At 43.0% G+C, this 109,763-nt stretch overlaps 2 protein-coding genes and 1 long non-coding RNA gene across 7 annotated transcripts; 1 reads left to right on the forward strand and 2 right to left on the reverse strand.

Moving 5' to 3' along the window:
- Positions 1–3,674: 3,674 nt before the first annotated feature.
- LOC139562254 (uncharacterized) lies at positions 3,675–13,167 on the reverse strand. Its single transcript, XR_011672333.1, has 3 exons — positions 9,831–13,167; positions 9,360–9,623; positions 3,675–5,511 (listed from the first exon to the last, which is right to left on the reverse strand). It is a non-coding gene; the product is annotated as an uncharacterized lncRNA (long non-coding RNA).
- A 711-nt stretch (positions 13,168–13,878) lies between these two features.
- LOC139562253 (protein O-GlcNAcase-like) lies at positions 13,879–45,126 on the forward strand. 3 transcript variants are annotated; one of them, XM_071379771.1, is made up of 18 exons: positions 13,879–14,564; positions 15,638–15,689; positions 15,889–15,986; positions 18,194–18,324; positions 20,638–20,809; positions 21,308–21,406; positions 21,541–21,825; positions 22,568–22,726; positions 22,962–23,140; positions 23,414–23,668; positions 25,790–25,993; positions 30,772–30,946; positions 36,581–36,666; positions 40,917–41,021; positions 41,394–41,485; positions 41,702–41,894; positions 42,229–42,388; positions 42,766–45,126. In XM_071379771.1, exons 1-18 carry the CDS (start codon positions 14,393–14,395, stop codon positions 42,900–42,902), a joined length of 2,754 nt encoding a protein of 917 aa, XP_071235872.1. In that variant the 5' UTR covers positions 13,879–14,392; the 3' UTR covers positions 42,903–45,126. The 3 variants fall into 3 exon arrangements, with proteins under 3 accessions (XP_071235872.1, XP_071235873.1, XP_071235874.1); XM_071379772.1 differs by having other exon boundaries at positions 13,880–14,564; positions 22,962–23,131; XM_071379773.1 differs by lacking the exon at positions 13,879–14,564 and having other exon boundaries at positions 15,660–15,689; positions 18,199–18,324.
- A 17,836-nt stretch (positions 45,127–62,962) lies between these two features.
- On the reverse strand, positions 62,963–88,193 carry LOC139562255 (suppressor of fused homolog). 3 transcript variants are annotated; one of them, XM_071379776.1, is made up of 13 exons: positions 88,065–88,193; positions 86,731–86,910; positions 86,163–86,297; positions 78,559–78,695; positions 76,022–76,164; positions 75,802–75,887; positions 75,616–75,688; positions 75,302–75,458; positions 72,760–72,862; positions 72,097–72,231; positions 71,691–71,829; positions 71,525–71,593; positions 62,963–64,856 (listed from the first exon to the last, which is right to left on the reverse strand). In XM_071379776.1, exons 1-13 carry the CDS (start codon positions 88,148–88,150, stop codon positions 64,767–64,769), a joined length of 1,533 nt encoding a protein of 510 aa, XP_071235877.1. In that variant the 5' UTR covers positions 88,151–88,193; the 3' UTR covers positions 62,963–64,766. The 3 variants fall into 3 exon arrangements, with proteins under 3 accessions (XP_071235877.1, XP_071235876.1, XP_071235875.1); XM_071379775.1 differs by lacking the exon at positions 88,065–88,193 and having other exon boundaries at positions 75,302–75,455; positions 86,731–87,277; XM_071379774.1 differs by lacking the exon at positions 88,065–88,193 and having other exon boundaries at positions 86,731–87,242.
- Between the last annotated feature and the right edge of the window lie 21,570 nt (positions 88,194–109,763).

Consider the following 109,763-nt stretch of genomic DNA (forward strand, 5'->3'; position numbering starts at 1 on the left):
GGAGTACATGTCCTGGTAATCCGTCTGGCCCTGCGGCCTTGTGAATGTTGACCTGTTTAATAAAGGTCTTACTCACATCGGCTACGGAGAGCATGATCACACAGTTGTCCGGAACAGCTGATGCTCTCATGCATGCTTCGGTGTTGCTTGCCTCGAAGCGAGCATAGAAGTAATTTAGCTCGTTTGGTAGGCTCGTGTCACTGGGCAGCTTGCGGCTTTGCTTCCCTTTGTAGTCTGTAATAGTTTGCATGCCCTCCACATCCGACGAGCATCAGAGCTGGTGTAGTACGATTCAATCTAAGTCCTGTATAGACTCTTTGCCAGTTTGATGGTTTGTCGGAAGGCATAGCGGGATTTCTTATAAGCTTCCGGGTTTGTGTCCCGCTCCTTGAAAGCAGCAGCTCTACCCTTTAGCTTAGTGCGGATGTTGCCTGTAATCCATGGCTTCTGGTTGGGGTATGTACGTACAGTCACTGTGGGGACGACGTCATCAATGCACTTATTGATGAAGCCAGTGACTGATGTGGGATACTCCTCAATGCCATTGGAAGAATCCCGGAACATATTCCTGTCTTTGATAGCAAAACAGTCCTGTAGCTTTGCATCTGCATCATCTGACCACTTCTTTATTGACCAAGTCACTTGTGCTTCCTGCTTTAGTTTAGTTAGGAATAATGAGGATAGAATTATGGTCAGATTTGCCAAATGGAGGGCGAGGGAGAGCTTTGTACGCGTCTCTGTGTGTGGAGTTAAGGTGGTCTTGAGTTTTTTTCCTCTGGTTGCACATTTAACATGCTGGTAGAAATTAGGTAAAGCTTATTGAAGTTTCCCTGCATTAAAGCCCCTGGCCACTCGGAGCGCCACCTCTGAATGAGCGTTTTCCTGTTTGCTTATGGCCGTATTCAGTTCATTGAGTGTGGTCTTAGTGCCAGCATCGGTTTCTGGTGGTAATTAGACAGCTACGAAGAATATAGATGAAAACTCTTGGTAAATAGTGTAGCCTACAGCTTATCATGAGATACTCTACCTCAGGTGAGCAAAACCTCGAGACTTCCTGACTATTAGATTTCGTACACCAGCGGTTATTTACAAATATACACAAATCTCTGGAGCAGTGCAAACACGCTCTCTGGTGTAAGGAATTACACTTTACCATGATGATGAGGAAGGAAAGGCTTTCTTGGTGCATGTGTCCCACGGTGAGGGTGAGTGGTGCTGTGTTGTACGTGATTGTGCCTGATCCCAATGGTCAGTTATCCAGGGTTTGGACTGGGAAAGGAGAGCGGGTACTAGGTGATGTTCAGGGAGGAGGCAAGGGCCAGCCAGTGAAATAAAAACCAGGAAGGGTTTGGCGGAAAACCATGATGATGGAATACTCACTGGGCCGCCCCTCTGCCCCAGTGGACCCCGGGTTGTGACGCACCGGGCACCGCTGAAGCTGGTACCCCTCCTGGCCGCAATAGGAACAGAGCCCCAGCTGTCTCCCGCTCTGCTGAGGAGTGGTGTGTGGTCCCTACCTCTATGGTTTCAGGCTCTGCCCAGGACGGGCGAAGGAGGTGCCGGCACTCCAGAAGAAGGTTATCCAGACGGATAGCCATCGTGATGAGTGCGTCCAAGGAAAGGTGGTCATCCCGCACGCCAACACTGTCTGTACCTACTCGCGCAGTCCTCTACGGAATAAGGTGCAGAGCGCCGGTTCATTCCATCCGCTGGTGGCTGCCATGGTTCGGAAGGTGAGGGCGCACTCAGCAACGGTCTGGGCACCCTGCCGGAGTTGGAATAGTCGCTCACCTCCCTCTATGCTCTCCGGTGGATGGTCGAAGACCACCTTGAACAGAGCCATGAACCTCTCGTAGGAACCCAGCTCTTCCTCTCCTCTTTCCCAGATGGCTGTAGCCCACTCCAACGCCCGCCTGGTCAGCAGGGAAATGACCGTGGCAACCTTGGACCTCTCAGTGGTGGGGGCTGTTGTCTGATGGGTGAAATAAAGGGAGCACTGGAGTAGGAAGCCACGGCATTTGGATGGTGTCCCGGGAGGGACTGTCAGTCATCGCCTCCCTGGCCGGCTGCTCGGTGGGCTGGGGATCTGGCTCGCTAGGACGACTCGGGTGCTGAACGAGACAAAACCAGTCCTGCCTGATGACTGAGGCTACTGAGGGCTAAATAAAGGGAAAGTAATCAAGATGATGATGAGGTCCAAGTGTGTGTAATGATGGGGATCAGGTGTGCGTAATGATGGTTCCAGGACCAGCGTTAGTAGACCGGCGACGTCGAGCACTGGCGAGGGGGAGCGGGAGTAGGCATGACAGTCAGACTCTTTAACCTCTCTGGGGTAGCCAGGGAAAATACAGAGCGCCATATTCAAATAAAATGATATAAAAATCAAACTTTCATTAAATCACACATGTAAGATACCAAATTAAAGCTACACTCGTTGTGAATCCAGCCAACATGTCAGATTTCAAAAGGCTTTTCAGCGAAAGCATAAGATGCTATTATCTGATGATAGCACAACAGTAAACAAAGAGAGTAGCATATTTCGACACTGCAGGCATGACACAAAACACAGAAATAAAAATATAATTCATGCCTTACCTTTGACGAAATTCTTTTGTTGGCACTCCAATATGTCCCATAAACATAACAAATGGTCCTTTTGTTCGATTAATTCCGTCGATATATATCCAAAATGTCAATTTATTTGGCGCGTTTCATCCAGAAAAACACAGCTTCCAACTTGCGCAACGTCACTACAAAATATATAAAAAGTTACATGTAAACTTTACCAAAACATTTCAAACTACTTTTGTAATACAACGTTAGGTATTTTTAAACGTTAATAATCGATCAATTTGAAGACGGGATGATCTGTGTTCAATACAAAAAGAAAACAAACTGACGCAACTTTTTTGGTAATGTGCCTCTCTCAAACTATTTACTTCAAGTGACCCTCCTTTACGATGGCCGTACTTCTTCATTACACAAAGGAATAACCTCAACCAATTTCTAAAGACTGGTGACATCCAGTGGAAGCGGTAGGAACTGCAAACAAGTCCCTTTAGAAATCTGGTGTCCCAATGAAAACTCATTAAAAAGACAGTGACCTCCAAAAAATATAAATTCTGAATGGTTTGTCCTCGGGGTTTTGCCTGCTACATAAGTTCTGTTATGCTCACAGACATGATTCAAACCGTTTTAGAAACTTCAGAGTGTTTTCTATCCAAATCTACCTACTAATAATATGCATATCTTATATTCTGGGGATGAGTAGAAGGAAGTTGAAATTGGGCACGCTATTTATCCAAAAGTGAAAATGCTGCCCCCTACCCCGAAGAAGTTAATGCCAATTACCTCAACATCTTAGGTTGTTAATCAACACTTTTTAAGCTCATATGACTTGTAGTATTTTCCTAGGGTGCTGAAAGCCATTGGCGAATGTATTGTAACTGACCAATTTGCACTGGAAATCGCCTGTCCCACTGATCAAAGGTCAACCTATATGAATTACAGCACTTTTATAAATATGATACAATTCTTTATAAACGGCTGGATACTGGCAAAAGATACTCAATGCTTTTTAATAAATTAAAACAATACATCCACTATTATAGCATTATAGCACATCGACCATTGTATAATTAGGTTCAGATAATGAATGGAATTCAGACAGGTTCGGTGATCATTCATGTATTCAATTTAATATCAAATATATATTTGTATTTTTCTTAGAAACGACTCAAACAAAAGCTACTTCAAAAAGGAAAATACATCAACAGCAAAACTACAGGATACCCTCAAAATAAATATATCAATGAAAATAAACAAGACTGCCTGCAAAAGAGATGAACGCCACCATACAATTGTATTGAACCTTTATTTAAACAAGGAGTCACCTCAATAACGACATGAACTGCCCTAGAGACACCAGAGCATCAAGGTGCAGAGAGCTCTGAGATCATTCCATACACGGTGCAAAAAAAACTGAATGCAGATTTACCTATTTCTGTACTGATCAACCGGAAACTATAAAATGAACCATTCCTTTGAGCGACATACAGGTCTGGTGACTTGTATGTCTGTGGTATGGCGAAAGTTGGCACAACAGGGTTTTATAAACCATTGATCTACGAGATTTAAGAGAGGGCCGGCCTACTTTTGTGTACTTAACCTTATCGTCTGCATCTAATGAGTTTCATACTATGGCAGCTGCATACACATAGACCAGGGGTTCTCGACTCATACCCTGCTTTTCTGTTCTACCTGATAATTAATTGCACACACCTGGTATCCCAGGTCTAAATCATTGGAACTGGCTTTGAGGTCCAGGTTTGAGTTTGAGGGATATAGATGATATTGTCATAGTTTAATGCCGGGATGAATGTCGACTGAGTTATTTGTTTTCTGCTATTTAACGAGCGGCATGACTTATTCCTATAAAAGAAGCCCATTTTAATTATTCATTTCTTAATGAACTCCTCAACATGCTTCCAATGTACATATGCATAAATCATCAGATACATTTTTGTACTTGGTTTAACCTGCATTAAGTACCAATTTCAGTTCAACAAAGGCTTTTTGCAAGGCAATAAAGGCCGATTGAAACTCCGAAAGAGCCTTGTCAACCGTGGGAGCAATAGCATACACAACAGTGTCACCTGCATGTTACAGTTTTTTGCAATGACAATAATATTGTTTATATATACAGTAAAAAGTACAGGACCTAAAATCAACCCATTAGACACCGTTCATAATACAGTATTGTATTATGAACATATTGTTTTATTAATACAATAATATTGGCACCCTTGATGCATGTGGATCAAGTCCCCACGCACAGTGAGGAAGATGGTTCTGGAGGCAAGAAAAAGTCCAAGGACAATTACAGAACTTGGTCGCATCTTGGGGACACCAAGTCTCTTAATCTACAATTAGACGCCACCCCCATGGCAATGCCAGGTTTTTTGGAAGGGTTGTCAGAAAAAAGCTTTTATTGCAAGTAACCAATAAATGTACACGCCTGGAGCTTGCTAAATGGCATTGGCACTTGGATTGTAACCAGGTGCTACGGTCACGAGACAAAATAGACGTCTTTGGCCACGCACACCAGCAGTGGGTTAGGCATTGAAAGAAAGATGGAAACTTGGTCAAAAGTGGATCTTCCAGCAAGACAATGCCCCCAAGCACACAAGAAATAAAAATGTATTAATTAAAAAACAAAAAAAATTAAAAAAGGAAAGTAAGTAGATCGTGTGCAGGGAAATCCTGACGTGGGTAGGGCATTCACATTGCTACAATCAAATGTAGCTACACTTACTGAGTACGTTTTATTTATTTTTTATTTTATAATTTCGCAGGATTTATGCCACAGGAACAGTTGATGATGTGTCATGGAGTTCTCCCTGTTCATATATGACAGCTGGCCTTTCGTTCTTTTTAACAGAGAATTGTTTTGTTCTGCCACCTGGGAAGTTATCCTCTGAAATTGAGGGTAGCAGTCCATCTTGTTGCATCCTGAAAAGAATGTAAAAAGAATGTTTTTCAATTGGATACAACTTTAAGCACACAACTAATAATATCCAGATGAGAAAATTGCAGCAACAGGCACATGATCATCACATTAAATCCACCCCATACAATTGATTATGTAATGTACAGTGTCTATTTGGTATGCAGCAGTACATAATGTGTGTCTAAGACAATTTCCCCCTTGAAGTTCATCCTATCCTATTCTATCATTACATCAACGCATATATCATATTTCAAATCCGGCCTCTGGCTGGGCCACTCAAGGACATTCAGAAACCTGTCCCGAAGCCACTCCTGTGTTGTCTTAGCTGTGTGTTTCGGGTTGTTGTCCTGTTGAAAGTTGAACCTTCACCCCAGTCTGAGGTCCTGAGTGCTTTGGAGCAGGTTTTCTTCAAGGATCTCTGTACTTTGCTCCATTCTTCTTTCTCTCGATCCTGCCTAGTCTCCCAGTCCCTGCCGCTGAAAAACATCCCCACAGCATGACGCCGTCACCACCATGCTTCACCGTAGGGATGGTGCCAGGTTTCCTCCAGACGTGAAGCTTGGCATGCAGGCCAAAGAGTTCAATCTTGGTTTCGTCAGAGAATTTTGTTTCTCATGGTCTGAGAGTCCTTTACGTGCATTTTGGCAAACTCAAAGCGGGCTTTCATGCCTTTTACTGAGGAGTGGCTTCCGTCTGGTCACTCTACCATGAGTGCTGCAGAGATGGTTGTCCTTCTGGAATGTTCTCCCATCGCCACAGAGGAAGAAGGACCAAGGCCCTTCTCCCTCGATTGCACAGTCTGGCTGGGCGGCCAGCTCTAGGAAGTGTCTTGGTGGTTCTAAACTTCTTCCATTTAAGAACGATGGAGGCCACTGTGTTCTTGGGGACCTTCAATGCTGCAGAAATGCTTTCGTACCCTTCCACAGTCCTGTGTCGGAGATCTACGGACAATTCCTTCTACCTCATGGCTTGGTTTTTGCTCTGACACAATCTGTCAATCAGATTGACACAATCTGTCAATCATGTATTTTTTTGTGTTATTAGTGTCTTTAGTGTTATTGTTTTTCTGGGTGAAATAAGGTTTGTAAAATATCCTTGCGGTTGGGGGGTAATGCCTAAAGTATGGTAAGTATAAGTGGTCTCATCTCATTGGGAACAATAGCAAGGTAAGTTTATGATGAAACTTGCATGTGTTTTGATTAAGTTGATCACATAGTCCTCAGTCACACAATTGTTAATAATGAGATTTTCTCTGAATGTCTTTTTTTGTAACAAACATTCTATCACATGTGCAGAATGCCGTGTCCAGTGGGCTAACTGGCATAGCCTGCACAGATGAGCAGCGACAATGGAATTCAGGGACACGGAGGAACCATGAGCCAAACCGGTTAAACAGCATTGACTTCACACACCATAAGGCCAGTGACCAAAATGCAGAAAAGCATCCAGAATGTCCACCCCTGCCTCCCACTCACAGGAATAATTGAATAGGAGCCTGAGACACCTGAATCTGACTTTGGGGTGTCTGCTCTATAAGTGTGTTAATGCTGAACCAGCAATAAAATCACAGCCAATAGCTTCCTAGGTAAAATTAGACTGAAAGGAATATTTATTTGTGACTGAACCATTTTAATGTATTTGAAGATAATGAGCTGTTGGCCTCCCAGTGGCTGGAAGACTGTGGATACTCTGTGGACCACAGAGGCACTGTTGTCAGTGTTGGAGAGCCACGGCTATCAGCAAACCCTGATGGAGTGCTGAACTCCAAGGAGCTGTTGGAGATCAAGTGTCCTGTCATGGGGAAGGGCTGTGATTCTCTGGATGATGTCTTCAATGGGAAAGCCTGTGATGTGAAGGTGGTGGAGGGCACACCCCAACTGCAACCACATGGGCCACGTGGCTACTACATGCAGGTGAAAATTGGTATGTTTTGCACAGGACTGAGAGAAAGTAAGATGCTCATCTGGACTCCATCCCAGCAAGTTGTCATCCCTGTTCCCTATGATGCACAGTTCTGTGCAGAGGCTGTCCTGAGGTTGAAGGCATTCTACTCAACACACATGCTGACATTTATTGTTGAGGAGCATCAGGCAGGCAGATTGTCACTAAGTGACAAATATATGCAGCTCTGTAGAAGTATGTAGTCAGATGTCTTTCCTGTTTGCAGTTACTATTGACAAATTGTTTTTCAATTAAAAAGCTTTGACTTACATTTACATTTAAGTCATTTAGCAGACGCTCTTATCCAGAGCGACTTACAAATTGGTGCATTCACCTTATGATATCCAGTGGAACAACCACTTTACAATAGTGCATCTAACTCTTTTAAGGGGGGGGGTTAGAAGGATTACTTTATCCTATCCTAGGTATTCCTTAAAGAGGTGGGGTTTCAGGTGTCTCCGGAAGGTGGTGATTGACTCCGCTGACCTGGCGTCGTGAGGGAGTTTGTTCCACCATTGGGGTGCCAGAGCAGCGAACAGTTTTGACTGGGCTGAGCGGGAACTGTACTTCCTCAGAGGTAGGGAGGCGAGCAGGCCAGAGGTGGATGAACGCAGTGCCCTTGTTTGGGTGTAGGGCCTGATCAGAGCCTGAAGGTACGGAGGTGCCGTTCCCCTCACAGCTCCGTAGGCAAGCACCATGGTCTTGTAGCGGATGCGAGCTTCAACTGGAAGCCAGTGGAGAGAGCGGAGGAGCGGGGTGACGTGAGAGAACTTGGGAAAGTTGAACACCAGACGGGCTGCGGCGTTCTGGATGAGTTGTAGGGGTTTAATGGCACAGGCAGGGAGCCCAGCCAACAGTGAGTTGCAGTAATCCAGACGGGAGATGACAAGTGCCTGGATTAGGACCTGCGCCGCTTCCTGCGTGAGGCAGGGTCATACTCTGCGAATGTTGTAGAGCATGAACCTACAGGAACGGGTCACCGCCTTGATGTTAGTTGAGAACGACAGGGTGTTGTCCAGGATCACGCCAAGGTTCTTAGCACTCTGGGAGGAGGACACAATGGAGTTGTCAACCGTGATGGCGAGATCATGGAACGGGCAGTCCTTCCCCGGGAGGAAGAGCAGCTCCGTCTTGCCGAGGTTCAGCTTGAGGTGGTGATCCGTCATCCACACTGATGGACACTGATGGTTTTGTTTTTTATTAATATTAATGAGTATGTAAAACAAATTAAGTTAAGTTGTTATAGAATTAATTTAAATGTATTTTACGTAACTTTTGACACAACTTTAATTCATATTGGGAAATCGACCCTGTGAATGGCATTTGACTGCTCAGTTCATTCAGCATCTTCATGAATGATATCACCACACAGGTTACACAGGGCAGCACAGATTCAAAGTATTTTGTCCATTTTAGATGAGAGGTTGATTGGCACTGTCTGTGAGATGATTCTAAACCGTTTGAGCCTTTGAATTAAGCGTTTCACATGAACCCTCACGTTAGCTATCCGTCTTGTACATGTGGTGTCCTCCTCTGACAGGTGTGCGCCTCTTTTTGTGAAGGCTGGAATTGTCAACAGAGTGCTTCTGTCATGCCCTGACCATAGAGAGCCATTGTTTCTCTATGGTATAGTAGGTCAGGGTGTGAATAGAGGGTGATCTAGTATTTCTATGTCTATGTTGTGTTCTAGTTTCTTTTTCTATGTTGGTGTTTTGTATGATTCCCAATTAGAGGCAGCTGGTAATCGTATCTAATTGGGGATCATATTTAAGTCGTTATTTTTCCCACCTGTGTTTGTGGGATATTGTTTATGTGTAGTTGCATGTTAGCACTCCATTGTCATTTCGTTTAGACTTTATTGTTTTGCTTTGCTTAAGTTTCACTTAGAAATAAAGATGTGGAACTTAACCTCTGCTGCGCCTCGGTCCGTCTCTACACATGGGCGTGACAGCCTTGTTCCTCAGCAGGGTTTTGTAGAGAGGTGCTGCTGGGCACTGTCTCTGCCTCACAGGTAGTGGGCTTTACATGATCACCTGAGCTGTAGTTGTGATCACTTAGAGATGGGTCTTCCCATTGGGTTTGGGCATCCTTCTCTGAAGGCATATCCATTCCTTCTTTCTATAAAGGCCAATCCCCATTTCAATTTGGTGTACACTTGAGCCTGTTGTGTCATCTGTTAAGAAATCAATGGACAATTAATAATAAAAAACGTACAATAAAACACCATACTGTATGAACGCTCCTAATAATATTTAATAATCACATGAATTAAGTATATTGAGTTGTAGAGGAAATAAATTGTGCTATTATGAGAGTGTGCTTAGATAGAAGAGGGAGACACAAAATGAGAGCAGGAAAACCGCTAAAGTGTGTGGCATACCTGTCACTGATGATGACTGCCTGACCAACGCTTCTTCACGAGTGGAGCATCGTAGCCAGCCATTTTTCTGGGTAAGGATGCTCCACTGTAGGCTTTTTGTCAAAAAAGCGGTAGGAGCACACAAAGGGACGTTTTGATGGTTTCTTTAGGTTCAGCGCTTTGAGCCAGAGCCGCAAAGACTGTCTCTTTAGGAGGTGGATACAAGTCCAGCGTGGGCTGGACAACAGAACGAGTCAACATTCACCCAAGGCTGAAAATCGCAAAAGAACGTTGGCTAAGATACGTTTTGACTAGAGTGACGCTTTGAATTCAATTTCGCCTAAATGACACCAAAAAATGGATCCCTTTTTATTTTACCACTACAATATGTTCTTATGACGGAACTGAAAAATAACAACTTGTGTAGAAAGTAGACATCCGCAGCTCGATGGTGCCAAGTGTGCTTTTGTCTGCATAACGAGGAAGTAGGGGAAAAAATGGCAACTTCTGACTATTTATGGTCTACAGTGCCCAGCCTTACATAATTAGAAAGAGGAGATTCTCATGATTAAAATGGTGCCCGACTTGAAAAAATCGAAATATACAAATTGCGAGATATTTGTCGAAATAGACAGACATACCAATATTTCCCTATAGTAAACAATGGGACGACCTCAGAGTTCCATGAGTAATTTTTTGTTTGCACGGCAACTCGCCCATGCCTCCCCCATTTCTCCTTCACCCAAATCCAGATAGCTGATGTTCTGAAAGAGCTGCAAAATCTGGACCCCTACAAATCAGCTGGGCTAGACAATCTGGACCCTCTCTTTCTAAAATTATCTGCCGAAATTGTAACAACCCCTATTACTAGCCTGTTCAACCTCTCGTATCGTCTGAGATCCCCAAAGATTGGAAAGCTGCCACGGTCATCCCCCTCTTCAAAGGGGGAGACACTCTAGACCCAGACTACTACAGACCTATATCTATCCTACCCTGCCTTTCTAAGGTCTTCGAAAGCCAAGTTAACAAACAGATCACGACCATTTCGAATCCCACCGTACCTTCTCCGCTATGCAATCTGGCTTCCGAGCTGGTCATGGGTGCGCCTCAGTCACGCTCAAGGTCCTAAACGATATCATAACCGCCATCGATAAGAGACAATACTGTGCAGCCGTATTCATTGACTTGGCCAAGGCTTTCGACTCTGTCAATCATCACATTTTCATCGGCAGACTCGATAGCCTTGGTTTCTCAAATGATTGCCTCGCCTGGTTCACCAACTACTTCTCTGATAGAGTTCAGTGTGTCAAATCGGAGGGCCTGTTGTCCGGGCCTCTGGCAGTCTCTATGGGGGTGCCACAGGGTTCAATTCTTGGACCGACTCTCTTCTCTGTATACATCAATGATCTTGCTGCTGGTGAGTCTCTGATCCACCTCTATGCAGATGACACCATTCTGTATACTTCTGGCCCTTCTTTGGACACTGTGCTAACTAACCTCCAGACAAGCTTCAATGCCATACAACTATCCTTCCTTGGCCTCCAACTGCTCTTAAATGCAAATAAAACTAAATGCATGCTCTTCAACCGATCGCTGCCCGCACCTGCCCGCCGGTCCAACATCACTACTCTGGACGGTTCTGACCTAGAATATTTGGACAACTACAAATACCTAGGTGTCTGGTTAGACTGTAAACTCTCCTTCCAGACCCACATTAAGCATCTCCAATCCAAAATTAAATCTAGAATCGGCTTCCTATTTCGCAACAAAGCATCCTTCACTCATGCTGTCAAACATACCCTCGTAAAACTGACTATCCTACCCATCCTCGACTTCGGCGATGTAATTTACAAAATAGCCTCCAACACTCTACTCAACAAATTGGATGCAGTCTATCACAGTGCCATCCATTTTGTCACCAAAGCCCCACATACTACCCACCAATGCGACCTGTACGCTCTCGTTTGCTGGCCCTCGCTTCATACTCGTCGCCAAACCCACTGGCTCCAGGTCATCTACAAGTCTCTGCTAGGTAAAGCCCTGCCTTATCTCAGTTCACTGGTCACCATAGCAGCACGCACCCGCAGCACGCACTCCAGCAGGTATATTTCACTGCCAATTCCTCCTTTGGCCGCCTTTCCTTCCAGCTCTCTGCTGCCAATGACTGGAATGAACTGCAAAAATCGCTGAAGCTGGAGACTCTTATCTCCCTCACTAACTTCAAGCACCAGCTGTCAGAGCAGCTCACAGATCATTGCACCTGTACATAGCCCATCTGTACATAGCCCATCCAGCCTCATCCCCATACTGTATTTATTTATTTAGCTCCTTTGCACCCCAGTATCTCTACTTGCACATTCATCTTCTGCACATCTATAACTCCAGTGTTTAATTGCTATATCGTAATTACCTTGCCACTATGGCCTATTTTATTGCCTTACCTCCCTTATCTTACCTCATTTGCACACACTGTATATATACCTTTTTCTACTGTATTATTGACTGCATGTTTGTTTATTCCATGTGTAACTCTGTGTTGTTGTATGTGTCGAACTGCTTCGCTTTATCTTGGCCAGGTCGCAGCTGTAAATGAGAACTGGTTCTCAACTAGCCTACCTGGTTAAATAAAGGTTACATTTAAATAAAAAAAAAGAAGAAGAATATAAACAACGCGGGCAGGTCTTCATTGCCAACAATAACAAAGCAGGCATTGTGACGTGGAACAGTAAACTGGGAATAGAACGTTCGGAAAGGCGAGTTGGTGCCACGGTGCTCAATATAACTAATAGGAGCTGGCAGGGTGAAAAATGCCTTCAAGACTATGGCAGGCAGCTGGGACATATGGTAATATTATGAAACTGGGCTCCACGGCGGATGCAATTAACTATTTTTTATCAGAACAAAAACATTGTTAAAAATGTAATGTGTCCAGCCTACCACAGGTACATTCAGATCGACGTCGTAGAGGTTGGTGTTCAAAACATTGTTTGTTGTGAAAACTGCCTCCAATTATTGTGACAGCCTCGTACTGAACATATGCATTATGTTGATCGATTTTAGTATTTCGTGCCGTTCTGTCAGTCAAATTATCAAGCTCTCAACTAAAAGTACCACAATTCGCCTCCCGCCACTAGCATGAGCTAGCGTCGCGCGAATGTTGCCGGAAATAGAAACACAAATTGCATGTAACTCGCGGCGATCACTGACGTTCCAAGGCGAATAGTTTATTTTTATTATTTTTTAAATAATAATAATACAAAAATCAACTTACATTGCTACATCAAACATGTCTAGCAAACCAAACACAGGTATTAACAATACTCAAACATACAAAAAATATCAAAAAAAAAAAAAAAAAAAAGAAACAATTTAAGTGCAATTATATTCACTCTGAAAATATCTTATTATAATGATTCATGAAGATGTTATTGTTGTTGTTATTCACTAGGGTTAATGTTTTAATAAGATAATTAAATTCAATCAGAAAAATTTGTAATTTTGGTATAGAATTTTGGAATCTTTGTTTGTGTATAAAGTATTTGGCAACAAGAATAAAAAAATGAACAATCATTTCAGTGGTTTTGTTATCATTGCAATAGTAACATATATATTTTATGTAAAAAATATAGGCAGTGTTCACAATGGTAAATAAGTACTTTGCAAGGTTTTCCCAAAATTCTGACACAAATTTACATTCAAAGAACAAGTGAGACAGATTCTCACCTTTTTCACAGAAAACGCAGATATCATCAATAGCCACAATTTTTGGAAATCATAGAATTACATGGATATATTTTATGTTACATTTTGAAGTGCACTTCCTTAACTTTGTTTGGTATACAGTATTTGTAAGGCCTTAACCATGCATTTTTCCAGACAATGTCAGGAATAAGCATGTTCCAGAAAAACTTTCCTCTCGGTGTAAGTTAGTTTTGTGAATGAAGAATTTGTCTTATATATTTATTACAACAATATCTCTCAAGTAAGCCCACGCCTTCCAATCTGAGTTCTGGATAAACGTTGTGATCAAGGCGAATAGTGTTTTGCCACTAATGTCTGGTGGCGACTAGTTTGATCCAGTCTCCTGAACATGCGCAGTCGGTGTAAACAGGAAGAATCTGCGGAAACTAGTGCTAATCTAAAATACTAGTAGAGATATTCACAGGAACAAATATATACTTTATTAATCGTAAATGTATTTTTTTTGTTGCGCACAAGTATGTCAACAAATATGCAATATGACATAATATTATTCTAAATTAAGTATTTTTGCACAGCGGAAGGCAGCATTGCTAGCAACGTTAGCCAACGGGCAAGCTAACGTTACCTATTCATATTTTGACAGATTGGTAACTGAAGCTAGCTAACATCTAGCTGTCGTTTCGTTTTACTAGAAACTTGTTTGCGTGAATCTAATTTGGACGGACAAGTCGAACAATATTTGTTGTGTTCTGCGGCCTGTGAGCATATCCTCCAATTCCTCGCTATCACCGGAGTTTCAGATCAGATTCCCCTCTTGTTCATTTTTTTTCTTCCTCTCAACCCTGTCTGGTGCTAGCTACGAGAACAGACCGTCTGTAGAAATGGTTCAGAAAGACACACCGGTGGTGGATACGTCTCAAGCGGAGACTGAAGCGAGCCCATGTTCGGGGCCATCAAAGGCTGGTTCCGAAGCATCTGGCCTCGTGGAAGAACCGATAAACATAGAGGTGGAGCTGTCGGGCCGCAGGAAATTCATCAGTGGAGTCGTGGAGGGTGAGCAGAACATATAACGTTATTGATAAATTACGTTGTTTTGTTATAGTTACTGTCTTTGTTTTTGATGCATACAGGATTTGCAGACTAGTCAAATGAGTGGCATACTCATTTGCTAGCCAGCTAACCATTACTTTTACAGCTGAGCTTGATACGTTTTAGAGAATAATTGTGATTATTCAGGACGTGTCATTAACTCTGTATTGTACTATTAACAATTGTTCAAGTTCGATGACCCGTCTGTAGGAATTATGGATGTCGTTATGTTTAATCCGATCAGCATAGTTAAATGGATTCTGAAAAAGCTTGATGTAACGTTAGCACCCTTGCCTGGTAACCCTCATTGAATTCTATGTGGGGCAGAAATGAGCGTTTGAATCAGGAAAGTCTCCTCTCACAAGCATGTCAATGGCACACTCCCATAAAACTTGAGACGTCTGTGGCATTGTGTTGTGACAAAACAGCACACTTTAGAGTGGCCTTTTGTTGTCCCCACCTGTGTAGTAATCATGTTGTTTAATCAGCTTCTTCATACGCCACACCTGTCTGGTTGATGGATTATCTTGGCAAAGGATAAATGCTCACTTACAGGGATGTAAACAAATTTGATCATGTAATTTGAGACACCTTTTTTGTGCATATAGAACATTTCTGGGATTTTTTTTTTCAGCACATAAAACATGGGACCAACACTTTACATGTTGCATTTATATATTTGTTGAGTATATAATTGTAAACTTTTCAAAGCGCCAGTAGTTAGTTCAGATTTCTATCACCTGAATCATGTGCACTAGATACAAATACTTGCTGAGCTCGTGCACGTGTTTACATGGTTCTGCGCATGCTTCAGGTGAACGCATTACCAGCGCTTTGAAAAGATGATGTTATAATACTTTCCTGTGGATATATTGTCTCACATTCCTACCGCCAAAAGGACCAACGGCACTGTCTTCATGGCAAACGCGTGGCAGCTGAACCTACAAAGCCAGGGTAATAGATGGGGGTGGATGTCTGCAGACCTGAAATGTTTGCTATGTGTGTTAAAACTGACTGTTTGACTTTTTTTTCAACAGGCTTCTACGGCCGGCCATGGACAATGGAACAAAGGAAAGAGCTGTTCAGGAGGTAATATAATGGTTGTGTACAGCAGGCTGGCATATGGTGTTGACTAGTGCTCTATCATAATGGAATCAGTGAATGTACAGTAATTTTCAATGTCATTGGAAATGTTTTCAATGAACGTTGTCAATATGTTCTGTGATAAACAAAGCAAACCGTGTCACACAAAGCCTGTGTTAATCACAATATGTGTTGGGTTCCCCAGACAGCAGAAATGGGGCTTGAACACATACCTCTACGCTCCTAAAGATGACTACAAGCACAGGATGTTCTGGAGAGAGATGTACTCAGTAGAAGAAGCAGGTGAGCTTGTCTCATCATGGCCATGGGTTGAAATGATTCCTGTCACATATACCTACATAAAAAAGTGCACAGGTGTTGCTGTTTGTGCTTGTTGCGATAGATTTATTTTCTGATGAATGAGCTTACTCTGAAATGCATCAGCATTAAAGGGATCTTGCGTGGGGTTTTGGGATGGAATAAGCTAGCTACAACAACAATTCCAACAGAATACTACACGTTTTGTAGAGATTAATGGTCAAATACCAATCGAATTAATCTCATTGTTTATTTCAAGTACATCTTTATTTTTTCTGAACTGCCTGATCTTCATTGGCCTATATACAGTATACAAAAGTATGTGGATTCGGCTATTTAAGCCACACCTGTACAAAATCGAGTGCACGGCCATGCAATCTCCATTGACAAACATTAGCAGTAGAATGGCCTTACTGAAGAGCTCAGTGACTTTCAATGTGGCACCGTCATAGGATGCCACCTTTCTAACAAGTCAGTTTGTCAAATTTCTGCCCTGCTAAAGCTGCCCCGGTCAACTGTAAGTGCTGTTATTCTGAAGTGGAAACGTCTAAGGCTCGGCCGCAAAATGGTAGGCCACACAAGAAAGGGACCGCCAAGTGCAAAAGTGCTTAGGATGTAAAAATTGTCTGTCCTTGGTTGCAACACACACTACCGCGTTCCAAGCTGCCTCTGGAAGCAACATCAGCACAAGAACTGTTCGGGAGCTTCATGAAATGGGTTTTCATGGCCGAGCAGCCGCACACAAGCCTAAGATCACCAAGCGCAATGCTAAGCGTAGGCTGGAGGGGTGTAAAGCTCGCCGCCATTGGACTCTGGAGCAGTGGAAACATGTTCTCTGGATTGATGAATCACGCTTCACCATTTGGCAGTCCGATGGGCTAATCTGGGTTTGGCGGATGCCAAGAGAGGGCCGCCCACCAAAACTCACTGACCAGGCAAGGAGGGCATTAATCAGACCGGCAACAAAGAGACCAAAGAAAACCCTGAAGGAGCTGCAAAGCTCCACAGTGGAGATTGCAGTATCTGTCCATAGGACCACTTTAAGCCGTACACTCCACTGAAATGGGCTTCACGGAAGAGTGGCCAGAAAAAAACATTGCTTAAAGACGAATAAGCGAACATGTTTGGTGTTCGCCAAAAGGCATGTGGGAGACTCCCCAAACATATGGAAGAAGGTACTCTGGTCAGATGAGACTAAAATGTAGCTTTTTGGCCATCAAGGAAACGCTATGTCTGGCGCAAACCCAACACCTCTCATCACCCCGAGAATACCACCCCCACAGGGAAGCATGGTGGTAGCAGCATCATGCTGTGCGGATGTTTTTCATCGGCAGGGACTGGGAAACTGGTCAGAATTGAAGGAATGATGGATGGAGCTAAATACAGGGAAATTCTTGAGGGAAACCTGTTTGTCTTCCAGAGATTTGAGACTGGGATGGAGGTTCACCTTCCAGCAGGACAATGACCCTAAGTATTGTTTAACACTTTTGGTTACTACAGGATGTGTATGTGTTATTTCATAGTACAATGTAGAACATAGTAAAATAATATTTTTTTTACAACTTGTGTGTGTGTATATTTATCATTATATATATATATATATTATTTTTTTGCTGATACAGAATTAAGAAAAACACAGGATATGATAAGTTGGTTTTATTCATAGTGGCAAAATATATTTTTCTAAAACAACTGGAGGACTAGGTATGATGTTGGTCTTCACTGTCTTATGTGGACAATGGCTTCACCCCTGCTGATATTCACTCGTTTGTTCTTCTCTAGACGTCACTTTTCCGAACGCTTTCCATCACGACTTCGGTCAAATTCAGATTCAAATATTTCTCCCAAAATACAAATGTAATGTTATGTCATTTTGGGACTTTTAGTTGGATGAAACAAATCAGAATGTTTTTAACAGTAACCTAATTCTGCAGTCTTCCCTTTAATTTTTTTCAAAGGGAATTAAGTTGCCTCCTTGAACGTTCTCAGAGCATTTCAGTTTTACATTTATAGGTCTGAGCATCCCTTTAGCAATTCATAACATATTTTAAATATATATATAAACAAACTGTCTCACATATTTCACATCAATACAAAGTGTGTGCGAGTGAGTGGCACATTGAATAGTAAAATAAAAAAATACATTGTTGTGAAATAGTATCTATAACAACTAATGCATCTCTCTCTCATAGAACAGCTGATTACCCTGATCAGTGCTGCAAAGGAGTATGGGATTGAGTTCATCTATGCCATCTCCCCGGGCCTCGACATCACCTTCTCCAACCAGAAAGAAGTGTCCACACTCAAAAGGAAACTCGACCAGGTAACACAAACCTGTTTTTAAAAATGCATCCCTCCTTCCCTTTCAGACAATGCACTAAAACCACTGCTAATGTGCTGATTGAGATGTTAGGATTGGGTTGGAGGAGAACTGTCTTGCTAATGACGATCATCTTTCATCACGGTCAAGCACATAGGCCTATAGTCTTACATCCTTGACTGAGCACGTAGCCCCTCTAGTAATTGAATATGGTAGACTATGTTATAAACCTTCCAAGTTCCAGAAAGGGATGACAATTCCAGCCATATTGGTCAGGGAGAAATTCTAACCAGTTTAAATTGGAATGAAGGGTTGTAGAGCCACGGAGTTGTGGGTGAGCAGGGAGTGCAGGAGGGGACTAAGCGTGGCAGATGTGTTGTTGCCTACCCTTACCACCTGGGGGCGGCCCGTCAGGAAGTCCAGGATCCAGTTGCAGAGGGAGGTGTTTAGTCCCAGGGTCCTTAGCTTAGTGATGAGCTTTGTGGGTGCTATGGTGTTGAATGCTGAGCTGTGGTCAATGAACAGCATTCTCACATAGGTGTTTTTTTTGTGTGGAGTGTGATTGAGAGTGGAGTGTGATTGAGATTGCATCATCTGTGGATCTGTTGGGGCGGTATGCGAATTGGAGTGGGTCTAGGGTTTCTGGGATGATGGTATTGATGTGAGCCATGACCAGCCCAAGCATTTCATGGCTACCGACGTGAGTGCTGCTGGGCGGTAATCATTCTGGCAGGTTACCTTCGCATTCTTGGGCACAGGGACTATGGTGGTCTGCTTGAAACATCTAGGTTTACAGACTCGGTCAGGGAGCAGTTGAAAATATCAGTGAAGACACTTGCCAGTTGGTCTGCGCATGTTCTGAGTACACTCCCTGGTAATCCGTCTGGTCCGCGGCCTTGTGAAACCTAGCCAGTTCTATAATATCTGTGTGGTCGTTCAGCCATGACTCGGTGAAACATAAGATCTTACAGTTTTTAATTTTTAATGTCCCGTTTGTTGGATAGTCACGACTATAGATCATTGAGGTTGTTTTCCAGTGATTGCACGTTGGCCAATAGAACCGAAGGTAATGGCGATTTACTCACTCGCCTACGAATCCTAACAAGGCACCCCGACCTTCTCCCTCTGTATCTCCGCATTTTCTTCCCGCTAATGATTGGGTTTTGGGCCTGGTCTCCGGAAAGCAGTATATCCTTCGCGTAGGACTCAGCAACTTTATGTACAAAATAAGTTACAAACAATGTGGGAAAAACTAACAAAATAGAAAAGTTGGTTAGGAGCCTGTATGCACATTTGTGGCCTGCTGGAGGTCATTTTGCAGGGCTCTGGCAGTGCACCTCCTTGCACAAAGGCGGAGGTAGCGGTCCTGCTGCTGGGTTGTTGCCCTCCTACGGCCTCCTCCACGTCTCCTGATGTACTGGCCTGTCTCCTGGTAGCGCCTCCATGCTCTGGACACTACGCTGACAGACACAGCAAACCTTTTTGCCACAGCTCGCATTGATGTGCCATCCTGGATGAACTGCACTACCTGAGCCACTTGTGTGGGTTGTAGACTCCGTCTCATGCTACCACTAGAGTGAGAGCACCGCCAGCATTCAAAAGTGACCAAAACATCAGCCAGGAAGCATAGGAATTGAGAAGTGGTCTGTGGTCACCACCTGCAGAATCACTCCTTTTTTGGGGGTGTCTTGCTAATTGCCTATAATTTCCACCTTTTGTCTATTCCATTTGCACAACAGCATGTGAAATTTATTGTCAATCAGTGTTGCTTCCTAAGTGGACAGTTTGATTTCACAGAAGTGTGATTGACTTGGAGTTACATTGTGTTGTTTAAGTGTTCCCTTTATTTTTTTGAGCAGTGTATGTAAACCGATCATAAATGTCTACATTTGTGTTTTCTTGGAAAGCGTGTGAGTGCTTTTTATATGATACAATGTCAGTACTTGTTGCAAATTTACAACTTGTAAAAGTCCTATCATCAACTGATTTCGTCCAGTTTTTGATTTGTTTGAGTGGAATGTTAGCATATTGGCAGTTAATTTGAATTTTTGGGGGATTTTTTTTCTCTAGAACTGACTGGCTAGCTAGCTAACAAACATACAGTGCAAATACATTCATTATTTTACACTATCTTATCACAGCACTGGCAAACCATGATTGACCCACTCCTTAACCAAAATGGCTGACCTTTATATCATCATACGGTTCATGTCCATTCTAATTCCTAATTCTATGACCCCTACATCCTTGACTGTCTGCACTTACTCATTTACCGGAGTCTTAACACATCGTCTCATAATTAATACTCTCGCTCAGGTGACTCACTTTGGCTGCAAGTCATTTGCCTTACTGTTTGACGACATTGACCACAACATGTGCCCCGCCGACAAGGAAGTGTTCAGCTCCTTCGCCCATGCCCAGGTGTCCATCACCAACGAGATCTTTCAGTACCTGGGAGAGCCTGAGACCTTTCTCTTCTGCCCCACAGGTAACATACATACATACATACATACATACATACATACATACATACATACATACATACATACATACATACATACATACACACATACACACATACACACACACATACACACATACACACATACATACACACATACACACATACATACACACATACATACACACATACATACATACACACATACACACATACATACATACACACATACATACATACACACATACATACATACATACATACATACATACATACATACATACACATGTTTTGCAATCGAAAACAAAAACAAGCATTTCTTAGTTTATATAGTATCTCCCGGTTTCCCTCCTTTTCGGGATGGCTTCTTCGGTTTCGTGCCGACTGAACACGACCCTGGATAACCTGTATCTGTGTATCGACTTGCCCTGTATTTATGTATGTAACTGAAATTTGGTCCGGATTCATAGTTGACGGAAGATATAGATTCTATGTATGTTTTTCTTTGTGTTTTTACGAAACCAGAGTACTGTGGAACATTCTGCTACCCCAATGTTGCCCAGTCGCCCTACCTGCACACAGTAGGAGAGAAGCTGCTGCCTGGTATTGAAGTGCTGTGGACAGGTACAGTAGATCGGAAACAAATTCAAATTACACATGTTTTGGCACTCATTAGATTAACCTTAAACACTAACAGACCTTGTAACATACTTAATCACTTTTATGACTCCTAGATATATCTGAAATTATGTTTCCAGGTCCTAAGGTGGTATCGAAAGACATCACAGTGGAATCAATAGAGGAGGTCTCTAAGATCCTGAAGAGAGCTCCGGTAATCTGGGACAACATCCATGCCAACGACTACGACCAGAAGCGTCTGTTCCTGGGGCCGTACAAGGGGCGCTCCACGGAGCTCATCCCCCGCCTAAAGGGGGTTCTCACCAACCCCAACTGTGAGTTCGAGTCCAACTTCGTAGCCATCCACACCCTGGCCACCTGGTACAAGTCCAACATGAACGGAGTGCGCAAGGATGTCGCCATGAGTAAGTCTGATTTTAGACTTTCGTTTTAATCCCACAATTAACTTAATTTGTCAGCTCTGGCACTTTCGTGTACAGTGAAATTAGTCTGACTGGGATGGACTTTATTTATTCACTTTATTAGGTGTATTTTTTCAGCGACATTATGTTCTGCAATTTGCCAGATTTAACCTAAAAGGCAAATGTCTTAAAGCAGGGTTGTACAGCTTTGGTCCTCAAGGACTGCTGTGTGTGTTGGTATTTATTGTTGTCCTGAACTGGTGTGTTATTGCCAATTTAATGACAATAATTGATCAATGAAGCTCCACAGAGAAACCAAGAGTAGTAGGCCAGCAGTAACCCTTGTAGTCACCCCTCTGTCTTAAAGGTGTATGGTCTTTAGCACTGTTATGCATTGTCTATTTGGAGGCCAAGTGAATGTTTGTTTTGGTGTTTATAGAGTAGAGTAGGGTCACTGACAGTGTCACGTGAGGTACACACAATGGCTGCCCCCCAAAGTCTCATGTCTGTAGGTGTTTTAGAGTGACACAAAAATATATGTTCTCGAAAGAGCACAGCATTCTGTCCATTCAGATTACATGACTTTCAGTTCCATCCAGTCACATGAGTGATTTCTCCAATAGAGGAAGGGAAGGAGGCACTTTCGCAGTATTCAAACAGACCTGTACATTACACCTTGTTATGGTATCTGTATTTATCCCCGTCCTTCCTTCCCCTTCTCTCCCTTCCTTCCTCCCTCTCTCAGCGGATGGAGAAGACAGCACTGTGTCTATCCAGATCAAGCTGGAAAATGAGGGCAGTGATGAGGAGTTGGAGACAGACATGTTGTACAGCCCTCAGCTGGCCCTGAAACTGGCCCTCACAGAGTGGCTGGTGGAGTTTTTAGTGCCTCACCAGTACAACAGTAAGCACCGTGACCTACCTATCATCTCGCATATAACACCTGTGTATGTATTTCTGTTGCCTTACTTCATACTGTATCATTTGGAGCAATGGTAAATGTCTCTCAAATCCACCACTGGTGGACACTCGTCAATCATCCATTAAAGCTAGACATATATTTTTCTAGTATGTTTATATTTGTTATTAAAGTCGTGTATAGCATGTTGACATTGTCTCCGTTCTTGTTTCCTCTCCAGGTCGCCAGGTACCCCATATCGGGGCTAAGAGTTCAGCAATTAACGTGTCATCACTAGGCGCCTCCTCCCTCTGCGCTGGTACTACAGTGTTCCAGCAGCCCATCATGGCCCCCACAGGTGCCCCCGACCCCAACAACCACCCCATGGCCAAGAGTCTGCAACAACAAGAGGTGGGGGAGGTAGTTACTGATTTAACTTAGATCATTTTAATATTAGATAGATATTAGATAGATAGAACATGAATTATGCAATGCACATCCAATGGCTTTGAGTTCATTTCCCTTGTTTGTCTGTGTTGTCACTGAAGTCTCACATTAGTCTACATGTGACCAAAAACAAAACGGATTTTCATTACAACTGATCGACAACAAACACGCAATAGAATGAAAAGACCCTCACGGGATCACGAAGATGGTGAGGCGATAACTTGTTTCCTGAACGTTTCTGTTCAGGTGGATGTTGAGAAGAAGGAGTCTGATGAAGAGCCCATGGAGATGGTTGTGGAGAAACCGTATGAGACGGACCCGGAGCCAGACCCTGTAGCCGAGGCTGAAACTGAGACCAAGAACAGCCTGGTCCTTTTAGACAAGATGGTGGAGGAGCTGAAGCCCATGGACACAGACAGGGAGGTCCTCGTTCCCGAGTCCAAGTCTCCAGAGGAGGACATTGACATGGCCCCCATGCAGACAGACGAACAGCTCAAACAGGTAAGACGTTTGTGTGTGTGTCAGACCTGGGTTCGTATACATGTGTATTTAATTGATTATTTGTTATTTAAATTCTTATGTTCTGTGTATTTGAGTATTTTCAATTAATTATTTTCAAATAATGTGGCCCTAATCAACTACTTCTATTGGAATTTGAAAAGTATTTAAGTGTTTTCAAAACAATTCCTATAAATAGTCTATTTATTTCCAAATACATTATGGGAGTAGTGTTGTCACGACACCAACATTTTACTATTGATACCACGGAGGGGGGGGGGGGAACGTTTTCTAAACGTTCTGTGCATGTGCTATGCAAAAACCTGTCACTGAAATTCACACTTCTACTCAATTCAACACATTTTAATTCAACTTCACATTGTATATAGTATAATGCTGCGTATAATGGCGTATTTTCTCATATTTGCAAAGGACTACCTGTGATTTGGCTGGAGGAATGGGAGGAAGGGATATACAGTGCCTTCGGAAAGTATTCAGACCTTGACTTTTTCCACATTTTATTAGGTTACATACAGCCTTACTCTAAAATTGATTACATCGTTTTTTCCCCCTCATCAATCTACACACAATATACATGTTTGCTCATTTAAAAAAATATATCACATTTACATAAGTATTCAGACCCTTTACTCAGTATTTTGTTGAAGCACCTTTAGCAGCGATTACAGCCTCGAGTCTTCTTGGTTATGACACTACAAGCTTGGCACACCTGTATTTGGGGAGTTTCTCCCATTCTTTTCTGCAGATCCTCTCAAGCTCTGTCAGGTTGGATGAGGACTGTCGCTGCACAGCTATTTTCAGGTGTCCAGAGATGTTTGATCGGGTTCAAGTCTGGGCTCTGGCTGGGCCACTCAAGGACATTGAGACTTATCCCGAAACCACTCCTACATTGTCTTGGTTGTGTGCTTAGGGTTGTTGTCCTGTTAGAAGGTGAACCTTCACCCCCAGTCTGAGATCATGAGTGCTCTGTAGCAGGTTTTCATTAAGGATCTCTCTGTACTTTGCTCCGTTCCTCTTTGCCTCGATCCTGACTAGTATCCCAGTTCCTGCTGCTGGAAAACATCCCCACATGATACTGCCACCACCATGGTGCCAGGTTTCCTCCAGACGTGACACTTGGCATTCAGGCCAAAGAGTTGAATCTTTGTTTCATCAGACCAGAGAATCTTGTTTCTCATTGTCTGAGAGTCCAAGCAGGCTGTCATGTGCCTTTGTACTGAGGAGTTGCTTCTGCATGGCCACTACCATAAAGGCCTGATTGGTGGAGTGCTGCAGATATTGCTTCTGGATGGTTCTCCAATCTATACAGAGGAACTCTAGAGCTCTGTCAGTTCTTGGTCACCTCCCTGACCAAGACCCTTATCCCCCGATTGTTCAGTTTGGCCGGGCGGCCAGCTCTAGGAAGAGTCTTGGTGGTTCCAAACTTCTTCCATTTAAGAATGATGGAGGCCACTGTGTTCTTGGGGACCTTCAATGCTGCAGAAATGTTTTGGTAACCTTCCCCAGATCTGTGGCTCAACACAATCATGTCTCGGAGCTCTACGGACAATTCCTTCGACCTCATGGCTTGGTTTTTGGTCTGACATGCACTGTCAACTGTAGGATCTTATATAGACAGGTGTGTGCCTTTCCAAATCATGTCCAATCAATTGAATTTACCACAGGTGGACTCCAATCAAGTTGTAGAAACATCTCAATAATGATCAATTGAAACAGGATGCACCTGTCTTCAATTTCATGTCTCATTGCAAAGTGTCTGAATACTTATGCAAATAAGGTATTTCTGTATGTTTTTAAATAATTAGCAAACATTTCTAAAAACCTGTTTTCATTTTGTGTGTAGATTGCTGAGGATTTTTATTTAATACATTTTTTAAATAAGGCTGTAAACGAACAAAATGTGGAAATAGTCAATCAGTCTAAATACTTTCCGAGGGCACTGTACATACAAATGTCTTTGAAAGTAATTGAAATACCCCAAATTGTATTTGAACCCAGGTCTTGTGTGTGTCCGTCAATTACATACAAAGCTACTCGGATTATCCAAAGTGGCTTACAATTAAATTATGTATGTTTAAACAATTACATTTGTTTGTCTTTCAGGATGTTTTTGTGCTTGGTCCCAATGAGAAGGTATTGTACACTGCAGAGTCTCTTTCTTTGGAGGACCTGACCCTGCTGGCTGAGCTCTTCTACCTGCCCTATGAGTACGGACCCAAGGCCCTGCACATGCTCAAGGAGTTCAATTGGCTACGGGCTAACTGCAGCACCGTCGGTGTCGACTGCAAGGACAAGGAGCCAGAGAAGGTAGGTGGGGGGGGGGTACCTAGTCAGTTCCACAACTGAATCCATTCAACCCGAAATGTGTCTTCCGCATTTAACTCATAAAAGTCTTAAGCCGGGTCTAAGCCGGGGTAGGGAGGGGTTCTATCTACTAAGCTATATGGAATTGTTTTTAAGAGTGTCATACCAAGGATCGTTTTGCTGTTTGATTTTGAATTTTAAGACCCCTTGAAGTATCAAAATATATATTTTTAATAATGTAAATTCTTTTTGGCCTTCTATTAGCCAGTACAAACGCATTGAATAACAGATTTGCTACATGGAAAAACAATTAGTAGGAAGTTTGAACTGTCTGTTCTATATCTGAGAGATATAAGAAAGATCAGGAAACATTTGTTATTTATTCAATGTTTTGGGCACTAAACAGTATCTTATTTATTTATCTATATATTTTTGGGGGGCGATGGTTCCCTCTGCGCGGTAGTCCCGGGGGAGCAGCGCAGAAGTAATGTCAGCCTGCGCAGGGAAGCACGAGGTTGAACTTCAATCAACTTTCTAGAGTTTTCCCTGTTATTTAACTCTATCAATGTTTCCCTTTACTGTTGAAATTGTGATCGAATCAATGCAATATTAGCCACTTTCAATGCAACGTACCTAAACGAGGTTTTGATGTAGGCAGAATGCATAGGAGTATGATTATTTTTGCATTGACAGGCATGAGTAAGACCTTTAAACAGGTCAACATTCACAAGGCCGCAGAGCCAGACTGATTACCAGGACATGTACTGCGAGCATGCGCAGACCAACTGGCAAGTGTCTTCACTGATATTTTCAGGCTCTCCCTGTCCGAGTCTGTAATACCAACATGTTTTAAGCAGACCACCATAGTCCCTGTGCCCAAGAACACTAAGGTAACTAGAGAATCTTGTTTCTAATGGTCTGAAAGTCTTTAGGTGTCTTTTGGCAAACTCCAAGCAGGCTGTCGTGCCTTTTACTGAGGAGTGGCTTCCGTCTGGCCACTCTACCATATAGGCCTGATTTGGTGGAGTGCTGCATAGATTGTTGTTGTCCTTCTGGAAGGTTCTCCCATCTCCACAGAGAAACTTTGGAGTTCTGTCAGTGACCATCGGGTTCTTTGTCAGTTCCCTGACCAAGATCCTTATTGATGAGTTTGGCCGGGTGGCTCTAGGAATAGTCTTGGTGGTTCCAAACTTCTTCCATTTAAGAATGATGGCGGCCACTGTTCTTGTGGACCTTCGATGTTTTGGTACCTTGCCCCAGATCTGTGCCTCGACACAATCCTGTCTCGGTGCTCTACGGACAATTCCTTCGACCTCATGGCTTGGTTTTTGCTCTGACATGTACTGTCATCTTTGGGACCTTGTATAGACAGGTGTGTGCCTTTCCAAATCACGTCCAATCAATTGAATTTACCACAGGATGGTCAATGGAAACAGGATGCACCAGAGCTCAATGTCGAGTCTCCTAGCAAAGGATCTGAATACTTCTATAAATAAGGTATTTCTGTTTGAAACCCCTGTTTTCACGTTGACATAAAAAAAAAAATTTTTTTTAAATGTACTTTTATTTAACTAGGCAAGTCAGTTAAGAACAAATTCTTATTTACAATGACTGCCTACCACAGCCAAACCTGGACGACGCTGTGCCAATTGTTCGCCGCCCTATGGGACTCCCAATCACGGCCGGATGTGATGCAGCCTGGCCATTACGGGGTATTGTGTGTAGATTGAGGAACATTTTTATTTAATACATTTCAGAATAAGGCTGTAACGTAACAAACTGTGGAAAAAGTCAAGGTGTCTGAATGCTTTCCGAATGCACTGTATGGCTAAGTGCTATTCACATTAAATTGGAATGTTTTTACAGCCTGAGCAGTCGTGAGTATGCGCTTGTTTTGATAACATAGCGAGAGCTACATGTAGCGACTTGTGCAAAGTGTTCATATTCTATGCTAGTTAGCGAGTTATTATCCTAGTTATAGTTAATTTGTAGTCCGCAATGGGGGAGTGATTGCTTCCTACAAGAGCACAGAACGTTAGCATTTCTAAACATCTTTGAAAAGCGAGTCAGGTCAAGCTTTTCTTTTGTCTTAAAGGGGCAGTGTTGTATGTTGAGACGGGCTTGAATAAGCTAAGTAGCCAATAGGCAGAGGGTAGCATAATTTGTCGGATTCTCTGTAATAATGGTATAGGAATAATGAAGCCTTAAAAAAAAATTAAAGTCATTTATTGCATTGAACAACAACATTTTCAGTCTCCTCCTTATCTGAAGGACGAGTGGATAAACCGGTTAATGTCAAGCCCTGCATGTTTTTTTCAAAATGATCATGGAATGTAGGCCCACACTGAACACCACACATCGGCAGCTACTGTCATCTTTTCTATCGTTCAGCTGTTTCCACGTTAAAATGTTATGGGATGCATTTTCTCCATTGGTAGTCCCCTCCTGGTAGGCCTATTATGAACAAATAGCTACAGTAGCCTACTTGACCACTGTTAGTTTTAACTTAAAGCGAGTACAGCCTCAGTGTTCAGGGTAAACTCACACCGGAAGTTGCACAGATTTTTGTGCTCAGCAGACCTGAAATTTGCTCTGTGCCGTAAAAAAGGAGGCAACATTGACCGAACCAGATGGTCAGAACCAACATGTTCGGTTCTGGCTCAGAATATGTGGACAACTACAAATACCTAGGTGTCTGGTTAGACTGTAAACTCTCCTTCCACTCACATTTAAGCATCTCCAATCCTAAATTAAATCTAGAATCGGCTTCCTATTTTGCAACAAAGCATCCGCCACTCATGCTGCCAAAAATACCCTTGTAAAACTGACCATCCTACCGATCCTCGACTTCGGCGATGTCATTTACAAAATAGCCTCCAATACCCTACTCAATAAATTGGATGCAGTCTATCACAGTGCCATCCGTTTTGTCACCAAAGCACCATATACTACCCACCACTGTGACCTGTACGCTCTTGTTGGCTGGCCCTCGCTTCATACTTGTCGCCAAACCCACTGGCTCCAGGTCATCTACAAGTCTCTGCTAGGTAAAGCCCCGCTTTATCTCAGCTCACTGGTCACCATAGCAGCACCCACCTGTAGCACGCGCTTCAGCAGGTATATCTCACTGGTCACCCCCCAAAGCCAATTCTTCCTTTGGCTGCCTTTCCTTCCAGTTCTCTGCTGCCAATGACTGGAACAAACTGCAAATATCACTGAAGCTGGAGACTCATATCGCCCTCACTAGCTATAAGCACCAGCTGTCAGAGCAGCTCACAGATCACTGCACCTGTACATAGCCCATCTGTAAATAGCCCACCCAACTACCTCATCCCCATACTGTATTCATTTATTTATCTTGCTCCTTTGCACCCCAGTATCTCTACTTGCACATTCATCTTCTGCACATCTAACATTCCAGTGTTTAATTGCTAAATTGTAATTACTTCACCACCATGGCCTATTTTATTGCCTTACCTCCCTTATCTCATTTCATTTGCACATACTGTATATAGACTTTTTCTACTGTATTATTGACTATGTTTGTTTGTTCCATGTGTAACTCTGTTGTTGAATGTGTCAAACTGCTTTGCTTTATCTTGGCCAGGTCGCAGTTGCAAATGAGAACTTGTTCTCAACTAGCCTACCTGGTTAAATAAAGGTGAAATATATATATTTTTAAATGTTTGTGAGAGGTGTCACCTTTCTATAGAGGTGTCAATAGTTTGTAGGCCAAACCGTTCGGACGCTACAGGCGATTTTGTGAGAATACCGATTTTCAGGATGTCTCATGGTCTGACAAACATGGCTCTCTAGCTCTGTCACCTTTTTCCCGCAGTAATAGAAGGGATGTACGTGCTGCAATGTTGGCTCCCTCTGCTGGGAGTACACGAGCCGGGCAACCCGGCTCCGAGTGGATGTAATTAGGGGAAAGTGCCAACCAGCTGTGGAGGCCACATAAAAGGAGCACTGTGGCACACCGCGGGAAAGACCGACACAGAACCAAAGCTGAGAAGAAGGACTGAGCCAAACCTACATGATTTTCTTTGTTATGTTGATTTTATGGCCTGGTAAAGTTGTGTTTGCTGACTGAAACCTCCCGGTCTCTGTGTTAATCTCTGCACGCTCAACCCAACACCCCACGATGTACCACAGGTGGTTGTGTAGTATCTCTAAGCAGCCATTGAGATGTTTGTCTAAAACACCGAAACTTGATCCGTGCAGTGGCACACACGCTGGAAAGTCACCTCACAGAGATGACAGTTTTGTCATGTCGATACATTTAGTTCTGTCCAAGGCTGTGGATGGGTTCTGTCAGTGACCATGTGACCATTGGATATGTCTTTGAAAAGAGTCTCAGCTGGCCCATGTTCATTAGTAGGACTAATGACAGTCATGTGACCAAGGTCACAGTTATAATTTTTCAAAACTTTATTTATTTTTTTACATTTTTTATCTCCACTCTGGACTGGAGACAACTGCATGTGTCATCTTTTTTAAAGCCCGGCGGTCCCGTCGTCAGTCAACTGTTCGTTCCACATCACAAAATTCTAAAACTTCCTAGTTTTTCCTCCTCGTGTCTATATCGGCTGTTATACCTAAACCAGGCTTACTTTGCTGCTTTTGGGTAAAGTTTATCGACTTTGAAATGAAATTTGAAGGTTCTTTTATTTTCATGACGGTCTTCATCCATAATCGTCGATTACACAGTTAAACAGAAATCATCATAGCCCCTTCTGTTATGTGCCCTGATGAACACCACCCTGTTTCGTGTCCCCCAGGTAGTGGAGTGGCAGTCCCGGGCGGAGAGGTTTGAGGAGATGTGTTGCTCGGTCATCCAGATGTTCACCAGGCTGTCGAACTCAGCCAACCGCACCATCCTCTACGACCTCTACCCCTACATCTGGGACATCAAGAGCATCATGTCCATGGTCAAGTCCTTTGTCCAGTGGCTAGGTACGCATGGACACACACACTCTCTCTCACACACACACACTGAATAGGTACGTACGGTATGGACACCTGGAACGGTACAGCTTCACTCCAACTTCTCAGAGCAGCAGAACAGTAAGTGTAGGACATGAAACACATACAGTGGGGAGAACAAGTATTTGATACACTGCCGATTTTGCAGGTTTTCCTACTTACAAAGCATGTAGAGGTCTGTAATTTTTATCATAGGTACACTTCAACTGTGAGAGACGGAATCTAAAACAAAAATCCAGAAAATCACATTGTATGATTTTTAAGTAATTCATTTGCATTTTATTGCATGACATAAGTATTTGATCACCTACTAACCAGTAAGAATTCCGGCTCTCACAGACCTGTTAGTTTTTCTTTAAGAAGCCCTCCTGTTCTCCACTCATTACCTGTATTAACTGCACCTGTTTGAACTCGTTACCTGTATAAAAGACACCTGTCCACACACTCAATCAAACAGACTCCAACCTCTCCACAATGGCCAAGACCAGAGAGCTGTGTAAGGACATCAGGGATAAAATTGTAGACCTGCACAAGGCTGGGATGGGCTACAGGACAATAGGCAAGCAGCTTGGTGAGAAGGCAACAACTGTTGGCGCAATTATTAGAAAATAGAAGAAAATAGAAGAAGTTCAAGATGATGGTCAATCACCCTCGGTCTGGGGCTCCATGCAAGATCTCACCTCGTGGGGCATCAATGATCATGAGGAAGGTGAGGGATCAGCCCAGAACTACACGGCAGGACCTGGTCAATGACCTGAAGAGAGCTGGGACCACAGTCTCAAAGAAAACCATTAGTAACACACTACGCCGTCATGGATTAAAATCCTGCAGCGCACACAAGGTCCCCCTGCTCAAGCAGGCGCATGTCCAGGCCCGTCTGAAGTTTGCCAATGACCATCTGGATGATCCAGAGGAGGAATGGGAGAAGGTCATGTGGTCTGATGATTCAAAAATAGAGCTTTTTGGTCTAAACTCCACTCGCCGTGTTTGGAGGAAGAAGAAGGATGAGTACAACCCCAAGAACACCATCCCAACCGTGAAGCATGGAGGTGGAAACATAATTCTTTGGGGATGCTTTTCTGCAAAGGGGACAGGACGACTGCACCGTATTGAGGGGAGGATGGATGGGGCCATGTATTGTGAGATCTTAGCCAACAACCTCCTTCCCTCAGTAAGAGCATTGATGATGGGTCGTGGCTGGGTCTTCCAGCATGACAACGACCCGAAACACACAGCCAGGGCAACTAAGGAGTGGCTCCGTAAGAAGTATCTCAAGGTCCTGGAGTGGCCTAGCCAGTCTCCAGACCTGAACCCAATAGAAAATCTTTGGAGGGAGCTGAAAGTCCGTATTGCCCAGCGACAGCCCCGAAACCTGAAGGATCTGGAGAAGGTCTGTATGGAGGAGTGGGCCAAAATCCCTGCTGCAGTGTGTGCAAACCTGGTCAAGAACTACAGGAAACGTATGATCTCTGTAATTGCAAACAAAGGATTCTGTACCAAATATTAAGTTCTGCTTTTCTGATGTATCAAATACTTATGTCATGCAATAAAATGCTAATTAATTACTTAAAAATCATACAATGTGATTTTCTGGATTTTTGTTTTAGATTCCGTCTCTCACAGTTGAAGTGTACCTATGATAAAAATTACAGACCTCTACATGCTTTGTAAGTAGGAAAATATGCAAAATCAGCAGTGTATCAAATACTTGTTCTCCCCACTGTATACAGTACCAGTCAAAAGTTTGGACACACCTACTCATTCCAGGGGTTTTCTTTAAAATATATATATATATATATATTTTTTTTTTTTCTACATTGTATCATAATAGGGGAGACATCAAAACTATATAATAACACATGGAATCATGTAGTAACCAAAAAAGTGTTAAACAAATCAAAATATATTTTATTTGAGATTATTCTAAGTAGCCACCCTTTACCTTGATGACAGCTTTGCACACTCTTTGCATTCTGTCAACCAGCTTCACCTGGAATGCTTTAACAACAGTCTTGAAGGAGTTCCCACATATGCTGAGCTCCCACATATGTTGAGCACTTGTTGGCTGCTTTTCCTTCACTCTGCGGTCCAACTCATCCCAAACCATCTCAATTGGGTTGAGGATGGGTGAGTTGTGGAGGCCAGGTCATCTGATGCAGCACTCTCCTTCTTGGTCAAATAGCCCTTACACAGCCGGGAGGTGTGTTGGGTCATTGTCCAGTTGCGATACGCCATCCCATCTAGTTTGCGCTTAGTCGGTCTATCATTTGTATTTCAACAGGCCATTGACAATGGTCCAACACACCTCCAGGCTGTGTAAGGACTATTTTACCAGTAAGGAGAGTGATGGAGTGCTGCATCAGATGACCTGGCCTCCACAATCACCCGACCTCAACCCAATTGAGATGGTTTGGGATGAGTTAGAAGGAAAAGCAGCCAACTACATTGAAGAATCTAAAATACACTTTTTTGGTTACTACATGATTCCATGTGTGTTATTTCATCGTTTTGATGTCTTCATTATTATTCTACAATGTAGAAACTAGTAAAAATAAAGAAAAATCCATGAATGAGTAGGTGTGTCCAGACTTCTGACTAGTACTGTAGGTATGGGGAAAATATGTCAAGTCTTTAAGCTTCATGGTGAAGTCTCATGGTTAGTTTAGATAAGCTCAATACATACACAAAGGTGAATATCATTTTGGTAAGCTTCTGTACGAGCATTAAAGATGTGTGTTTGGCCATATTGCAGTTTCTCCACGATACGATTGATAGTGCAACAGTATGGATGGCAGATGAAAGATCAGTCTTTGGTAGTTTAGTCATGCACATAATAATGAAACATCTGAACATGCACTGTATCTATAGTGCCCACTCCCCAGTCTGCTTAACAGATGATTAAGCAAATTTGTGGACTTGGCAATGCAACATTTCACCTCTGTCGCCTTTCACCTGTGTTCAAGGTGAGTCTAGAGCTTATTGTCAGCTCTCCCAGCTAGTTTTAGGATAACTTTGACTTCGAAGTATCCATCAGCGACAGATATCGACATCTGCTACATTGCTTTTCAATTGTTGTTTTTATTCTGTTTTATTGCACTTTTTGATTTGTCGATTTTTACTTTGACTAACTGAATGCCGCTTGCACTGCTCGTCCCCCGTACAGTAAACCGAAATGAATTGGTCCACCACAACTAAGTGAATTGTCAGTATCAGTAGTGACAGGTCCAGAGATGGGTTACTGCTGCTTGCTGTGTGTGGTGGCTGCTGCGTTCACACACACACACATGCGCACACACACAGACCTGCTGCCAGCCTGTGTCTGGGGGGTGGAACGCAAGGGTAACTCCCCCACTTCCACCCCGTAGCATGCCTGTGAGCTTGGAGAGCGAGGTGACTGACAGTGAAAGGCCATTCTGGTGCATGAAACAAAGATAGTGATCGAATATCTGAGCAGACGGGGATCCTGAATGCACCCTGATACGGTTAGAACAACATTTCTGCGAGTGGTCTTCTGCAGCCATTGGAAGCTCTTTTGATCAACCCCGAAGCACCAGCATGGCCTGTATGTCACACAATAACCATGTTTCATTCACAGGTTTCTGTCCAGAGCTGAGACCTCTAACCTATACAGTACACAGCAGGCAGCAAACCCACACTGGCAGAACTACGGCTCAATCGAAGCTATAACGGCGTTATGAAGCCTTAAACCAGTATAACAATTTAGACGCTAGAGAATCTTTCAGTGAATTTAGTAGGAAGTCTGTCTTTCTAAAGCGTGACCAGCTGTGGGCTAGCTAGACCAGAACATAAAGCAATCTAAAGGCTTTCCCACATCCGGTGAACCAGTTTGGTCTGTAGAAAACTTGTCTACAGCTTCTCTTTTTATAGCTAAACCGGCACTCGAGGCCCGATCAAAAAGCTATGTTCTAAGTATCCGTCCCCTGATTGGTCTGTAGCTGTGCAGCCGGCAGTCAGTCTTACCTCCTCCCCCCTGGTGTTGTTACTGAGACACATTTACTAACGGCTATCTTCTACTGTTCTCTCCCTTCACCGTTTGCAGATGGACAAATCCTCAGTAGCAGTTTCTACTGCTAGTGGATCACCACTGGCCAATGTCTGCGCAGGCCACCTTTCTGATTTGGTTATTGTTTTTCATTGTTTTTGATTTTCACATCAGATCAGGATGTTTGATATGGGTGATGGAACACAGTCCCATTTTGCGCAGCGAACTTTAGGAGCGAGAGACCAACGTTAATGTTTTAGATGCTATTTTCTTTGACAGCGTTCATTTCTCTCTAACATGTTTGTTTTTTTACAAGTAGGCCTTTTCATGGAAGAGGCTTAAACCAGCACTGGATGCACCTACACACTGGAGTTCACATCTGGCTTTCAGAGTGTTAGTTTCTCTACTGTCCCTCGTAGTCTGGGGGTACTAACTATAGTACGCACCATATTTTGAAAATGTTGCTTTGAAAGTGACTAGGCGTTTGTTCACGAAAGCGGCTAGCAACTCACATTGCAATGTGAAACACTGAGACAAACAGAACTGTGAAATAACTGTTTTATTTACATAGATATGTGCCTCCAATAATTATTCGATAGCAACACTTGGCATGTGGTGGTGCTTTACTCCCAAGCACCTGAAAGCTAGCTGTGAGTTCCTCCCTGTGGATGCATCTGTATGCTGAGTGGAGCCAGCCTCATCAGAGGAATTGTTCTAGGTGTCAGGGTGAGGTTGTTACTGGATGCTATAGCAGGAGCGTTGACTCTCCTGTCCTCTTCTCGCGCTGTGTCTGTCTCATCACAATGCAGGAGACCTCATCACCAGGTTTGGAATCATCTATCAATCTGATCTTACTCTATAGCACTTTTTTTGTCACAAGGTGCTTCACAGGCACAGCAACCAATGATGGCAATGGCAATCATTCATATGTTTGAAAGGTGTGATTGACAATAGTAGGTTCAAGGATGCTCTCGTAAGAACGGAGCGACGTGCCAACACCAAAAGTAGGTACTCTCCAATCAAGAGAGCGCTTGAGGTGCACTGAACTTTGCATCCCTTTTAGTTTTGTGTCTTTGCACAGAGCTGTCCTCTCCCAGTTGTCCTCTCTTTCTTGCTGTTTTGAGTCCTGCTCCCTGGTCATGTGATGAGGCAGGTTAGATGAGAATGTGACTTCAGATGAGGTGCTGGGGGCAACGGCAGCTGAAGCTTACACGGTAGGACGAGTTCCCCCCTAGATACTGATCCAAGGTCAGATTAGGCTAGTTAGAGCATGAATGACTTGGAAGTTCTCACTGCAAGTGAACCAGAATCCGACACTCGAATTGATTCAGGCTTTATAACCTCAATGACTCCTCCCAGTTGAGAAACACCAAAGTAAGCTTTAGTTGCTCGAGCCCAAAGTCCAACCAAACCATTTTCATACGAATTTAATATACTTTTTTTAAAATATAATTTAAAAGCATTTTCTTTTCTTTGGAGTGAGAGGTTATCATTTTCCAAAGCCCCCCCCCCCCCCCACCTGCGACCTGTCAGCGAGTCCCATTTTATCTCTGGTCCCCATGGTAATGCTGTGTCCCTCCGCCACTGTGTGCTCCTAACAGGGTGCCGTAGTCAGGCCACTGCACAGTTCCTTAGTGGAGACCAAGAGCCTTGGGCCTTTAGGGGCGGTCTAGCAGGAGAGTTCCAGGTATATGCTTACGCACTGACTTCACAGATTATAAAACTGTTTGTAATGCTAGTAAAGAAAATGAATTACGGGTTTTGTGTTGAAGAGAAAGTGGTTTGTTGCGCAACAGCAGATGTGAAAAGGTTTGGTCTGTATAAGGTGGGCTGATCATGACTAGGAAGGGGTATACCTCTGAATCATGAGAATTTTTATAAAAAGTCCATGTCTTCGACAGTGTGCCTGTGAGTTTCTGAAGGCATTGGCCCAACCAGCATCTGGTATGGTCTGATCAGTCTGAAAAGGAAAAGGGCGAACTGACACCATAAAAATCTGAAGGAGTCCCTCCAAGGCAGTGTTTTTCTAATCCTAAAGTTCCTGAAAATTTGAATTTCTCTCAGCCGACTGCCCAAAGGAGATGCTGCTTTTCCGTGGGGCACACATTCTGCCTATTCTCCACGTGATTTCCATGACATCTCATTTATTTGCCGGAAAAGCTTCGTGCAAAATTCTACCCTTTGCACACGCAAGGGTATGCATCGCAGCCCCAGCAAGAACGCAAGTGACACCGCCCGCTCCAAAAAAAACTCCATGAGCAAACACGATACTCCTAGACTAAGATCAGATATCCCATGTTGGAAAAAAAAAATTTACTTGTAGTAATTGATCTTTAAAAGACTCGGTGGTTGGTCTTCAAATAAAAATCTAATCAAATGTTATTTGTTACATCCTTCGTAAACAGCAGTTGTGGACTAACAGTGAAATGCTTACTTAAGGGCCCATCCCAACCATGCAGAGAGAAAGAAAATAGAGCGAGAATAGAAAAGTTAAACATGTAATAATACAATTAATAATAGATAAGAATGACTAAAGATAACTTAGCTATGTACAATGGGTACCAGTATCGATCAATGTGCAGGGGTCTGAGGTAATGTAGGGAGATACAGTGCATTCGGAAAGTATTCAGACCCCTTCCCTTTTTCCACATTTTGTTATGTTACAGCCTTATTCTAAAATTGATTACATAATTGTTTTCCTCAATCTACACACAATACCCCATAATGACAAAGCAAAACTCTTTTTTAGGAATGTTTGCAAAGGTATTAAAAACAGAAACCTTATTCACATAAGTATTCAGACCCTTTGAGACTCAATTGAGCTCTGGTGCATCCTGTTTCCATTGATCATCCTTGAGTTTCTACAACTTGAGTGGAGTCCACCTGTGGTAAATTCAATTGATTAGACATGATTTGGAAAGGCACACACCTGTCTATATAAGGTCCCACAGTTGACAGTGCACGTCAGAGCAAAAACCAATCCATGAGTTTGAAGGAATTGTCCGTAGAGCTCCGAGACAGGATTGTGTCGAGGCACAGATCTGGGGCAGGGTACCAAAACATTGAAGAACACATTGGCCTCCATCATTCTTAAATGGAAGACGTTTGGAACCACTAAGACTCTTCCTAGAGCTGGCTGCCCGGCCAAACGGAACAATCGGGGGTCACTCTGACAGAGCTCCAGAGTTCCTCTGTGGAGATGGTTGTCCTTCTGGAATGTTCTTCCATCTCCACAGCACTCCACTAATCAGGCCTTTAGGGTAGAGTGGCCAGATGGAAGCCACTCCTCAGTAAAAGGCACATGACAGCCCGCTTGGAGTTTGCCAAAAGACACCTAAAGAACTCTCAGACCATGAGAAACAAGATTCTCTGGTCTGATGAAACCAAGATTGAACTCTTTGGCCTGAATACCAAGCGTCACGTCTGGAGGAAACCTGGCGCCATCACTACGGTGAAGCATTGTGGTGGCAGCATCATGCTGTGGGGATGTTTTTCAGCAGCAGTAACTGGGAGACTAGTAAGGATTGAGGCATAGATGAACGGCGCAAAGTACGGAGATCTTTGATTTAAAACCTGCTCGAGGGGCTCAGGACCTCGGACTGGAGTGAAGGTTCACCTTCCAACAGGACAACGTCCCTAAGCACACAGCCAAGACAACGCAGGACTGGCTTCGGGACAACTCTCAATGTCCTTGACTGGCCCGGACTTGAACCCGATCGAAAATAGCTGTGCAGCATCGCTCCCCATCTAACCTGACAGAGCTTGAGAGGATCTGCAGAGAAGAATGGGAGAAACCTCCCAAATACCGGTGTGCCAAGCTTATAGCGTCATACCCATGAAGACTCAAGGCTGTAATCGTTGCCGAAGGTGCTTCAACAAAGTACTGAGTAAAGGGTCTGAATACTTATGTAAATGTGATACTTCAGTTTTTGTATTTTTATAAATGTGCAAAAAATTCTAAACCTGTTTTTCCTTTGTCATTATGGGGTATTGTGTGTAGATTGTTGAGGGGGGAAAACAATTTAAACCATTAGAATAAGGCTTTAATGAAAAAAATGTGGGGAAAGGTTACTTTATGAATGCACTGTGTGTACATATAGCTATGAATAAAGTGACAGATAGTAAACAATAGCAGCAGGATATGTGATGAGTCAAAGTTTGTGCAAGAAAGGTCCATGCAGAAAGTCCAGGTAGCTATTTGGTTAACTATTTAGCAGTCTTATGGCTTGGGTGTAGAAGCTGTTCAGGGTTCTGTTGGTTCCAGACTTGGTCTTTAGCTGTATCTATTGTTTAATATTCTGTCACTAATGAAAATCGGCACCCCTTACAGTTTTCACATTTTGCTGCCTTAAAATTAAATCGAAAAAGGGATTACATTTTTATTTTTTTATTTTTTTAATCTACACAATCTACTACACATTTTCAAAGTGAAAGAAAAATTATAGAAAATGGACAGCAATATTCAAACCTTGTCTATGATTTTCAAGCAAATGCAAGTCATGACTGAGACTGGACCACTCAGGAACACTCAACACTTCTTGGAAAGGCATTCTGGTGTGTCATTGAAAAAGATCTATCGCAGGGCTAGCTTTTCAGAAGACCAAGGTGGGTGTTCCTCCAACTTTTTACCTGGGCTTTGGTCCGCTTCATATTTTTTGGGATCCTGACAAACTCCCCAAGTCCCTGACGATGACGGGCATACCCATAACTTAATGCTGCCACCAAATATAGGGTTTCACTCTGTTGTATTGCATTTGACCCAAACCTGTTTTTCTTTAAATTTAGGACCAGAAGTTATTGTCTTTGTTGTGGTGTCTTGCAGTATTAATTAACTGCCTTGATGCAAACAGAATGGATGATTTGGAGTGGATTTTCTTATTAACACAGGATTCCTCCTTTTCACTTTGTCATACAGGCCTGTAATGTGGAGTGAATGCAATGCTGTTTATCGTCTGTGTTTCCTAAGTATTGTGGTGGTGGCATCATATTATGGGTGTGGTTGTCACCGTCAGGGACTGGGGAGTTTGTCACAATCTAAAAAAATATATATAAAAGGAGAAGGGCTCAGATAAAACGGTAGAGGAACGTTAGTCTTAAGGTTTGACTATTGCTGTCCATCCATGATCCCCAACCAAGTTTACTGACCTGGAGCAATTTTGACAAAAACAATGGACTTGTCCAAAGCTGGTAGAATCTTATTCAAAATGATTCACAGCTGTAATGGTTTCCTAAGGTGCTTCCACCAAGTATTAACTCTGGGGGGTGAAAACATACGCAATCAAGACATCTACGTTTTTTTATTATTAATTTGGAACTGATGTACACAACCTACTCCACCTTTTCAGTCTAATTTGAATATGTTAAAAAAAAAAAAAAAATTATAAGGCTGCAAAATGTGAACATTGTGCAAGGGGTGTGTAGACTTTCACTAGGCATTGTATGTTAGAACAGTGTTTTGCTCCTGGAGTTTTGTCTCATTGTCAGCGCCAGCATCATGACTTCTCTCTACAGGAGTGCCATGGGCCCGGCCCTGCGCAGCGCAACAGCTCTAAGCGATGCCTTAGACCAGACACGGGGAATGGAGCAGCAACATCTCCTTTAGCCAGCAACACCTTTTCTGAGACCAAGCCTTTGCTCTTCCAATATACACCTATAAGTCATATTCCTGTCTTTTTAAAAAGATAACATGCTCTATGTGCTATGCTCTCATGAGAACAGATGTGATGATTTGCTGCTGCTGTTCACTGTTGAGCCAAAAGTGCCACAGAAGCCAGCAGTAAGTCTTGGACCATTGGCTGGTTTAGCCTTCCTTTGACATGCAGCTGTTGTTGGTGCCACAGTGTCCCAGCAGTAGCAAAGGAGTCTGAAACGGTGAATGCAAGAGAGCCGGTGCCTGGTGTCAGTTTGACTGAACCTGTTTCTTTTGATCCCCGACAGAGATTTTTGCCGATCGACGGGGCAAACGATCTTTTCTTCCAGCCTCCCCCCGCACTGCCAACATCCAAAATCTATTCCATCAGGCCCTGCTATCCTAAAGATGAGGTGAGGAGAGTTTTTTTTTTTTTTACAGCAGTTTTCCTCTACATCAGTGGGTATGGGTGAGTGTAATTTCCCCTCTGGATCACTGATTCCTGTATTCACTCAGTGATTAGTTGAACATACTGGGTGTAACGGCACGCTGTTGGTATTCCCATCTGAGCTATCCTCGTTTTTAAATACTGCCTCTAGGCTCATCTGCAGGCCAGCTCATCCATCCTGGACTGTCAGCAGTCTCCTCTATTCCTGTGAGTGCCACGTGCTTAGTCCTCTCTAACTGCGCGTGTGTGTGTGTGTGTGTGTGTGTGTGTGTGTGTGTGTGTGTGTGTGTGTGTGTGTGTGTGTGTGTGTGTGTGTGTGTGTGTGTGTGTGTTCCAGCATGCGGTGTATAAGATCTGCAGAGAGATGTACTCTGAAGGAGTGGAGGAACTGCCCTTCGGTGGAGAGGAGCCAGACCTCATAGGAGACAGGTAAGGACTTTCTTTTTCAATTTTAGTTGTCGCCCAACATTATTTTGAAAAAATGGAAGCGGAGATAATTCACCCGAATGAAGGTTCTATTGAGATTGAAGTGATGGTTAAAAAAAGAAATATTCATTAAATCTGTGCAGCAAAATGATTGGTGTGCTGGAGTGTCTTTTCACTGTAGTATACCTAACTAACAGTATGTTTCTCGGTTTTTTCCAGGTTAGTAGGAGGGTTCCTGAACCTGAGTCCAGACTATGGGTTTGTCCTGGAGGATGAGGAGGGGATCTGTGGTTACGCGCTGGGCACCGTGGACGTCAAGCCCTTCGTCAAGAAGTGTAAGATGAGCTGGATCCCCTCCATGCAGGAGAAATACAACAAGCCTGACTGCCAGAAGGACCTCTCTGATGCTGAGGTAGGAGACTGGGTTCACTCGGTTTCTTTCACTTTTTAAAATTCTAGCACTGACACTTATTCTTTTTTTTCTTTTTTATAAGCTGTGCAATGAACGTGATATCTGTTGCCTCCTTTGGTCAAATGCACACATATCCCTTTCACACTACTGAACTGAGCCGAACTGAGCCAATCAGAGCTGTACTGGACTCTCCTGTGAAAGGAAAATAGGCAAGCCAGCGCAGTACGGTTCAGCTGGGCATTGTTCCCCTAGAAAGGGTATTGTACGTTGCCCTGGATGAGAGCGTCTGCTCAATGACTAAAAATGTCAAACAATTTCTCCTTCCTTCCTGTAGAAGATGATGTTGAGTTTCCACGAGGAGGAGGAGGGCCTCCCAGAGTCGTTCCTCTCCAACTTCCCATCCCTCATTAAGATGGACATCCATGCCAAGGTCATCGATCCCAGCGTGGCCAAGAGCATGATGGGATGCCTGCTTTCCTGCCTCAAGGCCAATGGTAGGTGGTGTCTACAGAACCTGTCTCGATCAATCAAGCATATTTGCTCATCTATGAATGGTCCCTCGCAACCATCTATGAATCTACTATCGGAGACTTCAGTTGTCCGCATCCCAATTATAATGCGTAAGGATGGTTGTCATGAGCATGTAGGACCCACTTATTGTAATGTTGTATTATCATCTCGTAATGGTCCTAACTATAAGTGCCAGCCATTTTGAGTCATACATAGAGAGACGTGACATTATTAGCCTTATAATAGTACATTAAGGCTCACACATGCTTATAACAAATGACATAAAGCATATCAGCAGGTTTTTAAGTAGTGTAAACCGTAACTGTTACTTATGTTGTTAATCTGTTTACTCTCCCCCCAGGTTCCATCGGTGCGTTCTGTGAGGTGCGTCAGGCGGACAAGAGGATGATAGACTTCTACAGTAAGCTGGGCTGCTTCGAGGTCGCCAAGATGGAGGGCTTCCCCAAAAACATCATCATCATGGGCCGCAGCCTCTGAGGACGACGGCATCACGGGACGCCGCTTCTGAGACAGCCTGGCTAGCCAAGCAACCACGGAGCTGTGTAGAGAGCTCCAGTCATCTGGGCCTAAGGATAACTGTCTGTTACTTTTACATACCTACCGATACTTGACGATTTTATACTTCAACCACCTGGACTAGACGAGGCTAGAGGCATCCCTGTTTTTAGATAGTGATCAGAAACAAAAGCAGCCTGTACAGATTCACTGTGTTGCCACTAGAGGCCCAGAGCTCTGCCGGGAATGAAACCGAATCCAAAACTGTAAAGAGCCAAAGTAGTCGTCTGCACCCCTGTAAAGCCGTGTGTGTTTATGGTGGACGGTGTCCCCTCTTGTCATTGGTCTCCACCAATGGAGTGGCAGTGACTGATCCCCATGCGACTCCATGAAGCAGGAGCTGGTCAGGTGCCATCTACTCCCGTTAGCCGTTCAGACCATGTGACCTGACTGTCAGCGGCCGAATGGGGGTCTGTGTCTGTCTCTCACAGACAGTCAGCGGGTGTATTTAGATACTACTGCATCTCAAGCTGCGCTCTCTTCTCAATGTAAAACATAATTTTTGTCTGGTTGAAGGTAGTGCAGTGTATAGAGAATAGGGAGTGGTTTGAGACTTGGCCGTATATCCTGACACTGCACTTTGGTATAGGCCTAGCTGACGGGGGGGGGGGGTTAGGGAAAAGGGGCCTTTGAACAGGTGGTCCCTGTAGCTTACAGAGTAAAGAGCGGTTTATGCTTCCACCTATACTGTAGTTTAACTCCCGAGTGGAAAAAACATTTCTCTTTGTGGTGCGTTACAGGTTCCTCAATAGTTTACGTAAGTGGCATACATGCAGAGGAAAGCATACGTTTGAGTGTTCGAGGAAACTTACGGAGACTTTAGTAACGAGAGTGTTATTTTCTGGAAAACCCACCTGAGTAGAAATGAATAACCTTGAAGAGAGGAAGATGTGGAATTGGTCACGTATGTTTCCACTCACTAAAAACATGGTTCTCAGTCTATTCCCTTAACTCTTTGCTTTTGGCCATGCTTTTTTACAGTGCTTTTTTTCTGTTTTATGTATTGCCTTTCAATAGGATTTCTGTACCTGTGGAGATCTCCAAGAGGCCTATTGCACTGTACTGTAGATCACCGATGGTTATCATGCACACTTATCTACTGTCAATCCACCTGACAAATACATAAGGGGACATGAGAATGGGTGTGTTCATTTTAGCTTGCCCGGTGCCCTGGATGGTCTAAAATGGGCAAACTCCACCCTCCGGCTGCAAGCTAAAACGAACGCACCTTACCTCAAAGGTGGGCCATCCGCTCGAAAACGTCTCTCGATTTTTGTCACTAATCCAGTGCTCTGGCTCTTAAACCAAGAGAGATGAGCCTAATCTCAATCGTTTTCTAATTGTGAAAATAGGACGAGACAAGTTTAGACGCTTCAGCACTCCCTCTATAATACAGCGGCTCTATTTCTCAACTTCCACGAGATGTGGTGAGGAACATTTACCACTAACCAGCTTCTTATCCAGGAGGACAGAACGTTCAGTTAGAAAGATACTATGTAGAACAGGTGTGATCCCAATGCCAAGCAGAATGAGGAACCACGTTGGCTGTGTACGCCACATGTCCATCTGCAACGTCATACAACATCGCCGGCACTTGAATGTCAAGCTGCTGAGGCGCTGCTCTTCTCCTGGTTAGGACACCACCTACATAGACACGTCAATTCAAACATGCTTTTTAAAGGAATACCTTGTTACCTGATTTTTGTCTTCTGCCAGCCTGAATGTTTATGATGAGTCTAAACATCGAGCTAGTTAGATTGCAGTCCTTTTAGTCTATTCATCCAACTCATCACCCTCTGGACTAGTATTCTGTGGTGGACAAGTAAGTACGTTTCCCAGAGAGAATAGCAACATGTATCCTAGTTCTCCACTGGTATTAAATGATTTACTTTTCCTTAAGTGTGTGTGTTATATAACAGACATTTTGTCATTGCTTGTGCTATTGTGAACTTTAGCTTTTTTATTTCTGCATCTGCTGATTTTATGTTTAGCTGCAATTTGAAAGGGCATCAATTATAGGCCTACATTGATGATACATACATTGTTAGTTTTTTTTTTGGTGGGGAGGAGTTTATTGATAGAAATTGTACACTTTGTATGTGAAAGGAAAATTGTTGTTAATAAACATTAACTCATGAAAAGGTGATATGACTGGGTGTCGAGTTAAGTAATCATATCAGGAAACAGCTGCAACAATGTAACAGGTATTACCGTGCATTAGCAAATTATTGGTTTGGGATCGTCTATCAATCTGATCTTACTCTATAGCACTTTTTTGTCACAAGGTGCTTCACAGGCACAGCAACCAATGATGGCAATGGCAATCATTCATATGTTTGAAAGGTGTTATTGACAATAGTAGGTTCAAGGATGCTCTCGTAAGAACGGAGCGGCGTGCCAACACCAAAGTAGGTACTCTCCAATCAAGAGAGCGCTTGAGGTGCACTGAAACAGCTGCAATAATGTAACGGTTATTACCGTGCATTAGCAAATTATTCAGACCCCTTGACTTTTTCCACATTTTGTTACGTTAGCCTTATTCTAAAATCCACACAATATCCCATAATGACAAAGCGAAATCTGTTTTTTAGAAATGTTTGCAAAAATAATAATTAACTTAAATCACATTTTACTTAAGTATTCACACCCTTTTCTCAGTACTTTGTTGAAACGCCTTTGGCAGCGATTACAGCCTCGAGTCTTCTTGGATATGATGCTACAAGCTTGGCGCACCTGTATTTGGGGGGGTTTCTCCCATTCTTCTCTGTAGATCCTCAAGCTCTGTCAGGTTGGATTCGGAGTGTTGCTGCACAGCTATTTTCAGGTCTGTCCGGAGATGTTCGATCGGGTTCAAGTCTGAGTTCTGGCTGGGCCACTCAAGGACATTTAGAGACTTGTCCCGAAGCCACCCCTGCGTTGTCTTGGCTGTGTGCTTAGGGTCGTTGTCCTGTTGGAAAGTGAACATTCGCCCCAGTCTGAGATCCTGAGTGCTCTGCCTGAGTGCTCTGTAGAAGGTTTTCATCAGGGATTTCTCTGTACTTTGCTCCGTTCATCTTACCCTCGATCCTGACTAGTCTCCCAATCCCTGCCGCTGAAAAACATCCCCACAGCATAATTCTGCCACCATGCTTCACCGTAGGGATGGTGCCAGGTTTCCTCCAGACGTGGCGCTTGGTGTTCAGGCCAGAGTTCAATCTTGATTTCATCAGACCAGAGAAACTTGTTTCTCATTGTCAGAGTCCTTTAGGTGTCTTTTGGCAAACTCTAAGTGGGCTGTCATGAACCTTTTACTGAGCAGTTGCTTCCATCTGGCCACTCTACTATGAAGGCCTGATTGGTGGAGTGCTGCAGAGATGGTTGTCCTTCTGGAAGATTCTCCCTTCTCCTCTTCTCTGTCAGAGTGACCTTCGGGTTCTTGGTCACCTCCCTGACCAAGGCCCTTCTCTGATTGTTCAGTTTGGCCGGGCAGCTACCTCTAGGAAGTGTCTTGGTGGTTCCAAACTTCTTCCATTTAAGAATGATGGAGGCCACTGTGTTCTTGGGGACCTTCAATGCTGCAGAAATGTTTTGGTACCCTTCCCCAGATCTGTGCCTCGACACAAATCCTGTCCCGGAGCTCTACGGACAATTCCTTTAACCTCATGGATTGGTTTTTGCTCTGACGTGCACTGTCAACTGTGGGACCTTATATAGACAGGTGTGTGCTTTTCCAAATCATGTCAAATCAATTGAATGTACCACAGGTGGACTCCAATCAAATTGTAGAAACATCTCAAGGATGATCAATGGAAACAGGATGCACCTAAACTCAATTTAGCATCTCATAACAAAGGGTCTGAATACTTATGTAGATAAGGTATTTGTTTTTTTATTTGTAATAAATTAGCAAACGTATCTAAACCTGTTCACTTTGTCATTATGGAGTATTGTGTGTAGATTTATTTTTATTTTTAATCCATACTTTCTGACTGCATTGTAGATGCAACTTTGCTGGTTGCATCCCGTTTCCCAGATCATTAATAAAATGGAGAACAACACAGGAGCTAAAATGGAGCCCTGGGGCACACCTCTTTTAATCTCAATAAAGCTAGACTTGTGATTCTCAGCATACTGTATACAAATTGTGTTCTGTCAAAGATGGTTCCTAAACAAATGTATCGCCCATTCACTTAGACCAATGTTACTGAGTCTAGCTAGCAACAATTCATGGTCAAATGAATCAAATGCATTTGATAAATCAACAAACAGAGCAGCACAATGTTGCTTTTTATCAAGTGTAGTTGCCATTTGACACGGGCACAGCACCACAACTGTAGCTATGGTGATCTAAAGCCAGACTAAACCCCACTCAGTGTGTTCTTTTCAATGAAGACGTTTAACTGAGTTCACTAGGGATTCATAGACTTTGGCCAGGATAGGGAGTTTGGAGATGGGATGATAGTTATTAGCGTCTGAGGGATCTCCACCCCTTTTAGTAGTGGGAGGATATAAGCCTATTTCCAAATGCTGGGTATGGAATTGGTCAAGAGACTCAAGTCAAATGTGAGCCACAGGTTCAGTAATAATACCAGTTGCTATATTTAATGCAGACACGGGGAAGAAACTGAGGAAGTGACAGATATAGGGGAGGCAATCAATAAAGTAATGGAGTCCAGGTGAGTCCCTTGAAGCGCTGATGAGCATAACGATGCTGACAGGTGTGCGTAATGATGGGCCGCCTGGCTTCCCTCGAGGACCGGAGAGGGGGAGCGGGCGCAGGCGTGACACTTGGTGGTTCCAAATTTCCTCCATTTAAGAATGATGGAGGCCAATGTGTTCTTGGGGACCTTCAATTCTGCAGAAATTTGTTGGTACCCTTCCCCAGATCTGTGCTTCGTCACAATCCTGTCTCGGAGCTCTACGGACAGTTCTTTTGACCACATATGCTGAGCACTTGTTGGCTGCTTTTCCTTCACTCTGCGGTCCAACTCATCCCTAACCATCTGAATTGGGTTGAGGTCAGGTGATTTTGGAGGCCAGGTCATCTGATGCTGCAATCCATCACTCTCCTTGGTCAAATAGCCCTTACACAGCCTGGAGGTGTGTTGGATCATTGTCCTGTTGAAAAACAAATGATAGTCCCACTAAGCGCAAACCAGATGGGATTGTGTATCGCTGCAGAATGCTGTGGTAGCCATGCTGGTTAAGTGTGCCTTGAATTCTAAATATATCACAGACAGTGTCACCAGCAAAGCATCCCCACACCATAACACCTCCTCCTCCATGCTTCACAGTGGGAACCACACATGCAGAGATCATCCGTTCACCTACTCTGCATCTCACAAAGACATGACGATAGGAACCAAAAATCTCAAATTTGATCTCGTCAGACCAAAGGACAGATTTCCACCGGTCTAATGTCCATTGCTCGTGTTTGTTGGCCGAAGCAAGTCTCTTCTTCTTATTGGTGTCCTTTCATAGTGGTTTCTTTGCAGCATTTTGACCATAAAGGCCTGATTCCCGCAGTCCCTTCTGAACAGTTGATGTTGAGATGTGTCTGTTACTTGAACTCTGTAAAGCAATGGACATTAGACCGGTGGAAATCTGTCAGATCTGTCAGATGACCAACACAATCACCCGACCTCAACCCAATTGAGATGGTTTGGGATGAGTTGGACCGCAGAGTGAAGGAAAAGTAGACAAGTGCTCAGCATATTTGGGAACTCCTTCAAGACTGTTGGAAAAGCATTCCAGGTAAAGCTGATTGAGAGAATGCCAAGAGTGTGCAAAGCTGTCATCAAGGCAAAGGGTGACTACTTTGAGGAATATATTTTGATTTGTTTAACACTTTCTTTGGTTACTAAATTATTCCATATGTGTTTTTTCATAGTTTTGATGTCTTCACTATTATTCTACAATGTAGAAAAATGTCAAAATAAAGAAGGTCCCTTAAATGAGTAGGTGTGTCCAAACTTTTGACTGGTACTGTGTGTATATCATTCCAATTTGGAATTCAAACCCCTCTACCTAGCCCACATCATCACGGTTTCAATGTACATTTACAAATGGGACCATATGCTACTGGTAATAACTCTTCTCATTTACAGCCCCCATTTGTCCATGTTTTCCTGTTGCGAGTGGCATGGTAATGAAAGATCGGTATCTCAATGCATTCTTAGTATAAATGACTATGAATTTCTCCGTGTGCATTCCCGGGCACGGTTGACCACCCCCCTCTTCTCCCGGAACTTATCCTTCTAGCGTGTCTTCATTGGTTCTTCTTCAGATAGCGTTACAGTTGATCTTCCCAACGACACACATGTAACTTTTGCCTGTCACATTTGATATCCAAATACATGAATCTGTTTTTTCCAAATACACGAGTCTCTCACCTGAGCCACCACCATCATTCTGTCTGGTCTATTTTATTTTTTATTTTTTAATAAATTTTACCCCCTTTTCTCCCTAATTTTCGTGGTATCCAATCGCTAGTAATTACTATCTTGTCTCATCGCTACAACTCCCGTACGGGCTCGGGAGAGACGAAGGTCGAAAGTCATGCGTCCTCCGAAGCACAACCCAACCAAGCCGCACTGCTTCTTAACACAGCGCGCCTCCAACCCGGAAGCCAGCCGCACCAATGTGTCGGAGGAAACACCGTGCACCCACCCCCCTTGGTTAGCGCGCACTGCGCCCGGCCCGCCACAGGAGTCGCTGGAGCGCGATGAGACAAGGATATCCCTACCGGCCAAACCCTCCCTAACCCGGACGACGCTAGGCCAATTGTGCGTCGCCCCACGGACCCCCGGTCGCGGCCGGCTGCGACAGAGCCTGGGCGCGAACCCAGAGACTCTGGTGGCACAGCTAGCGCTGCGATGCAGTGCCCTAGACCACTGCGCCACCCGGGAGGCCTGTCTGGTCTATTTTTACACCAGTACGCCAGCAGTATTATACAAGCTTGAATGTGATCTCTCTCTCTATGCTCACTCCACATTCACGGTCTCAGGATTCATGGCGCACTCCTGCCGCACGTTACCAATTGACATGTCAAAGAAAATAACAACATACTGTTGAAACCATTTTCAAAATTAGTTCATACGCCCTTATTTTACTGGCGACGTCTCTGAAGAGTTACCAGATCAGGGAGTTAAAACTCCAACCCATCGGGGAAATCCCAACAATCCAGCAGAACCAATCTAGTGAAATTTGTATCGAAACAAAAATGAAATCAGCAATACACATATCACAATCCATTTGGAGTAACTGTCAACCCTTATTAACATATCTTTTTCCTTCTATATGCAGACTGAACAAAATACATTTGTGTTTTTACCAAAGGGCCAGGGCTCCAGGGAACTGGTAATTTCCCCTTTGAACACATGATTCACATCGTGATTCAAAAACAAACGACACTGTTAATAACTAAAAAAATAAACAAATTAGAATAACCAATCAACTTAGAATTACAACTCTTGATAACTCCATAAGGAAATAATGCTATCCCGTAAGGTAATGGTGAAATAGACTAGATGTCACTCCTTCATATTATAATTAAATCCCACTTGACTCCATCATTTCTAGCGAGGTTGATCAGGCATCACCAGAAATTCAGGACACAAGTCATTCAACACCATTAGGTATTTTCTTTCACTGTTCTTCAGAAACCATTTACAAACATTTCCATCATTCTACGTACACAGTTTAAAACCAAATTGAAAAGACCCCACACAATAAATCCCACAGTATTAACGCCAATAACAAATATTCATAACTGGTGAGTGGTGTGTGCATGCTGGTGTGTGTGTGTGTGTGTGGTAAACCATAGGTCAAAAACATACACACGAACAGGCCTTACTTATCTGGGAGCCCCTTCTACGGACTAATCCGGGGACTTTTCTACTTATAAAACGGCCTAATATCACTAACTGCTCTCCCCAAGACCATAGTCTCAGGAAACATTCCAAAGAGAGATAATGAATCCCCCTCTTCTTCTGGAAAAGAAAGTGTACATTTCGTTAGCATTCACTATGCTACATCTTAATCAGCAATCCAAAAGTATTAATTATAAACCAAACATGATAATGGTAAATCCACTGTCCTCACTCCAGTCATTAAGCGTTTGTTTTAATCCACCCCATTGTTTACGTATCTCTTATTTGGCATGTACCACCCTTTAGACTCGGTGGCGAGATAATGACGCCATGTCTAACGATTCACTGGTCTCTTTTCCCCAAGATTCTCCATATCCACTGCACCACATTGCTCTTCATGTTCATGAACTAAAAAAATATAAAGTTCATTTTAGGTTTGGTAACCCCAATGCTAATTTCATTCCATAAATCTATTTCAGAATAAGACATAAAACGTAAATCTATTTCATAATAAAACAACATAACATGACTCACGAGATTAAAAACCCCCCAAGGTTTTCTGAGTTTGCAAGGAATGTTTGGCCAGATATAAAATAAAATGACATCTTTAGAATCCATTTACCTGGCATTATGCATAGATTCTTCAAGACAAAATACTTTTCCCTGAGGCAATTTTAGCTAATTTCTCATCATAAGGAATCCGTGAAATTTGATCCCTGGCATCTATTAAAAAGTTGTAAGACGTGAGTTCCTACGTCTCCCCTCACATAAAAACTGTAATCTCTATGAACCGCTAACGATCGAACCGAGGCCATACACTGCTATGTAACATTTTCCTGTCCCGCTGCTTTCAAGATTTGTTGCGGCTCTTTTGAAAAATATCCAAATGCTTGCAAGGCGGCATTTCCTCCGAATCCAGAAGGCTCCATTTCCACCTTATACTCCCTTTTCCAATGACCAACAGCCCCACACCTTAAACAGGACTCATAGAAGCGTCTCTTTCAGCGCTTCTATGGCTTTAAGCTTCTCTTCCCCTAGCCCCACTTTACAGGGAAAATCAGGGCCGCCGGTCACCATTTCAATAGTTAATATTCCAAAACCTCTACCGACGGTGTCCAGGTTGTTAAGGTCTTCACTCCGGGCTATAATACACGCCTTTCATTAACTGTTTTCCAAGGTAGTGATATCCACGTCCCGGAAAGTAGTCACGGTATCGGTACCTATTAATTGGTCACGGCATTTCATACTTTGTATTAGAACCAATATTATAGCATGAACAAACTGGAAAATACGGATGACCTAATGTCTTATTCCAGTGTTGCGCCTCAAATATCACTGTTAACACACAGTACCAAAATTATTCAGTTGTCTTCCTAAAACTTTTTATGCAACATGCAACCATTTCAAAAGATTTACAGTCCATATAAAGTCAATTAATTAATTAGGCCCTAATCTATCGATTTCAGATGACTGGGAATACAGATATGAACCTGTTAGTCCCAGATACCTTTAAAAAAAAGTCGGGGCGTGGATCAGAAAACCAGTCAGTATCTGGTGAGACCACCATTTGCCTCATGCAGCATGACACATCTCCTTCACATAGAGTTGATTGTGTCCTGTGGAATGTTGTCCCACTCCTATTCAATGGCTGTGCGAAGTTGCTGGATATTGGTGGGAACTGGAACACACTTTCGTATACATCGATCCAGAGCATCCCAAACATGCTCAATATGTTACATGTCTGGTGAGAATGCAGGTCATGGAAGAACTGGGACATGTTCAGCTTCCAGGAGTTGTGTACAGATCCATGCGACATGGGGCCGTGCATTATCATGCTGAAACATGAGGGGATGGAGGCGGATTAATGGCATGACAATGGGCCTCAGGATCTTGTCACGGTATCTCTATGCATTCAAATTTCAATTGATAAAAGGCAATTGTGTTCATTGTCCATAGCTTATGCCTGCCCATTCCATAACCCCACCGCCACCATGGGGCACTCTGTTCACAACATTGACATCAGTAAACCGTTCGCCCACACAACGCCATACACGCTGTCTGCCATCTGTCCGGTACATTTGAAACTGGGATTAATCTATGAAGAGCACACTTCTCCAGCTTGCCAGTGGCCCATTGAAGTTAAGCATTTACACGCTGAACTTGGTTACGACACCGAACTGCAGTCAGGTCAAGACTCTGGTGAGAACGACGACCAAGCAGATGAGCGTCCCAGAAAAGGTTTCTGACAGTTTGTGCAGAAATTATTCAGCACACCCACAGTTTCATCAGGGTGGCTGGTCTAAAACGATCCTGGAGGTGAAGAAAACGAATGTGGAGGTCCTGGGCTGGCGTTTACACACGGCGTGATTACACGTGGTCTGTGGTTGCAAGGCCGGTTGGACGTACTGCCAGATTCTCTAAAACAATGTTGGAGGTGGTTTATGGTAGAGAAATGAACATACAATTCTCTGGCAACAGCTCTGGTGGACATTCTTGCAGTCAGCATGCTAATTGTATGCTCTGTAAAAACTTGATACATCTGTGGCATTGTGTTGTGTGACAATTAGCCCAAACAGATATATTTGACTAAAACATAATAATTTCAAACCATGCCTACATTTGTATACAATCACATAGAGATCTCTATGTGTGGGAATACTTTGGAACAGATTTGCTGGTGTTTTTACAGTCTTTTATGTCCAACAAGTCCAGCACCCAGTGACACAGGAAAGCCAAGACAATCATCAAAGACCTCAGCCACCAGAGCCACAGCCTATTCACCCCACTAACATCTAAAAGGCAGAGACAGTACAGGTGCATCAAAGCTGGGACCGAGAGACTGATAAACAGCTTCTATATCCAGGCCATCAGGCTGTTAAACAGTCATCACCAGCCGGCCTCCACCCAGTACCCTGCCCTGAACCTTAGTCACGGTTACCTGCCGGCTCCCACCCGATAATCTACCCTGCGCCTTAGAGACTGTTGCCCTATGTACATTGTCATTGAACACTGGTCACTTTAATAATGTTTACATACTGTTTTACCCACTTTATATGTATAGTATATACTGTATTCTAGTCATGGCTCATCCTATATAACTACTTTTGTACACACATTTCCTGTTCATATACTGTCTATACACAAATTCCTAATATTGAGTTGCACCCCCACACCTTTTGCCCTCAGAATAGCCTCAATACGTCGGGGCATGGACTCTATGGTGTCGAAAGCGTTCCACAGGTATGCGAGCCCATGTTGATCCTAATACTTCCCACAGTTGTGTCAAGTTAGCTGGATGTCCTGTGGGTGGTGGACCATTCTTTATACACATGGGAAACTGCTGAGTGTGAAAAACCCAGCAGCGTTGCAGTTCTTGACACAAACCAGTGCGCCTGGTACCATACCCCGTTCAAAGGCACTTAAATCTTTTGTCTTGTCTTCTGAATGCCACAAAACGCAGAGCGCTGTCTACTTATCAGAAAGTTGTACACAAGCAACTTCATCCGGATCGGTCTACACATTTTAAAGTTTGAATGGGGTTTCTAGTGTGTGTGTGTGTGTGTGTGTGTGTGTATGTGTGGAGTAGACTCCTCTCAGAGATACTGCTGGCCCCTGTTCTACACAGCTGGCCAGAGAGAGAATGTGAAAAGGAGAAAGGAATGGGCAAAGGATGTAGGGCAAGGTTCAGGGCCAACATTCCTATGACTTGAACCAGGAGGAGAGGGATGTAGAGATGGATATAGGGGTGGGGGATGTAGGGGTGACGACTGACACTCCCTTCCGTAGAAATCCAAGAAAAGAAAGAGAGAGGAGGGAGGAGTGTCGCTATGCAGTCTTGACGTGTCACCTTCTTAAAAATGTGTGTCTGTATGTGTGGGAGTGCAACCTTTTGTCCCCCATTTCCTAATTCATAAAGTCTGAGTAGTCCCGAGGGGTCAGGGGCAGACATGAATGAACCAGATAACATCCTGTTGCTACATAGGCCTACACCCACACATAGTCACCACTTCCTGTTTGACTGATGACATCACCAACCCTAACTCATGGCACTGGGGTGATGGGGCAATGCTCAGAAGAAAGTGAAGTTTTCACAAATTTCCATAGACTCTAATCTAAGGTCAGTATTGCATTTCCCCCTCTGATGGTTAAGGTTAGTATCGGGGAAGGTAAAGCTGAACCTGGATGTTGGGTTAAATTAACTTCTACCAGGACTATGGTCAGAAGAATGGAGGGTGGTACGGTTTAGAAGAGGAAAGACAGAGGAATAAATTACATGAGGTAGTCCAGCTGTATCCTCTGACTGTCTCAACCCCCTCCCCCTAACCAGAGATAATGCCACATAGATATGAGCAAGAACTGTCTTGTTAAGTGATTGAGAGAAAATGCCTGTTTGTCAAATGAGCAGACAGCAGTCACCTGTTTCTGAATTGATGACGATAAACATTATCAGGATGAGGACAAGGATGTGCATTTGATCAAACATGCAGACATGCTTGATCAGACACATGTGATCGACCGGTATTGAACTTGTTTCTCTAGACCTTGTTAGCCCACTGAGCTTGAGAACCAACATGAGTCTTTAGATATCAGATTACTAATTTCACGAACCACCGCTACTATAATGACACACTCAGTATGCTTTATTTCTCGATGCATCGGTGTAGATCTGACATTTACATAAAAAAATATGCAAACTCCAAGAGCATTCTGTCGGGCCGTATCGCCGCCTGGTAAGGCAACTGCATCGACCACAACCACAGGGCTCTCCAGAGGGTGGCGCGTTCAGCCCAACGCATCACCGGGGGCACAATGCCTGCCTTCTAGGACATCTACAGCACCCGGTGTCACAGGAAGGCCAAGAAGATCATCAAAGACCTCAGCCACTCGAGCCACGGCCTGTTCACCCCGCTAACACCTAGAAGGCGGAGACAGTACAGGTGAATCAAAGCCGCGACCAGGAGACTGATAGAAGCTATTTATCTCCAGGCCATCAGGCCATCAGGCTGCTTAACAGTCATACCCTGCCCTGAACCTTTGACTAAATTACTAGCCGGCTACTACCCGGTACTCTACCTTGCACCTTAGAGACTGCTGCCCCCTTGTACATAGTCATTGAACACTGGAAACTGTTGAGCATGAAAAACTCAGCAGCGTTGCAGTTCTTTACACAAACCAGTGCGCCTGGCACCTACCCCGTTCAAAGGCACCTAAATCTTTTGTCTTGCCCATTCACCTTCTGAATGGCACACATACACAATCCATGTCTCAATTGTCTCAAGGCTTAAAAATCATTTTTCAACCTGTCTCCTCCCCTTCATCTACATTGATTGAAGTGGATTTAATGTGTGACATCAATCAGGGATCATAGCTTTCACCTGGATTCACCTGGTCAGTCTATATCACGGAAAGAGATGGTGCCCTCAATGTTTAGTATACTCAGTGTATACACTAGGTGGCCAGTTTATAAAGTACACCACCATGTTCATGAAAACGGTTCGCTCCTACAGATAGTGAGTCACGTGGCTGTAGTGTGCTATATAAAGAAGGCAGTTAGGCATCAAGTTACTCTTGGAATGAACGTTAGAATGAGGCAAAACGAGTGACCTAAGAGACTTTGAGTGTGTTGTATGATCCTCGGTGCCAGGCGCGCCGGTTCCAGTATCTAAAAAATGGCAGGCTCCTGGGCTTGTCGTGCACAAGTGTCTCGGGTTTACCAAGAATTACGTGACAAACAAAAAACATCCAGTCAGCGGCAGGCCTGTGGGCAGAAAAAGCTAATTGATGAGAGGTCGAAGGAGAATGGCGAGAATCGCGGAAGCTAACAGGCAGGCCACAAACAGGCAAATAATGGCACAGTACAATAGTGGTGTGCAGAACAGCTTCTCGGGAAAGCACAACTCGTTGGTCACCGGTTTCCACTGCTGTCAGCTAAAAACAAGAAGAAGCGGCTCCAGTGGGCATGCGATCACCAACGCTGGACGATTAAGGAGTGGAAGAGCGTCCCCTGGTTCAATGAATCCCGGTTCCTGTTGTGTCATGCTGATGGCAGAGTCAGGATTTGACATAAGCAGCATGAGTCTATGCCAACATCCTGCCTGGTGTAAATGTTGATGGTGTGTGTAATGTTGGTTGATCCTGCCTGGCGATGGTGTAATGGTGTGTGTAATGTTTTCCTGGCACACGTTAGGTCCCTTGATACTAATTGAACAATGTTTCCATGCCCCAAAGAATTCAGAACGTTCTGGAGGCAAAGGGGGTCCAACTAGATGGGTGTACCTAATAAACGGGCCACTGAATGGATTCAGAAAGTATTCACACCCCTTGACTATTTCCAAATGCTGTTGTGTTATAAAGTGGGATTAAAATGGATGTAATTGTCATTTTTTGTCAACGATCTACACAAAATACTCTGATGTCAAAGTGGAGGAAATTTTTTCAATAAAAAACTGTAGTAACCTGGTATACTTATCTTTACCAATATATGGCAGTATTGACTCAAGACGGGGGTTTGCTTTCCGCTATCCGTAGTCGTTTTCTGTGTCTGCCATATATAACCATGCTTGAAAAAAGCCTCTGGTAGCTTACGCCAGGTGCATAAGGGGATGTTATTCTAAGTTACAATTAAATACTAAAACCGTACTTACGTGTCCGGTGTCATCAATCTAAGAAGACTCTTAAGATACTACAAACACTAATATATAGTGCTTTCAGAAAGTACTCAGACCCCTTGACTTTTTACACATTTTGTTATGTTACAGCCTTATTCTAAAATTGATGAAATAAAAACATTTCCTCAGCAATCTACACATAATACCCCATAATGACAAAGCGAAAACAGGTTTAAAGACATTTTTGCAAATGTATTGAAACAAAACAGAATTAGCTTACTTACATAAGCATTCAGAACCTTTGCAATGAGACTCGAAATTGAGCTCAGGTGCATCCTGTTCCATTAATCATCCTTGAGATGTTTCTACAACTTGAATGGAGTCCACCTGTGTCAATTGATTGGACATAATTTGGAAAGGTGCACAACTGTCTATATAAGGTCCCACAGTTGACAGTGCATGTCAGAGCAAAAACCAAGCCATGAGGTCGAAGGAATTGTCCATAGAGCTCTGAGACAGGATTGTGTCGAGACACAGATCTGGGGAAGATTACCAATAAATGTCTGCAGCATTGAAGGTCCCCAAGAACACATTGGCCTCCATCATCCTTAAATGGAAGAAGTTTGAAACCACCAAGACTCTTCCTAGAGCTGGCTGCCCGGCCAAACTGAGCAATCGGGGAGAAGGGCCTTGGTCAGGGAGGTGACCAAGAACCCGATGGTCACTCTGACAGAGCTCAAGAGTTCCTCTGTGGAGATAAGAGAACCTTCCAGAAGGACAACCATCTCTGCAGCACTCCACCAATCAGGTCTTTATGGTAGACTGGCCAGACAGAAGCCACTCCTCAGTAAAAGGCACATGACAGCCCGCTTGGAGTTTGCTAAAAGACACCTAAAGACTCTCAGACCATGAGAAACAATATTCTCTGGTCTGATGAAACCAAGATTGAAATCTTTGGCCTGAATGCCAAGCGTCACGTCTGGAGGAAACCTGGCACCATTCCTACGGTAAAGCATGGTGGTGGCAGCATCATGCTGTGGGGATGTTTTTCAGCGGAAGTGACTTTGAGACTAGTAAGGATTAAGGGAAAGATGAACGGAGCAAAAGTACAGAGGGATCTTTGATGATAACCTGCTCCAGAGGGCTCAGGACCTCAGACTGGGGCGAAGGTTCACCTTCCAACATTACATGACCCTAATTACACAGCCAAGACAACGCAGGAGTGGCTTCGGGACAAGTCTCTGAATGTCCTTATGGCCCAGCCAGAGCCCGGACTTGAAACCGATTTAACATCAGAGCATGAGAGGATCTGCAGAGAAGAATGGGAGAAACTCCCCAAATACAGGTGTGCCAAGCTTGTAGTGTCATAACCAAGAAGACTTGTGGCTGTAATTGCTGCTAAAATTGCCTCAGGAAAAAGTATTTTTTCTTGAAGAATCTATGCGTAATGCCAGGTAAATTAATTCTAAAGAGGTAATTTTAATTTGTTTTCTGGCCAAACATTCCTTGCAAACTCAGAAAACCTTGGGGGGGTTTTAATCTCGTGAGACATGTTATGTTGTTTTATTATGAAATAGATTTACGTTTTAAGTCTTACTCTGAAATAGATTTATAGAATGGACGAAAGGGAGAAGGGGTCACGAGAAATTAGCATTGGGGTTACCAAACCTAAAATGAACTTTACATTTTTTTAGTTCATGAACATGAAGAGCAATGTGTTGCGGTGGATATGGAGAATCATGGGGAAAAGAGACCAGTGAAGGCGTCATTATCTCGCCACCGAGTCTAAAGGGTGGTACATGCCAAATAAGAGATACATAAACGATGGGCTGGATTAAAACAAACGTTTAATGATTGGAGTGAGGACAGTGGATTTACCGTTATCATGTTTGGTTTATAATTAATACTTTTGGATTGCTGATTAAGATGTAGCATAGTGAATGCTAACGAAATGTACACTTTCTTTTCCAGAAGAAGAGGGGGATTCATTATCTCTCTTTGGAATGTTTCCTGAGACTATGGTCTTGGGGAGAGCAGTTAGTGATATTAGGCCGTTTTATAAGTAGAAAAGTCCCCGGATTAGTCCGTAGAAGGGGCTCCCAGATAAGAAAGGCCTGTTCGTGTGTATGTTTTTGACCTATGGTTTACCACACACACACACACACACACACACACACACACACACACACACACACACACACACACACACACACACACACACACACACACACACACACACACACACACACACACACACACACACACACACACACACACACACACACACACACACACACACACACACACACACACACACACACACACACACACACACCAGCATGCACACACCACTCACCAGTTATGAATATTTGTTATTGGCGTTAATACCGTGGGATTTATTGTGTGGGGTCTTTTCAATTTGGTTTTAAACTGTTCACGTAGAATGATGGAAATGTTTGTAAATGGTTTCTGAAGAACAGTGAAAGAAAATACCTAATGGTGTTGAATGACCTGTGTCCTGAATTTCTGGTGATGCCTGATCAACCTCGCTAGAAATGATCGAGTCAGGTGGGATTTAATTATAATATGAAGGAGTGACATCAGTCTCTAGTCTATTTCACCATTACCTTACGGGATACCATTATTTCCTTATGGAGTTATCAAGAGTTCTAATTCTAAGTTGATTGGTTATTCTAATTTGTTTATTTTTTAGTTAACAGTGTCGTTTGTTTTTGAATCACGATGTGAATCATGTGTTCAAAGGGGAAATGGCCAGTTCCCTGGAGCCCTGGCCCTTTGGTAATAACACAAATGTATTTTGTTCAGTCTGCATATAGAAGGGAAAATATATGTTAATAAGGGTTGACAGTTACTCCAAATGGATTGTGATATGTGTATTGCTGATTTCCTTTTTGTTTCGATACAAATTTCACCAGATTGGGTCTGCTGGATTGTTGGGATTTCCCCGAGGGGTTGGAGTTTTAACTCCCTGATCTGGTAACTCTTCAGAGAGGTCGCCAGTAAAATAAGGGCGTATGAACTAATTTTGAAAATGGTTTCAACAGTATGTTGTTATGCTCTTTGACATGTCTTAGAGATAATGTTATTAAGAAAATTGGGAATGTAATAATTTATCATACAGTGAATGGACGATCTGGATATCCAGATTCAGAAGTGTCTTAAACTGTTGTTTTGCTCTGTCCTCTCTCAAGTAATGGCAAGGGTGGCGTCAGATGGTGTCTTAATTCATGGAAGGGATCATTTGACCACGAACAGTGTGTGAACCTCAAAACCCTCCCTAACCGGTTGAAGAAAGAGCGACAAAGGCGTTCAATACGACAGTGACTTTTAACACTCCTACATGTGACCTGAGTCCGAGCCATAAACCTGGGTACGTGCGGCAGGAGTGCGCCATGAATCCTGAGACCGTGAATGTGGAGTGAGCATAGAGAGAGAGATCACATTCAAACTTGTATAATACTGCTGGCGTACTGGTGTAAAAATAGACCAGACAGAATGATGGTGGTTGCTCAGGTGAGAGACTCGTGTACAGTACTTGGAAAAAACTTATTTATTTATAATTTATTTGAATATCAAATGTGACAGGCAAAAGTTACATGTGTGTCGTTGGGAAGATCAACTGTAACGCTATCTGAAGAAGAACCAATGAAGACACGCTAGAAGGATAAGTGCCGGGAGAAGAGGGAGGTGGTCAACCGTGCCCGTAATTGTTTAGTTGGGGTGTCAGGTTTATTTAGGAGGAATGCACACTGAGAAATTCATAGTCATTTATACTAAGAATGCATTGAGATACCGATCTTTCATTACCATGCCACTCGCAACAGGAAAACATGGACAAATGGGGGCTGTAAATGAGAAGAGTTATTACCGGTATAATATGGTCCCATTTGTAAATGTACATTGAAACCGTGATGATGTGTGCTAGGTAGAGGGGCTTGAATTCGAGTGATAGACTCAAAGTAAAGCACTAAGGACTGTCATTATAAATTTGGGTTGGATAATTTATCAAATGTTTTAATTATGATTTGGATACAGTGAGAGAAAGCACTGCTCTCAAACTGTGAGGGGTGGGTGAACTGCTCAACTGAGGGACCTTACAGATAATTGTATGTGTGGTGTACAGAGATGAGGTAGTCATTCAAAAATCATGTTAAACAATATTATTGCACACAGAGTGAGTCTATGCACACAGAGTCTATGAATAGTTTTTGACATTTCAGGTTTTCATTTTGAATTAATTCAGAAAAACATATAATCCTGAATGAATTGTGACTTATGATGAGTGAGAAAGTTAGAGGCATAAATATTATACCCCCCAAAAACGCCAACCACCTGCTCCACCTCGCAGTGGAACAGCCGGTATTTGTTGTGTCATTTACACCCACCGACAACTTCTCACCTGAATGCATGACTTTTTTGTTTTAAGGTGTTGGGCAGAGTCTGAAATCGGGGTTGGGAGTTACCCTTTAAAGTAACAACTCATCTGCAAAATATCAGACAATATATGGCTCTGGGGCAACTCATCCCAGATTCTCATTATGATACCCAGGGGGGTGGAGTAGGCCTACCACTGCATGGAGTAGGCCTACCACTCCTAAGTAGGCCTACCACTGCATGTATCAGAGCGTCTCTTCAAGGTGAGAATACTACAGAGGAAATCATTGGTAGATTCGCAATTGTTTTTTCTCAACTCCTCCATCCTCCTTCGGAAAAAGTTCAAAGGTAATCGAGGAGAGGGAGCGAGGAGAGGAAATATAAGAGGAAATCCTTCACTAGCGGGTCATCATGCAAATGACATTTACAGGGGTGGAATCCCAAAATAAATGTGTAAAGTAGTAAACAAATGTAGCTAGTTGTGCTAGACATTTTATAGATAAAAACTATATGCTACTTATTTTAAATATATGGATGCTTTTCTCCTCGGACAAAACAGGAGCTGATTCAAAGGGTGTGGCAGATTTCAAAACTCTTCCACGAAGGACTCTCTTGTGCTTCCTCGGCAGGAAGAGGCAAGGAGGACACTCCTCCATTCACCTTTTAGCCAATTGACACCCTCCTAGACCACTCATTGGTTTCCCAGTCATGAAGTAAAGGAGGACGGAGTCGTTGACAGAGGATGAACTTTTGCCCAATTGAGAATCTCCCATGTCAAAACAATACCAAAATATTCAATACACCTTTCTACAGATCTAATTATATATTCAATATATGGAAACAATTAAAGAGATTCACCGGTACTTTTGGATACTTCTCAGCCAGTCATTCTGAAAGTAGTGCCCAAAAGCGGTTACCGAAAATTGCATACTTCATCACGTGTAGATATGTGCACCACGTTATTGCTCCCTCTCTCGCTCTACAGTGGATGCATCTTGCTGGCTATCACTCTTATTTTAAAATATATATATTTTTTTTTAAATTTGTAGTCACCAAAGCTCCCGGAGCATGTCTTCCATTTATTTACACCGTAGTATGTCAATAGACCATTAGACCAAAAACCACTGACTTTAATGTACATTTACGTTTAATGCACTTGTGATTACATAGAAACAGGCAGTTCAGTAATTCATTCACTCATTATAAAATAACAGTACTACAAAACTCACCTTTCAAAAATGCCCTAATAAAAAGCTCTTTTACATTTTCACTCAGGAATAAAAACAGAAAGACATAGTAAAATACATAGTGAACAGGAGGCCACTGTAGAAAGAGAAGAAAGAGTTACTTAGCTCATGTTGACTATCTAGCTGTGGAATGCAGTCGTGGCATTAGAGATATCGGGGATGCTGTATGAAGACCGAGGCCCTTGATTGAAACCGATGTACATTAAAATACAGGAGCAGTAGGCAGTGGATGGTCTAGACAATACATGGAGTCTAAACACGAAGGCCTTGGTAGACTGAAACGGCAGCGAGAGTCAATCTACGAGAACACAATTCATGTAACAGTTGAGGACACGCATTGTGACAGTGATAAAAGGACAAAGTATCACAAGTTTTGGCTTTGGTATCAAAACTAAAAGAATGAGTTCCCAAGAAAGTATTGATCAGAAACGTGGAGTCGACCAAGGGTTTGACAAGTTCTATTGGCCTCCTAAAAACAAACACAGAGATGGGGGAATTAGCGTGAGTTCTATCTACTCTGATTCAATTAAGGACAAGAAACACAATACAGTAACTGTTAATCAGTGAGAAAGTTATACTAAACTTTGTGTGGCCACATGGGACGTTCTCTGATACACTCTCCCGTGTTTCACTCTCTCTCAGCCCTTATAAAAACTCTTACAAAGACCATCTTTCCACTGATAGTCGTTGTAGAGCTTTAGCAATACATTTCATGAGCAAGTCACAGAATAGAGTAATCTTGATCTAAATCAAATGAAGGGAAAACAATAAACACAAAAAAATATTACTCAATAAAATAATTGGTCTCTCTTGGCAAAGAGGGAGAACTAAGATTTGACAGACACAATAGAATGAGAGGATTATGTGGTTTGATTGATTTTCACAGAGTCGGCATCCAAAATGGCACCCTTTGCCAGGGGTCAAACTTTTCTTGCCCAGACAAAATAAAAATAAGATCTCATCAGGTGAACGATAACGGCAAGGAGAGATGATCAACAATTAAAAATGAATCGATTTGGTATAGTTTTTCATCATTTTTTACCTTACCGGTTATAATTAGCGACATTCATGAACACATTGAAATAAACAAAATTCCACTGAAACAAACATATGTTTGAACTAAATCAACTGACACTGCATCTTTGCTTGTGTTACAAACTTATCGACTCTAGTGGATGTCTCATAACTAGACATTTGACCCATTCACAAGGCATGGCAACCACGTCTCATCTAACAAGGCAGCTATTTGGAGAAACAGGTTTCCAGAACATTTACAGATGTTTCTAAAGGTTTGAAAAACCCAGTAGAAAAAGGTGGGTTGGACAGAAGGCAGTAACAGTCTACAGTCAAAGGAAGATTTGATAGACATCCTGCAGTAGCTGGGTCAGGTTCTCTCGCCCTGGGTATACAAGGCAGACCAGAGCCCCTGGAAAAGAGCATGGTTGTGTTCAGTAGGCACAAAATGAGAGATAAATGTCCGAAACGTGTGTGTTACAGGAGCTACTATCTGAACATGTCCAATATAAAAAAATAAAAACTTGCTTTCATATTCTGTTGCAAAACATTTTGCTACAATTTGTCCTAATGAACATGACACATTTAAAGGCTGGGTGAACAGGTCCATCCATAGGAACTGACTGTGTAAGGAGGTCCAGAGTATTCTGAAAAGAGGAGTGGATCCCAGTCTCACTGCAGAGGGTTGTCAAACACAGAGTCAGGCAGGACCGAGATCTTCAGCTTCTTCTCTGGCCAGCTATATTCCTTCGGTAACTTGGTCTGGAAGGAGGAATCAAAACATTTAATGACAGACCCAGAACAAAGTTAAAATTCCAAAGACTTTGCAGGGTTTTTCCTTCCCTGCTTATTACCGTAATCCTCAAACCAGGATTTCTGAAAAATCAAGGAACTTTTCTGTAATTTTGCAACCGTAATATTACAGAACAGCTTCTTTATAGGCTGAGGATGCAGATCCATAGGTAGTTCCCCCCCCCCCCCCGGAAGCCTTCCCAAGAGCCAGAGATCCTAATCACATTCGGCGCATGCATTTCTTTACCTCTACTTTATGCACACATGTTCATGGTCACCCTCCCTTCACATTTCTCACCGTCAATCGTGAGTGATAATTCTCCAAGTTTTACTGGTGAAACGTCCATGCAGCATCTGCATACCAAACTTTTGACCTCAATCAGTTTCATGGAAATGTGCATTTATGAGTGTTGATTTGAATTATAGTGCATTCGGAAAGAATTCAGGACCTTGACTTTTTCAACATTTAGTTATGTTACAGCCTTATTCAAAAATATATTAAATTGTCCCCCCCCCCCCCCCAAATCTGAACACAATACCTCATAATGACAAAGCAAAAACAGGTTCCTAGAAATGTTTGCAAATGTATATACAGTAGCAGTCAAAGGTTTGGACACACCTACTCATTCCAGGGTTTTTCTTTATTTTTACTATTTTCTACACTGTAGAATAGTGAAGACATCAAAACTATGAAATAACACATATGGAATCATGTAGTAAGCAAGAAAAAGTGTAAAACAAATCAAAATATTTCATATTTGAGTTTCTTCAAAGTAGCCACCCTTTGCCTTGATGACAGCTTTGCACTCTTGGCATTCTCTCAACCAGTTTCACAAGGTAGTCACCTGGAATGCATTTCAATTAACAGGTGTGCTTTGTTAAAAGTTAATTTGTGGAATTTATTTCCTTATGTCAATCTGGGAAATTTCAATAACTTTGTAAGTTTCTTCATGTGCAGGTCGCAAAAACCATCAAGTGCTATGAGGAAACTCGCTCTCATGAGGACCGCCATAGGAAAGAAAGACCCAGAATTACCTCTGCTGCAAAGGATAAGTTCATTAGAGTTACCAGCCTCAGACATTGCAGCCCAAATAAATGCTTCACAGAGTTCATCAACATCTACTGTTCAGAGGAGACAGTGTGAATCAGGCCTTCATGGTCGATTTGCTGCAAAAAAAAAACACTACTAACGGACACCAATAAAAATAAGAATTTACTTGCTTGGGCCAAGAAACACAAGCAATGGATATTAGACTGGTGGAAATCTGTCCTTTGGTTTGATGAGTCCAAATTTGAGATTTTTGGTTCCAATCGCCATGTCTTTGTGAGACGCAGAGTAGGTGAACGGATGATCTCTGCATGTGTGGTTCCCACCGTGAAGCATGGAGGAGTCTTGAGTCAATAATTATTCAACTCCTTTGTTATGCCAAGCCTAAATAAGTTCAGGAGTAAAAATGTGCTTAACAAGTCACATAATACATTGCAGACTCATTCTGTGTGCAATAACAGTGTTCAATATGATCTCAGAATGACTACCTCATCTCTGTACCCCACACATACAGATAACTGTTACCGTCCCTCAGTCTAGCAGTGAATTTCAAACACAGATTCAACCACAAAGACCAGGGTGACTTTCCAATGCCTTGCAAAGGGCACCTATTGGTAGATGGGTAAAAAAATATTTAAAAGCAGGCATTGAATATCTCTTGCTGTTGGTGTTAATTACACTTTGGTGTAATTAATTGTGTTAATTACACTTTGGATGGTGATCATTACACCCAGTCACTACAAAGGTAAAGGCGTCCTTCCTAACTCAGTTGCCTGAGAGGCCAATGGTGACTTTAAACATTTTATTGGCTGTACATTCCGGCGCCGAAAAGAGATGGCCGCCTCGCTTCGCGTTCCTTGGAAAATATGCAGTATTCTGTTTTTTTATGTGTTATTTCTTACATCGGTACCCCAGGTAATCTTAGGTTCCATTACATACAGTCGGGAGGAACTACTGAATATACGATTAACGTCAACTCATCATCGTTCCTACCAGGAATATGACTTTCCCGAAACGGATCCAGTGTTTTGCCTTCCACCCAATACAATGGATCTGATCCCAGCCGGCGACCCTGTGCGACGCCGAAAAAGGGGCAAACGAGGCGGTCTCGTGGTCAGGCTTCGGAGACGGGCACATCGCGCTCCACTCCCTAGCATACTACTCGCCAATGTCCAGTCTCTTGACAATAAGGTTGATGAAATCCGAGCACGGGTAGCATTCCAGAGAGACATCAGGGATTGCAACGTGCTCTGCTTCACGGAAACATGGCTAACTCAAGGGACGCTAACGGAGTCGGTGCAGCCAGCTGGTTTCTTCATGCATCGCGCCGACAGAAACAAACATCTTTCCGGTAAGAAGAGGGGCGGGGGGGTATGCCTTATGATTAACGAGAAGTGGTGTGATCATCATAACAACACACAGGAACTCAAGTCATTCTGTTCACCTGATCTAGAACTCCTCACAATCAAATGTCGACCGCATTATCTACCAAGGGAATTCTCTTCAATCATAATCACAGCCGTATATATTCCCCCCCAAGCAGACACATCGATGGCCCTGAACGAACTTTATCTGACTCTTTGTAAACTGGAAACCACACACCCTGAGGCTGCATTCATCGTAGCTGGGGATTTTAACAAGGCTAATCTAAAAACAAAACTCCCTAAATTCTATCAGCATATCGATTGTGCTACCAGGGCTGGAAAAACCCTAGATCATTGTTATACTAATTTCCGCGACGCATATAAGGCCCTCCCCCGCCCCCCTTTCGGAAAAGCTGACCACGACTCCATTTTGTTGATTCCAGCCTACAAACAGAAACTCAAACAACAAGCTCCCGCGCTCAGGTCTGTTCAACGCTGGTCCGACCAATCTGAATCCACGCTTCAAGACTGCTTCGATCACGCGGATTGGAATATGTTCCGCATCGCGTCCAACAACAATATTGACGAATATGCTGATTCGGTGAGCGAGTTCATTAGGAAGTGCATTGACGATGTCGTACCCACAGCAACGATTAAAACATTCCCAAACCAGAAACCGTGGATTGACGGCAGCATTCGCGTGAAACTGAAAGCGCGAACCACTGCTTTTAACCAGGGCAAGGTGACCGGAAGCATGACCGAATACAAACAGTGTAGCTATTCTCTCCGCAAGGCAATCAAACAGGCTAAGTCCCAGTACAGAGACAAAATCGAGTCGCAATTCAACAGCTCAGACACAAGAGGTATGTGGCAGGGTCTACAGTCAATCACGGATTACAAAAAGAAAACCAGCCCCGTCGCGGACCAGGATGTCTTGCTCCCAGACAGGCTAAACAACTTTTTTGCCCGCTTTGAGGACAATACAGTGCCACTGACACGGCCCCCTACCAAAACCTGCGGGCTCTCCTTCACTGCAGCCGAGGTGAGTAAAACATTTAAACGTGTTAACCCTCGACCAGCTGGCTGGTGTGTTTACGGACATATTCAATCAATCCTTATCCCAGTCTGCTGTTCCCACATGCTTCAAGAGGGCCACCATTGTTCCTGTTCCCAAGAAAGCTAAGGTAACTGAGCTAAACGACTACCGCCCCGTAGCACTCACTTCCGTCATCATGAAGTGCTTTGAGAGACTAGTCAAGGACCATATCACCTCCACCCTACCGGACACCTTAGACCCACTCCAATTTGCTTACCGACCCAATAGGTCCACAGACGACGCAATCGCAACCACACTGCACACTGCCCTAACCCATCTGGACAAGAGGAATACCCATGTGAGAATGCTGTTCATCGATTACAGCTCAGCATTTAACACCATAGTACCCTCCAAACTCGTCATCAAGCTCGAGACCCTGGGTCTCGACCCCGCCCTGTGCAACTGGGTCCTGGACTTCCTGACGGGCCGCCCCCAGGTGGTGAGGGTAGGTAACAACATCTCCACCCCGCTGATCCTCAACACTGGGGCCCCACAAGGGTGCGTTCTGAGCCCTCTCCTGTACTCCCTGTTCACCCACGACTGCGTGGCCATGCACGCCTCCAACTCAATCATCAAGTTTGCGGATGACACTACAGTGGTAGGCTTGATTACCAACAACGACGAGACGGCCTACAGGGAGGAGGTGAGGGCCCTCGGAGTGTGGTGTCAGGAAAATAACCTCACACTCAACGTCAACAAAACAAAGGAGATGATTGTGGACTTCAGGAAACAGCAGAGGGAGCACCCCCCTATCCACATCGACGGGTCAGTAGTGGAGAAGGTGGAAAGTTTTAAGTTCCTCGGTGTACACATCACGGACAAACTGAATTGGTCCACCCACACAGACAGCGTTGTGAAGAAGGCGCAGCAGCGCCTCTTCAACCTCAGGAGGCTGAAGAAATTCGGCTTGTCACCAAAAGCACTCACAAACTTCTACAGATGCACAATCGAGAGCATCCTGTCGGGCTGTATCACCGCCTGGTACGGCAACTGCTCCGCCCACAACCGTAAGGCTCTCCAGAGGGTAGTGAGGTCTGCAGAACGCATCACCGGGGGCAAACTACCTGCCCTCCAGGACACCTACACCACCCGATGTCACAGGAAGGCCATAAAGATCATCAAGGACAACAACCACCCGAGCCACTGCCTGTTCACCCCGCTATCATCCAGAAGGCGAGGTCAGTACAGGTGCATCAAAGCAGGGACCGAGAGACTGAAAAACAGCTTCTATCTCAAGGCCATCAGACTGTTAAACAGCCACCACTAACATTTAGCGGCCGCTGCCAACATACTGACTCAACTCCAGCCACTTTAAAAATGGGAATTGATGGAAATTATGTAAAAATGTACCACTAGCCACTTTAAACAATGCCACTTAATATAATGTTTACATACCCTACATTACCCATCTCATATGTATATACTGTACTCTATATCATCTACTGCATCTTGCCATCTTCATGTAATACATGTACCACTAGCCACTTTAAACTATGCCACTTTATGTTTACATACCCTACAGTACTCATCTCATATGTATATACCGTACTCTATACCATCTACTGCATCTGCCATGCCGTTCTGTACCACCACTCATTCATATATCTTTATGTACATATTCTTTATCCCTTTACACTTGTGTGTGTGTGTAAGGTAGTAGTTGTGGAATTGTTAGGTTAGATTACTTGTTGGTTATTACTGCATTGTCGGAACTAGAAGCACAAGCATTTCGCTACACTCGCATTAACATCTGCTAACCATGTGTATGTGACTAATAAATTTTGATTTGATTTGATAGGAGAAAACTGAGGATGGATCAACAGCATTGTAGTTACTCCACAATACTAACCTAATTGACAGAGTGAAAAGGAAGCCTGTACAGAATACAAATATTCAAAAAGATGCATCCTGTTCGCAACAAGGCACTAAAGTAATACTGCAACAAAAAAAATGTGGCAAAGAAATTGACTTTTTGTCCTGAACATTAAGTGTTGTAATGGATTTGCACCAAACATAACACATAACTGAGTACCACATTCCATATTTTCAAGCATAGTGGTAACTGTGGTGACTATCACGTTAAGGACCGGGGAGTTTTTCAGGATAAAAAAGAAACGGAATGGAGCTAAGCACAGACAAAATCCTAGAGGTAAACATGGTTCAGTCTGTTTTCCACAAGTCACCAGGAGATCAATTCACCTTTCGGCAGGACAATAACCTAAAACACAAGACCAAATCTACACTCGAGTTGCTTACCAAGAAGACAGTGAATATTCCTGAGTGGCCACAATACAGTTTTGACTAAAACCGTTTGAAAATCTATGGCAAGACCTGAAAATGTATTTCTAGCTATTATCAACAACCAATTTGACAGAGCTTTAAGATTTTATATAATATATATATATTTTTTTAAATGGGCAAATGTTGCACAATCCAGGTGTGGAAAGCTCTTAAGAGACTTACCAGAAAGACTCACAGCTGTAATGAATGCAAAAGGTGCCTCTACAAAGTACTGACTGAATACTTATGTAAATTTGATATTTCAGTTTCAATACATTTGCTACAGTTTCTAAAAGCACATTTTCACTGTGTCATTATAGGTTATTGTGTGTAGATAAGTGGAAAAATTAAATTAATTTAATCCATTTTGAATTCAGGCTGTAACAACAAAATGTGGAATAAGTCAAGGGGTATGAATACTTTCTGAAGACACTGTATTTTGCCTACACTAGTGCACAGTTGAATTTTGGCCACATTAAAGAAGAATGCAACCAGTCGCACAATCCATAAATCTCCCAAGAAAATGTGGTGTTTTTGTCTTACAGTATATTGTTATATTGTATTATATCCTCGTGTAGAATAATATCGTTGATCACGTAGACATTGATTGAGCTTTGATCTAACTTGATTAAACAAACACCATTCTCAATTCATCACACAGAGTAGCCTGTTCTCTGAGCAGACGAACGAGTAGAGCAGAGTGTGCTGTGCGTAAAGTAGAGAATCCCACACATGCGCAGACGTTTTGTACCTTCAGCTGTCGGGAAGAGGGTTCCAGAGAACTCGGATCCGCAGCCACTCCATTCTTTATATTACCCCTGTAAAGAATGGTAAAAGGTGTTTCCCTCACCTCCTCTCGAGTGTTGAGCTCCGATAGGTCTCCAAGCATCTGTTCAACAAACTCTTCAGTCAGCAATATCTGAGGAGGAGATATGGTAACATAAGTACATGCAGCAAGTATGCACTTGAGGCAGTTTGTGTGTGTACCAGGAGCCAGTGTGTGTGTGTGTGTTTACCTGTAGCCAGGGTCCATGTGCTGCGTACGGGTGTTCCTCAGTAGCAAAGGCCCCCTCCACTCCAGTGGATACGAAGGTGATGGCCGTGTCTCCATTTATACTCTTATAGGTGAAGTGTCTACCATGGAGCAAACGACCCCTAAGCATGGAAGATGACCAGCACAACAATCATTAAACGTCACTGAATACATACTTGTATGTAAGAAGTCTGCTGGATTGGAGAACCTGCTTCTTCTCACCCTTCGTCTCTCTCTCTCTCTCTCTCTCTCTCTCACACCACTCCCAATCTCACCCGCTTTCACACACACAAAGGGCTCAGATGACCCTGGTCTTGTTTTATGTAATCTGTATGTATGTGGGAAGACCAAGGCTCACCCCCAACTCCAGTGTGTGTGTGTGTGTGTACCTGAGACAGAGGGGCAGCAGTGTTCCTGACTCCTGGTTGAATTTCAGATGAACACTTTCCAGCTGTCTGGTACGAACTAGCTCGTGAGGAACGATGGCCGCCGAACTCTCACTCTCCAGACTGTCCTTACGACTTCTAGAGAAAGAAGGGGAGTCAGAAAGAGATTTAAATGACCACTTTACGTTCAGGGGAAACAAGTCCCATGGTGGCGTGTAGCTCCCTATAAAGTGTGTGAATGAGTTTGCTGTGGAACTGGACATGTGCATAAGCACCTAAGCACCCTCATCTCGTCTTTCTCTTACCTGTGATACTGCTGGCGCTGCAAATGGCCATTGTTTGTCTACGGAGAAACCAGGGGGCGAACTCTACCACATACAATTTCATACACCTATCATGTGTTGTTCAATGTCCCAATACTGTGTGCACACTTGGGTCTCATGGCGTGGTCTCTGGCTGGGTTAAGGGGAGGTGTATGCATGTGTATAGTCTACTCTAGAGAACACTACAAAGGAGGGGGTGAAAGCTGTTGATGTGACATCACCGCTTGAGAGGAAAGAGAGAAAAACAAGAGTGGCGTGTGTGTGCCTCAATGCTGACTCAGAATGAACATTTAGAGTGGGAAAGTGAGTAAACAGCAGCTGCACTGCGTGGGTATGTACTCACTGAGGCCTGTCGTGTCCTTGTTTCTGGGAGTTGATAGGGGGTAGTGCTGCTTTGGTGTTGAACTCCAGGCCTTTCCTCAGGGCTTCTCTGATCTGCTCGGTATCTGCAGTGGACAAACCATTGGGTTAGTTGTTGGACATACAGCAACATTAGGACACAAAATCACTCCGTAAGGAGCAATAGATTTGCTGCAAAGAAACCACTACACCAATAAAAAGAAGAACAGACTTGCTTGGGCCAGGAAACACAAGCAATGGACATTAGACCGGTGGAAATCTGTCCGTTGGTTTGATGAGTGGAAATTTTAGATTTTTGGTTCCAACCGCCGTGTCTTTGTGAGACGCAGAGTAGGTGAACGGATGATCTCTGCATGTGTGGTTCCCACCATGAAGCATGGAGGAGTGATGGTGTGGGGGTGCTTTGCTGGTGACACTGTCAGTGATTTATTTAGAATTTAAGGCACACTTAACCAGCATAGCTTCCACAGCATTCTGCAGTGATATGCCATCCTATCTGGTTTGCGCTTAATGGGACTATCATTTGTTTTTCAACAGGACAATGACCCAACACACCTCCAGGCTGTGTAAGGGCTATTTCACCAAATGAGATGGTTTGGGATGAGTTGGACCGCAGAGTGAAGGAAAAGCAACCAACAAGTGCACAGCATATGTTGGAAATCCTTCAAGACTGTTGGAAAAGCATTCCAGGTGAAGCTGGTTGAGAGAATGCCAAGAGTGTGCAAAGCTGTCATCAAGGAAAAGGGTGGCTACTTCAAATATATTTTGACTTGTTTAACACTTTTTTGGTTACTACATGATTCCATGTGTCATTTCATAGTTTTGATGTCTTCACTATTATTCTACAAAGTAGAAAATAGTAAAAATAAAGAAAAACCATTTAATGAGTAGGTGTGTCCACATGTTTGACTGGCACTGTATGCATGCATGCATGCATGTATGTATGTATGTATGTATGTATGTATGTATGTATGTATGTATGTATGTATGTATGTACAGTTGAAGTCGGAAGTTTACATACACTTAGGTTGGAGTCATTAAAACTATTTTTTCAACCACTCCACAAATATCTTGTTAACAGACAGATTATTTCACTTAAAATTCACTGTATCACAATTCCAGTGGGTCAGACGTTTACATACACTAAGTTGACTGCATTTAAACAGCTTGGAGAATTCCAGAAAATGATGTCATGGCTTTAGAAACTTCTGATAGGCTAATTGACACCATTTGAGTCAATTGGAGGTGTACCTGTGGATGTATTTCAAGGCCTACCTTCAAACTCACTGCCTCTTTGCTTGACATCATGGGAAAATCAAAAGAAATCAGCCAAGACCTCAGAAAAAACAATTGTAGACCTCCACAAGTCTGGTTCATCCTTGAGAGCAATTTCCAAACGCCTGAAGGTACCACGTTCATCTGTACAAACAATAGTATGCAAGTATAAACACCATGGGACCACGCAGCCGTTATACCACTCAGGGAGGAGACGCGTTCTGTCTTATAGAGATGAACGTACTTTGGTGCAAAAAGTGCAAATCAATCCCAGAACAACAGCAAAGGACCTTGTGAAGATGCTGGAGGAAACAGGTACAAAAGTAATTATATCCACAGTAAAACGAGTCCTATATCGATAGAACCTGAAAGGCTGCTCAGCAAGGAAGAAGCCACTGCTCCAAACTGCCATAAAAAAGACTACGGTTTGCAACTGCACATGGGGACAAAGATCTTACTTTGGAGAAATGTCCTCTGGTCTGATGAAACAAAAATAGAACTGTTTGGCCATAATGACCATCGTTATGTTTGGAGGAAAGGGGGGGGGGGGGGGGCTTGCAAGCCGAAGAACACATCCCAAACGTGAAGCACGGGGGTGGCAGCATCATGTTGTGGGGGTGCTTTACTACAGGAGGGACTGGTGCACTTCACAAAATAGATGGCATCATGAGGAAGTACAATTATGTGGATATATTAAAGCAACATCTCAAAACATCAGTCAGGAAGTTAAAGCTTGGTCGCAAAGGTGTCTTCTAAATGGACAATGACCCTAAGCATACTTCCAAAGTTGTGTCAAAATGGCTTAAGGACAACAAAGTCAAGGTATTGGAGTGGCCATCACAAAGCCCTGACTTCAATCCTATAGAAAATCTGTGGGCAGAACTGAAAAAGTGTGTGCGAGCAAGGAGGCCTACAAACCTGACTCAGTTACACCAGCTCTGTGAGGAGGAATGGGCCAAAATTCACCCAACTTATTGTGGGACGCTTGTGGAAGGCTACACAAAACGTTTGACCCAAGTTAAACAATTTAAAGGCAATGCTACCAAATACTAATTGAGTGTATGTAACTTCTGACCCACTGGGAATGTGATGAAATAAATAAAAGCGGAAATAAATCATTCTCTCTACTATTATTCTGGCATTTCACATTATTAAAATAAAGTGGTGATCCTAACTGACACAACCCAGGTCAGATCTATGCCCATTAGAATTGTATTGGGATATAAGTTAGGTGTGTGTGTGTGTTATACCTTTCTCCGACAGTCTTCGTGGCTGAGAGCCTATACAGATGGAGCGGCTGTCCTCTTCATCCTCGGACGGTCGGCTGAGGTCGTCCCACACACACTTTGCGCTCACGCCACTCAAGTTGGATCCCTCTGTCTCTATACCCTGGTCCACACGCTCCTGCTTAGGATGAGCAAACACACACGCAAACCTTAACACTAGCCCACACACACATTAACGCACACTCAAACACATTGTGGGGACTGAACCAGCAGGTGGCGCTGTTTAAATGAAAATACAATTTGAATTAATACACAAAAGTAACTCATCAAAGCCTTACTTGTAAATGCGGGTCGATGTCAAACATGGTCTCTCCTCTCCTCATGTCAGTTATCAACCAGGGTCCTCCGGCACTGAACACAGACGGCATGGAGGAGAAAAGAGAATCATGGACTCGGTCACACTGGGTTAATGTGAAATAAGACTGGTAGTCTGGGCAGGGAGGTATCTCATATTTCAAACTCACACATGGACCCCTCGGAGAAGCTCCAGTATTCCCTGGCCGTTCCACTGTTGGGCCGCCTGCAACTCTTCTGTACACACACCCACAATCTACAGAGAGGAGAGGGAGTTAACACACAGAAAAAAAAGAAAGAGGGTAAAAGAACACACACAGAAGGCCATTATAGACTCAACGGAGGGAGTTGAGGGGGTAGACCGGCGAGCCTTGGGCTAGATTAGCTCACCTGCAGGAAGTTGACTAGGCCGAAGGGTGTGTGGACCGGCGATATCTGGGGGTCCTCAGTGAGCAGCATGTGTTGGATACGAGACTCACTGTTGTCCAGGGGACTGTGCCACGATATGTGGTCTCCACTGCAAAATGTGTTTTCTACAGGAAAGAGGAGAGACATGGATGTGAAAGACTACTCTGTGATATATTGGAAAATACGTTACAGTTTTCTCATCAGTAGTCTAACAGCAAACGAGAAAGGACCATCAGACTTTTCTTTCAGTCTGATGGTAAGAATGATAGGAGAAAAAGTGAGGGAAAAAGGGAGTGTGTGTATACAGTGCATTCGGAAAGTATTCAGAGCCCTTTACTTTTTCCAGATTTGTGACCGACCGGCTCGATTCTGCCTTATGTAGCAACATTTTAAACATTTTATTTTATTTTTTACATTGGATAAAAGTAGAGACTCAAAGCTAGAACATGGTATATCATACACTACAGTTGAGGAACAATGGGAAAGTAATTCTGCTTTGAAAGTTGATAAACTTGTAACCTCACTTTCCAGAAAATGGCTCTGGGTGTGCTCTGGGCGTTCGAAAACTAAGAGCGTTGTCAGATCGTCCGTTCGTAAATTCAGAGCGCTTCACTCTCGGAGCGTTCAGACCTAACAGCAGTAGTCAAGCACCCAAGCTAACTGGCTAAAGTTGGCTAGCTTGCTAGCTACTTCCAGAACAGCTCACTCTGACCATTTTACTCGCACTAGCAGAGCTGGTTAGGCTGTTTTATGTTATCCAGAGTGTTCGTGACTGCAACTGTGCTGCTGGCAACAATTTAATTATACTTTTTTTGCCAACGTTTACTGACACTGACCATATTCAACGGGTGTTGAGCGTTCATAAATTCTAAAGTTATTCTGCACAGTCAGTGCTCTGAAATCGGAGTAGATAGCTGGTAAATTCGCTCTGGCTACGTCTATCGACAGTTGTTGCAGTGACATCATGAACATTCTATTGAAATGGTTACTTGCATAGTGGAGTCCATTGTTTCGATATTTAGCTAGCTCGCTAAACAATGAACCATAATCCCAACTCATAACGTTACTACCCTGCATGAATCTGCTATAAGGCTATAAGTAGCAATGCAAATGGCTCTGAGATACGAATAATATTACTACACAGATCATACACGTAACGTTAGCTAATAAGCCAGCCAGCTAATGTTAGCTAACTAGCTAACAGTACATTACCTTGAAAACGACTTTGACAAAATTTGAAATGTGTAATATATGAAAATGTAGCTAGCTAGACTATCTTACCCGTAAACATGGAAGGACGCTTCTCCCTCTCTATCACGGATGCCATGGTTGACCTTAGAGCGAAAAGTGTTTCATACAACAGTCTTTTCGACAATCAAACGCCAGAATTAGCTATCATACCCTAATTCCACTGATTTCAAAACTCGGTCCTCCTGAAAGTGGAGAGCAACCCTTATGCAGTTGTACTATGTGATAACTTTCAAAAAAAGCTGCGTTAAAAAGGATTACCTACACATACCGACTAGCTCATGTTATCGACAGAAGTGTGCTACATGGCAGACCAATCCGAACTCATCTCTCGGCATGTCCAGCCCTCTTATCTCAGCCAATCATGGGTGAGGTGGTATACTCCTGAATACCATTGGATGAATAACGGAACATATTCCAGTCTGTGCTAGCAAAACAGTCCTGTAGTGTAGCATCCACGTCATCTGACCACTTCCGTATTGAGCGAGTCACTGGTACTTCCTGCTTAAGGAGGATAGAATCATGGGCAGATTTGCCAAATGGAGCGCAGGGGAGAGCTTTGTATGCATCTATGGTCGGCAGCGTAGCCTAGTGGTTAGAGTGTTGGACTAGTAACCGAAAGGTTGCAAGATCGAATCCCCGAGCTGACAAGGTACAAATCTGTCGTTCTGCCCCTGAACAAGGCAGTTAACCCACTGTTCCTAGGACGTCATTGAAAATAAGAATTTGTTCTTAACTGACTTGCCTAGTTAAATAAAGGTAAAACAAAAATAAAATAAAAATCTATGTGTGTGGAGTAAAGGTGGTCTAGAGTTTTTTTCCCCCTCTGGTTGCACGTGACATGCTGATAGAATTGAGGTAAAACGGATTGAAGTTTGCCTGCATTAAAGGTCACCCGGCCACTTGTCCCCGGCATTTACTTCTATTTGGCCGTTATTCTACCAGGTAAGCTGATTGAGAACACATTCTCTTTTACAGGCTACATGAGGAAGTTGCGGTGGAGAAGCAAGGGGTTGAAAGAGCCAATTGGAAGCTGGAGTGCTCTCCATAAGCGAAACGTCACTGACGTAGAGTGACATAAGGTTACAAATATTGACATGCGCCAAAATCTCAATATGGGGGTAGCGGAGCCCTCTGTGCTGTGTGGTGGAGAGTAACAAAACGGTCCGAGCCCCTAGATTATAATTGGTAGATAACTACCATCTCCTAACCTTCCTCTAATGACTAAATCCCTTTCACACTAGACACACACACAGAGCCTGCGTTCTTACCTGATTGGAAGACGTAGCGGGCCAGGCCCTGCATGAGTTCAGCCGGCCAGGTAGGGGGTGCGGTCTCTCCCACCTCTCTCTTCAGCCTGAACGTCAGCTCAAAGCCAAAGCCACTGGGGCCTTCCTGACCTGTAAACCTGACAATACACATATGGAATACACACACTTAATTCAAGCTGTCTAACCCACCTCTCTCTTCTGGTGTGCATGTGTGTCTTCCGCTCAAAAAACAAACAAACCCCGGGCCGTCCTTATTTGAGTCAACACAACAACACAAACCCAATACAGATTAGCCTTCCCTTTAGCTTAATTCCATTACTCGACTAGGGATGTGACAAATGAAAAAAGTTCTTAACGTTTAAACTATAAGAACATTCGTAAAATGACACATGAATTCACAATGCAACGGTTTGGGTCTCTTCCAAATAGTTAAACATTGCACCTGTACTACCATTACTGTACCTCACTTCCACCGCGCAAAGTTTACATTTCCTTGTCATTTAACTTCTCAAAGTATTCGCCTTCCTCTGTCATTTTTCCAACTGTTAACGATGGTAACGTAGTGGTGAAGAGTCTACTCCAAAATAATTGATTCCTTGCGCATCAACTCCAGTCGTGCATTTTACAGGGTTCGTAGGACTTTTTCAAAGCACTAATATTTATTTACAAGGACCATCAATATGTAATAGTTCCTATTATGCAATTGTTTCTAGTCGCCACCAGAAGGCAGTATATCACCACAACCTAATAAAAAAAACACTATTCATCTACTCAATAATACGTGTTTCACTACATACATGAGTGATAAGTCAGTAATGATGCAGTTGACTGATTTCCTTATATGAACTGTAACTCAGTAAAATCTTTGAAATTGTTGCATGTTGCGTTTATATTTTTGTTCAGTGTACATGATAATAATATTAAGTTGTCTTTATATATAAATTGTCTTTATATTTCACAAAATGTTAGGTCCCACAGGCTGTCCCAACACAGTCCCAACAATTCTGACAGTGTAACAGGCCCTTAGTTGACTTTAAAATATTGTATTCTATACCCATTTGAAGAGAAACAAGTTACTAATGTGTTTGAAAAGATGAAAGACTCTCTCTGGGGCCTCATGTTTGGGTACCACTGTACTACTAACCTATGCTCTCTGTGGTGGCCACCAGCTGCATTAAGTACTGCAATGCATCTCCTCCTCATGTACTGCACCAGATTTACCAGTTCTTGCTGTGAGATGTTACCTCACTCTTCCACCAAGGCACCTGCAAGTTCCCAGACATTTCTGGGGGGAATGGCCCTAGCCCTCACCCTCCGATCCAACAGGTCCCAGATGTGCTCAATGGGATTGAGATCTGGGGTCTTTGCTGGCCATGGCAGAACACTGACATTCCTGTCTTGCAGGAAATCACGCACAGAACAAGCAGTATGGCTGGTGGCATTGTCATGCTGGAGGGTCATGTAAGGATGAGCCTGCAGGAAGGGTACCACATGAGGGAGGAGGTCTTCTCTGTAACGCACAGCGTTGAGATTGCCTGCAATGACCACAAGCTCAGTCCGATGATGCTGTGACACACCACCCCAGACTATGACGAACCCTCCATCTCGAGTAAGGCCTCAGTGTAACGCTCATTCCTTCGACGATAAACGCGAATCCGACCATCACCCCTGTTGAGACAAAACCGCGACTCGTCAGTGAAGAGCACTTTTTGCCAGTCATGTCTGGTCCAGCGACGGTGGGTTTGTGCCCATAGGCGACGTTGTTGCCTGTGATGTTTGGTGAGGAACTGCCTTACAACAGGCCGACAAGCCCTCAGTCCAGCCTCTCTCAGCCTATCGCAGACAGTCTGAGCACTGATGGAAGGATTGTGCGTTCCTGGAGTAACTCGGGCAGTTGTTGTTGCCATCCTGTACCTGTCCCACAGGTGTGATGTTCAGATATACCGATCCTGTGCAGGTGTTGTTACACGTGGTCTGCCACTGCGAGGACGATCAGCTGTCCGTCCTGTCTCCCTGTAGCACTGTCTTAGGCGTCTCACAGTACGGACATAGCAATTTATTGCCCTGGCCACATCTGCTGTCCTCATGCCTCCTTGCAGTATGCCTAAGGCACGTTCACACAGATGTGCAGGGACCCTGGGCATCTTTCTTTTGGTGTTTTTCAGAGTCAGTAGAAAGGCCTCTTTAGTGTCCTAAGTTTTCATAACTGTGACCTGAATTGCATACTGTCTGTAAGCTGTTAGTGTCTTAACAACCGTTCCACAGGTGCATGTTCATTAATTGTTTATGGTTCATTGAACAAGCATGGGAAACAGTGTTTAAACCCTTTACAATGAAGATCTGTGAAGTTATTTGGATTTTTACTAATTATCTTTGAAAGACAAGGTCCTGAAAAAGGGAGGTTTCTTTTTTTGCTGAGTTTAGTAACCCATTTTGTGATTCTAGCTAGCTTAATTTCAGCCAACTGCTCCTGCTGAGGCCAGGCTCCGTTCAACTTCAGCTTCGAACTTCATCTTTCTAGCCAGCTAGTTATAGCTAGCTACCTGGCTAATAGCCAGAGCCCTTGAGCTGCCTAGCTAGCTAGACATCTGACTGAAATATCAGCGACTATTTACCAGTTATACACTCATTCTCCGAGAGTCAGGGGTTTTTGTTTGGGGGATGTCTGTTGAAACGGCAGGAGTCGAGGTATCTCTCGCCACTGTAGGTCTGGGCTAAGGTAGTTCGTTTCACATCTTGGCCTATGTCGTGGGTGGAGTTTTCCATTGGGCAGAGTGGTGAATGAATGCACTGCTAACAAGAAAAATCCGGGGGAGCAGGCAAACAATGAGGATACAGGAATCATTCATGATTCCACTCATTCACAGATGTAAGCGCGATTAGAACTCAGATCAAGAAGCCTTCTGAGCGTTGATCAACGCTGGGAACGCAATAATAAGTGGGCAAATGATAATTAACTAAATAAAAAGTTGAGTAAACTAATTTACAAATAAAAAGGTGCATATATGGCATTTACTCCCCACTAAATCCCTGGTTGGGTCTGGCAAAACCCATTAATAAACATCAATTTCCTGCCAGGCAGGCATCATTACTGACTTATCACTCATGTATGTAGTGAAACACATATTATTTAGTAGATGAAGTGTTTTTTTTTTTTTATTAGGTTGTGGTGATATACTGCCTTCTGGTGGCAGTATATTTTAACGCCGATACCGATTATTGGAGGACCAAAAAAACCCGATACCGATTAAATCAGCCGATTTATTTATTTATTTGTAATAATGACAATTACAACAATACTGAATGAACACTTATTTTAACTTAATATAATACATCAATAAAATCTATTTAGCCTCAAATAAATAATGAAACATGTTCAATTTGGTTTAAATAATGCATTAAACAAAGTGTTGGAGAAGAAAGTAAAAGTGCAATATGTGCCATGTAAAAAAGCTAACGTGTAAAAAAGCTAACGTTTAAGTTCCTTGCTCAGAACATGAGAACATATAAAAGCTGGTGGTTCCTTTTAACATGAGTCTTCAATATTCCCAGGTAAGAAGTTTTAGGTTGTAGTTATATAGGACTATTTCTCTCTCTACCATTTGTATTTCATATACCTTTGACTATTGGCTGTTCTTATAGGCACTTTAGTATTGCCAGTGTAACAGTATAGCTTCCGTCCCTCTCATCGCCCCTACCTGGGCTTGAACCAGGAACACATCGACAACAGCCACCCTCGAAGCATCGTTACCCATCGCTCCACAAAAGCCGCGACCTTTGCAGAGCAAGGGGAACAACTACTTCAAGGTCTCAGAGCGAGTGACGTCACCGATTGAACCACTATTAGCGTGCACCCCTCTAACTAGCTAGCCATTTCACATGGGTTACACCAGCCTAATCTCAGGAGTTGATAGGCTTGAAGTCATAAACAGCTCAATGCTTGAAGCACAGCAAAGAGCTGCTGGCAAACGCACGAAAGTGCTGTTTGAATGAATGCTTACGAGCCTGCTGCTGCCTACCACCGCTCAGTCAGACTGCTCTATAAAATATCAAATCAGACTTAAATATAACATAATAACACACAGAAATACGAGCCTTAGCTCATTAATATGGTCAAATCAGGAAACTATCATTTCCAAAACAAAACGTTTATTCTTTCAGTGAAATACGGAACCGTTCCATATTTTATCTAACGGGTGGCATCCATAAGTCTAAATATTGCTGTTACATTGCACAACCTTCAATGTTATGTCATAACTACGTAAAATTCTGTCAAATTAGTTCGCAACGAGCCAGGCGGCCCAAACTGTTGCATATACCCTGACTCTGCGTGCAATGAACGCAAGAGAAGTGACACAATTTCCGTAGTTTAATATTGCCTGCTAACCTGGATTTCTTTTAACTAAATATGCAGGTTTTAAAAATATATACTTCTGTGTATTGATTTTAAGAAAGGCATTGATGTTTATGGTTAGGTACATTCGTGCAACGATTATGATTTTTTCGCAAATGCGCTTTTGTTAAATCATCCCGTTTGGCGAAGTTGGTTGTCTTTGTCAGTAAGAAACGGTCTTCACACAGTTCGCAATGAGCCAGGCGGCCCAAACTGCTGCATATACCCTGACTCTGTTGCACAGAACGCAAGAGAAGTGACACAATTTCCCTAGCTAAAAGAAATGCATGTTAGCAGGCAATATTAACTAAATATGCAGGTTTAAAAAGATATACTTGCGTATTGATTTTAAGAAAGGCGTTGATGTTTATGGGTAGGTGCACATAGGTGCAAAGACGGTGCTTTTTTCGCGAATGCGCTTGTTAAACCACCCGTTAAACCACTCGGCCATGATCGGTGTCCAAAATTGCGATTACCGATTGTTATGAAAACTTAAAATCGGCCATTCCGATTAATCGGTCGACCTCTAGTGCGAACCCTGATTTTAGTCATTTGTTTCACCGACTGAGATATGGGTTTGACCTACTAGCGCTGGCCGCAATGAGTCCTACAGCTGGATCAATAGCATTGCACATTCCTCCGGCTCAGCGACTCCAGAGACATGATCTGACCACCAACTATCTGCCATATACGCACAGGAAAATAGATCATGAGCATAAAGAAACAAAATACATGTTTAGAACAGCTAATTTATCGCATGGTCCAAGAATGACTGCAATTAATTGATTATTGAATTTTATGGACACAGCTTTGTAGAACAAAAACATAGTGCCTTCAGAAAATATTCAGACCCCTATACTTTTTCCACATTTTGTTACGTTACAGCCTTATTCTAAATTTAATTAAATTGTTTCCCCCCCCCCTCATCAATCTACACACAATACCTCACAATGACAAAGCAAAAACCAGTTTTTAGAATTTTTTGCAAATGTATCAAAAATAAAAAACTGAAATATCACATTTACCTAAGTATTCAGACCATTTGCTCAGTACTTTGTTGAAGCACCTTCGGCAGTGATTACAGCATCGAGTCTTCTTGGATATGACCTACAAGCTTGTTACACCTGTATTTGGGGAGTTTCTCCCATTCTTCTCTGCAGATCCTCAAAGCACTGTCAGGTTGGATGGGGAGTTTTGCTGCAGAGCAATTTTCAGCACTCTGGAGCAGGTTTTCATCAAGGATCTCTCTGTACTTTGCTCCGTTCATCTTTGCCGGTCTCCCAGTCCCTGTCGCTGAAAAACATCCACACAGCATGATGCTGCCACCACAATGCTTCACGGTAGGGATGGTGCCAGGTTTCATCCAGACGTGACCCGTGGCATTTAGGCCAAAGGGTTCAATCTTGGTTTGATCAGACCAGAGAATCTTGTTTCTCATGGTCTGAGAGTCTTTAGGTGCCTTTTGGCAAACTCCAAGCGGGCTGTCATGTTTTTTATTTTTAATACATTTGCAAACACTTCTAAAAACCTTTTTCACTTTGTCATTATGAGGTATTCTGTGTAGATTGCTGGGGAAAATACATTTTTGAATAAGGCTGTACCATAACAAAATTTGACCTGTTTCAAGAAACTAGGTGTATGTCGCGCGTCACTACTTCACAGGAGTGCCATTTGAAGGTAAACATGTGAACTTTCATAACAAACTTGTTTAAGGCACATTTTAGAATAAGTAACAAAATTTGGAAAAAGTCAAGGGGTCTGAATACTTTCCCGAAGGCAATGTACACAGCCTCTGCTTAACAAACTCAAACTCATCGTTTGGGGGGCTGCAGTTCGCGAACGACTGATTGTCACCTTGCCTGGTTACCCAGGCTCCGGCCAAACGCTATGCCACAGACGTTACTTTCTTCTCTGCAGCAGTATGTAGCGAACGACGGTACGAGTCGTCAGGCTACTTTTCACCCTCACGGCAGTCAAGCAATGCATTCTGCCAAGACTCGTTCACAATCTAGTCCGGTTGCAGCCACAACTGGACCTTGTTTCAAACGTACTAAGAAATAATCTTATTTGTATGCCTAGCAATCAATACTTTAGAGTCTAAGCCCGGAGGGGGAGATTGTTTTAAAAGTCATACCAATGATTCCGTGACACTTGTGGGGGTCGTAGAGCAAAACGGAGAACACCATCGTGTTCGTGAGAGTCTCATCTCTCCATGGAGAGGTCATAGTAGTTTGTGGGCCTAACCATAGTAGATCATGGGCCTAATAGCCGTAGCTCGGACACCTTGCACCGCAGATGCGGAAAGCCGCCATTGGCGGATGCAGTGGATTGAGACACAGCACCATGCAAAAAACAGATATCTCTATCTAAGTCAGATTTTTACGTTATGTATTATGCAAATTAGATTTGATTGGAATTTCTTGGCTTTTAATGTCTTGCAACTTCAGTAAAGCAGGGCCCATCATCAATGAATAAGCTAGGAAATTCTAAAACGCAACAGATCGAAAACTGAACACACACTCGGCATCATTAGCGAAGAGAAAGAGCAGGTGGGCCAGCGTGAGGCTGTATTGCATTACTGGAAACCAAGACTATTCTGAGGACGGGTCTCCCAGTTTTGAGTAGCATAATTGCCTTTTTGTAGCAGGTTAGGAGAACTTACGCAGCAGGGTAGGAGAGTTAGGTTAAGGTTAGCTAAAATTGTCCCCGACAATCAGGCTTGCCCAGAGAACGGTCTTGGTTTCCACTAATGTGATGCTGCCAGCACAAGGGAGAAAGAGGAGGGGGCAGGCAGAAAGAACCGCGGTATGCCTATGTCTTGGTAATCTGTATCTCATCTTGTATGCCTCGTAAATTCACCAAAGTAGCCTAAAGTTCACCTCTTCCTCTCTGGTTTTATTTAAATTACACCACTTTCCTGAGGTCTTTCTAGACCTGGAGAAAGTTGTGTAATTTATATAACAGAAAATAATATGTTCAGCGCTGGCAAGTCTAATCAAGAACACTACAAATGGGGGTGAAAGCTGTTGGCTTGACATAACTGCTTTAGAGGAACAAGAAAAATACAAGTGGAGTGTGTTAGTGTCTCAATGTTGATTCTGCAGGATGATACAAAGGAGTGAAAATAAGTTAACAACAGCTGCACAAATCTTGTGTGTGTGTTCTTAGTAACCTGGTCTGATGGAGCTTTAACCTGACGTACTATACTTACTCATGTACTCGGTTGTCTCCATACAGGTCACTGAGTCCGAAGCTGATGTAGTGCCAGTGCTCCTGTACATCCTGCGCTGCACAGCCCACGTTACGGTACATACTGATGTAGTCCAATGGATCAGGACCCCCTAACCTGTAGAGACACACCACTGATAAGTGCGATCTGCAATATTTACTCCCATTTTAAATAATTATATAACCATTGATTATTTAATGTCTAATAAGCTTAGGACAACTATCTAATAGTTTCACTCACAATCCAAAATATGAGGCGATTTACACACCATTGTTTGTATACAACCTCTGTAGGCGTTTAGTGTTTAATGTTACATTTCTCCAGCCCCATTCCTCACTGGTAATTTGGTCAACCATAAAGAGCAATCACATCAAAATGTTTTCTCTGGCTAGCAAGCTAGGTAACTAACCGTAGCGTTTTCAACATATATTATGTTAGCTAACGTAACTAACAACATTGCAATCCAGGTTAGCCTAGCTATCTTTCGAGGAATCCGACGTTGTTGCAAAGAAATGTATCCATAATAAGACGTCGTTAGCCATCTCCTCACCAGTATTTGACAATGGCTGTAACTTGTAAGGGGTTGGCCTGGTCGGGGTAGAGGCGCCTGCATTCCCCGTAGATTGCCTGCAGACCCGGGGGGAAGATTGACGCCAGCCCAGGGGCTGCTGCTGGTCCGTTGATAGGCCGCACCTCGTCCATCCCAGCTTTTTTTTTTATGTGGTAATACCTGAAAGGGCGACAGAAATTACTTTCTTCGCGAAGATAAGAAAGGGTCCCTTGGTTTACTGTTGGTTGATGAAACAGTCCCTGTATTTTTTGTTTTTGTTGATATTGCTTCCAATATTTTTTTTTTACTATCGGCCCCCTGTTCCTTGCCCTACTCAACTGCGTGACTTGTTGCTCGCTCCACCTATGAAAACTTTCCCTCATTGGTTGGAGCTGTTGAATGTAAGGGAGGAACGCCTTGAGTGACATTTGCTTAATCCAATCAAAGTGCCAGTTTTTGGTAGGCAGATCCAAATACAGAGTTGTGTTTGGCTAAATAATTGTCAATCAATATGTTAGAACCTGTTTAAGAGCAAGATTGAAGGATTTAAAAACTATCCCCAGTTTTTGATCGTATTGAAATGTATCATATTGTGTGTGTGTGTATTAAGTTGCAGTTATTTTCTCACCTATGCCACATATGATATTTGTTTCCAATACAGAGTTATTTCCAATGTAAATTGACTGTGAAAATAAGTATTATCTTTTAAAGCAAAGACCTGGGAAAGAGTTACAGGTGGGAGGAGAAGTGATGAATGAGCCAATTGGAAGCTGGAGTTGAATAGGTGGCCATGGTGGCATGAGGGCCAGATTGGTAATTTAGCCAGGACCCCAGGGTTAACACTACTCTTTTTAGGATAAGTGCCATGGGATCTTCAAATCAAATCAAATGTTATTGGTCACATACACCTGTTTAGCAGGTCTTATTGCGGGTGTAGCAAAATGCTTGTGTTTCTAGCTCCGACAGTACAGTAATATCTAACAAGTAATGTCTAACAATTTCACAACATATCCCCAATACACACAAATCTAAGTAAAGGAATGTAATTAAGAATATATAACTATATATGGACGAGCAATGTCAGAGGGGCATAGACTAAGATACAGTAGAATAGTATAGAATACAGTGTATACATATGAGATGAGTAATGCAAGATATGTAAAAAATATTAAAGTGACTAGTGTTGCATTTATTAAAGTGGCCAGTGATTTCAAGTCTATGTATATAGGCAGCAGCTTATATGTGCTAGTGATGGCTATTTAACAGTCTGATGGCCTTGAGATAGAAGCTGTTTTTCAGTCTCTCGGTCCCAGCTTTGTGGCACCTGTACTGACCTCGCCTTCTGGATAATAGCGGGGTGAACAAGCAGTGGCTCGGGTGGTTGTTGTCTTTGATGATCTTTTTGGCCTTCCTGTGACATCAAGTGCTGTAGGTGTCCTGGAGGGCAGGTAGTTTGCCCCAGTTGATGCGTTGGGCAGACCGCACCACCCTCTGGAGAGCCCTGCGGTTGCGGGTGATGCAGTTGCCGTACCAAGTGGTGATACAGCCTGATAGGATGCTCTCAATTGTGCACCTGTAAAAGTTTGTGAGTGTTTTAGGTGCCAAGCCAAATTTCTTCAGCCTCCTGAACCCCTCCAGTTGCACAGGGAGGGGTTCAGCATTCTTACATAGGTATTCTTGTCCAGATGGGATAGGGCAGTGTGCAGTGTGATGGTGATTGCATCGTCTATGGATCTATTGGGGTGGTAGGCAAATTTAAGTGGGTCTAGGGTAGAGGTGATAGAAGTGAGTGCTACGGGGCGATAGTCATTTCGTTCAGTTTCCTTTGCTTTCTTGGGTACAGGAACAATGGTGGCCATCTGGAAGCATATGGGGACAGCAGACTGGGATAGGGAGAGATTGAATATGTCTGTAAACACAGCTAGCTTGTCTGCGCATGCTCTGAGGACGCGGCTAGGGATGCCGTCTGGGATTTCCTTTTGGGACTACAGAGAGTCAGGACCCCCGTTTTAACGTCCCATCTAAAAGACAGCACCCTACGCAGGCCAATATGCCCTTCACTGCCCTGTGGCATTATGATTTCCTTAGACCAGAGGGAAGTGTGGCCCGTACTTGCTCTCCAACACCACTTCCAACAGCATTTGGTCTCCCAGCTAAGGACTGACCTGGACTGACCCTGCAGCTTCACAGGCATGTCAGCAGTGGGATGCAGTGTGGTATGATGCTGGCAACTTGCAAGCAACCCATCTGACCTCTCACTGCAATCAATGCTTGTCACAAGCAAAATTAAATATCAAATTTGTCACAGTCGTATGTTTGGGCAGGGTTGCAAAAGTCTGCCTAGTGTGCAATTGAGTACCACAGTATGAGTCATAATACTCATCAAATCTAGTGGTAAAACCCGGAAATGTTTCCAATAGTTTTTCCAGCATAATTATTTTTCCACAGGGGATTTTAGAACTACTTCATGTAAGGTCATTGTTTCGTGTAGGCTTACCCTGGTATGACATTTCGATAACCGCGTAAATCTCTCTCGGACAAGGTAACTTTTAACAATATATTCACCTGTAATTACCCACCCAAAATGAAATGCTAATTAGTCACAATGTGGCTATCATACAGAACTACACATCCTGTCGCAAGCTTTGACGTCATCGCTCAAGGCGCAGGATACCTTCATGCCATCCTCTTTGTTATATGTGCCCCACTTTACAGACAACACCCCATCTAACGACTGTGATCTGAGGACTCTCTTTTAGCAGCGACAGAGTAACGCACTTGGCCCTAACCACTGCTCCATAATTGCTGCCCGTCAACCTCCCTCTCCTCATGGTGTGCTAGTTGGGGTTGGCGCACTGTCCAACTGTTGCCTGCCATATCGCTTATGCTGCACCACCGACAGCTCCATGCCAGCCAGGATCCCTGCAAGCCCCAGGTGCCCTTGTTTTTAAAATAATGTCCAGTACAGACAGGGATGACAGGGAGGATAGCGATTGTTCTGGCTCAAGTTCAAAGAGACATGCCATTCCACTGAACCTGCCCTGGAGATGGTTCCTTAGCCACTGAAGATGCTCCTCTGTGGGCTCTTGGGACAGAGGGTTGTAGTCTTCTCCCGGGTACAGGTCCTCCACAGACTGCACCTGGTTGGCCACGGCTGGCTTCCTCCATTCGCATTCCACATTGGTATGGCCGATATTGTGAGCTGCCAAAATAGGTTGCATGGCCACACTTATGAGCTCCACAGATGCATTTGCAAGTGGTAGAGAGAAACCACTGGTCACCTATAGAGACCTGCCAAGTGGAAGGATGTTAAGTACCACATGCCTTCAATGCATGACTTTAAACACCTTGAAATGCATTTGTTGTAAGAAATGTGCTATATAAATAAGGTTTGATTCGATCGATGACATTACATGTTGTAGAATATTTAATAAACTGTAATTTTCACATGAGGATGAGTGCAGTTTTTCCATAAACTTCTAATTGATTACTTGGGATTGTATCACTTGACATATCAATCATATACTGTGGCGGGAAGGATCCTACAAATCAAGACTGTGTGAATGCATGTACCACTCTGAAGACATTAGATCTGTGCCTTTGAAGATGTGTCTCTGGTCATGAAACTACAATACAGGCTGGATGTCAAAACAATCAGCTTAATAAAGTCAATTCTGAATGTCAATAGATTTTTAGATTTATTCTCATCAATAACAACGTTATAGAACTGAGTTATCACTCATTTAAGTCTGGTACCCGGAGTATTCTGATTAATGAGTATATAATTGATTAAGTGGCTCTTTCCTATTAGAAGCTGTATAGAACACATTGTATTGCGAAGATGCTCAAATGAACTTAACAGCGACACTTACTGACACAGGATAAACTTTATCCCTCATGCTGGCCCTGGCCAAACCAGTAAGTCGCCCCTCACTATAGCTGCACTTCTCCATTTTAATGCTCTCATGCTCATCCTTGAAAAATGCCATGTTTGAAATAGACAGGGGCGCAACTTTCACTGGGGACAGGGGTGACATATCCCCCCCACCCCACATTCTGAAATTACATTTTTGTCCCCCTCCAGTTTTAGCATTGGGATGTGATACAAAACGAGGCAACGGTGTGCTTTAGGACCATGCGGATGCCTCAGAGCGGCCGAGGCAACGGTGTGCTTTAGGACCATGCGGATGCCTCAGAGCGGCCGCCTCAGAGTGGACGGCTAGGCTGTTTGGAATGTTTATCCGACTGGATTAAAAAAATAAATAATAATTACAACCAAAGTTGCGCCCCTGGAGGGTCTGGGTGGGAATTTCACGGCTTGGCCCACTTAGGTGGCGCCTCTAGAGCGAGGACCCTCGCCACCGACCCCGGACTGGGGACCCTCGCAGCGGGCCCCGGACAGGAGGTCGACTCTGGCAGCTCCGGACAGGAGGGAGACTCTGGTTGCTCCGGACAGGAGGGAGACTCTGGCTGCTCCGGACAGGAGGGAGACTCTGGCTGCTCCGGACAGGAGGGAGACTCTGGCTGCTAAGGACAGGAGGGAGACTCTGGCTGCTCCAGACAGGAGGGAGACTCTGGCTGCTCCAGACAGGAGGGAGACTCTGGCTGCTCCGGACAGGAGGGAGACTGGCTGCTCCAGACAGGAGGGAGACTCTGGCTGCTCCGGACTAGAGGTCGTCGCTGGAGGCCTCGTGCCATACCTCCTCACTGGAGGCTTTGTGCCACGGATCATCACTGGAGGCTTCGTGCCACGGATCATCACAGGAGGCTTCTTACCATGGATCCTCACTGGAGGCTTCGTGCCATGGAACATCACTGGAGGCTTCGTGCCATGGATCACCACTGGAGGCTTCGTGCCATGGATCACCACTGGAGGCTTCGTGCCATGGATCACCACTGGAGTGGAGAGACACACAGGAGGCCTGGTTCTGGGAGAAGGCACAGGACTTACCAGGCTGGGGAGACATGCAGGAGGCCTTGTCCTTGGCCGAGGCACCGGATACACTGGGCCGTGGAGGCGCACTGGAGGTCTCGAGCAAAGAGCCTGCACCACCCGTCCTGGCTGGATGGTGACTTTGGCCCTGCACGTGCGGGGCGCAGGGACACGAAGCACTGGGCTGTGCAGACGCACTGGAGACAGTGCGCAGAGCCGGTGCAGGATATCCTGGGCCGTAGAGATGTACTGGAGGTCTGGAGAGCAAGGCTGGCACACTCCGTCCTGGCTCGATGCCCACTCTAGCCCGGCCGATGCGAGGCGCTGGGATATAGCGCACCGGGCTAAGAACACGTACTGGAGACACCGTGCGCTCCACCGCATAACACGGTGCCTGACCAGTACGACGCTCGCCACGGTAAGCACGGGGAGTTGGCTCAGGTCTCCTACATGACTCCGCCAATCTTCCCGTGTGCCACCCCAAAAACTACCCACAAACACCAGGTGGGAAAAGGCTACCTAAGTATGGTTCTCAATCAGAGACAACGATAGACAGCAGGCCAGACACCAGGCCAAACACATAGAAATAGAAAACATAGAAAAACACATAGAATCCCCACCCCAACTCACGCCCTGACCAAACCAAAATAGAGACATAAAAAAGGAACGAAGGTCAGGGTGTGACAGAGACACACCATCCGCAAACAATTGAGGGATGGCAACTGATTTCAGTAAGTCAATTTAAATTAATCTGTATAAAAAATGTAAAATAAGATAAAAACAAAAATCTCTTATAGAGAGAATACAGTGTGTTTTTGAATACGGTGTGTTATTTATATTTATAGCAAGATACATATCAAACAATGACAAGAATCTTTGAAGATGCACCTGGGGTAATGAGGGAGATTACTGAGTGTGTTTGGAAATAGTACTAAGTGCATGTGGTTGTGAAAGCTGTGTGATTGTGAGATATGACATATTAAGCTGATTGAAATTTGGATAATGAATGGATTGAAATTATTACTATTGAGATTGGAATTTGGAAAATAAGATCAAAATTAGAATAGTAGGCTGATTGGATAATAAGATGAAATGTGGATATTAAGCTGATTGAAATTTGGAAAACAAAATTGAAATTTGGAAAATAAGATTGAAATATGGATAATAAGCTGATTGAAATATGGATAATAAGCGGATTCAAATGTGGATAAAAAGAGGATTGAAATTGAGCAATAAAGTATTGAGTGAATGAGAGCTGTCAGGGGACTAGCCCACATGTGAAAGAGGTGAATGAATGCCCCCACCAGTTCTGTGAGCTGAGTTTTTTTGTCTGTAACGTTGTCTAGGGTTCTGTCCAACACCGCCAACGGATCTACAGGTAGAGGATAACATGTCTCCAGTCTTTGATAAATTCACCCCCATTAATAGAAGTATAACATATGATGATAGTATTACCATACTAATTGGATTGTACAACCCAGAATGAGTTTGAAATGATGAAGTGTCTGGTTTTATGTGTTGATTTCCCTTACTTCAATAGACATTTGAGGAGTTAAACAATGCTTGCCTTACAATTTCCTCATTATTATCACTCAAGTGATAAAAGGATGGAATGTAAAGGACATTTTACTTAGTGCATCTCGTTTTTTGTTTCATAAACAATCCTTGGTTCCTGCCTGTGCCTGGTAAAGATGGGGGGGGGGGGGGGGGTCATGACCTCCTCCTTTAGACTATTTGGCAGAATGCCCAGAATATGTTCTTTAAATTAAGATAGGAGACGGTGCCAGACATATGCCGGAAACAACGCTATGAACTATACCCATGTAATGTGTCTGTAACCAGTATATAAGGGAACTAAATGGGACTTCCCGGTTAGCGCTCCTGACAGACGTTCACTATGGTGCATCAAGTTTGTCGAAATCTCTCCAGCGCGCTGACAATAAACAATGATTCCTTTAAGATTGACTTGGAGTGTCCCTGTGTAAGAATTTCCACAACAAGAGTAAATTGAGGTGAATAGATTGATTAAACTTGTCACGCCCTGTTCTGTTTGACATGTCTTTGTGATTGTCTCCACCCACCTCCAGGTCTCTGTTTTTTCCTAGCCCTACTGGTTTTGATCTTTGCCTGTCCTGACGCCGAATCCGCCTGCCTGACCACTCTGCCTGTCCTGACCTCGAGCCTGACTATCCCCTGGTACTGTTTGGACTCTGACCTGGTTTATGAACTCACCTGTCCCCGACCTAGCTTTTGCCTACCCCTTTTGGTACAATAAATATCGGTGCTCAACCATCTGCCTCCTGTGTCCGCATTTGGGTCTTGCCTTGTGCCCTTATAAAACTCACCTTGTCCGAGAGATAATTACACGGTTAACAAAACATCCCGCCAAGGTAAGCCTATACCAAACATATACTTAATTTGAAGTGTTTGTAAAATTTACTATGTGAAAAAAGAATGATGGAAAGACGATTGGAACAATTTCTGAGTTTGACCGCTAGATTTTATGGGTATTATGACACATCCACTGTGGGGCTCTATGCAAACACACATTTTACTAGGCCTCTGTTTGAGCTCCAAGTAGTATAGGAGGAACAGCAAGGGAACTCAAAGGTGCCACAGGTAGGCTGTCCTAAAATGCAATTTGGTGTTTAGATTTTATTACCTGACAACGACACTGACTTATTATTTACCCATTGAGCATAACGTAGTTCATTGAGATAATATATAGTCACCATCTTATCAGGATCTATGTACATAACTGTTGTTACCTGCAGCCTAGATACTGTAACAAAGAGTCAGGTGACAGGCTTCTGTGCCACAAGTTATGTCTGAATGTAGGGAAGGTATGGCAGACACTTTCTATACTTAATTGAAGTGCATTTCATTTTCTGACAAAAGAACACCAAACAACAATGGCTTTGCGAGTTTATCACTTCATATTCCTTCAGGTGAGAGCAACATATTGTTGATTTATTTTAATCTTCTTGTGCAAGTTGTCCACAGTCTTTTCACAACTTTTTAGATTTCCTGACAAAGTCAGCATTTCTGTGTTTCTTTTTTCAGAGTTGAGTTTTACTGGAAATGGGAGCCAGCTACATTGTTGAATTGTGAAAGTGCTTTTCATATACCTTTAATGTGAGTACTTTTCACCTCTTTGTTTTGTATTTGCTGTTAACTTCAGCAGAGTGAGATCCCTGTATGGACGAAGACAACCCCAACCTGCCTCTGAGGCCAAGGGACCATCTACCATTCTCTCCACACCACCTGTCTCTTAGAACATGAACTCTCACTACTTTTACACATCACCTCGACCTGCACACCACTTTTACAGATCTATGTATCCCACCGTCATCACCCCACCGATGCAGTGGCCCAACAACTACAGTCTCTACCCTCCATTTATCCCCACCCAGTATCAATTCCCCTTAAACTTGGTCTCCAGGAGCACTAGGGGATTCCAGGGATCTGATCCCAGCGCGTTCCACCACTATCATCAACCTTCTCCCCTGCCCTGGTGGAACTATAGACGTATGTCTAACCCTTACTGGAACTACCATCAGCGCCTGTATGCCAATCTTTCTGCTCCAGTGGCCCCTGTGGCCCCTACTCCAACCAGGCCCCAGAGGTTCCAGAACCAAGGAGGGACCTGGCCCGAGGGCTTCACCCTGAGAGGAGAGCTTCGCTGGGGCAGGCTGGAGAGGGTGTATGGCCCCTGCAGGGAGCTGCCTGAGTTTGTGAGGGAGGACCTGCGGAGGGTGTACGGTACCTACCCCCGGACGGATGTTAGTATCACCTACCAGGGAGGGGAGTACGTGGTGCGAGGGGACACCCATGTTGGGGAACAGGAGTACAGAGTGGAGAGGAGGATAGTGAGGCAGCAGGAGAGTCCTGAGGGGGATAGCATGAGTGAGGTAGTAGAGAAGAGGAGGAGAAAGATGAGATGATTGTACTGGAGGCATGGCTAATAAATGCCAACTTTGTTGACATATGAAAATGTATTTACATAATGTGATGATTTTTCCCATAAGCATTGAACAAAAGTATAACTGTTATATAGTAGTCGCTGTATATTAGTAATGTTAATAGTAGAAATGCTATTGATAAATATTCTACATAAAATGTTACAGTGAAATGCTTACTTACAAGCCCTTAACCAACAATGCAGTTTTAAGAAAATACAACAACAACAAAAAGTAAGAGATAAGAAACAGATAATTACGGTAAAGTGCAAACTCCAGATAAGTAGCATTTGACTGCTTTGTATTAAACGTATTTGTTAATATTCTCCATCTCATTATATGGGGCTACCTCAGGCAACTACAATGCTGGAGTCATTCTGGTCTAGTATTTTCATTAGGTGGTGTGCTACCGTGTACTACTATGATTTCCAGTATCAAGGTTCCCGTAACATTAGCATTAACATAAGCAAGTTTGCTTAAGGAAAGTGCTTTCCCACTCTTGTTATAAACTCCTGTCATTTGCCTCTTATCTCTTACTGAAAAACCCATGCCATGCAGTTAAAACTTCTCTCATAACACGCTGATGTTCTAACCATTGTCTATCATATTAGTAATTTCTCATCTCTTACACTATAACCCTGTGTCATTGTATTAAACCCGGTCCAATCTCTTGTATCTCATCACTCTTGTCACAGTAGACTTTGTCCATCAGCATAGAAATATAATTACTAGAATGGACATTCTCATTCAAGTCAATAACTAGTAACTCTGACTAGTATGACTAGTCATTCTGTTTCTGTCTGTCCTACCAGTCATTGACGTTTATGGACCCTGCTCTTCTCTCTGTCGTCTCCATGACTCCAGGTTCTATGGAACAGGCTTTGGGTCTGAGTCACCTCTCGCAGTATAGAGTGATAAGACATAGCTGTGGCCAGGGTGTGTGGGTTGGGTATGCTGCATTCTATTACTTCACTTTAGAATGTTCCTTGTACTGCACAATTTCCAGTAATATCTATGTGATTGAGCACACATCCTGTTTCTCTATAAATAAGTGTCACGTATGATTTTACAAAACATGGATTTATAATCCTAAATATTAATGAGACATAAAGTGTATTTTCTGAATAGGAAAAGTTTATTCATTTACATGATATGTATACATACAAAATACATACCCCAATTACAGACTTTAACAGTTTATTACAACACACAATGCTGAACTGTAACACGCTGAATACATGTAATCTACAGAAGGACACAATAATGATTTTATTTGAAACCACAAGTTTGCCGTAGAAATCCAGATATCCCATATTCCTCATATAAAAGTATAGGTGATGTCTTATTATGCCGATAAGCAGTGCCTTGCCAGAAGAACTGAGCCCATAGATGACATCTCCAGTAGCCACCATCTATGGAATTCAGTTCTCAGGGCACAACACCTCTCACACCTCTCACTCTCCTCCCATACTGTGTCTTCTCTCTCCATTTAGGCTTTAGCACCTTTCCAATCCATACAAATTGCTTCTGTAACACCTGGCTCAAAATAGTATTTGTTTTCTTTCAAAGAAATAAGGTGCTCTTGTTCAATTGGTCCCATCAGGCAATTTCAATTAAGCATACCTTAACTATTTTAAAGACAACTAATACTATCAAAAACTATTTTGACCCAGGTATTAAACAATAGTGTAGTGAAAATTGTTTCAATACCATAGTTTCCTAGTCTCAATAGCATAGACACTTCTGTGTCTACCTCTCTACCTCTCTACTCTAAGATGTTGACACGTCTTTTAAAACCTCAGTAAACAGAACTGCCCAGGCTCCTATTCAGAATGAGACCCGAGACTGATAAAAGCCAGGGGAACGACGAGCAGTAGACCAGTGGAGACATTGCTCAACCTCTTATCACCCCCCAGCTTCGCCCTGTGGTGACCTTCCCTATTTCTAGAAAAAGTCACTAAGATGGCGACGAGAAGATGGTGATAGTAGATACCAGCACCTCTTCCTTCTAAGAGTACAACGCTATATGGTTGAGCATGTTCCATCTTCATTTAAGACTGAACCATGAGCCTGTTTATTAGAGGTGGTATGAAGTTCATGAATCTAGATCTGTACCTAAGGGTTACGCCTACGCTTAACCTTGCTAAAGAATGTTGAAAGGATCCATCTGCAGCATACAAGATTCCTGGAAGTGTTTCACAACTTCTCTGATGGCAGTTGGCGGGGAGGAAAGGAAATATTTTGTGGTGGGGTGATGCAGGGCCTGATTCAGATCGCACTGAGAGATACTGTACAGCACTGGTCAGTTGCACGCACGCACGCGCACACACACACACACACACACACACACACGCACGGCACTGGTCAAGCCGAGAGATGACTCGTCACATACAACAGTTTCACACAAACCAGGGAGTATTCAGGAAGGTGAAACGTTCAGACAAAGAAAGGAAATCATATCTGTTCTAAGTCGCTTAGTATATCTTTAAATGCCCAATAATAGAAATACATGGTTTGTCACTCATTGTAATCTGAACAATTGAAATTGCTGGAATATAATCCATTCAAATAACTAGAGTCAATATTGACAGTGTGAGTACGGTTTGAGGAACCTTCAGCGTTATCTCCTGGTGGTTTATAGTGTATTCCTGAGTGGGCGCACACGCACACTCAACCAGCTAGCATATTTGGTTCCTTGGAAGTTGTTTGAACATATTTTTTTGGTATCAATTGGCTGTGGGAAAAAAGTTTGTTATTTTGAGGTTTTTGAATAACTTCCTTAAAACTTGTGTGTGTTTCAATTAGACCTTTAATAACACTGCTAGCTCGTTTTGGATCTCCAAGCACAGATAGGACACATAGAAATTCATTTCCTTAGGCATTAATCAAGCAAATAGATTTATTTTTTCATTATGACACGGCAGCAGTGAGATTCAAATCTAGGATCATCTGTCCTCTATCCATGGAATTAGTTCACTGCGCCACCAGGATGGAGCGATCATGCCATATTTTTTTTACGCATACAAAGCTGTTCATTTTAGTCTATTTAAACAGACCCCATTTCAGAGGAAGCTAGCACTCATTAAAAACAGGTGTGGCCACCACACCTGAACACACTTAACAAGATAGAGGGAGAGAGAGAGTTTTGTTCACGCTGAGAACGAAATGTATATGTTTTTAAATAACATTCTTAGAACGTTCTCTGAACGTTACAAACATTTTCTTGTGGTTTTGATGGAAAGTTTTCTTAAAGCTCTGAGAACGGAATGTTAAATAACATTCTTAGAATGTTCTCTGAACGTTACTAAAGTTTTATAGTGGTTTTCTTTAACTTTCTCGGGACAATTTGAGAACATTACTTTCGCGTAGCACCCCGTATTATCGGCATATTCAACAAGGTTTAAGAAATATATTACCTTCAACAGTGTTATCTTGTGATCAAACCATCAATGTTTTGTGATTATTTGTGTTGTAAAAATGTTAGCTAATGGGTTAGCAATTAGCATGTTTGACATTTCAGTGGAAATACTATTACTATCAGCTTTTTGATAAGCAGTTTAGCAAAATAAATTCATCCTGTATTATCGGCATACGGTCCCCAGTTGTTGACCACCTTACTATTTTGTTCAATTACAAAATAAATCTGTTTAATTTTGTTAAAAAAAGAGACACCAACCTCGTATCCGAAGTGTTTACTAGTTGACTAGTTGGCTAGCCTTCTGGTAAAAAAAAAGAACTTGCCTGTCAACTTTTCATTGCGTAGCTCGGTGCGCCCTCCTGTACACTCTTAAAAATTCAGTGTTGTAACCAAATAATGTTTCATTATTTGTTTTACTGATTAATCTTATGTTTTGAGAAAGTAGATAACAGTTTAATACAAACTTTTAAATTAGTATGAATCATTTAGGTCAAAAGTTGGATATTAAATGATGTGTGTGTGTGGTCTGTCGCGCATTCAAATGTTTAAGTATACAACACGTCCCACAAAATCTGTATATGTATAACTTTTTTGAAAACTCTCAAAACCTAACTTACATAAACTGCAATGAAAATCGGTGGTCAGCTAGCTAGAAGGGTGTCCTTAGTCGCAAAACGTACTGTTATTTTCCAGGCCATTTAAATGTTGAGCTCGAGGTGATTTAATCCTCCAATCGCTAGTGAGTGTCCGACGTTAGGGATGTCCTATGGTGGGGGAAAATTTGTTAAATAGAACCATTACAAAAAACCTGTAGGAATTTTTATGCTAAAATACACAAATTCACACAGAAGAACGTTGTTTCTTAACGTTCTTGGAACAATTTCAGAACATGACTTTAAATAGAACCATGAGAAAACCTGTAAAAACCATTACGCTAAAGTTCCCACAGAAAAACTTTTTAAAAAGTTCTCTAAGTTGGGAGAACATTCTTAGAACATTACCAAAATTAAAATGGAATGTAACCATCTTTGAACTTTTAGGAAACTTTCTGTTAAAGTAATAAAATACCAAGAAAAAACATTTTTGTGCTTAGAATGTTCCAAAACCAAGCAACTATCCTAATTACCCAAAAAGGTTGTATACAAAATAACCACAGGACAACCATCAAGCTCTAAGAATTATATGGTTCTCAGAATGTTATGTGCTAGCTGGGTAATATATGCTCAGGAAACTCCAGTCTTCCTGCCAGTCAGCTGAACTGAGCAACAACCGGTTGAACTGCCTGGTATTTAACTGGAATAAAGAAATAGTCGAAATACAGAGGAACTGGCAAGAGAGTCCCAGTGTAGTGGAGATGGTTCGGTGAACCATGCTCACATTATGATTAACCTTGTCTGAGGCCTTGAGACTTGTGTTAGCTCACAGAGCTAATGCCTAGGCTTTAGCTCATTGGGATAACACATTTAAACCCATTCGGTCACTTACTAGGGACTTTTGTTATTAAAAAAGTAAATGTAAAGATAGGAATCACACACATATGGGGTAGACTAAAGCAGAGACAGATTTGGCTACCAGGCAAAGTCCAACACAGTCTCTAATCTCTGATCAACCTCCAGCATCTGTAACCCAGACAGACTAGCTAGTACATAATGTTCTGAGAACCATATGTTTGTTAAAGCTTGGTGAGAGCATGGTTGACCTAGGGTAATTTTGTGTACAACCTTCCCACAACTTTCTGGGAATGGTGCAGGATACCCAGCTAGCACATAACGTTCTGAGAACCATATGTTTCTTGGGTGGGAATTTCAGTTTCCTCATGGTTCTATTTAAAGTAATGTTATCAAATTGTTCCAAGAACGTTATGAAACAACGTTCTTCTGTGGGAATGTCAGTACTTCAGCATAACATTTTCTGCAGGTTTCTTCATGGTTCTATTTAAATTCATGTTCTCAGAATGTTCAGAGAATGATAACAAAAAAACAAATGTTCTATTGTCACATACACTGGATAGGTGCAGTTTTACAGGGTCAACCATAGTAGTACGGCACCCCTGGAGCAAATGAGGGTTAAGGGTCTTGCTCAAGGGCACATTGACAGATTTTTCCCCTTGGGGATTAAAACCAGCAACCTTTTGTTTAGTGACAGCACTCTAACTGCTAGGCTACCTCACAACCAACAACATTCTTCTGTGGAAATTTCAGTACTTCAGCAAAAACATCAAGGACACCTTCCTAATATTGCGTTGAAACAGCGCCACGTGATCTCTTATTCCAATACAGAAATTATACTCACACAGATGAAGACGTTTGTTACTCAAATACTTACATCAGACATAACACTGTCCCATTGATTAGGTACATCTCAGAAATTCTGCATTGTGGCTATCCTCGAAACAATGTTCTTGCTAATAGTGAAATTAAACTCACAATAGTGATATGGCCCTCACCCAACAAATAGTGGTATAGCTCCCATTTTGGCATCTGATATGTCCAGTTAAAACACCATTGAGGATATTCTGTTTCGGTCTGAAATCCTACTGGAGCTGAGCCCATCATCCGCATTTCTCTCTCCACCAGCCTCCGCCGACATCTACCTGTACTGTCCAGACAGGTCCTCACTGTCTTCCCTATCCCAGTCACACCACTCACTGCCTGACATTCAGAGTTGAGACTCGCTTAAATACACTCCCCTCCACACAAGCCTCCCGCTCTCTCTCCCCTCCTTCTGCTTTTCTCTCTTTCTCTGAATGATAAGCCAGGCAGTCACTTCCCAGTAAGGAGGAAATAGTGGGAGTTAGACTCTCACCCACACACAGTGATTAAACAGAGCTGCTTCTGAGGAACTCCATTAAACCAGCCCCCCCCCCACACTTCTCTTCAGAAAGACTGGGGAGGGGCTAGGGGGTGGCTTACTAGTCGACAGTGGCTTCCTCTGTTTGTCTCTTCTTTTCTCTCACCTTTATCTCTCACTTCTTTCCCTGTACTGATCTTGGACCAGGTTAAAAAATGCATGTTGCATGCCTATGAGGGACTGCGTAGTCAACTCCTCTGTCAAATAAAGGAGGGGAGACAAGGGTAGGAGAGCAGGAACCAGTGTTAGAGTATTGATGTGCAGCCTTGGAATGGTCAAGAAAACAGGAATTCCCCCTCATTCCCAGAACAGCTGCCGAGAGTAGGTGATGAGGCACAGGGAAACACTTCTTGCTCTGGTATCTGTGTGTGCTTGCGTGCGGGTGCATTTGAGTGAAAATTAGGTGACTTTTTGAAGTGCACTTTTTTTTAACCTTTTTTAAATGAAGAACAGTCATACTTCAAAAGTAGGTGGCATACAATAAGGTTCCCATTAGACCGCAAAGGTATTCTACAGGGGTGCACATTTTAATTATTGCTCTAGCATTACAAACCTGATTCAAATCATCAAAGCTGAGTTGATCATTTGAATCAGCTGTGTAGTGCTAGGGCAAAAACAAAAATGTGCACCCCTTTGGGTCCCCAGGACCAGCTCTGAGAACCAGTGATCTAGACCAATCTAGACAAGCCTGAAGGCTAAAAAAGAGCATTGTCTCCACTATGTGCATGTCGAAACCCATGATGTCATGGATGAAACAGGGCACTCGAGGCGTAGTGTGTACAAGTGTCAACGAGTGGAACAGATCAGTCATATAGAGATGAATGTGACAGACAGTATATAGATGAATGTGTACACAAACTATCGGTAAGTGAAACATGACACATATGATAACCGGAAAACCCACATGAATCCTTCTTCCTCATCGTGTTATATTGACAGCTACTCAGGTGTAAGCAGCTGGGTGGTTCTGCCTTGTTTGTTATTCTTCCTAGGAAATCCCCCTTTCTCTCCCAAAGGTTTTATTGTGTTTCCCTCCCTTCTCTAGGTCTTTGTTACAGTATTTCCGTGATGAAGCTAAAAAGGGGATTCCACTCTAGCTATACCAATATGTCAGCATGCTTGACTTCTCTTACGCTACATAATCTACCCTGGTTGGTCCCCACTCATAGGGTTACTGTAATAACCCAGTTAGCACATTTGGTTCCTTGGAAGTTGTGGCAACGTGCATTTTCGGTTTCCCATTAGTTCTGGGAACGAAGCCAGAAGGTTCCTGAATGGTAAAACGGTGCAAGAGGTGTCCCTACAGTCCTTGGTTTGATTCTAAGCTGAATCACATCCGGCCGTGATTGGGTGGCGCACAATTGGCCCAGCGTCATCTGGGTTTGGCCGGGGTAGGCCGTCATTGTAAATACGATGTGGTGTTAAAGTCGGCATGTTTTGTTTATTGGTTGTGTGGTGTAAAATTAAAATAATAATATATATTTTTTTTTTTCACCAACAGGTTTTTGCACCACACAACCAATAAACAAAACATACCGACTTCAACATCACAATAAATAGAATACAGTGCCTTGCAAAAGTATTCATCCCATTTGGCGGTTTTTCTATTTTGTTGCATCACAACCTGTAATTTAAATAGATTTTATTTGGATTTCATGTAATGGACATACACAAAATAGTCCAACTTAGTGAAGTGAAATGGAAAAAAAAACAACTGAAAAGTGGTACGTGCATATGTATTGACCCCCTTTGCTATGAAGCCCCTAAATAAGATCTGGTGCAACCAATTACCTTCAGAAGGCACATAATTAGTTAAATAAAGTCCACCTGTGGGCAATCTAAGTGTCACGTGCTCTGTCACATGATCTCAGTATACAGTTGAAGGCGGAAGTTTACATACTCGTTTTTCAACCACTCCACAAATGTCTTGTTAACAAACTATAGTTTTGGAAAGTCGGTTAGGACATCTACTTTGTGCATGACACAAGTAATTTTTCCAACAATTGTTAACAGACAGATTATTTCACATATAATTCACTGTATCACAATTCCAGTGGGTCAGAAGTTTACATACACTAAGTTGACTGTGCCTTTAAACAGCTTGGAAGTTTCCAGAAATGATGTCATGGCTTTAGAAGCTTCTGATAGGCCAAGTGACATAATTTGAGTCAATTGGAGGTGTACCTGTGGATGTATTTCAAAGCCTACCTACAAACTCAGTGCCTCTTTGCTTGACATCATGGGAAAATCAAAAGAAATCAGCCAAGACCTCAGAAAAACAATTGTAGACCTCCAAAAGTCTGGTTCATCCTTGGGAGCAATTTCCAAATGCTTGAAGGTACCACGTTCATCTGTACAAACAATGGTATGCAAGCATCAACACCATCGGACCACGCAGCCGTAATACCGCTCAGGAAGGAGACACGTTCTGTCTCCTAGAGATGAACGTACTTTGGTGCGAAAAGTGCAAATCAATCCCAGAACAACCTCAAAGGACCTTGTGAAGATGCTGGAGAAAACAGTTACAAAAATATCTATATCCACAGTAAAACGAGTCCTATATTGACATAACCTGAAAGGCCGCTCAGCAAGGAAGAAGCCACTGCTCCAAAACGCAATTAAAAAGCCAGACTACGGTTTGCAACTGCACATGGGGACAAAGATCGTACTTTTTGGAGAAATGTCCCACAATGACCCCAAGCATACTTCTAAAGTTGTAGAAAAATGGCTTTTCTTTATTTCAACTATTTTCTACATTGTAGAATAATAGTGAAGACATAACAACTATGAAATAACACATATGGAATCAAGTAGTGACCTTTGCTGTTGTTCTGGAATTGATTTGCACTTTTCCCACCAAAGTACGTTCATCTCTAGGAGACAGAACGTGTCTCCTTCCTGAGCGGTATGATGGCTGCGTGGTCCCATGGTGTTTATGCTTACATACTATTGTTTGTACAGATGAATGTGGTACCTTCAGGCATTTGGAAATTGCTCCCAAGGATGAACCAGACTTGTGGAGGTCTACATTTTTCTGAGGTCTTGGCTGATTTATTTAGATTTTCCCATGATGTCAAGCAAAGAGGCACTGCATTTGAAGGTAGGCCTTGAAATACATCCACAGGTACACCTCCAATTGACTCAAATGTTGTGAATTAGCCTATCAGATGCTTCTAAAGCCATGACATAATTTTCTGGAAATTTCCAAGCTGTTTAAAGGCACAGTCAACTTAGTGTATGTAAACTTCTGACCCACTGGAATTGTGATACATTGAGTTATAAGTGAAATAATCTGCCTGTAAACAATTGTTGGAAAAATGACTTGTGTCATGCACAAAGTAGATGTCCTAACCGACTTGCCAAAACTATAGTTTGTTCACAAGAAATTTGTGGAGTGGTTGAAAAACGAGTTAATGACTCCAACCTAAGTGTATGTTAACTTCCGACTTCAAATGTATAGCCTACCTCTTTCAGGTAATAATTTCAGATTCAATGCAGTTATTAGCCTAATTTTTATCTAATGGATGATGGGCTATGCAAAAGCTTCTAACTTAAAATATCTTGCGCAATATGCACCTGCGCTCTGCTGGCCTCTCACCTTAAAAAATGCTCCTTAGCTCTTGAAGTCCCAGGAAAAACTAGAATAAGAATACTAGAATAAGTTGCTGGATTTCTTTTTTGGGGGGGGGGCATTTCTTATACTAATAGACTAAGCTCTTGTATGCTGTTAACTTTGTAGGCCGCATGTCCTGCACCAGCATCACATGTTCTCTCCCAGGTTTGTGGTTTGAAAGAGGTGCGGAATTCTAGTCCATATAATACAATAATACAGTCCACACTCAAAAAGATTAGCTTACTGGTGCTTGTGTCATTTACTTACCCAAGAGAGCATAGATACATCTATGGGCTTTTATGTTTTTCTGTCATGCGTAATGTGCCTGTATAATATATGTTTTTACTGTGTGTAACTATGGCTATGTATTGGATAATGGCACAATCATTTGGGCATTTTGGGGCTTGGGCTCATAAAATGTATTTAATGTAAGGCTTATTAAGCTCAGGTAGCATCATTCTTTAGTTTTCATGCCGATAAAAGCTCAAATTAAATCGACACATTTATATGCTTCATATACTTCAGAATGACACTTCCGGTTTGGGCGAGAAATACCAGGTTACTCGGGATGGGACATTTGTAAAATATAGGGAAAATATTAAACCCTAGTCTGTAGTTTATTCTTTGGATGTTTAGGGCTGCTGGTGAACCATGATGTGCATTCAGATCCGACCTAGCAGATCTGAAGTTAATTGGGTTTACATCGCATTTTCAACTCTAGGCCTACAGTATATCGTTTTGTCACTAAAAATAGTGCTTAGGTATAGCGAATGTGTCCATGGTATTGGCACGTGGGCTCTAGCCAACAGCTTGCAGATACAGTGCAGGTATAGCCTACTCAATCAAGAGATTATTATGGACAAAAGTGCAAGATTATTTTTATTTGTTAAATGACAGCCAAGCATTGACCATCATATCACCAGAATAAGAACCTCTTGATATTGTTACGTCCGTTGTTGGAATGAGACCAAGGTGCAGCGTGGTAAGCGTACATCTTTCTTTAATTTGATGAATATCAACAACAACAAAAAAATATATAAACGAACGTAAAATTCTGCAGGGCTAGACAGCAACTATGCAAAAACAAGATCCCACAAACTAAGGTGGAAAACAGGCTGCCTAAGTATGATCCCCAATCAGAGACAACGATAGACAGCTGCCTCTGATTGGGAACCATACCCGGCCAACAAAGAAATAGAACACATAGATTGCCCACCCTAGTCACACCCTGACCTAACCAAAATAGAGAATAAAAAGGATATCTAAGGTCAGGGCGTGACATATATTTATTTAAAGGAGCATCAACTTCATCACTGTGTACTTTCACCACCCTGTGAAGTTCATCATAACTTATTTCATCTGTAGCCTAATAAACTGCATGCTTTCCAATGATGTTGTGACATTTTTTATCTGACATGTAGGCTACTTTACTCGCATAAAAAGTTGGATGGAATCCTGGTTAAAGTCATGCCATTTTGAGGATGCTGGAATTATATTCCGGATGAAAGTGCGCGTACCTACAGAAGACTTTTGAAGTAGCCTAATCATATTAAAACATTGTGACTGGATGTGTTTTTGCCACATATAAAAGGTAATACATTTTAAAAGTTAAATGATAAATATGTAGTCTACAGTCGTGGCCAAAAGTTTTGAGAATGACACAAATATTAATTTCCACAAAGTTTGCTGCTTCAGTTTCTTTAGATATTTTTGTCAGATGTTACTATGGAATACTGAAGTATAATTAGCATTTCATAAGTGTCAAAAGCTTTTATTGACAATTACATGAAGTTGATGCAAAGAGTCAATATTTGCAGTGTTGAACCTTCTTTTTCAAGACCTCTGCAATCCGCCCTGGCATGCTGTCAATTAACTTCTGGGCCACATCCTGACTGATGGCAGTCCATTCTTGCATAATCAATGCTTGGAGTTTGTCAGAATTTGTGGGTTTTTGTTTGTCCACCCGCCTCTTGAGGATTGACCACAAATTCTCAATGGGATTAAGGTCTGGGGAGTTTCCTGGCCATGGACCCAAAATATCAATGTTTTGTTCCCCGAGCCACTTAGTTATCACTTTTGACTTATGGCAAGGTGCTCCATCATGCTGGAAAAGGCATTGTTCGTCACCAAACTGTTCCTGGATGGTTGGGAGAAGTTGCTCTCGGAGGATGTGTTAGTACCATTCTTTATTCAATTAGGCAAAATTGTGAGTGAGCCCACTCCCTTGGCTGAGAAGCAACCCCACACATGAATGGTCTCAGGATGCTTTATTGTTGGCATGACACAGGACTGATGGTAGCGCTCACCTTGTCTTCTCCGGACACGCTTTTTTCCGGATGCCCCAAACAATCGGAATGTGGATTCATCAGAGAAAATGACTTTACCCCAGTCCTCAGCAGTCCAATCCCTGTACCTTTTGCAGAATATCAGTCTGTCCCTGATGTTTTTCCTGTAGAGAAGTGGCTTCTTTGCTGCCCTTCTTGACACCAGGCCATCCTCCAAAAGTCTTCACCTCACTGTGTGTGCATATGCACTCACACCTGCCTGCTGCCATTCCTGAGCAAGCTCTGTACTGGTGGTACCCCGATCCCGCAGCTGAATCAACTTTAAGAGACGGTCCTGGCACTTGCTGGACTTTCTTGGGCACCCTGAAGCCTTCTTCACAACAATTGAACCGCTCTCCTTGAAGTTCTTGGTGATCCGATAAATTGTTGATTTAGGCGCAATCTTACTGGCAGCAATATCCTTGCCTGTGAAGCCCTTTTTGTGCAAAGCAATGATGACGGCACGTGTTTCCTTGCAGGTAACAATGGTTGACAGAGGAAGAACAATGATTCCAAGCACCACCCTCCTTTTGAAGCTCCAGTCTGTTATTCGAACTCAATCAGCATGACAGAGTGATCTCCAGCCTTGTCCTCGTCAACACTGACACCTGTGTTAACGAGAGAATCACTGACATGATGTCAGCTGGTCCTTTTGTGGCAGGTCTGAAATGCAGTGGAAATGTTTTTGGGGGATTCAGTTCATTTGCATGGCAAAGAGGGACTTTGCAATTAATTGCAATTCATCTGATCACTCTTCATAACATTCTGGCGTATATGCAAATTGCCATCATACAAACTGAGGCAGCAGACTATGTGAAAATCAATATTTGTGTCATTCTCAAAACTTTTGGCCACGACTGTATATTGAAGCGTTAAGTTCTAGGTGCACGAGGAATAGCCACTTGGATTGTAGAGGAGGAGGAGCTAGTGTTAAGCTTTCCTGAATAACTTTGTCCTGCCTGGAGCATATGCGGCCACATTATTATAGGACAACTTGAGAGAATGATGATCTACAACAGACAGCGCATCAGTGACGGCAGTGCCGTTTAAGATGAGGGAGGACAATTTTTTTTTCATGAACATTACAGCATATTGGATGACTGTCATTCATGTTTCATTCACCCAGTTCAATGTAACATCGATAGGCTTAGGCTACTACATGATACTCGAATTTTCCCTGTACCCATCATGAGGTTGTCTAGTCTAGCTCGTCTATGAATGAAAGTTTACAATGTAGTTGCACACAGGTCGAGAGACACATTTGACAGTGACACACAGGGCAGCAGGTAGCCTAGTGGTTAGAGAGTTGGGCCAGTAACCGAAAGGTTGCTAGATCGAATCCCCAAGCTGACAAGGTAAAAATCTGTCTTTCTGCCCCTGAACAAGGCAGTTAACCCATTGTTCCTAGACTGTCATTGCAAATAACAATTTGTTCTTAACAGATTTGCCTAGTTAAACAAAGATTACATTTTTAAAAACATGGCCGCCTTGCACACTCTTTCTTGCATCTAGCTGATATAGGGTGTAATCCAACAGTTGCAAACGAGAGTTACTATTGAACAATTTCAGGTTTGTTTTTTTACAGAATCAGTGGAATGAATATACACCTGATCACGAGTAAACACAGTTTGCTTTCATAGCTGCCATGTTGTATTCCTTCTCACATCTATGCGCTCTCCTCCTCTCAACTCTTACCTTCGCTTGTGGACTTCAATGCTGTATGTGACCAGGTGAAAAAACCTGTCCAAGCCAAACTGCTACAAACAGCCTACATCATTGTCACCATATTAGCTTTTAATTTATTTAACCTTTATTTAACTAGGCAAGTCAGTTAAGAACAAATTCTTATTTACAATGACGGCCTAACGGGGAACAACGCTCTAACCAGTGCTCTAACCACTAGGCTACCTGCCGCCCCTAAGGTAACGTCATTGTC

This window comes from Salvelinus alpinus, chromosome 32 (genome assembly GCF_045679555.1).
Source record: "Salvelinus alpinus chromosome 32, SLU_Salpinus.1, whole genome shotgun sequence".
NCBI classification, from domain to species: domain Eukaryota; kingdom Metazoa; phylum Chordata; class Actinopteri; order Salmoniformes; family Salmonidae; genus Salvelinus; species Salvelinus alpinus.

What these genes read in the sequence shown, in the direction of transcription:
- LOC139562253 (XM_071379771.1), top strand. Translation starts at nt 14,393, where the DNA reads ATGGTTCAGAAAGACACACCGGTGGTGGATACGTCTCAAGCGGAGACT. An exon ending in AGTGCCTCACCAGTACAACA is followed by an intron (nt 22,727 to 22,961) that starts GTAAGCACCGTG and finishes TTTCCTCTCCAG; the next exon opens with GTCGCCAGGTACCCCATATC. An exon ending in AGGACCTCTCTGATGCTGAG is followed by an intron (nt 41,895 to 42,228) that starts GTAGGAGACTGG and finishes TCCTTCCTGTAG; the next exon opens with AAGATGATGTTGAGTTTCCA.
- LOC139562255 (XM_071379774.1), bottom strand. Translation starts at nt 87,158, where the DNA reads ATGTCACTCAAGGCGTTCCTCCCTTACATTCAACAGCTCCAACCAATG. An exon ending in GGAGACAACCGAGTACATGA is followed by an intron (nt 78,696 to 86,162) that starts GTAAGTATAGTA and finishes GTGTATTGTCAG; the next exon opens with GTTTACAGGTCAGGAAGGCC. An exon ending in CTGCTGCCCCTCTGTCTCAG is followed by an intron (nt 71,830 to 72,096) that starts GTACACACACAC and finishes TTCCATGCTTAG; the next exon opens with GGGTCGTTTGCTCCATGGTA.